The sequence below is a fragment of the Piliocolobus tephrosceles genome, chromosome 7 (assembly GCF_002776525.5).
Source record: "Piliocolobus tephrosceles isolate RC106 chromosome 7, ASM277652v3, whole genome shotgun sequence".
Lineage (NCBI taxonomy): Eukaryota > Metazoa > Chordata > Mammalia > Primates > Cercopithecidae > Piliocolobus > Piliocolobus tephrosceles.
The window spans coordinates 107,772,740-107,899,648 of record NC_045440.1 but is presented as its reverse complement, the minus strand read 5'-3'; the positions used below and the strand labels follow the sequence as shown (position 1 = coordinate 107,899,648).

At 41.2% G+C, this 126,909-nt stretch overlaps 1 protein-coding gene across 1 annotated transcript; it reads left to right on the top strand.

Moving 5' to 3' along the window:
- Positions 1-16,800: 16,800 nt before the first annotated feature.
- On the top strand, positions 16,801-103,837 carry DPYS (dihydropyrimidinase). The gene is made up of 10 exons (XM_023223351.1): positions 16,801-17,064; positions 32,174-32,332; positions 36,052-36,231; positions 39,131-39,320; positions 54,201-54,357; positions 55,799-55,940; positions 59,674-59,816; positions 90,406-90,613; positions 102,149-102,279; positions 103,625-103,837. Exons 1-9 carry the CDS (start codon positions 16,801-16,803, stop codon positions 102,263-102,265), a joined length of 1,560 nt encoding a protein of 519 aa, XP_023079119.1. The 3' UTR covers positions 102,266-102,279; positions 103,625-103,837.
- The last annotated feature ends 23,072 nt before the right edge of the window (positions 103,838-126,909 follow it).

Here is a 126,909-nt window from a genome sequence, read left to right as displayed (position 1 = left end):
AAATCTCTGAAGCATACATTTAAATAAGCTATTGTACATGAAAAGTTCTAAAATAATAGTGGTTTCTGAAGAGAAATGGAAACAGATCATTTTCCATTTCTTATGTTTGCTTATTCCTGGGATCATGAAAGCGAATTGCAACGCAGAACAAAGGTCAATAAGAAAGCAGGGGAGAAGAAAGGATAACAGCCCCTTGTGATAAGTTAATAGAATTCCAAGACCAAGCAGACACAGATGAAAGGATCCTGCAGAGTTCAGGCGGCCCAAGGAAGTTACTTTAGTGACAGGGAACTAAAGCGAGGTCTTTACAGAACTCCTAGATCCGGATGTTTCTCAGATCACGTAGTTACCTTGTTGTAGCAAACACTGCTAATTGCATACCCAGTATCCATGAAAAGAAAAGCTTCATTTTAAGGGTTGTGGAAAAGGAAGAGAAAAAGCCTGATTTCACTGAGCAATTGCATCAATCTTGGCCTGGCTATCTCTGGACTTCTAGTTCCATGAAAAAAATAAACCTGTATGTATTTAAGCAACTGGTAGGCTTCTCAATTACCCATGGAGTAACCTTCTTAACCAATCTACTGGTTCTTAAATTAGGAATAGTAACGGTGGAGTAGAGGATTAAATGAGATGATGTGAATGCAGCAGAACAGTGATGAAGCACATGTCAACGGAGCTCAATCAATGAGTTCAATGAATGTAGGTGCTCTGTCAATGTAGCTCCAGTTGATGGGTTATCTCAGTAAGCTCCTCATGCTTGTGTTCTCCTAACAGTAATTCTATTTATATGTTGGACTTTCCTGCAAGATGTCATTTGAACAAAGAGTTTTGGCCGGGCGCGGTGGCTCAAGCCTGTAATCCCAGCACTTTGGGAGGCCGAGACGGGCGGATCACGAGGTCAGGAGATCGAGACCATCCTGGCTAACACGGTGAAACCCCGTCTCTAATAGAAAATACAAAAAACCAGCCGGGCGACGAGGCGGGCGCCTGTAGTCCCAGCTACTCGGGAGGCTGAGACAGGAGAATGGCGTGAACCCGGGAGGCGGAGCTTGCAGTGAGCTGAGATCCGGCCACTGCACTCCAGCCTGGGTGGCAGAGCAAGACTCCGTCTCAAAAAAAAAAAAAAAAAAAAAGGATTAATACAATTTGAAAACTAATGTTAGAACATCACAGGACCAAGTCACCTTCTGCCTACCTAGGACACACCTGGTTTACTGAGAATGAAATGAGAATTTGCTTAGAGTGTTTCCCAGTAAGGATACTGAGGTGTCAATTAGGGCAGGTTTTTCCATATGTTGGTAGGAAGCTCAAACCCCAAAAAGCTTAATATCCCCCAAAAAGTGACTTGGAAGCTTTACTAAGGAGAAGTAATAGAGTACAGTGAGATGGAAAAGTATGGGCTTTGGAATCAGGCACATCACAATTTGAATTCTGTGTCCACTACTAAAGAGTTTTGTAACTGAATAAATCACTTGATTGTCTTGTCTCATACGGGATCACACCTACCCTTAAGGGTTACTAGTGAAAAGATCAAATTTTTAAAACAGCAAGAAACAAATTATACAGAAGCCTTTCCTGGAGCTTTACATATAGAGATTGAAAACAAATTTTAATTGTCATATCATAGATTCACTTTCCAAAATAAAAGTCTTTTAAAAGAGCTCCCCTATACCATGTATTAAGCATTTTGTGTATTACTAGAGCTTTCTGAAAGAGCAGGTTTCTTATAATAGCCACTGTCCTGTTTTCTTGGTTACAGGGCAACTTGTAGTTATATCTCAATGAAAACTAAATTCACTAAACAAAGGTAGAGTGATGTCTTGGCACACTCCGTTTTATTATTTACAGAAGCCAAAATGAAGAACTTCCACGGAGCCCCAGAACAGAAAAGACGTGGCTACTTCCTGTGGACTTAGTAACATATGTTGAGCTCGTAATAATAACACATTATGATAAAAAGCAACATATTAACAATATTTAATGGAATATTCTCAATTGCATTACAATGGGAGCAGCTTTTTAAGATATTTCTATATTACTACTGAGCTGTGATTTCAAGTGACCCTGGAAATTCCTTGTAGATTTAGTTTTCCGAAGTCTGAGTTACCTTAAATATAAATTTTGTACAACAGTCCCCACCTTGTCCGAGGTTTCACTTTCTGTGGTTTCAGCTACCCACAGTCAAGCTTGGTCTGAAAATATTAAATGGAAAATTCCAGAAGTCAGTAATTCATAAGGTTGAAATTGCGTGCTGTTCTGAGTAGCATGATGACATCTCATGCCATCCAGCTTCATTCCATGTGGGATGTGAATCCTCCCTTTGTCCAGCTTCTCCACACTGTGGACATTGCATGCCCCTGGTCACTTAATAGTAGTCTTGGTTATCAGATCAATTGTCGTGGTATCACAGTGCTTGAGTTCAATTCACTTTTATTTTACTATTCCTATTGACTCCAAAGCACGAGAGTAATGGTGTTGGCAATTTCGCTATGCCAAAGAGAAGCTGGTAAATGTGTTCTTTAAGTTAAACATTGGAAGTTCTCCACTTAATAAGGAAAGAAAAAAAATTGTAGGCTGAGGTTGCTAAGGTCTATGATAAGAACAAATCTATGTGTGAAATTGTGAAGAAGGAAAAAAGTTTATGCATAGTATGTATAGGGTTTGATACTAGCCTCAGTTTAGGCATCCGCTGGGGGTGTTGACAGATATCCCCCCTTATCCATGGGGGGATTTTCATTTTGTGAGTTTTAGCTGCATCCTGTTCCTATTTCCTTTGGTGGTACTTTGCACATTGACATTTTTTACTGAGATTTTACCATACAACCTAATTTCCATTTCTCTATCTCATGTTGCCATTAGAGTAATTAGTCAAAGGCTGGGCTTGGTGGCTCACACTTGTAATCCCAACAAATTGAGAGGCTGAGGCCGAGGAGGGAGGATTGCTTGAGGCCAGGAGTTTGAGACCAACATGAGCAACACAGTGAGATATGTATAAAATAAAATAAATTAGCTAGGCAGGCATAATAGCAAGTGCCTTTAATCCCAGCTACTTGGGAGGCTAAGGTGGGAGGATCGATTGAGCCCAGGAAGTCGAGGCGGCAGTAAGCTACAATAGCATCCTTGCACTCCAGCCTGGGTGACAGAGCAAAGCCTTGTCTCTAAAAAAATTGTTTTAATTAAAAAAAGTTGTTAGTCAAGTGTGCAAAGCAACTGTTTGTAACCAATTCCTTGCTTTTGAATAAACATAATCATTTATTGGTAATTCCTGAATACCAACCCTCATACTAGAAGCCTTATGTATTTTGTTTCTAATACCCAGAACAAATATGTGATGGGTGTTCTTATGCACACAAATAGCAGCAGAAGAAGCATCAATAAGTACCTCCATCATTGGGATTGGAAGGAGTATAGCTCTTGGAAGTTGAACTAATTCTTCACTGTATTTCACTTACAGAATAATTGAGGGATTTAATTTTCTATTTTAAATGTTATAGTCTCACTGTAAGGATTTATGTTTTATTTTGGAATCATATTTGCTTTACAAAAAATATAAAAGTATTAGAAAACAACCACTTTGCAATTACTAGGATGGCTGTAATAAAAAAGACAGGGAATAACAAGTGTTGGTGAGGATATGGAGAAACTGGAACCCTCATCCATTGCTGGTAGGAATGTAAAACCGTGCAGCTGCTCTGTACAACAGTCTGGCAGTGTCTCAAAAGCTAAATGTAGACTTACCATATGACCCAGAAATTCCACTCCCAGGTATATACCCAAGAGAAATAAAAACGTATCCACACAAAAACTTGTGCACAAATGTTCACGACAGCCTTATTCATGAGCACTGAAAAGTGGAAACAAGGCAAATGGCCATCACCTTATAAATGAACAAACAAAATGTGATATATTCATGCAATGGAATATTATTTGTCAACAAAAAGGAATCCTGTGCTGAAGTGCTGATACATGATTAACTTCAAAAACACTCTACATGACAAAAGCCAGTTACAAAAAAACACAAATTGTATAATCCCATTTATATGAAATGTTCAGAAGAGGCAAATCTGTGGAGACAAACAGTAGATCAGTAGTTGCTCAGGGCTAGAGAAAGGCGAAAGGAATTTGGAAGGAGGTGGATGTCAGAGGAAAACTGTGCTACACAGTTAAAACAGGCAAGGAAGACTTTTCTAAGACTATTACCATAAGGGGAGAGATCAAACTCAAGTCTGCTGAAACAAAAGGTGAGCAGATTTGGAAGTGCTAAGGTGAGCTAGTGGAAAAGTCCTGGAGGACGTAGAAGGGGAGGTTGGTCAGTGTAATTAGGCCAATTGTGCTTGCTAATTTGTACTTAGGGAAGTTAGGCTCCTATCCTTCCACAGAGACTGGGAGACAGGGGCACAAGCTAACTTGATTACATTTGAAGGAATGGCTCCAGGTCCTTGAGAAAGAGATACTTGGGTTATTAAACTGGCATGAAGCTGGAAGAGGATCTATCTTCATTTCAAAGGGGCAAAGAATTTTCAATTACAAGTTTTCTAAAGTAAATGCTCTAAGAAAAGGGAGATCAGGGACCTGTAATCGGGAAGGAACTTGTCTATAGGCTAGACAACCTGCGGGGAATAATAATACTGTCTTGGCCAACGGATACAAGGTTTATTTTTGATATGATGAAAATGTTCTAAAATTAGATCAAATGAATGTTGTAAAACTCTGTAAATGTACTAAAAACCATTAAATTGTACACCCTAAATGGGTCAGCTTTATGGTATGTAAATTATAGCTCAATAAAGCTGTGTTTAAAAGATCAGAGAACAAAAAAACAAATAATATCCCTTTTTTTCTGTTTGCTTTTAGAATTAGATCTAGCTATTCCACTATAAATAACCTTGCTTATTCTGCAGGAAACAAGTAGTTGCTTTATGAAACTAAAGTTACAAAAATACCGGCCAGGCATGGTGGCTCACGCCTATAATCTCAGCACTTTGGGAGGCCAAGCTGAGCGGATCACCTGAGGTCAGGAGTTCGAGACCAGCCCGGCCAACATGGCAAAACCCTGTCTCTAGTAAAAATACAAAAATTAGCTGGGTGTGGTGGCATGCGCCTGTAGTCCCAGCTACCTGGGAGGCTGAGGCAAGAGAATTGCTTAAATCCGGGAGGTGGAGGTTGCAGTAAGCCAAGATCACACCACTGTACTCCAGCTTGCAGACAGAGCAAGACTCTGTCTCAAAAATAAATAAATAAATAAATAAATAAATAAATGAGTTGCAGAAAATACCATTCATCTTCCTTTAGTCAAAAACACAGGGCTGGCCTGGTGCTGTGGCTCATGCCTGTAATCCCAGCACTTTGTGAGGTAGAGGCGGGAGGATCACGAGGTCAGGAGATCAAGAGCAACCTGGCTAACATGGTGAAACCCCGTCTCTACTAAAAATACAAAAAAAATTAGCCGCGCGTGGTGGCGGGCGCCTGTAGTCCCAGCTACTCCGGAGGCTGAGCCAGGAGAATGACATGAACCCGGGAGGCGGAGCTTGCAGTGAGCCGAGATTGCGCCACTGCACTCCAGCCTGGGCGACAGAGCGAGACTTCATCTCAAAAAAAAAAAAAAAAGAAAAGAAAATAGGGCTGAGCGCGCTGGCTCACGCCTATAATCCTAGCACATTGGGAGGCCGAGGCAGGTAGATCACCTGAGCTCGGGAGTTCCAGACCAGCCTGACCAACATGGAGAAACCCCGTCTCTACTAAAAATACAAAATAGCCGGGCAAGGTGGCTCATGCCTGTAATCCCAGCTACTCAGGAGGCTGAGGCAGGAGAATCACTTGAACCCACAAGGCAGAGTTCGCGGTGAGCCGAGATTGTGCCATTGCACTCCAGCCTGGGCAACAAGAGCTAAACTGCATCTCAAAAAAAAAAAAAAAACAAAAAACAAAAAACAAACAAACAAAAAAAAAAAACCATAACGTAGTGAGTGTAGTGGTTGTAGGTACCATTGACATTAAAATCTGATCAAAGTAACTTACTTTGGCAGTTAACCTCTCTGAGCCATAGCTTGTACATCTATAAGATTGAGGTAATATTTCCTACCTCATGGAGTTTCTATAGTGATAAAATCATTTATGCAAAAGGCTTTATAGTCCAGTGCCAAGCATGTTCAAATTCAATAACTGACTATTCCATGAACATTGATGGGGGGATACCACATGCCAGGTATTGTTCTGATGAGTACTACTCTTGACCTCAAGCACCACAGGCCTGCTTGACAGCACCTCTCCCTGGCTCTCTGCACCACATGCCTCCCTAAGAGGCAAGGAATTCACAGTTATGGGGACATGAGTGCTGCTCTTTCTCCCTCTACTTCTAGACCACACTCTTCGTACCCAGAATCCCAGATTTTCCCATCCACATGTCCTAAGTCCACATGTGGGACCTCCCTGATGTCTTCCTGGGATCTATCTTCCTGGGGCTGGATGGAGATGCTAGCATGAATATCCCAGGCATCAGGGGAGTGAGGAGCTGTGGACAGACTATGGCCAGCTGGGCTGTGGTGTCCACATGCACGAGCACAAGGCCTCTCACAGTGCAGGACAGGGCCTGAGATAGGAAGAAAAGGGACAAGTGTTTGCCATGCATATTCTTGCCCTGAGCACTGCAAATATTAGGGGCAAGACAGGTTCTGGCACTGGTGATAAGACAATATCCAAAACAAATATGAATATTATTTAAAACACTGAATTATTTCTGCCAACTGGAAGAAAAAAGTTAAACTGCATTAACTTTTTTCTTTTCTCTTAAAGCCCAAGCCCATTTAGCTCTAAGCACAAAGCTATGGCCCTGAAAGTTTCTTTCCCCTTGAAGACTGCTTGACTTGAACTACAATAAATGAAGAATTATTGCCTTTAGTAATTATGCATTGTCACTTCATTTCTAATTTATATTTTTTCTTGTTCCCATGAAAGACTTCATTGCAAAGAAAATCCAAGTGTTTATAAGAATAAAAATGCCTTATTTTTAAAAAGTCATTTATGCAAATTCCCTATGTACCATAATCTTTTCTCAGAGGGAAATGTAGATAGGAATAAGTAGATGTTAAGGAAAGGGGGGGAAATGTGGGATGGAGGAATGAAAGAAGAATTTTAAAGATATTTCATAGTTAGAGACTGATGGAATGACATTCATTATTCTTTCTCTTTCTCTATCTCTAAATAAAGGTGGTTACTTATTAGTTATTAGTAAACTAATAACTAATAAAGGTGGTTACTTATTTCCTTATTCTATGTGTCACTAACATTTTGATATTTCCCCAAATGTTCAAGTCTGCATACATCAGGTATAATCAATGTATTCAGGTATAATTGATGTGAGAGTTAAATGCCTGAATAAGAATATGTAAATCAAGTGTATGTGAACTATGTAATATTGGAAATGTAAGATGGAAGCTTATTATTTAAGGAACTCCCATTAGTAAACCTTTTATATGCTCGATCTGTATTTTCTTTTACTCATGATGTGAAAATTTTGCTTGATGTGAAGAATACATTGTATAAATCTAAAAACTTATACTTTTATAAAACTGGACTTACAACTTAGTGTGCACAAAAGGATGCAGTAGTCATATTCAAAGGGACGAAATAAGCTACTTTCCTTTCTAATTTTGAAGAAAGGATAACAACTATATGTCCACATAGATGCAAAATCATCAGGAGTGACACTTTGTTGATGACAAGTTGCTGAATAAGCCAAAGAAATAGTCTTTTCATGAAGCCATCTAGTGGTTTATTCTAGCCTTACCCTTACATATTTTGCAACACGATTTGTTGAATAACTTGTTTTTTCTATCACTCAGTTGAACTTTCTTGAAATGAAAAGTGAATGATACTAAAGCTGAGTTTGGAGTTCCAAAGGAGTTTAAAAAAAGACTCCTGGGCCAAGCGCAGTGGCTTATACCTGTAATCCCAGCACTTTGGGAGGCTGAGGTCAGAGAATCACTTGAACCCAGGATTTTAAGACCAGCCTGGGCAACACAGGGAAACCTTGTCTCTACAAATAATTTAAAAATTGGCTGAACGTGGTGGCACACACCTGTAGTCCCCACTACTCGGGAGGCTAAGGTGGGAGGATCTCTTGAACCTGAGAGGTTGAGGCTGCAGTGAGCCTGCACTCCAGCCTGGGAGACACAGTGAGACTCTGTCTCAAAATAAAAAAAAAGGAATAAAAGAAAAATCTGATCTGTGTCCTTATTAATACAGACCAAATGCTAAAATCCCATCATAGAGCCCCATATTGGAATGTTGATAAGGCAAAAATGAAAAGTTAGTGAATTACTCTTTTTGCACTGCTGTTTTATCATACAAAAATATATGATACAGTTTTGTTTCCCAGAAGTTCACGGATTAGTGCCCCTTAAGTACATGGTTGTGTAACAGGTGGGCAGTCAGGTGTTATTCTTCACCCACAACAACATATTTACCGTGTTTCCCATGTATGGTTCTAAATGGATATCTCTTACAGCAAAAATAATTTCCTCTCAAGAAGTATTTGTATAATGTCAATCACGTTTTTCATGAAAAAGGAAGGTAACTCCATTACCTTCCATTTATATTCGAGAAACACAAGTAGTGAAATGAAATCACATGGACAGTGATGCAGAGGTAGTAAGGTTCTAACTTCAAGGAGAGTGGGAAGAAGTGCAGATAAAAAGGGGCACACCATGACTGCCTCTCTCTGTATCTCAAAGTCTTGCTTACACCAATTCCTCCAACATCTGGGTCATCAGAGCCTTACCAGTGTCTTGTCTACATAACTTAAATGCAGTGTTGTGAGGGTTCTGGAACAGTGCCTGCTCTCCCTGCTCCAGCCCTAGCTGTGGTTCTGGCCTAGGGCCTCCCAGGGCTCCTGAAAAAGTTACAGCAAATCCCAGTGAGGTGCACCTTGCACTTTAGACCTTGACATCACTGAGAATTTTTGTTTTATTTGTAGGGCACAGAAATAGTGCTGCCAACTCGCAGACAACGTTTAAAACCAAAGTAGGTGATCTCCTCCTCTGCAGATATCCTGCAGCTTGCTTTATATCCAAGCCTAAGGTTAAATTTTCTTTTTAAACAAAATAAAATACAAATAATAGATTTGGAGTTGCCAGGGACCAGGATTTGTGGGGGAGAGGACTGACCAAGCAGGGCACAAGGAAACTATTTTGGGGTCATGGAAATGTTCTCTACCTTAATTATGGTGGTGGTTACATAACTTTTTTTTTGTCAAGATTCATAGAACTCTATGCTTCTTAAAGATGACTTTTACTCCATGTATTTTAGTCTATTTTTATTAAAAAGTAGAATATATAATATTCAAACTCTGTTTGATCTATGTAGCAAAATTCCAAGTGTTTCGTTAATGTTAAATAATCTTGCTTCTTAATTCTCAAGATCAGAAGAAGCATTTCATAAGCTTGTGTATCTCATATTTAAAAGTCATAACTACTAATGAAAAGGAAGTTGCTGAAATATGGGAGTAACATAGTTGGTTTTGCTAATAATATATAGCAAGCACTGTGCTGTGGGCTTTAAATGAATCTCTCTTTCAAAGTTTACAACCACCCTGTGGATGGGAAGCACCATTAGGTGGAAAACAAGAGCTTAAGAGTAGTTAAGAAACTTATCAAAGAATCACAGATAATAGATAATGAAATCAGAGTTCACTTCCAGATCAGTTTGGCTACCAAGTACAAGCCTATTTATTAATTTTATTTTGCTTTATTATATTTTTTCTAATCAAGGGAATACTTTCATTATTCCCCTAAAGTTTATTATATGATTGGAATATATTTTGCTAAAATACTCAAAACAACTTGGAAATTATGACACAATATGAGTGAGTTAAAGGAGTAGGAGGGTTTCTGTGGGTTCAAGTGAGTGCTGTTGGCAGGATGGGTGGACACACTTTTGAGCAGAACCTGGTGTTTCTTTGTCATTTCTTAAGAAGGCAAAATCCTTTTGTTCAAGGGGAACAATGTTAGGTACCATGATAGGCTAAATTATAGCCCCCAAAGATATCCAGATCCTAATCCCTAGAACCTGTGAATGTTGCCTTACATGGCAAAAGGGACTCCCAAGATGTAATTAAGATAAGGATTTTTTAAATGGAGAGATTATCCTGGATTATCCAGGTGGGCCCTAAATGCAATTACATGCATCCTTAGAAGAAGGAGATTGAGGGAGATTTGACACAGAAGAGGAGAAGACAATGTGATTACAGAAGCATCCGTAATGTGATTATGGAAGAATGAAGCGATGTGGCCATTGCCAATAAATGCCAGCAGCCACCAACAGCTGGAAGAGTCAAGGAAACAGATTCTTCCATTCAGAGCCTCCAGAAGGAATCGGCCCTGCTAACACCTTGACTTTAGCCCACTGAAGCTAATTTTGAACTTCTGGCATCCATCAATGTAAGCAAATAAGTCTGTGTTCTTTCCAGCCACCAAGTTTGTGATAAGTTGTTACATCAGCCATAAAACTAATATACTTAGTCCTCCCACTTATCCCTGATTTCACTTTCCAAGGTTTCGTTGCCCACAGTTAACCTGGGTCTGAAAATGGGAATCCTCCCTTTGTCTAGCATACCCACGCTGTAGAGGTTCCCCACCCACTAGTCACTCAGTAGCCATTTCAGTTATCAGATTGGCTGTTCCAGTATTGCAGTGCTCGTGTTCAAGTCACCATTATTTTACTTCATATTGGCCCCAAAGCACAAGAGTAGTGATGCTGGCAATTCTAATACGCTAAAGAGAAACAGAAAAGTGTTTTCTTTAAGTGAAATGGTAAAAGTTCTCCACTTAATAAGGAAAGAAAAAAAATCATATACTGCGGTTGCTGAGATCTATGGTGAGAACAAAACTTCTATGCATGAAATTGTGAACAAGGAAAAAAGAGATTAGTGCTAGTTTTGCTGTTGCTCTTCAGACTACAAGAGTTACCGCCATGGTGTGTGGTGGATGAGTGCTTAGTTAAGATGGAAAAGGCATTACGTTTGTTGAAGATATGAAAAGAAACGTGTTCCAGTTGATGGCAATCAAGTTTGGTACTATCTGCAGTTTCAGTACTATCCGCAGTGTGTCCCCTGAGGATTAGGGAGGACTTACTGTACACTGCAAGAGCCAGCTTCTCCAGGATATGCTTGAAACTGCCTGTTTAGCATCAGAATATCTTTAACAAAAAACAAGCAAACAACCAAAAAACAACACCACCACCATGTAATACCAGACAATATTGGAAATAGGAACTTTTAAGTAAGTAATTCCTTGAACTTCTTAGAGTTACACAATAGCATATCCGAAAGTTCTTCCCCCAGGCAGTTCAGTGTTGGTGTGTTGAATCTGCTCCCACCAAATTTGTTAATTTACTACAAAAGGACTGCTTTATAACTACAATTATAAAGTTATAAACTATAGTTATAAAGTTATAAACTATAGGTTTTTTGAACACTGATGACACTGATCGCCTGAGCAAACACATAGACTGACTCTACAATATTGAGATGACTGAATGAACCAGCCTGGAAGCAGCAGACAGAAGTGAGCAAGGTCTGAAGGTAATGTCCACGATGTCAGATTTCATTCTGGGATCATCATTGATTCACATATGTAATCCGAGGCCCGGGTGCAGCCAGGATTTGGACATGGCTTTGGAGCGTGGAGTTGCATAATGGGTAAATTACAGGTTCCAGAAGGAAAGCCTTGCCTCCAACATTGACTGCCATGTGATCTTGGGCAAATCATTTGACCTTAAAAGGCTCATCTGTTAAAGGGAAAAACAGTACTTAGCTCAAAGAATTCTGAGGATTAAGTAAAATAACGCACACGAAAAAACTTGGCCAAGTACTAACTTGATGTTAGTGCTGGACAAATCTCAGCTACTGTCACTGATACTGTTATGTGGATTACCTCTTTTCTCCTTCTGTCCAGGAGTAGTGCTTCAGGGACAGTATCCACTGGAGTTGTGTACTGGGCCAGCTCTCTCTATGGCCCCCCAGAGTCAGGGGAAACCATCCCTGCCTATCGTGCATGTTAATTCTGAGCAGTGATTAAAATGTCATACCTGTTCTTCAGTATGAGGACTTTAAAACCAGTCCCACCAAGCATCACCGCCCCATCCCCAGGACTGTAGGTTTTACACTCTGTATGTAGCTCCTTTCCAAGGGGATCCACTTAGCTCCAGTGGAAGGACCAGAAATAAAATAGTTCTGAATCTAGAAGGCAAGTTTTACTTGGTTCCCAATTCACTCATCTGAATCTGGGAAGAGTGTAATTCTAGGACTATACCAGGCACTCTCCATTCAGAGAATTGTAAAATTATAAAAGTGGGAAGGGTGGGTCTTACAAGCTTTTGCCAACCTAGCTGTGGAGGAGGCAGAGACCCTGAGCTGTTAAGTGACTTGCCCAAGCTCTCTGCAGAAGCATCAGATTACTATTAGATTAGATTACTATTTCCTCATTCAATTTTCTTCCACCCTTTCCATGCCATCTACCTTTCCCAACGCCCACTTTCATCACTGATTCAAGTATGCATACATTACCCTGCCAGGGAATTCTATCCCTCAGTGGTCCAGGGAACTGGAGTTTCCACAGATGCTGGTGCATGTGCACTGCTTTGAGATGCCCAACTCTCCTTGCTCAGTCTCACTCATCCACCCTCACCATTCCTTCCCTGTGCCCCAGAGGACTCTTCCATTCGGTGGAAACAACAGCCTAAAAACCTCTCCTAGCCCACAGGAGCCTCTAGTAGGAGTGGAGAGGGTCAGGAGCAAAGGGAAAGCAAACTTGGCACCTCCAGGATAGCCGAAGACTGAAATACAACTGACCCTGGTGGACTCGTTTCTCGAAATCTCAACCATTCAGTGAAGGAAGTCACCTGCTTGCTTCTCCAGGCTTTCTCTCCCTGTAGACCATCAAGAACGGATGGGAGCCTCTTCTTGCCAAATCACCCTCACCTACACTTCCAGATAGATGTGTTTTCATGGCTTAAGCATTGACAGTCTTTGTAACCATTATGTAAAATGCTTCTTTAAAAACAATTCCTCTGAGGAGTAATGTATTCTCAGACATCCTTGATATGTTCATCAATGCAACTGACTCTCTCCCCAGCAACAAGAATGAAGAACAGCAGGAGCTCTGCATCCCACTTTTCTCCCAATGCCAACATTGTGTCCCCTGATTCTTGTTTACTGCCCATGGAGGGCCTGGAGTGTCTGGGTAAGGAGGAGGTATGGTAGGACAAAGAAAACGAAGGTGAGTGTGTGCTGAGAACAAGTTTCCCCCACTTAGCAGGTTTGTCCAGGCTCAGCCACCTGCCCAGCAAGCTAGTGTGCGGGAATGATGGCCAGAAAGGGGCAAAGTCCCTTCTGTTCTGTGAGCTAACATTTCTCCCTAAAACTACCCCCCTCTCTTTTATTGCCGTCAGTGAATCTCAGTGAGCCATTTCCTCCCGCTTCGGTGACATTCTACAATCCCCCTTTCTTGATAAAAGTTTGAGTTAATTAAGTGTGGGAAGTTTGTTTTGTGTTGTGTTACAGGGCATTTCATGATGTAAACTGTCTAAGATAAAAGAAACCTTTGAAATCATTAATCTGGACAGTTTCAGAAAGGATGGCACAACTGCACTGACATCCAATCCTATTTTCCTAAGGTGGGGCTTACTAGTACAGCTTGTAGAAATTTCATTATGTTTATAATTACCCCTTTCACCCTTACACAAAGGTCCCTTGACAATAGTTGCATAACCTCCTTGGGTTTCTTGTTCCTGGCTTGACAGCCAAATCTATGGAACTTTAAATTATTGATGCTTTCTAATTTTTAATTATTTTGAGGTTTGTGTAAGCTGAAGCTTTAGGAGATTTGGCAATAATAATACTTCACATTCCGCTATTGAAAATGCCACCTTTGAGGTCACATGTGACCACCTTGTCTCGAAACATGAAGAAGGTATCTTCCCAGTGTCTGTCAGTGGAACCTGCAAGTGACAAAAGACTCAAATCAGCTTAAGCAAAAAGTGGAAAGTCTAGGCAGGGGGCTTTAGGCATGGTGGGATTCAGGAACTCAGTGTCATGAGAAGCCAGCCTCTCTCCATCTCTCCTTCCTGTTCTTGATGTTGGCTCTATTCACAGAAGGGCTATTTCTCTGTGTTGTCTAGAAGGCTCCCAGAAGCCCTTTGTTTACACTCCCTAGGATTCAAGTCCAGGAGGAAAGAATAAGCCTCTTGTCTGCTCAACCTAAAAATAGGAAGTCTTGGGATCTGCACTCACTTCTTGGGAATGAGAAGTCAGCTTGGAGCATGTGCCCATCCCTGTATCATCTGTGGCTTGAGGATTCCCTGCCTTGATTGGAAGAGTCTAGGTGACAGCTCAGTCGCAGAGCTAGAGGTCCCATTGTTATGGGTGGGTCTTTGCTCTTAGAGCTCCCAAGATGGTGGTGGGCCCCTTCCAAGATGGCGGCAAGCCTATTGTTCTCTGACCTGGGATTCTTGGCCTCATGGAGTCCAAAGAATGGAACCTTCAGCCATGCAGTGAGTATTATAGCTCTATTAGAAAACGTGGGACATGGAAGAGAACCATGGAACCCAAGGACTAGTGTTCCACTCTATTAGGACAAACCCGGGCACTTAGCCATGCAGGAACAATGGCGAGCCTCTAGCCTGAACGAAGAGGCAATGGGCACCTCGCTGGATCAGGATCGCAGCGGACACCCTGCTGGATCCGGAGGGGTGGAAGTCAGCGGTGGGTCTGCGATGGCAGCAAACAGCAGTGGTGGAGGGTGAGCAAAAGCTCAGCTGGAGCGGTAACAAACACAGACCAGAAGCCTGTGCAGTCAGTTGCAAGATTTAATAGCGTGAAAACAGAGCTCCCATACAATAGGAGGGGACCCGAAGGAAGTTGCCCCTCCCTGCTGGAATGCCTGAGGTTATATCTTGATAATTGTCCCGCCCCCTGTGCTCTCAGGCGATATATGATTTGACTATTTCTTTACCTCCTGCTTTTAGCCTAATTTGTATCTTAGTGAGCCCTCTTTACTACCTGACTGATCGGGTATGAGCTAAGATATAACCCCCATGTTTAAAGGTAGGTGCGGTCACCTTCCCCAACTAGGCTTAGGAATTTTTAGTCAGCCTAGGAAATCCAGCTAGTCCTGTCTCTCACCATCAGTTTCTCCAAAACAAGTGTTCTGAGACTTCAGGCAGAGGATTTCCCACCAAAGAAATGCCAGTGACTGTTAACAGAATAAGGATGAGAATACATATCTGGTCAGCAGATGCCCACCCCACCTCCCCACAACCCTTCATAACCCTTCTGCAAGATTCCATCCTGTTGCCCTTCTTAAAATTCTGCATTCCTGTCTTCCATCACACAAACTGTGGTCTCCCTTCTCTCTGACCACTCTGTCTCTTCTTCCTCCTTCTCCCCTATAAGCAAAGGGATGGTCCAGGATTCAGTGTAAGCCTATCCCTCGTAGCTTAACCACAAGGAGTGCATTCCTTCATCCTCTCTGTGCCTTTACACACTCTGTTCGCTCTACCTGGAGTACCATGTCCTCTTTCCACCACTCATCTCTGCGTGTTCACATTCTCTGTATCCTAGTTCAAATACCTCTTCACAAATCTTCCGTATCTGATTTCTTTAAGCCAGAAATAAACTCACTCACTCCTCTAAATTCTTATCTTTATCCCTTCTCAAATATATAATGTTCTGCTTTATATATTGAAATATGTATGTGTGTCACTGTTAGCTGTTAGCTACTTGAGGGTGGAAATGTGGTTTATCTTTCTCACTTAGCCCTCTAACCAATCCCCCTAGTCAGGTAAGCTTTGTAGTCCTTACAAAACCAATATTTAAGTGAATTTGCATGGTGCTTCCCACTTTATTAAGGTGTATTCACAGCCATCATCATATTTGCTTCTCAAAGCAAATCTGGAAGGCAAGAACAAGTATTACTCAGTTTTATATATGAGAAAACTGAGGAACCAAGAGAATAAAATATTTAACTGAAGATCTCTAAACTGGTTTTGTGGAAAAGCTGGGAGTAGAAATCTAAATCTTTAGAGTTACAGTACCAGTTATTTTCCAAGAAACACCTGCTGATATGTGTTGCATCATTAAAACGTGGAGAATAGATGACACCAAGTCGTTTTATTTCAAATAGATTAAATATTTTACTCTGATCCCTGTGTCTGCCAATTACTGGAATTATATGATAATTTGCTCCTGGCTTAAGAACGTTTAAAAGGAAACCCAGATCGAGTGGCTCTGTTCTGGCTTGGGTGTGTTTGGGTATTTTTGTTGCTACTTCTGGTGATGGTTCTTGCTTTCCTTCTCCCTCTGGATCTGTCTTTTGGTACAAACACACCCCCAACCAAGGGAAAGAATGAGGTGGATTTCTTTCCCTCAAGCGCCTAATCTTATGATGAAAAACGCATGTCCCTTTCTCTTAAAACTCCAAGATCTTTCCCTTCCAATGACTCCGAAGCCTGGGTGGATACCACGACTCCGGGCGCAGAACACTTGGGATGTGAGTGTGCCAGGACCGTGCGGACCTTTTCAATTCCGGCCTTTGGGCTCCAGCCCAGCCTTCCCGGGGGAGGAGCCGCATGTGCGGCCAGGTCATAAATCCGCCAGGCCGCCGTGCTCCGCATTTGCGACCCGAGCCAGAGCTCGGGGACTGTCGGTGGAGACCTTGCAGGAGGACACCCCCAGCCCGGCCAGCCCAGCCCAGCCCAGCCCCTGCGCGCATCCCGGGCCGGGTAGGACCTGGCGCGCCCCTTGCCATGGCGGCGCCCTCGCGGCTCCTGATCCGCGGGGGTCGCGTGGTCAACGACGACTTCTCGGAGGTGGCCGACGTGCTGGTGGAGGACGGCGTGGTGCGGGCGCTTGGGCACGATCTGCTGCCTCCCGGGGGCGCTCCCGTGGGGCTGCGGGTCCTCGACGCCGCCGGCAAGCTCGTCTTGCCCGGAGGCATCGACACACACACGCACATGGAGTTTCCCTTCATGGGCTCGCGGTCCATCGACGACTTCCACCAGGGCACCAAGGTACCTGCCCCGCCGCGCCACCGCCCCGCGGTACCCACGGAGCCTCGGGCAGCCTCCCCAGCGGTCCTGGGGTCCCCAACAGGGCAACCTCGCACAGCGCGGTGCTGAGGGGCTGGGTGGGCGGGAAGGAGCGCAGCCCCGGCGGGTGTCAGAGGGGACTCAGATTCTCTTGGCTGGGGTCCCTTCCAGGCGCCCCTTCTGGGCAGCAGCCCAGCAGCCTTGACTCAACCAGACGCCCTCGACTCCTCCCTTTGCTTAATTTGACGAGTTTAAGACCATCCCCTTAACCTCGTTTCTCTATACCGCTTACTCCCCAAATCCCCCCGCCACCCCATTTTGATTGGTGTTCTGTGGCAGTCAGAAATCTTCCATACCTTCTTTAGAATCTTTTTTTAAAGTAGGCAGTCCCAGTCATTTCTCCCAACCGTTTCGACCCATCCTTTATCCCGAGCCAAAACCAAATGAAAAATCCATTCACCTGGTAGTTCCAGCCTTGACTCAAAGTGAGCAGTGTAGCGGGTGATATGACTGAGTGGGCTAGATGCCCACTGTGTTCACGTTCCCGTCCACTACCCTCTGCCCCTACTCCCACCCCCAGTAGAAAAAAATATAGCTCCGACCAGGGTTTAGAAGAAAAAGTATTCCAGAAACGATCTCGCAGCACTCACACACACCAACGCAGCCTCACAGGCTCTCTTCTCCATCCCACTTGCCCTGGGGACACAGCACTCTTGCTTCTGGAGTACCCAGTTTTACTGATGTTGCAGGAGGGCAGTCAGATCACCACTCCCCAGGTGGAGGTAGGCTTGGGTTTCTCTAGATACAAAGGCCTAGAAGTTTGGGTCAATGAAGGAAACTTAAACCAAACTTGTCCAACCTGCAGGCGGCATGCAGCCCAGGATGACTTTGAATGTGGCCCAACACAAATTCATAAACTTTCTTAAAACATTATGAGATTTTTTTTTTTTTTTGCAATTTTTTTTTCTTAGTTCATCAGCTGTCGTTAGTGTTAGTATATTTTATGTGTGGCCCAAGACAAGGGAAGCCAAAGATTGGACACCCCTGCAACATTTCCCCAAACCTCCTCAACACAAGATCAAGAGACTAACAGAGCAGCTTTACAGGAACATAGAGTGAAAATTCTACTCTCAGCACTTGGGCTAAAGTAAAGCCCACACCCTCCTTGAGTCCTGTGTTTTGAGCTGCCTTGAGAGAAATGGCTCCTTCCAAAGTGAAGGTGTATTGATATCCTAAAGGCCTTGGCTTTTCACTTGGACCACACCTTGATGTGCGAAACCAGTTGGGCTATTAAGTCCAGTGTATAGTAGGCTTCCTTCCTTCCTCCCTCCCTCCCTCCATTGCTCCCTCCCTTCCTTCTCCCCCCCACCCCCTCCACCACCCTCTGTCTTTCTCTTCCCACGTGACTGTGGACAGGCTGACGGTCTTTCAAAGCAGTTTCGGTGATAGCTACTTCATTCATATACTGATTTCTGACAGTTTTGCTCTCCTTACACTTCTCCCTCTCCAAGTTCCCCAATCCTCTATGATTGACGGGAATGTTTAACAGAAAAAAAGGAAGGCAGGTAGATTTGACCCAGAGAGAAGGATCTGGGAAAGCTGCTCAGATTGCCATGTGGAAAGCTTCTCCCTGATTACTAATTACCAACCTTTATCATTATGTCAATAAAGTCTTTTGTAGGACAGATCATTGTCTGCTTTAAAAATTAGCAAACTTTGTTTTGTTTATTCATTTTTCCCTTTTGCTAAAAAGTAATATGCACTGAATTTGAATGAACTTATTTTTACATTTTAATGAATTTTTTAGCTATCAAAACAATATGTGATTATAAGAAACAATTGGAAAAATAATAGGAAAGTAAAAAAAAAGAGAAACATTAATAATTCTCCCTCTCAGTGACAGCCAATGTTTTGGTGCATTGCCTTTACGTGTTTTAATATGCTCTGTTTTACATAATTGAGATCATATTGTTCATGTGTCTGTGTGTGTACACCTGTATTTAAAATGTCAGAACTTGCAGTCATAGCACAAGCCCTTTCTGTTGTCATAGACTTATCATTAACAAAGTCCTTTGCTGATGGCAGGGCATCCCATTGAATACTCCCGTCTCCAAGGTGGGGAGCTGCTATTTCTGACCACTAGTATCATTCTCCTTCTTACAGCTGAGCAGTAACTTTCATTCTCTTTCTGCCGTCCAGATGAAGCAGCAAAGAAGAGGAACTGGAATGCTGTGGGGGAGGGGGGCATTTCCTCTCTTTCTCAAGATTATCTTTGCATGCTCCAAGATCCTGGGAAGTGGGGTCTTCCTGGTCTTCTATCTGTTCCTTAGCCATTCTGGGATTCTCTAGTTTAGAGAGATTTATAATTCTTAACTGAGAATGTAGGTCCTTATGCGGTATAGTATGTTGTCAACATCTCAAAGGATTTATCCACCAGCTGATCCTCCAAGCATTTCTGTACTTAAAAGTTGTGAAAACATTAACCAAAAACATGTTCTTCATGAGTTTAGGATCTTAAGCAGAAAACGATATGGTCAGAGATATTAAGGTCAAAGGTTTAGCAAATACCAAAGTCCTGTTGAATATTAAACAGTACTCACAAAGGGGCTGTGTTGCAATAGTCTACTTCAGAGTCAGTTGGTTGGATCCCAAGAGGTAACCACTGCCACCCCCAGAAACAGCTGAGGCTTCATAAAGTGAACCAGATGGGGAAGTATAGATAAACATGAACATTACAGTATTGGCCTGAATTCTGGAAGAAGGGCATTATAGAGTTATTCTGTCTTCTTTCCTGGCCTTCACAATAATCCCCAAAGCAACGTTGGTGGGTGTTTGTTTTGGGGAGCTAGAGACAAAGATAGGCCTTTTGTAAATACTGGTTGTATGATATGTTAAACTTGAAAAACATCTTCTTATTTATACCTATAAGTACCATCTATTTTATCAAGCACATACCAGGCAATGTCATAAGTTATGCATTATCTTCCAAAAATCCCAGATGTCATTGTCTGCTTTTTTACAGTTGAGGAAACTGAAGCTTAAGTTACCTGCCTAAGGTTGTACACCTAGGGCTATAACTGATCGAGTGACTCTTCAAATTCAGTACTGCCTGACCCATCGCTAAAGCTGTTACCTATTAATGTCTGTTCTTTTGAAAAAACATCTAATGTTCAGATTTGTCAGGGTGGCAAGTGATAGATGACAAAGCCGCATAAGTTACATGTTAATGCGAGGCATCTTTTCTCGAAAATAGAGCAGAGTCATCTTTAGAAAAGACAGTAGCTCTTCACTTTCCTAAAGCTAGAGGCAGTTAAGGTTATCAAAACAAATACACACTGCAGGTATTCGGTTTATAAGGCATTTGTATAATACATGCATTTATAGCCACATCATCTGTAAGGCTGCAGAAATGGACCTTAAGTACAGAAAAAACATAAAGTAAAAATGATATATTATGCTTTCAGGAGATGGGCCCCTAAAGGTTAGACCAATAGCTGTTTGCATTCTACATCCAGCAGGCTGATCATTTATAATACCTGACAAATAGAAAAGGATATTATTTGTGGTACTCTATCGATCACTAGATTGTGATGGGACTCAATTTTAAAAACGAATATACATTAACTAAAGGTTATTTATTTCGTAAATCTAATTCATGTCAGAGATTGGTTTAAAGCCTATAATTGATTAGCTTAATTACAGGTAAAAGCTTTCTGAAGTAACTAATGGAAATAATGTTCTGCTTTAAAGAAATCATATTTCATTTTGTTGGTCTATACCAGATGTACAGTGGTCTTCAGATAATTCAATATCTATGAGGAAGGACAATGGAATTTTTTATTCAATAGGTAGTATGAATTCAATAAATCTGAAAGAATTGTGACTTTGCTTTTACTACATTCTGTGATAAGAGAATGAAGTATAAGAGTTTGCCAAGTTTTCAAATATACATAAATTTATATTCAGAGGTGTATGCAGGTTGGAGTGGGTGGAGTTGCATTAAAAACCCAGTAGTGTCAGTAGCTGGCAGGAGGAACATCTTTTTAAATAGTGGGAAACCGTGCAACACACTTATCTTTTTTTCTTTTCTTTTTTCTTTATTGTAAAGGACAAAAAGTTCTCAAAATTATTGAGAAAGGAAATTACATTTTGCTTTGAAACTTTTTGGTAAAATGCCATTGTGGTGATTACTTACAAGGCAGTGTAAGGCATGTGATTAAGCACACCACGCATTTACAGTTGTATTTATAGAGCTTCTGCAACTTGTGGAAGAGCTGTGCTTCAAAAACCTTGGTTGCAAATCAAATCCCCTTTTCTATAGCTTGCCAGAGCTCCAGGCTGGGCTTCAGGAGCTGTATGGGCTGATTTTGTGACCTTGGGCAAGTAACTTCCTCTCTCAGGATTGTCAGCATTTTCTTATCTGTGAAATGAGGCATTGGTTAGATGAGCAATTCAAAAAGAGTTTTTTAAGTTATAAAAACAATATATACTTATCATCCAGACCTTAAGAAAATGCTGGCACATTTTTGTCACTCAATATGCATTAATTAAATGAATTAACTGCTTTTTTAAAAAAGAAAAATGCAGACGAGTATAAAGAAAACTAATATTTAAATCACCTATAATTTTAACATTTGGCTCCCTATCCTTCTAGATATTTCTTTTTTAAATACCACTGGCGAACGTGATTTTGTGGCCACATTATCCTCTCTGAGGCTGAGTCTCAGATCTCTCTCTCCAGCCTCCATATTCCTTAAGCATCAGGCCTCAGTATCTGCCTGTCTCTAGATATCACAACCTGGATATCCCAGAAGAACCTCAAACTCAGCATGTTCCAAACCAAACGTGACCTCTCCTCCAAGTTTTAAACTCATTTTTCTTCCTATTTCCCAAACGTTGATGGTTCAGTTCTCGTCTTCTCCATGATGAACATTTTGGTGATCTCCAGTTTTTTTCCACTATATAGCAATGCTGTGACAGGCATCCTTATATGTAAATTATTGTTCATATTCTTGATGATTGCCTCAGAAATCATCCCTTAGAGTAAAATGCCTGGGCCAATGAGTATTAGACACATCTTAAAGGAGTTTAGCACATTCATTCAAACTGCTCTTCAGTTTATGTGCCCATTGTCATTCCCATTTCACTGCATTCTGGTCGATATTGGATAATGACATTATTTTATTTTATTTTAATTTATTTTATTTTATTTTATTGAGGCGGGGTCTCATTCTCTCACCCGGGCTGGAATGCAGTGGTGCAATCTCAGCTCACAGCAGCCTCAATCTCCCAGGCTCAAGCAATCCTCCCACTTCAACCTCCCGAGTAGCTGGGACTGTAGGTGCATGCCACTATGCCCAGCTAATGTATTTCTTTTTTTTTTTTTTTTTTTTTTTGTAGAGACAGGGTCTCACTATGTCGCCCAGGCTGATCTCAAACTCCTGAGCTCAAGTGATCTACTCACCTCAGCTTCCCGAAGTGCTGGAATTAACAGGTGTGAGCCACTGTGCCCAGCCTGGATAATGACTTTTTAAAAAATCTATGTTAATTTCAGAGGAAAGACATAGCACTCCTTACTGTCTTTAAAAGATCATCTCTTTAATAACTGGTGAGGCTGAGCTTTGAACATTCATGTTGTGTTAGTAGTTTAGATGCTCCAGCTTCGAGGGTTTGTAATTCCGTGGTTTCCTTGAATGGCTATTTAATGATTACAAACTTAACCTTCAGACTAATCAGAAGAAGCAAAAAAAATCTCAAAGATTAATTGAAACCACTTGATGCTAACTAAAGTTTTGGTTCTGTTAAGGGTGTTGTGTGTTAGGAATCCTTTCACTGAACTTTGATTCCACAACTTGCCTTCTTTCAGCTTTGATATTCCATAGGCATGCTATTCACCTCCACCCCTTGTTTTCTCTCTCACATGTCTGGTCTGGGTGTTTTCAATGTCTGTATTAGTCTGTTCTCACACTGCTATAAAGAACTATTTGAGACGGGGTAATTTATAAAGAAAAGAGGTTCAATTGACTCACAGTTTCACAGGATGTACAGGAGGCATGACTCGGGAGGCCTCTGGAAGCTCATGAGAACTCACTCATGAGATCAACAAGAGGGAAATATGCCCCCATGATTCAATCACCTCCCACATGGTCCCTCCCCCAACATTGGGGATTATAATTCAACATGAGATTTGGTTGGGGACACAGCCAGACCATACCAATGTCTGAGAGAGGTAGTCTAGAAATCACGGTTTCCATGATGCTTCTGTCAGGCAGGAAAATCTTTTCCTTGACCCTCTTATGTTTAGCAATTGGGGGCCTGCAAATTAAACTGACAAAAGAGAGATTCACAAAAGAAAAGACTAATTAAAAAAATTCACATACATATGTAGGAATTCACAGAAAAATGCAACTCAAGGAGGGGGCTAGATTTTGGGGGTTATACACTGTCTTACCAGAATAAGGGAAGGTGGAGAAGGCAGAGCAGGCACTTGCAAAAAAACAAACAACTTCTTTTTTTTTTTTTTTTGGAGACAGAGTCTTGCTCTGTCGCCCAGGCTAAACAACTTCTTAATAGGGGACGGTCATGGGGAGAAAAGACACATAGGAAAACAAATGACTTTTAGAAAAGATAAATAGGCCCTTAGAAGGAGATATGGGCCATATGATAGTTTTGTGCCAATGTCTATTTAGGTGTGGTGTCAGCTTCCAAGTCTCTAGTGATAAGTCAATCGTCCCTGGTATGAAATCCCTGGAGAGGGAATTTATGATAATTGAGGTCTTTGGGGAGGCTTTGCTTTATAGCAGATTGGGGACTTAAGGAAAACAAACAAAAAACAACACCTATTATCAAATATCTGGAGCTCAAAATAATCTTTATGCTACAGTGGCATATTCTGGAGCCTCAACTGCCATCTACTATGAAATAATCCCAAACTAAGGATTTTTCAAGTTGGCTGTTAGGTTCCATTAATTTAGTCAACAGGTATTTCTTGGAAACCCACTAAGTGCCAGGCATTGTGGCTGGTGCAGAGGTTATAGAGATGAAAACCATGGTATTTGTTCTCAGTGGTAAACAGACTAGAGGCATATGGGTCTCTAATCTGTCTGGACTTTGATAAGAAATTTTATGTAGTAAGTTTGAGCTTTATAGACTGTGCTTTGATGATTGTGACAATTTTTTAGTAAACATGTGAGGTCAGTGACATCCGGCATTTTCCCCTTTGCTGAGTCATCAGTCACAGTGGCCTGCATCACCTGGTTGTGTTTCTGAGCTGCTTACTTGGCTGACAAGTGAGCCTGGGCAACTGCCCAGCATCTACGCCTCAACACTGCTTTGTGCTTTCTTCTCACACGTCAAGTAACAAGTTGAGAAAGGACACTTCAATTTTTCTGTTATGTTTCCTTGCACCTAACAGGGAAACTGCACTATATAGTGATAGTCATGGATGAGTTCCTGAGCCTGAGGATCTGTTTTTCACACATAAAAGCAAAGACCTTAAAATTCACCTGAAAGTAAAACAAAATGTAATCTTTTCTAGAAGTCAAGAAGTTTTTTGAGGCAGAGATACAGAAATAAATTAAAATTGTGTTTGTTAAAAGTCCTAGTTAACACTGATTTGGTAGCGAACTTTGGAAAAACTGAGCATTCAGCCTTCAGATGTGGTCTGCATTGACATTCCATATTAACATTTTCATAGAAGGATCTAGGAAACTCCGAGGCCAGGACTAGCAATATTTTTGGGAAATGACATTTCACACTAACACGCAACGTACACAGGTTTCCCAGTTTGCTATTGGAAAAGTGAACCATCATAATTATTCCATCTCTTAACTTTTGGGGAAATTCACTGGTCCTTCTCTTCCTTTCCCCTTCAAACATTTAGAGAATATTCATGTGCCAGGTACTGCAATGGGCACAGAACATACAGAGATGAAACAACATTGATTAAATCAGAATCTCTGGGGAATGGAGTAAATGCTTTCTGTATTATTCCAGCATGATCCAGGGTTAAGAATTGCTTGGACTCAGCACAGGAATGGGTAGAGGAGGGAAGAACATGAATGATGTCTCTCTCTGAAGTGGGAAAGAACTCAGGTCTCCTAAGAGAGGCAGGGACAGTCAGTGGAGCGGAGTGAATGAGTTGAGAGGGAACAACTCAGTAGAGAGCTTTGGAGAAAGCTAAAGTTCAGGTCATGCAGGACCTTATGGGTTGAGCAACAATTGTTTTTTCTCCATCTTCAGAGCAAAGAGAACTCAGTAAAAGATTGGAAGTGGCAGATATGGCTGGGCAGACATATGGTAGGTATACCTCCTACCTTGGAGTTGTGTTCACATTGTTGCTCTGAGGATTTTCTGGGGACTGAACTCTGGTTGCTCACAGTGGTAACCTACTCATTAACACACCCTCTTTATGGCCCTCTTCCTTTCTGTTTTTCCTCCCTTCTCATTTCTTCACTGTGCTAGCCCAGTGGGAAGATGATGGTGGCACCGGGCAGTAGAGGTGAAGATGCAGGAGTGGAGAGGCTCCTGGAGTTCATAGGAGACAGCCTCCAAGGTCTTGTTGATGGATTGGATTTGGGGATACAGGGAAGAAAAGTGGGTGTCAAGCGTAACTCTTAAGTTTCTGGTGGGATGGATGATAGTGTGATTAATATTCCAAACGTAGGGAGGCAAGAAGCCAAGCGTGGACAGGAATGTACAAGACATCTTTACAAAGCTGAGTGTGCTTCTGGATTTCGGACAGACGTTGGGATCATGTAACTTGTTTTCATAGGTTTCAATGATTGTGAGAGAGTTAGAAATTCAGCCACGAACTTTTCTCCCTAAGGCTCAAACATACTGTTGGGTTTCTTTTTGTTTTACTTGGGTAGTGCGGGTTCTGTGTTGGATTTTAGTGAAACGAAGTCACTTGTTTTAGGATAAGCTTAGAAATAAAAATTTGGTGGCACCAAAAAAGGGGAGAAAATGCATTTGGATACAGTAGTGTACCCTGAATCACAGTTTCAATGTCTGCAGTTACCTGAGGTCAACTATAGTCCAAAAATCTTAAGCGGAAAATTCCAGAAATAAACAATCATGAGTTTTAAATTGTACAACATCCTGAGTAGTGTGATGAAATCTCAAGACATCCTGCTCCATCCTGCCTGGGACTGGGATGTGAGTCTTCCCTTTGTCCAGTGCATTCATGCTGTAGATGCTCTCGGCCCATCAGTCACTTAGTAGTTGGCTCGGTTATCACGTCAACTGTGGCACTATTGCAGTGCTTGTGGCCACCCACAAGTCACCCTTATTTTACTTCATAATGGCCCCAAAGTGCAAGAGCAATGCTGGCTATTTGTTCTTTTTTTTATTAGTTATTGCTGTTAATCTCTTACTGTGCCCAATGATAAATTAAACTTTATCATAGGTATGTACATATAGGAAAAAATATAGTATATGTAGGGTTCAATACTATCCTCAGTTTCAGGCATCTACTGGGGGTCTTGGAATGTATCCCTCTTGGATAAGAGATAACTACTGTACTTTCAGTAATAATTTACGATGGAATATTCTTAAACAAAATCTTGTGTAACATTATGACCCACTGTTAGAGTCTATCTCAATTTCTGTTCCACTGCATTTCTTCTGGAAGCAGCATGGGCTCCCCTGTCCCCCAAAAGAGTTTTTAAAATAAATTGGAAGGTTTACAAGGAAGAACAGCAAAAGTAATTAGGAGCTGAAATAATTGATTTGTGAGCCAAGATTAGAAAAGCTAAATCCATTTTGTTTGGCTAACTGACAAATAAAAATGGAAAGAAGTCAATCAGGAATAAAAGCAAAGGAAATAACTAGGCTTCATGTAGCTATTTGAGAGAAATTCGGCCCCAGCCATCCTTTCCGATTCAATACAGCTTCTCCAAACTCATTCCCAGTCTCGGGTTGAGAAGACGGAGATAAAAATGGGGATAAGAAACAGAACAAGAAGAAGCAAAAGATAAGTGGCTGTTCCTCTCCTCTCTCTTTCCTGCTGCTAGTTAATTAGGAAGGTGGAGCATTTGTGATCAACCCTCATTTAAGAGCTTTCAAATTGTAGCCCCAAGAATTTTCATTTGCTTTAGTTTTAGAAGAGTGGCCCTTTGACTATCATGTCTTCAATCTGGTAAGAAGATCATCAACAGCTCTGTCTATTTAATTTATACACCATATATGGTCGTGTGTCACTTAATAGCAGGAATACATTCTGAGAAATGTGTCAGTAGGCAAATGTGTCGTTGTGAGACCATCATAGAGTGTACTTACACAAACCTAGATGGTAGAGCCTACTACACACCTAGGCTATATGCTATGACCTCTGGCTTATAGGCTACAAACCTGTTCAGTAGTTAGTCTACTGAATACCATAGGCAATCACAATAATAAATGTGTATTTAAACATTGCTAAACATAAAAAAGGTACAGTAGAAATATGGTACTGTGATCTTATGAGGCCACTGTCATATTTGTGGTCCTGTCATTGATCAAAACACCATTATGGTACATGACTGTACATATATATGCCTTGTGTCATATATTTATATGTAAGATATTTGTTTTTCATATAAAAATTAAGATTTTAATAGAAAGTTTAGAAAATATTGAAAATAAATTTTAAGTAGGGGAAAATTTAAATGGCCTGGAATTATACCACCCAGAACCAGCCACTGTAAACGTTTTGTCTTGGCTCAGTGTGGTTTTGTGTTCGTGCTGAGTATTGGTATGTTCCGAAGCATGTTATTGTGGCTCGTGTTGTCATGTCTGGCTTCTGTCTCCCTGACCATTCCAGCCAATCTCGGGACCCCTATGGCATCCTCTACTAATGGCATCCTCTACTAGGTCACTCCTACATTTTCTCCTTGTCTTGTATGCTCTTTGGAAACAGGTCTGTATGTCTTCCTGTCTGCAAATGCCACCAGGTGGACACGTCCCCAGGCACCTCACTCTCAGGATGTTCCCCACTTCATTCACATCCCTCCTAAGTGCAGATCATGCTCCTCCTCTGTCCACTTGCCTGCCATCTTCTCACTCATCCTAGTCAAATCGCCTCACCTGACTCCCTTCACAACTAAAAACAGTCATTGCCCTGTCTTTCTCCTCTGGGACCACCACTTTATATGGTCCCCAGTCACCTTAATTCTGCCCTTTAACACTTTCTGCTGAGCTGCTACCTCTTCCCCCCAGATCTTCTTCCTCAGAGCTCCTCCTCATACAGTTCACGTTTCCTGGAGGCTCAGGCTCTAGGGCCTGATGACTCAGGTTCCAACCCTGCCATTGTTCCTTGCTAGCTATGAGACTTTGGCCAGGTTATTGATGGTTCTGTATTCAGTTTATTTTTTCTTTATTTTACTTTAAGTTCTGGGATACATGTGTATAATGTGCAGGTTTGTTACATAAGTATACATGTGCCATGGTGGTCTGCTGCACCCATCAACCCATCATCTAGGTTTTCTGTATTCAGTTTTCACCACTCTAAAATGGAGTTAACCATAGTACCTACTGTAGAGCTCTTGAGATGGTTAAAATATGCAAAACATCGGAATGGTTCCTAGAGCATCATGGTGCACAAAAACAGCATCACAGCACTTGCTGTGAGTCAGATATTATTACACTTAATTGGAAACTTCCACGTGTATGTCCTAATCCTGATTGAAATCCAAGCCATCTCTGATCTCTGAGTTGATATTTCTCTCCTCTGAATTTCCATTCATCTTTTCTCTGTACCCCTTCTAGAGAGCTTAGCGAATTTTACTTCCCTTTAGCAATTTGTATACTACTGTTTATTATAAAAGTAGACTTGCTACCTATTATTACAATATTTCTGCTTCTCCTATAAACACCCAGAGGGCAGAATCATTGCCTAATTATTTGTGTAATCTACCACTTCCTTCGCTACATATAATGGCTTGGATGTGTAGACCTTTTCTGGTTTTATGGAGATAGAATCCACCTACAATACAATTCGGCCATTTAAAGCATATAGGACAAAAGCATATGGCTTTTAGTGTATTCACAGAGTTGTGCAAGCATCACCACAATCAATTGTAGAATACCTTTTGGTTTGTTTGTTTGTTTTGAGATGGAGTTTTGCTCTTGTCACCCAGGCTGGAGTGCAGTGGCACTTTCTCGGCTCACTGCAACCTCTGCCTCCCGGGTTCAAGCAATTTTCCTGCCTCAGCCTCCCTAGTAGCTGGGATTATAGGCACCCACCACCATGCCCAGCTAATTTTTGTATTTTTTAGTAGAGATGGGGTTTCACCATGTTGGCCAGGCTTGTCTCGAACTCCTGACCTCAGGTGATCCACCTGCCTCAGCCTCCCAAAGTGCTGGGATTACAGGCATGAGCCACCATGCCCAGCCAGAACACTTTTGATACTCCCAAAAGAAACACCATACCCTTTAGCTATCACCTTGGACTCTCCTCATTCCACCCAGACCCAGACAACCACTGTTCCACTTGCTCTATGGATTTGCCTCTTCTGGACATTTCATATAAATAGAATCACACAATATATAATCTTTGTGACTGGCTTCTTTCACTTAGCATCGTATTTTCAAACTTCACCCATGTCATAGTGTATGTCAGCACTTCATTTCCTTTTACGGTAAAATACTATCCCATTGTATGAATATATTAGATTTTATTTATCCATTCATGAGTCGATGGATATTGTATTGTTTTGCTTGTATAATTTCTACTTTTTGGCTATCATGGATCATGCTGCTGTGAATATTTGTGTGCAAGTTTTTACGAGAACATGTTTTCATTTCTCTTGGCTATAGGCCTAGGAGTGGAATTGCTTGGTCCTGTGGTAACTCTATCTTTAACTGTGAGAGGAGCTCCAAACTGTTTTCCAAAGTGGCTGTACCATTTTACATTCCCACCAGCTGTGTATCTAGTTTCTCCACATCTTGTGTATGGTAGATTTTAATAGGGAAAGAATAGAAAGAATAGTTCTTTAAGCTTGATTTTCTAGTTCAGTAGATGCTAAAAGAGGACTTTCTTCTAATGCTTTAATTAACAGCAGATTCTATTAGAAAAATGTCCTTCATCCTCAAGGGATGTCTTGTCATACTGGGAAGACACTTTAAGAAGGAAGAAGGTAAGAAGATTAATCTGTATTCAAATAAAAATACAAAGCCCGAGGATTCTTTTTTTCCTAGTATTTTCATTACATCAATAGGGTTTTCTTAAGAAATGCAAATATGTATTATTTTGCCACAGATAAGGCAGTGTTATTTAAAGGTGGAGACAATGTACCGGATCCTGTACGAAAAGTGAAATTTTTGAGAGCAAAAAGAATTGGAGTGGGGTCAAGTAAGTTAAGGAAAAATAAAAGTCTATTGAAGTAAGCAAGAAAAGTGGGGGTAGAATAGAGTTGGCATATCAGGTAGGACATGGGGGCATCCGGCATATCTGGAGGCCGCTGGGGGAGGGTGGCGGGGGCCAGAAAGAGAGGCAGAGGCACTGCCCCTTCCTGTGTTGTAACATGACCACATTTCTGGTGATGAGATAACACGATATAGGGAAGATGGAAAAATTCCTAATCCTGAAATAGTAGTGCTCAACTCATAAAGCACTTACCATGAGTCAAACTCTGTACTAAGCACTTTATTTTTATTTATTTGTTTATTTTTGAGACAGGGTCTCTCTCTGCTGCCCAGGCTTGCATGCAGTGGTGCAATCACAGCTCACTGCGTCCTCGAACTCCCCGGCTCAAGGGATCCTTTCATCTCAGTCTACCAAGTAGCTAGGACTGCAGGCATGTGTCACTATGCCTGGCTAATTTTTCATTTTTGTAGAGACAGGGTTTTCACCGTGTTGCCCAGGCTAGTCTTGAACTCCTGGGCTCAAGCTCTCCTCCCACCTCAGCCTCCTAGAGCGCTGGGATTACAGGCATGAGCCAAGGCGCCTGGACCTAAGCATTCCATATGCATTACCTCAGTTTAATCCTCCTATCAAGCCTATGGTTTAGGTACAATTGTCCTCACTTTGCAGATGGCGAATTAAAGGCACACGGAGGTTAAGAAATTGTTCAGATGACCACAGCGAATAAGTGTTGATGCTGAGCTTTGTGCCCTGGTGCCCGTGAGCCTCCCAGGTCCATGGTCTAAGCCACTGTGCTAGCATCCCTCCTGTCTATGTTTTCTTCACCTACGGTGTCTGAATACAGCAATTAAAAACAATGAACCATCTTGTGATTTTAGTTTAATTGAAATCAATTTAAATAATTAGTCAAAGGCATGTGATTTAGTAACAGTTTTAAACTTAGCAGTGATGTAATGTAATATAGTATGCTAAGGGGTATAGTGCAAGTTGAGGCAGAATGCGGGGATTTATAGACCATGTTATGAAGATTCCAGTTTGTGCAGAGGCAGGGAGAAGCACTCAGTTTTCATCTTTGGAGTCCAGTGGTCACATTTGTGCTTTGGAAATATCTCTCTCATTGCAATGAGGGGTTTGTTTTGGAGGGAGTGGGAGATGAAGATCAATCAGGACTCTTACAATAGTCAAGGTGAGGAATGAGAAGGATCTGAACTAAGACCAGGGTGGTAGCAGTGGACAGAGGGACAGGTGCAAATCTAAGAAAGATAAAGGGGTCACCATTTGGTTTCTGGGAATGGAGGCAAAACTGGAACCATGTAAGTCTCCCAGGATTCTGAGAGGACCACAGGACAGTTAGAGATACAGTTCATCAGGATGGATTCTAATAAAATGGAATTTTATAATAATGAATATTGCTTCTCAAGAACAAAAATGTGTGCATTTTTTCCACTTTTCCATTTTGATTTTTCTTTACAATCCTCACTCTGTTTTCTTTGAGTCAAAGCCATTTTCGTCTTATCAGATATGACATTCTTTTTGCAGAAGCAATTCCAGCAGGTTTAATAGTTTAAACTTAATTTATGAAAAGTCTATTCATGCCCTTCTGGGTCATTTAAACAGGCAGCATCTTTTTGCAATTTCCTGGACCCATCGAGTTTGCCCAAGTGCTTACAAATGCACATTGTTCAAGATGATAAATGACTTAACTAGGAAATTGATAGCTAATTTGTTGAAAACCTCTTATGATTCCAGGCTGCTCTCGCAGGAGGCACCACCATGATTATTGATTTCGCCGTTCCTCAGAAAGGTGGCTCCCTCATTGAGGCCTTCGAGACTTGGCGAAGCTGGGCTGATCCCAAAGTTTGCTGTGACTACAGCCTTCACGTGGCAGTGACGTGGTGGAGTGACCAGGTAAAGCACCTGAATTTCAATGTGTTCCCATTGTCCTCTTGTCCTCACTCCGCACAAGAGCAAGAAACTGGTGACATTGATTGCTTCCTAGATAACTGGAGGACAGAATTGGCAGGAAGACTTTTCATTGCATATTCTTTTGTATCTTTTGAATTTTTAATTATGCGAAGTATTATCAATTTTAAAAACTAAATTAAAAAATCGTATAAAGACAATAGGATAAATCTTACACTCATTCAAAACAGCTTCTCTTAATATTTAATTGATGCATCATCAATGCTTTAAGTGTAATGTTTAATATACTGATTTCTGTTTTTCTTAAATTCAATATCCCCAGAATCTTTTAAACAGTATTTTCCCACAGGTTAGAACTTCAATAAAAAATGTTTAATTTCTCAAAAAAAAATCAAGGAAATTCTAAATTTAGAATTCTCTAGAACTAGAAGACTGCCTTCCCACTCATGAGCCTTCTTTAGAGAGGAAGGGACAGACCTGGACTGTTTCCAGAGTCTTCTCCTAGCGGTATCTCGACCGAATGATCTTCCTGCTCTGCTAATGTTACTACCTGGTCAAACCATTTCATAATAGAGCTTAAAGCAACCTTCCATGCCCACTACTTACCCAGGCCATGGCAGAAATAACATGATTTAGATAGAAAAGACAGTTTGAGAGATGTTAAAATATGTTGATTTCCTCCCACATAAATTTGTGTGTGAATTTTGGAAGAAATTTTTACTTGGAATTTAAATTGCAACATGTTTTTCCACATTGCACTTAATTCAGCAATCTTTTTACCAGAAAGAGTTCACCATTAGGACATAGTCTCACGTCCCCCACAAACTCGGGCTTTAGACCATAAGTTAATCAAAAACAAATATCAATCTTTAACAGGTAGTTCAGCAAACATAATAGCAAGGTTTATAGTCCACAGCTAAAGTTAGTTTTTCTTATGCCTTTTTAGTGATGCATCTGAACTCTTATGCTTTTAGGATCATTCCTCCTTTCCTTCCCTTCCCTCCTGTCCCCTCCCTTCTCTTCTTTTACCTCCCTCCCTCCCTGCCTCCCTTCCTCTCTTCCTTCTGTCTTCTTCTCTTTCCTCCCTCCCTTCCTTCCCTCTCTTCATTTTCCTATTCTCCTATTTTAAAGATGGAGCAAAGGTGATGGTGTTTGTCCTTACCAGTGCTTCTCACACTTTAGTATGCAAAGAGTCACCTGGTAAACCTTGCTAAAATGCAGATTGCAGATTCTGTTCAGGGGGGTTATTCATTTGCTAGGGCTGCTGTAACCCTAGCAAACAGAATGTACGAAAAACAGAATGGCTTAAACAACAGACATCGACGGTGTCCCACTTGTGGAGGCCAGAAGCCTGAGATTTAGGTGTCAGCAGGGTTGGTTCCTCCTGAGGGCTCTGAGGGAGAACCTGTTCCGTTCCTCTCTCCTAACTTCTGGTAGTTTGCTGACAACCTTTGGCATTCCTTGTCTTGTTGAAGCATCACCCCAGTCTCTGCCTTCATCTTCATATGATGTTCTCCCCGTGGGAGGTCTGCATCCCAGTTTCCACTTGATATAAGGGCACCAGTTACACTGGATAAAGCCCACATGCTCGTGTCCTCATCTTAGTTACATCTGCAAGGACTCTATTTCCAAACAAGGGGTTAGGACTTCAACATATGAATTTTGGGGTCACGCAAGTCAACCCATAGCAGTAGGTTAGGGGCAGATGGGACCTGAGATTCTGCCTTTCTAGCAAGCAACCAGGTGACACTGATGCTGCCGGTTCAGGTGCCACACTTTTGGAGGAGCAAGGCTGAAGCTAACATCCTTGCAAGTTGTATAATGAGACTCTTGCATGGATGTGGATGGCAGGGATGATTAATGAGGGCTCTTCTACTCAGAGAGCAAAAGATATTTCATGTAAGCAATGCAGATCATATTCCCCTTTGGAAGCCCATCATGTGAATATGCTAACAATGTTTCAAGCATTTTTTTTCTGACTATAAAACTAATGTACTCATTGTAAAAAAATTAGAAACTGTTGGGGGAAAAAATGAGGTGCACTGTCCCATGTTCTGTCCCTTGCTGTTGTCACTTAACCTAACTTGGAGCACATTCCATCGCTTGTCCACTCTCAATATTTTGGTGCTTTTTTCTATCTTAATTAAGTAGTAATTAATTTATTCAATAAATAGTTATTGAGTGGACGCTATGCACCAGGCACTGTTCCAGGACACGTCAGTGGACAAGCCTCACAAGGCCCCTTCTCTCATGGGGCTGAAATCCTAGTGGGGTAGACAGGTGATCAGCAAGTAAGGACTGCTTTGCTGGGGGATAAGCACCATCAAGAAAAGGGAGGGACATTTCCAAGGGAATAAACAGTAATAGCAATGAGTAAATTCACGTGTGATATCATTCTTAAACTTTGCTGACTCAATAGAATTACACTGCTTTATTTTGCACTTTTTAGTTAGTAGGAAGTTTATTTCTTGCATGTGTTATTAGTCATTTTATTACTCCATGAACGGTTGGCGACATTTTTCAACATGTTTTTCTTATCAAGTTGAAAGAACTTTTATTAGCTAAGAGCAATAATTCTATGCTTGTTACATTTTTCATTGTGTGTGTATGTGTGGGTGGGTGGGTGTGGGTGTGTTTTAACATATAGAAGTTCAAACAGTCTTATTTGGTCAAATCTATGAGTTTTTCCTTTCAAATTTTTGATCCTTATTGAGACTTGAATCTGACCTACAAAAGCAATTATTGAGGCCGGGGGCGGTGGCTCACGCCTGTAATTCCAGCACTTTGGGAGGCCAAGGTGGGCGGATCACTTGAGGTCAGGAATTCAAGACCAGCCTGGCCAACATAGCAAAACCCTATCCCTATTAAAAATACAAAAATTAGCTGGGCATGGTGGTGCATGCCTGTAATCTCAGCTACTCAGGAGACTGAGGCAGGAGAATCACTTGAACCTGGGAGGAGAGGTTGCAGTGAAACAGGATTATGCCACTGCACTCCAGCCTAGGCAACAGAGCAAGACTCTGTCTCAAAAACAAAAGAAAAGAAAAAAAGAAAAAAAGGAACAATTATTGAGATAGCTTTGATATTAACTTGCCCCTGACCCCTGGCACCCCTGAAGGCCTCTGAGCTTCCAACAGGTCCAGAGTCGAGTCTCCAGCTCTCACCTCCTAGGAGCTGCCAATGGGTCCCATGCCCGCCAGGGCTGGCACTACAGCTAAACCCTGAGCTTGTGCTTTCTCGGGCATGCCTGGGTCCATCTGCATCTTCTACTTCCTCCTTCTAAGAACTCCACCCATGGCTTTCAGATTTGAACCTGAATCTTTACCTCACATTAATGTTCATTCCTGCTGGATCCATGATTGCTTCTGTTGCGGCCAACATGGCTTCAAGGTCATTTTCTAGAATAATTTCCTAGAATTGGGAGATAGATGCAGAACATTTTATATCCAAGTACAGAAATAAAGTATTTTGGCAAAAGCTATTCACTTTTTCATGATTTAAAAGTATGAGAGCAGCAGTAGTTTATCAGATGAAATGGGGTATAACCTTGGAGAAAGATCAAGGCCTTGATTGCATTTTTGTGGAACTAAACTGTTGTGCTTATTTTACTTAGTTCTCTTCCAAATGCAACGTTTTAGAGAATGTTGAAATTATCATTTAAATTAGAGTAACATATTGTTGTTATGGTTGCTGCTTCCTTTTAGGTTAAAGAAGAAATGAAAATCCTTGTGCAAGATAAAGGTGTTAACTCTTTCAAGATGTTTATGGCCTATAAAGATCTGTACATGGTGAGAGACCTGGAGCTGTACGCAGCCTTCTCTCAATGCAAGGAAATTGGAGCAATTGCCCAGGTCCATGCAGAAAATGGAGACTTAATTGCAGAGGTACGCATTTGCATTCCAAAGCTTCTACAGAAATGACAGCAGCCATAACTTAAGGTGAAGATGATTGGGACTACATAGGTAAACTCACTTAATGCATTGGAAGATGAGAAATCCAGAAATGGATTTTCTGTGGCTCAGAAACGGATTTTCTGTGACTCAGAAACTCCCGACTCCATTTACTCGAGTGCCTGCTCTCAGCTTTATGCAGGTGGTATGTGCACTAGAATGAGGATTTCCCCTTGCAAACCAGCTCTTAGATCTCAAACATGTGCTGTTATGAAAACACAGATACTTTTCTTTGTGTCCTCCAGCACAGTTTTGGCTTTGTTGTTTTTCAGAAGCTCAGGCTGCTGGTTCAGAATACCAAAGCGTGGACAACATCAGTGTCATCTGATGACTTAAGCAGTGTATTAGGTAGCTGTTTAAAGCCCTGCTGTTTTCAGAAACTGGATATTAAAATGTACTCTGGAAGAATCTAGATGATATTTATTTATCATGTTAGTCCCATTGTTAATGCCTGAAGGGTACACCGTCTGCAAGATTTAAAGAGCTGTCTCTTGCCCTTTATATTAGCTGACTTTTTTTTTAAACTCCCTAGGCTCAGCTCCCATTAAAGTGAGTGAGATTGAGGCTCAGTGGCCACAAGGCAGAGAGGAATAATGAGAAGAGAGCGTGAGCTGTAAAAACAAAACAAAACAAAAAACAGACCAGGGTTTAAATTGGACTCTTCTGCTTTATAGTTTCATGACATCAGGAAGTCTTTTTACCACTCTGAGTCTGGACTTCATGCCCTTTTTGTAAGGAAGAAATAACATTTTGAAGAAGAAAGATAACAGGTCCAATACCATTTAGTGGGTTGGGTTGGGGCGCAAGTGCAGAGGATTATTCCATAAGAAAAGTAAAACTGATTACATAGTATGACAGGGAGTCACTTCAACAAGGATCCATAGTATTTTTATTTTGTTTGTCAGAATCAATATTAAATCTTAAACAATCTTTGCTTTTCAAAGATTGTGATTAGAAATAACTTCATATCTTTTTCACCTTTAATTTTTTAATTTTTTTTTATTTTTGTGGGGTACCTAGTAGATGTATATATTTATGAGGTACATGAGATATTTTGATACAAGCTTGCAATGCATAAGAATCACATCATGGAAAATTGGGGATCCATCCCCTCAAGCATTTACCCTTTGTGTTACAAACAATCCAATTATACTCTTTTAGTTATTTTAAAAGGTACAATTATTTTTTATTTTTTATTATTATTATTTTTTGAGACGGAGTCTCGCTCTGTTGCCTAGGCTGGAGTGCAGTGACGTGATCTCTGCTCACTGTCAGCTCCGCCTCCCAGGTTCACGCCATTCTCCTGCCTCATCCTCCTGAGTAGCTGGGACTACAGGTGCCCACCACCACTCCCAGCTACTTTTTTGTATTTTTAGTAGAGACGGGTTTTCACCGTGTTAGCCAAGATGGTCTCAATCTCCTGACCTTGTGATCTGCCCGCCTCCACCTCCAAAAGTGCTGGGATTACAGGTGTGAGCCATGCGCCTGGCCAAAAGGTGCAGTTATTGATTATAGTGCCCCTGTTGTGTTATCCAGTACTAGATCTTATTCATTCTTTCTAACTCTTTTTTTTAAACACACGAACCATCCCCACCTTCCCCCTCTCCCCACAGCCATCCCTCCCCACTAACCTTCCCAGCCTCTGGTAACCATACTTCTATTCTGTATCTCCATGAGTTTAATTGTTTTAATTTTTAGATCCCACAAATAAGTGAGAACATGTGATGTTTGTTTTTCTGTGTCTGGCTTATTTCACATACATAATGACCTCCAGTTCCATCCATGTTGTTGCAAATGACTGGATCTCCTTCTTTTTATGGCAGAATAGTACTCCCTTGTGTATATGTACCACATTTTCTTTATCTATTCATCTGTTGATCCCAAATCAGGTTCCAAATTCCAAATTAGGTTGCTTCCACATCTTGGCTGTAGTGAACAGTGCAGCAACAAACATGGCAACGCAGGTATATCTCTTCGATATACTGATCTCCTTTCTTTTGCATGTATGTCCAGCAGTGGGATTGCTGGATCATATGGTAGGCTCTATTTTTAGTTTTTTGAAGAACTTCCAAACTATTCTCCATAGCAGTTGTACTAATTTACATTCCCACCAGCAGTATACATAGGTTTCCTTTTCTCCAGTCCTTACCAGCACTTGTTATTGCTTGTCTTTTTAATATAAGCCATTTTAACTGGGGTGAGATGATATTTCATTGTAGTTTTGATTTGCATTTCTCTGATGATCAGTGATGTTGAGCACCTTTTCTATGCCTGTTTGCCGTTTGTATGTCTTCTTTGGAGAAATCTCTATTCAAATCTTTTGCCCATTTTAAAATCAGATTATTAATTTTTTTTCCTGTAGAGTTGTTTTAGTTTTGTATATATTCTGGTTATTAATCCCTTGTCAGATGGGTAGTTTGCAAATATTTTTTCCCATTTCATGGGTTGTTTCTTCACTTTGTTGATTGTTTCCTCTGCTATGCGGAAGCTTTTTAGCTTGATGTGATCCCATTTGTCCATTTTTGCTTTGGTTGCCTGTGCTTGCTTTTTCCCCTTTTCAATAAAAAAAAAGTGATGGTAAAATATGCATATGGAAAATTAACTTATATGATTAGAATATCAAATTTATTTTTACCAAATATACATGTTGTATATATACACCCACACAAACATGTTCACGCACACACACACACATGCACACACACACGTGCACACACACCCCTATACCTAACAGATCAAAAGCCTGGCATTTCATTTAATTTATGATAAAATAATGATATCTGTCATTAGTAAACCTTCCTTGCACATATGCACATTCCTGCTATCTTTTTAGGGAGCAAAGAAGATGTTGGCTCTGGGAATAACAGGCCCTGAGGGTCACGAGTTGTGCCGCCCAGAGGCAGTGGAGGCAGAGGCCACGCTGAGAGCCATCACCATAGCCAGCGCTGTGAACTGTCCTCTCTACATTGTGCATGTGATGAGCAAGTCTGCAGCTAAGGTGATAGCAGATGCAAGGAGAGACGGTAATTCCTGAATGTAACCTCACTTAGAACTCAGCGTTAGCTGAAGAGGAAAGTCCATGTCTGTGGCCTCTGCTTCAGTTTAGGAGAAAGTGCATGTGGATTTCCACAACTTTTCTTCCTCCCTTTTTATTAGCCTCCTGGTTTCGTTTATCCTTATGTGTGTCTGTTTTCCCCCACTTTTGTTCATCTTCATCCTTGCGTCTCTACATTCAGATTTCATTTGTTATTTCTTCTCCATCCTTAGGACCCCAGGACATTTCCTTTAGCCACATGCCCCCACACTCAATGCCACTAGCAGCCACTTTTAAATATGATAGTTAAATGCAAAGCTCTCAGGTTTTTGTTTGTTTTTGTGATGGCGTCTCACTTTGTCGCTCAGGCTGGAGTTCAGTGGCATGATCTTGGCTCACTGCAACCTCCGCCTTCTGGGTTCAAGCGATTCTCCTGCCTGAGCCTCCTGAGTAGCTAGAATTACAGGTGAGCACCACCACACCCAGCTAAATTTTATATTTTTAGTACAGGCAGGGTTTCACCATGTTGGCCAGGCTAGTCTCAAACTCCTGACCTCTAATCATCTGCCTGCCTTGGCCTCCCGAAGTGCTGGGATTACAGGTGTGAGCCGCCATGCCCAGCCCTCTTTCATTAATTTTGAAGAAGCTTCCCTATCTCTTAGGCAGCTCCACTACCCCTCCCTCTACCTAAATCAGGGCAGTGCAAGGCACCTAGTACATGCTCAATAAATTTCTTTTGAATTGAATTGATTCATCTGACAGCCACTTGGGTGTTGGAGCAATTGAAGCAATTATCTAAATGGTATTTTTATGATGGTTATTTTAAGATTTTAAAACCTAAGTTATGTTTACCCCAGATTGCCTAATTGCCTCAGTTCTCTGGTTCAGTCTAGCATGTAAATATTAATCTTAAAGGAAAGAGAAAATCTCCTATTTTTGATAAGCATTGGGCAAATAAATGATTTCATTCTTTTGCCAATACTGGTAGAGAAAGGATGAAAAACAAATAAGGTGCATTTTACTCAATGACTTTAGGCCCATGGTGGCTTCTGTCCTCTCAATTTTAGGAATACAGATAATCAGAGACAGTCTTATAATTCAACCTTGCTGTTTTTTTCTTTTTTTTTTTAAATTAAAACAGGCTGTATTTTTATAAGATTCATTATAAAAATAATGGGTCTCACTCTGTTGCCCAGGCTGGAGTGCAGTGGTACAATCACGGCTCACTGCAGTCTCTAACTTCCAAGTGATCCTCCCATCTCAGTCTCCCAAGTAGCTGGGACCACAGGCCCAGCTAATTTTTAAATTGTTTGTAGAGACAGGGTTTGGCCATGTTGCCCAGGTTAGTCTCGAACTCCTGGGCTCAAGCAATCCTCTCACCTTGGCCTCCCAAAATGTTGGGATTACAAGCATGACCTATCGCATGGTTTTGGCATGTATGTAATTGATACCAAAATAAATTTTGTCAAAATTTCTTCTTGTTGCATTAAGATTCAGTAATTTGTGCAAGCTGTGTGCACTTTTAAAATATAATCCATCAATATTTTGTGTTAAGAGTAGGCTTATTTCACATAGGAGTTAATAATGTCTTATTAACCAACTGTTTCTGATTGCTACTCTCGCATGTCAAAGAATTTCACCCCTTAAAAAAGAAAATATAAGTACTGCAATTTTAAAGTTATAGGTTTTTCCCACCAGATGGTGCTGTTGCCAACTCTATGAGATGAGTTGGTCTGTAATTATTTGTTTTGTTAAGTCGTTTACCGGGTCTGTAATGTCAGAATATTATTTAAGGAACAGTGAAATCAGCAGAAATTTTCACTTCTAACCCATCTTCAAGCTCCAATTTTGACAGTTCTGTCAGGAAGCAGTTTCTTGATCTTGGGTATTTGTTTTTCATTGAGATAGAATTCCATTAGGAGCAAAGTAAGAGTCTAGAGAGGGTTTTAGAATACAGATCATAGGCAGAAAACTAGTAAATACAGATATTTTAATTTTATTGTAAATTATTTTAAAATTAAATATTATTTCTTGAATCTGTAAAACATTTGCATGGTCCAAGCATCAAAATTATATCTAAAAATGTTCAATGAAGTTTTACTTGCCTTCTCTAGCTCCTTCTTCCCGTACAGTATAAGTAACGATTTTTATTAATTTATTTCTGGCCTATCTTTACCATGTTTCTCTTTACCAAATAAGAATATAGTTCTTTTTTCCTACATAAAAGGTAGCATACTGTACACCTTGTCTACACATTGCTTTGTTTTCCACTTGAAAATATGTTCTGAAGGTCAGCCCACATTAGACACAGAAATTTTCCTCATTCTTTTTTGTAAGTACAGAGTATGCTACTGTATTTATTCAATGAGTCCCCTACTGATGGACATCTGGGTTGTTTCTGATCTTTAGCCGTTTCAAGAGAAACCACAGTGATGGCCTTTTGCATATGCTATTTCAATTTGTGAAAGACACATTCGTTCTGGAGGTCAGAAGCCTGAAATGGGTCTCACCAGGCTACAGTCAAGGTGTCTGCAGGGCTGCATCCCTTTCTAAGGTCCTAGGAAGGAAGCCCTTGCTTTGCGAGCCCTTGTGAGGCCTGTCGCATTACTTGGCTTGTGGCCCCTTCCTCCATCTTCAGCACCAGCCACAATGGTTGAGACCTTCCCATATCACGTTATTTTGACCTTTTTGCCTCTCTCTTTCACTTTAAGGGAGCCTTATATTAAGCCAACATGATTAATTCAGGATAATTTCCCCCATTTCAAGGGCCTTAATTTAATCATATCTATTAATCCCTTTGCCATGTAAAGTAACATATTCACAGGATATGGGGATTAAGATGTGGACATCTGTTGGGCTCCATCTTTCTGCCCACCACAAAATGGGTATCTTGAGGGTAGATTCCTAGAAGTGGGATTGCTGGTTCACATTGCATATGTAATTTTTGGGACATTGCTCATATTTTTCCCAAGGAATTATAGACACGAAATATTTAAAATACCACCCTAAACATTGTAGTTGAGTCAGACTTACTGTGACAGTGTAATACTTGTGAAAATACCCTCATGCGCAATTGTCAAAGAGGCGACATTGCTTCAGAATAAAATAGTTTGAAAGATTCCCTACCCCATGCATGTGACCAAGGCATGGGATCAAGCAGGGGCCCAAAGAGGAAGGGGTGGACATAAACTGTGCCCAGCTGTTCACATGGTGACTGCATCAGCAAACCAAAGGACAGATCCCTGCGGGTACAGTGGGACAAGAGCTGTTGGACCACACTGACCTCTTACAGAAGATGCATCTACTCTATCTGCACTCATTTATTATCTCACATCATTTCTAAATGTAAAAGAGCAAGATAGATGTAAATAAGAAATCGTTTGGGTTTACACATTTTTACTACGAACATCTCCCATCTGTAAATACCATTGCCAGCCCATTCTTTTTTATTTTTTATTTATTTTTATTAATTTTTTTTGAGACGGAGTCTCACTTTGTCATCCAGGCTGGAGTGCAGAGGCATGATCTTGGCTCACTGCAACCTCCACCTCCCGGGTTCAAGCGTTTCTCCTGCCTCAGCCTCTCGAGTAGATGGGATTACAGGCTCCCACTACTATGCCCAGCTAATGTTTTTGTATTTTTAGTAGAGACAGGGTTTCACCATGTTGGCCAGACTGGTCGAGGTGGCTCATGCCTGTAACTTCAGCACTTTGGGAGGCCGAGGCGGGTGGATCACCTGATGTCAAGAGCCCATTCTATCTTCAAGGGCCTTGACTGTCACAGTGTGGTCCCTAGAATGCAGCCTCCACATTGCCTGGGAGCTCCTTGGACATGCAGAGCCTTGGGGCCCATCCAGATTCCCTGAATCAGAATGTGCACTTATAACTAGAACCCCAGGTGATTCACATGGATATGAAAGCCTGAGAATCACGGCTCCAGGAGGCACAAAGGAGATCCAATTATTGATTGCTTCATTGTGGTAGCCTAGAAACATAATGCTATTAAATTTGATTTTATTGTTCAGTAGCCAGCTCTATACCCAGAAGAGCGGGATAGTAATGATAACAACTAACAGCTTGCTGAATGCTTAATATGTGCCTGGCACATAGCAGTATTTTAATCTCTTTTATCTCATTTCAGGTTTTACTATATTCTTATCTTATCAATGTGTTTTAATACACATTGTCTATTAAAAAATTGTCATAATAATGCCTCACGCTCAATTTTACCACTCTTTTGTGATTGATGAAATTGAGGCTTGGGAGAGATTGGTGAATTGAGCCAAAGATCACTTTATTAGTAAGTGCTAAACTTGGAATTCAAGTCCAAGTCTATGTGTCCCCAAAGAACAAAATTTTCCGTCACTCTCCACTCTGTTAAAGGAGAAATTGATCTGAAGTTGGGAAGACCTGGATATCAAGTTTGTATTTAATGGGTTTGGGGTTTCTTTATTTATTTTTAGAGACAGGGTCTCTCTGTCACCCAGGCTGGAGTGCAGTAGCACAATGTTAGCTAACTGCCGCCTCAAGTTCCTGTGCTCAGATGATCCTCCCAACTTCAACATCCCAAGTAGCTGCAACTACTCATGTATGCCACCACACCCAGCCAATTTTTAAAATTTTTTGTAGAAGTGAGGTCTCCCTCTGTTGTTTAAGTTGGTCTTGAACTCCTGGCCTCAGGCAATCTTCCTGCCTCAGCTTCCCACAGCACTGGGATTACAGGAGTGAGCCACCACGCCTCGCTGGTTTTGGTGTTTTAAAATTTGTAATTGTAATTGATTTTTGGTTTTTGGCATTACATTTAAATTTCTCATTTAAGACATTACCATCATTTTGCTATTTTTATCATTAAAAGATTAATTTTGGGGGCGGAAATGATGAAGTATTAAATGGAAAGTAAATATCTTCTATCTCTCCCAGCTCATTCTTTAGAGCCAGTGATTTTAAACTTATCTATCTTTAGTTTTTGGTGGTTACCTCTAAAATCCTAAACTATAAGTTTGTAGTGATTTGTAATTTTTGACAGTATCACTTGACTCTCAACTATATAAGAAATGAATAATTTAGTTCCTGTAAACTTCTCACCTCCTGAGTTTTGTCAGTAATAAATGTCAATTCAAATAATATATTTAATTTTACATGTTTTATTTTACGTGTTTTAGCTATTCCTTTTTTTTTTTTTTTAGAGGCAGGATCTCACAGGAGCTGGAGTGCAGTGGCAAGAACACAGGTCACTGTAGCCTCGATTTCCTGGGCTCAGGCAATCTTCCTGCCTCAGCCTTCAGGGTGACTGGGACTATAGGCATGCACCACTGTCCATGGCTAATTTTTAAATTTCTTGTAGAGTCGGTGTTTTACCATGTTGCCCAGGCTGGTCTGAGGCTAACCTCCCACCATGGCCTCCCACAGAGCTGGGATTACAGGTGTGAGCCACCGCACCCAGCCTGACATCTCTTCTCTACAGGCTGAAGAAGAAACTTAGAGGCCCTAAGTGCTCTCTCTCTGCCTCCTCCAGATGTCTACCAGCTGTATTATTATCTTTACACAGACTCTGTAACTCTGATTAGGTCTTCCATGCTTTCTCTATAGGTTAAGTCTAAAATGTAGAACCGTCGCAGGGTAAAATTATGGAAATATTCTTCTCTGTAGAAACTATTAGCGAGAAGAGAACTTCAGAGAAATTTATAGCACTAACTTGGAGTGCAAGTTAGTGTTATTCAAATTAATTCTCAGAGAAGCAATTTCCAAGTGTCAAGGTCAAGTGAGTTTTCTTCATTCCAATAGGACTCAAAAGCATGCCTTATTTTAGTTTGCCACATATTTAGACCATTATTGTCTTGTAAAATTTCTCGTTTCTCCTGACATTTTTCCAATTAGCTCTTTTTAAAATAGGTTGAGAAAAGAAATATGTGCCTTCTTTACCATATCATGAAGAGTTCTAGCTTCTTCATCACACTTTCTATTGAATAGAATCAGCTCTACTTGCGGAGATTCTTTGTGGGAGGAGAATCTGCTGACTTTCGCTTTCATTTTTCATAGCTGCTTGCTAAGCCTGCAGTAGAGATGTCATTCTGGGATAATGAGGTTGGATATACTGATTCCTGGTTTCCATATCTCCCCTTTTCTTGAATTACTTTGAAGATTTTCAGGTAATTTTTAAGGAAAAGTGTGTAAAAGGTGAATTTTCTGATTCCTTGTCTTCAGGCTTGTTGGGTGATTCGAATGGGTGTGGAATTCTTGGTTCCGAAATATTTCCTTCTGAATTACAAAGGCACAGTTTCCTTCTCTACTGGCATCCAGTGTTATTGAGGAACAGGCAAATCCCTATACAATTTCTTATCTTCTTATCACAAACTTTTCATTATTTGTAAGATTTTTATACTTTCTCTTCATTTTAGATGTCCAGAAATTTCATTAAGACTATTACTGGAAAGGGGTTCCAATCCAGACCCCTAGAGAGGGTTCTTGGATCTTGCTCAAGAAATAATTTAGTGTGAGTCCATAAAGTACAGTGAAAGCAAGTTTATTACAGAAATAAAGAAACAAAAGCATGGCTACTCCATAGACAGAGCAGCCCCAGGGGCTGCTGATTGGGTATTTTTAATGTTAATTCTTGAATATCTGCTAAATAGGGGGTGGATTATTCATGAGTTTTTCAGGAAAGGGGCAGGCAATTCCTGCAGCTGAGAGTTCCTCCTTTTTTAGACCATATTGTGTAACTTCCAGATGTTGGCATGGCACTTGTAAACTGTCATGGCATTGGTGGGAGTGTCTTTTAGCTAATACATTATAGCTAATACATTATAATTAGTGTATAATGAGCAGCGAGGATGACCAGAGGTCACTCTCATTGTCACTTTGGTTTTGGTGGGTTTTGGCCAGCTTCTTTACCGCATCCTGTTCTGCAGCCCAGGAGGTTTCAGCCTCATTTTACTCAGCACCTCTTCAAGATGGAGTTGCTCTGGTTGGAACACCTCTGACAAGGCTATATTTAGTAGTAGGCCTTTAAAAAATTTACCTTCATGTTCAGAGGCCTTTATCAATCTGACAACTGAGCTTTGATTCTGAAAATTTCTTCTGTATTTTCCTCCATATTCATTTCCTCTGTTTTCTTTACCTGGGATTCCATCATAATCCTCTATGTCCTTTAACTAGTTTCACCTTTTAAAAAAATATTTGAATTTTTGCTCTACAATTTAGGAAATACTTTTGTTTTCCTGCCCTTCTAATAAACTTGTGTCTTGGTAATCACACCTTTATTTCCAAGAAAATGTTCTTGTTTTTTAAGTGCTCTTTTTTCCCATGGTTGCTTATTCTTTTTAATGTTTTTCCTTCAATAGATGCATATCTTCCTTTTTGAAAAAAATTTTGTACTTTATTTGTTTATTTATTTATTTTTATATAAAGACATAATCTTACTATGTTACCCAGGCTGGTCTTGAACTCGTGGGCTCAAGTGATCCTTCCGCCTCGGCTTCCCAAAGTGTTGGGATTACAGGCATGAACCATTGGGCCCAGGCTATCTTCTTAATCTAAGAATACTAATGAAGATTTTTTTTTATTCTCTTCTGTTTCCTGGGTTACTCTGTTTCTTTCTAGTTCAGTTTTTCAGGGTTTTTTTGTTGTTTTTGTTGTTTGTTTTTAGATGGAGTCTCGCTCTGTTGCCCAGGCTGGCACGATCTCGGCTCACTGCAACCTCCTCCTCCCAGGTTCAAGTGAGTCTCCTGCCTCAGCCTCCCGAGTAGCTAGGATTACAGGTGCCCACTACCATGCCCAGCTAATTTTTGTATTTTTAGTAGAGACAGGGTTTCGCCATGTTGGCCAGGCTGGTCTTTAACTCCTGACCTCAGGTGATCCGCCCACCTCTGCCTCCCGAAGTGCTGGAATTACAGGCATGAGCCACTGTGCCTGGTCAATTTTTCAGTTTTTAAAACTCCTGGTCTTCCTTTTTGTGTGTGCGTGTGCTGTTTGTGTTTTCTTCAAAAGTCTGGTCATCCTTGGCTATCCATATGTCGACAGGACAGTTCAGTTGGTCAGTGTGGGAACGGGCATGGAATTCCTCTTCCACCAAGCATGTCTGTTTCCTGAACTTGCTGTGTGAATGCAAATGGGACGTAGTCACTGGACAGCTTCAGTTTAAGGTGTGGGGACCTCAATCTAGCATCAACACCACCTAAGAAGCTTCATTTCCCAGCAGAGGTGAGGGTGAGTGTTGAGAGACCCAGACCTCCTCCTCCCCTCCCCTTCACTGCCCCTTCTGCTTCAGAAGGAAAGCTCTTCTTGACTCCTTCTACTCCTTCAGGTCAAGCTGTCACTCCCCCTAACTTTTCTTTATGAATTATTGCTATCCCATCTGCTTCCCACATTCCTAAAATCTACCAAAACCCTGGTCAACCATGATTCTTCTTTCAACCCCAGTGCAGCTCGGGATTCTTTCCCTTTTGTCTGTCTTCACCAGGATTTTTATGTGAACTGGGAAAGAAGAGGTGGGGAATGTTCAGTGCATCCAAAGCCTGAGGTTTCTTTTTGCTCATGCGTTGATATTTTCTGTTAGCATTCTGCAATAAAAAGTGAAAAGCAAGTTACAGAAAGAAGAAAACTTTCAAGTCCAAGCCGTCGAAAGTGGTGTCACCTTTAACAGTTTGCAAAGAATGCCCATTTCATGGTTAAGTCTTTTTTGGTCCAACTTGAGTAACTATTAGGCTGGTGCAAAAGTAATTGCAGTTTTTGCCATTACTTTCAATGGGAAAAACCACAGTTACTTTTGCACCAGCCTAATAGAACTAGGTTAGTTCTCATCCACCCTTCTTGTGAGAAGAAGCTTTTGCAAAGTTGAGGCAAGGGAATCAGGTGTTCCTCCCTAAAGCATTATCCTTTTCTTCCAGAAGCAGAGTTTGTCTCCCTTGCTCCATAGCCCAAGTGTGAAGTTGGACAAACAAGGTGTCATTGTGTTTCATGTGGACAGTCCAGTCTGCCAGCCTCTGACTTCTATCACCCACTACAGTGTAGTTTTTGTCCGAAGAATGTGTGTGTCAATGTGTGGCACTGGCTTCAGAGACCCTTTTTAAATTTTGGTCTGAGTAGCTATACATGTTATTTTTCTGTCACAGTGTTGGCATATGGGATCATTAATGGCTTTTTAGGAAATACTTTGTTCACTTCACCTTCGTACTTCCCAGTAGAACCTGTAGGCTCATGAATTCACTACCTTTCTGTGATTTGTTTAGAATGGTGGCAATTTCTCACAGCAATTTAACTTGATGCCCCGCTTGCTATGTATCTGGCATTATTTGTTTCCCATTTGTGACTGAAATTGTCAATGCACTGATTTGCTGTTGTTTTGGTTTACAGTTAAACTTGTTTTAGCTTGTCTTAATAAAGTTTACCTCTATTTTATATCCATGTTCCTGTCTTTAGGGTAAAAATATGATGCTAATTTGAACTGAACAAATATTTTCTTTATGTTTTTCATAAACAACAAAGTTCTTGGATGCCAAGCGCATGCTAGGTACTGTGCTCTAGGCAGTAGCTTTGCTAAGATGATTAAGACAATTTCAGATCTCAAGCAGCTCACAGTAAACTGGGCTAGATTATGGTTGTTTAATGTGTTTGTATATTTGATTGTTGTTTATTTGATTTGATCTCGTTTGGTTTTAGTTTTGCTTATAATAGAAAATTTTACTTAATAGGTGTATCTTTGTAAAATAAAAAGTTCTCTTGCAGAGAGGTGTAAACCAAAAATATAATTCTAAGACCCCTTAACCATCTGAATGGACCTCTCCTCTCAGTCAGGGTGTTCCAAAGTTAACCTGAAAAACTGGTTCAGGCCATGCCGGGAAGGGAGGGTTGGACATGCCTCATTATGTCCTCCTCCCTTTTTGAATTCAGGAAAAGCTGACCAGCATTTAACATCAACACAGACCTTAAGTCTAATAAAAACCATTTACAATCTGTTCTCTCTGAAGCCTGCTACCTGGAGGCTTCATCTGTATGATAAAACTTTGGTCTCCACAGCCCCTTATCATAGTCCAAACATTTCTTTCTATTGATAATAACTTTTTCAACCAATTGACAATCAGAAAATTTTTACACCTACCTATAACCAGGAAGCCCCCACTTTGAGCTATCCTGCCTTTCTGAACCAGAACAATGTATGCTTACATGTATTTGATTGATATCTCATGTCTCCTTAAAATGTATAAAACTAGACTGTGTCCCAGCCACCTTGGGCACATGTTCTCAGGATCTCCTGAGGGCTGTGTCATAGGCCATTGGTTACTCATATTTGCCTTAGAATAAATCTCTTCAAGTATTTTACAGAGTTTTACTCTTTTTGTCAACAGAGGCTTTGGTATTCCTATTTTCCATTTTATGTAAACTCTTTATGTAAGCTCCCATATATTCCTCTTGTGTTTTAAAAGATGGGATGAAAAATCCACACAGTGGCCCCTCTCTTCCCAAGTTGTCACGCTGAGTGCTGCTTGGCAGTGTTGAACAAGAATACACCAAGTTTCATTTACTCGCATGCAATGAACTGATGCTTAGGCACTAGTGCTATAGGCAGAATCAATGTGCCACTGGATCAAGGTGATTTTGAGTCTCAAGTTTCCTTTCTTCTCTTTTTTTTTTTTTTTTGGAAAAAGAGTCTCACTCTGTTGTCCAGGCTGGAGTTCAGTGGCATGACCTTGGCTCACTGCAACCTCTACCTTTTTGGGTTCAAGTGATTCTCATGCCTCAGCCTCCCAAGTAGCTGGGACTATAGGTGTGCACCACCATACCTGGATAATTTTTTGTATTTTTAGTAGAGAGAGGGTTTCACCATGTTGGCCAGGCTGCCTTTCTTCTTTCTTGCATATGAACATCAGAATACTCCATTGTCCTTTAAATTTAGAACAAGATGATTTACATTACATCAAATTGCATAGCAGTTAAAAGCTGGCCATTAAAAAAATAGAATTGTGTGGCTATCAGGAAACTAACATTTGTGGAGTGTATGAGTTTTCTACGGCTGCTGTAACAAAGTATTACAGACTGGGCTGCTTAAACAACAGGAATTTATTTTCTCATAGTTCTGGAGTTTTGAAGTCCAAAACCAAGGTGACAACAGGGTTGAGCAGGGTTGGCTCCTTCTGAGAGCTGTGGAGGAAGGATGTGTTCCAGGCTTTTCTCCTTGGCTTGTAGATGGCCATATTCTTCCTGTGTCTTCACGTTACCTTCCCCTACATGTGTCCAAATTTCCTCTTCAGATAAGAACCACAGTCTTGCCTGTAGTCCCAGCACTTTGGGAGGCCGAGATGGGCGGATCACGAGGTCAGGAGATTGAGACCATCCTGGCTAACACGGTGAAACCCCGTCTCTACTAAAAAATACAAAAAACTAGCCAGGCGAGGTGGCGGGCACCTGTAGTCCTAGCTACTTGGGAGGCTGAGGCAGGAGAATGGCGTAAACCTGGGAGGCAGAGCTTGCAGTGAGCTGAGATCTGGCCACTGCACTCCAGCACGGGTGACAGAGTGAGACTCCGTCTCAAAAAAAAAAAGAAAAAAGAAAAAAAAAACAAAAAGAACCACAGTCTTATTGAATTAGGGCCCACCCCAATGACCTCACTTTAAATTTACTACCTCCATAAAGATCCTTTTTCCAAATAAAGTTACATTCTGAGGTACCAGGGGTTAGGACTTCAACATGTGGATTTGCGCAGAGGACACAATTCAGCCCATAACATGGAATGTCTCCAGGGTCCCCGGAAGATTCTGGGTACTTTCATAAACATTAATTTATTTGACCTTCACAAAATTGCCACACTAGAGGGACATTGTGATCCCATTTCACAGATGAGAAAAACAGACTAAGAGCAACGACTTACCTCGTACAATGTCACTAGCTAAAAAGTAGCAAAAGCAGGATTTGAACCTAAATCTGTATGATCCATTCTACCAAGCTGCTTCTACATATTTTCCTTCTCAATTCTTTTCTTCCTTTGTAAATGTAATGTTTGGAATCAAAATAAAGTCCAGGAAAGTTTGGCTCTATCCTTTTGGCTAGGAAGACTGATTTCTATAAATATGTTTGGCTTCCTATTTAGTGGCCAGGGCTTTTGCTCCTGGATGCCTATGCTTTTTCTCTGCATCTTTCAACCTTCTCTAGCAGATCTCAGGACTCAATATGAAGCGTTGCTTGCAGATCCAGACAAGGTGTTAACGTCTGCTCTAACACCGTCATCTAATAAATGGGTCATCTGGTCAGTGGAGAGTTTGGATTGGTTTGACCTGCTCATTACTGGGAAATCTTGAATATTTCTCAAATGGTGAAACTCCTTTATGTGGGAGGTTGCATCATAAAGGGCAGAGGCTTTTCTTTGTTTGGGTTTGAGCCAAAAAATGGAGAACTAAGGAGAGAACATCTATGGGTAGACAAGATACAACCTAATGTGAAGCTTGCTAAGACAGTGGGAGGAGATTAATGAGGAAGGTGTTTCTATCTCCTAAGAGTTATTGAAACCCTCCAGTTGTGAATGTAATCAGGATAGTACCAGCCTCAAGACAGATAGAGCACTCTTCACTGCCAACCAACTAAGTGTAGTAAATGAAACCAGTAAGTGAAATTGGAAAAATGCTCAGCCACATCCATAAATAGCCTGTGGTTGACTTAAATATTTAGAAATACATGCTCTTTCCCAAGAAATAAAAAATGGCACTTTTCCTAGTAACATAGTGCATATGATATGATATTATAATACTATGACTCTAATTCTGGCTGTACCACTTAGTGCCAGTGTGTGCTGGGCACATTAATCTCATTGAGCATCAATTTCTTCATCTGTCCAACCAGCATGAAGGCAACTATGAAGGTCAAATGAGATTGTATTTGGGAGCCTTGCAAACTATAGAACGGTATGCATGCGTTAGCTATTTTTATTGTTATTTTATTTTTAGCCCAAATCTAACAGAACCCCTAATTATGCTGAATTATCCAGTTTGATTATCCAATTTATGGATTATCCAGGCCTCCTGTTTTCCTTCCCCCTTTTAGTCCTTTGAAAATGCCATAGGAATAATGAAATAGAAAATAGAGAGAATATGCAGTTAGGAATTTTCACTTTTTAAATTTTATTTTGGATATTAACAGATACTAAATGGGGAAAAAGTAGAAAATAGCCCAGGTAACGAAGAGCTTGCTGTATATACTAAAGTGGCCTGTCACATTTTAAAGGAGCTAAGCCCTTCCAAGGAAATTACCTGTCATCTGGTTTCAAAACAGTCCTGGCAGACTCCTGGTAGATGCTGACACTTTTAATTTTTCCTGAGTGCTGTTAAAATCGTAGGACTTTTGGAACCATATTCCCATATCACCTTGATGGGCCAAGTGATTGAATAGAACATGTGATAAGGATCTTTCCTCGATGATAAAGCACCATGGAAAATCCTCAGTCAGCAACTTGTAAAGTGATTGCAGATCAAGTCTCTGAGTTTTCCTTGTCCAAGCATCTGTAAGACGTTCCCTTGGAATAGGAAGGTCTCTTCATATTTGCAAATAAAATATTGTGTCCATCTTCCCAGTTCTCCTGTAGATAGTACATTACCTCTTCATTCACTGAAAACGATTGCTGCTTATTCTATATTTAGAAAGAATTGCTAATGGTGTTTCTCCTTTTCTGGGGATAGGGCAGTAAAAATCCAAATGGGGACGGGATTCATCTAGTAGGGTACATCACAGAAGCAAAGTAACTTAGCCATGGCTAAGTCCCTGGGGGATAACTTTTATTGATAATTGGTTACTTAAGAATTGAAGTTCTTAGGCTTTAGTAAGCCTTGCTTTCATGGTTTTCCAAATTCCTAACCTAGCTAGTGGAAGATGGCTAGTTTGGAGAAGGATCTATGAAATAATAGGGTGCTGTGTTCCAATTGGATATGACTCAGGCAACTGGTGGCTATCTACTGTCAGTACTCTCTGAGGAAATCTGTTAATTTAAGTCATATATCAGGATTTTAACTAACTCAGCATCTGATGAACCAGAGTGAACTAATTTGGTATGCCAGCATCTCTCTACTGTGCACTCTCCTTAATGATTGCCTGAATATGATCAGGTTGATGCCAGCAGACCTATTATTCTGACAAATGCTAATCAGAGATAGGATTCTGGTTGATTTTAAATTCAAATTCACTATGCACTAATAACTTTTCTAATATTGCATGCTTTCTTTGATGACCTCATTTGCATGATTTTTAAAATATGCATTTCTGGCTAAGACTTTATTATCTGAGTGTTCTTTCACTTAATACAAGTTTTTTGAGGAGTTCTTTTTTTCAAGGGCATGAAAAGATTATCAATTGATTTGCAGCAGAAATACGCTGTGGTTGAATTCCATATGACCTAACTAATAATTATCTGTCATCAGGGTAATAAAGCATGAAAGGACCACTGGAGTCAATATGCCTGGGTTCAAATTCTACCTTCTCCACACCACATGGAGTGTATGTAAGTGGAGTGTATGTATGGAGTGGAGAAGTTATTACTCCATAGCTTTATTCTCATCCTTTAATGGAGATAACAACAGCATTTATCTGGTAGGGTTTTGGAGAAGGTTTCATTAGAATGGCTCTTGTACCGGCCAGCTTTTGCTAAGTTATATGGCTGTAAAAATGGATCTAAAATATGAATAGCTTACACTTACAGAGGTTTGTTTCTCATTCATATTTATGTTCATCATGGATTTTTAAATTCTGTCCACAAAAGTAAATTATAGTTTGGGATTCTGCTAAACTGTAGATATTACCCTCTGCTAGGGCAGAAAAGATTAGTATTTATGTGTTTGTCATATGGCCCTCTTAAGAATAAATTAAAGTGATGAATGCTTCTTTTAATCTTTCAGGGAAGGTGGTCTATGGCGAACCCATAGCGGCCAGTCTTGGCACAGATGGCACACACTACTGGAATAAAGAATGGCACCATGCCGCCCACCATGTCATGGGTCCACCTTTGCGACCAGACCCCTCAACACCCGACTTCCTTATGAATCTACTGGCTAAGTAATCATTTTGCAGACGACTGGGAAGTGTATTGCCAAAAGAAGGTTTGGGTGGAGGGGAGCTCATCCTCCCGTCTGGACCCTCCCTTAACCTCCCAGTATTCTCTTCTACTTGACCTGACAGGCCCTGGGTACCCTCACCTGCAGAGCAAAAAACATCGACTTAGTTATGCCATGATATGTTGCTAAAGCCCTTCCTAGACTCACAGAAATCAGATCATTTTCACTGAAGCTTTACTCTTTTCTGACTTTTTTCATCTCTTGTTGCCCAAACCCAGGGCTCTTCGTTACGCTTTACTTTTTATCAGAATATTGTTGAATGTTTTTCTATGCTGATATAATCTGCGAACTAAGTTGTTGTGTAGGTAACCCTGTTACTTTCTGGGAAGATATGATCATTTTTCTTGAAAATTCTACCATTCTTGGGCCACATGCAGTGGCTCATGCCTGTAATCCCAGCACTTTGGGAGGCTGAGGTGGGTGGATCACATGAGGCCAGGAGTTTGAGATCAGCCTGGTGAACATGGCAAATCCCGGTCTCTACTAAAAATACAAAAATTGGCCAGGCATGGTGGCTCATGACTGTAATCCCAGTTACTTGGAAGGCTGAGGCATGAGAATCACTTGAACCTAGAAGGCAGAGGTTGCAGTGAGCAGAGATAGTGCCACTGCACTCCAACCTGGGTGACACAGCAAGACTGTCTCAAAAAAAAGGAAAAAAGAAAAAGAAAGAAAAGAAAAAAGAAAATTCTACCATTCATGGACATCCCAACACTCCTCATTCACAGATACTCAGTCTCAAGCTAAGAGTTTTTCATGACAGACCTTACAAGAGTTCACTTACCCGTTCTTTACAGCTTCCTTCCTCCTTCATGATTCAACATCCGCAAGATTACTCACGAGTCAAAGCAGGATTCCTGTCCCTGGTAATATCAGCATCCTCAGCCAATCTCACCCTCTGTTCATTCCAGTGGGCCGTGTGGTTCGGGACTGCCCCGGAGGACCTGCCCTCCATTCATGAGGATCACCATGGTGATGTCTTTGTGGAGTATTCTGCTCTTAAGGAGTTTTCTCTTACATATTTGCTGGTGATTCTGAAGTTATCTTCATCAAGTACATATAACTATTCATTTCTAGATGAGAAATAGAGTCTCAGACAAGCTCATATCACAGAGCTAGTAAGTGACAGAGCTGAGCTTAGAAGCCAGGTTTCCTAACCCGTCTTGCACCATGCTTCCTATCAGTGCGTCCTCTGAAGGTGCTTCCTAGAATAGAGACAGGAGATGGATGAAATATGTTCTTGAAAAAACTGCTCATTCTCCATTGCATTTTTCTGACTTCAACTGAGAAGGGAGCCAGGAGATTAGGAAAGGTTATGGCAGTTTCCTCCTAACGTGTTCTGTATACTCACCCCATCACTCTCGTGTTTTTTTCTTTTACAGTGATGATCTAACCACAACAGGGACTGATAACTGCACTTTCAACACCTGCCAGAAAGCTCTTGGGAAGGATGATTTTACCAAGATCCCCAATGGGGTGAATGGTGTTGAAGATCGGATGTCAGTAATATGGGAAAAAGGCGTGGTGGGTTCAAAAGTTCCAGCCTTGCTTTGCCTAGTTCTTCAGCCAGGATCCTGCCCATTTGAGGACCAGAGTGGCACAAATTTTCATAGACAAACTTTTTGATTGTTTTTACTAGGGAGGATACGAGGAATGCAGTACTATCACCTCCGCCACCATTCCATCCCTCAGTATAGCATCAGCAAAGAAATAATCTTCTCTGCATAGTTTATTTTAGTTTAGAGGATGCATCGCACCATTTTGCAGAGACATTAGGGGATGAATTAAGATTGCATACAAAGAGGGTTATTCTTGAATTCTCTGAAAAGGCATAGCCCTTCTGCTTGATTTCTCATGCTCTTGAATTCCAATGCCTCATGTGTCATTGGCACAAATACTTGAAATGATAAAAAATACAAGAAGGGGCTGAGTGCGGTGGCTCACGCCTGTAATCCCAACACTTTGGGAGGCCAAGGCTGGTGGATCACTTGAGGTCAGGAGTTCAAGACCAACCTGGCTAACACGGTGAAACCCTGTCTCTACTAAAAATACAAAAGTTAGCCGGGCGTGGTGGCACGTGCCTGTAATCCCAGCTACTCAGGAGGCTGAGACAGGAGAATCACTTGAATTCGTGAGGCAGAGGTTGCGCTGAGTCAAGATGGCACCATTGTGCTTCAACCTGGGGCAACAGAGCGAGACTCCATCATACACACACACACACACAAATACACGAAAGGTATTCATTATGCTTATACTTCCTTGTCATGAAATCTTTGTTGATGTCAGTTTTTTTTTTTTTTTTTTTTTTGACGGAGTCTCACTCTGTTGCCAGGCTGGAGTGCAGTGGTGTGTTCTAAGCTCACTGTAACCTCCGACTCCCAGGTTCAAGTGATTCTCCTGCCTCAGCCTCCCAAGTAGCTGGGATTACAGACGTGTGCCACCATGACCGGCAAATTTTTGTATTTTTAATAGAGAGGGGGTTTCACCGTGTTGGCCAGGCTGGTTTCAAATTCCTGACCTCAAGTGATCCACCTGCCTCGGCCTCCCAAAGTGTTGGGATTGACAGGCGTGAGCCACCATGCCCAGCCTGATGTCACTTCTTAAAGAACCCTTGGATATCATATTTTTTTAATTGCTGTATGAAGTCACAAAAGTAATAATTTAAAGTCTGGAAACAAAATGTAAATGCTCATGACTAGAAAATTTCTCCCTAAGGATGGAGAAGAATCACATGACTAAATGTCTGTGTGTTAACTTGTCCAGCCAGTTGACATGTGGAGCTGGGAAGACCAGCAGAGGGCACTTGCTTGGTTAGACTTCTGGTCCCTAGTGTCATGCCCTTCTCACCCATCTCCTAGGATGCCTCCCTCAAATGACACATTAGTTACATCTCACACTTCAGAATCCTCTTCAATTGCCTTTACCCTACACATACCACCTACTTGTAACTCTAATGAATTATTCACCAAGTCTTGTCAATTTTATTTCCAAAGTGCCTCCTTATTTCTTTCTTCATTGCTGCCATTCTAGTTGGAGGCTCATATTTTGTTTGGACCTTTGCAGTAATCTCACAGCTGGTCCCCATCTCTAGGGTCTCACTTGCTACAATGTATTCTTTACTCCAGTACAAGAACTCTTGTTCTGTACTGAGAACAGCTGACAATGCTTTTATTATTACTTTTACAGTGTTATAGAGGGAGGATAGGTTTCGAATGGGAGTTCTCAATCAAAAATAAAGTTCTGTTTGTGCTATTGTTCTCTTAAAAACCCTTTACTTGTCTCCAGTACTTATTGGATGATAGTTGAATCATTAACTTACAATTAGATCTTCAAAACGTCTCTATAGCCCCATCTTCTGCTGATGATTTTCCTCACCCCCTCTTCCTCCACCCCCAACTCTAACCATCCCTGATGACTTCTCTTCACTCAGATTTTCTTGATAACAGTTCAACCTTCCACTTGAACTTCTGTTATTACAATGAATATCTTTATCATAGCAGATTTTCATCATCCATATAGTTCCCTGGTATATAAATGGCTTTACAGTGACTGAATAGTTCTTCACAACATATAGAAAACCATGTCATTTTATGAAACATTAATATGGTTTACTTATGGAAATATTACTTTCAGGGCATGGTTCTTAGTGATTTTTTTTTTTTTTTTTTGAGGGTTTCACCGTGTTAGCCAGGATGGTCTCGATCTCCTGACTTTGTGATCCGCCCATCTCAGCCTCCCAAAGTGCTGGGATTACAGGCTTGAGCCACCGCGCCCGGCCCTTAGTGATTTTTAAGGCAAGCACTCTTTGGTAATTAAATAAACCTTAAGTACCCTCTTACCATGTAAATAGGGATAAACCCCTAACACTTTTAAATTTTATTTTAGAGGAGCCACATCCCTCTGAATTCTGTCCATATTAAAATCTCTTGCAATAGACTATCCATAATTGTTGGTTCATGCAAAACTTCAATTGCATAAAATTGAACCTCTTGAGTTGATTTTTTTATCTTTTCAAAAGGATTGCATCTGGGTGTGGTGGCTTATGCCTGTAATCCTAACACTTTGGGGAGGCTAAGGCAGGTGGATTGCCTTGGCCTCCTGAAGTGTTAAGATTACAGTTCCAGATCAGCCTGGGCAACATGGTGAAACTCCATCTCTACAAAAAATTAACCAGGCATGGTGAGGCATACCATACCATGTAGTCCCAGCTATTAGGTTGGTGCAAAAGTAATTGTAGTTTTTGCCATTAAAAGTGATGGCAAAACTGCGATTACTTTTGCACCAACCTAATGCTTGGGAGGCAGAAAGGGGAGGATCACCTAAGCCAAGGGAGGTTAAAGCTGCAGTGAGCCATGATCACGCCACTGCATTCCAGCCTGCGCAACAGAGTGAGACCATGTCTCAAAACAAAAAGTAAAAAAAAAGGATTGTCACCTGATTCAGAAGTGTTGGCCCCTATCCTCACTCTATAATATTCTTTAAAAAATAATAAAAGCATTGCCAACTGATTTAAAAATGTTGTCAGCCAGGTGCGGTGGCTCATGCCTGTAATCCCAACACTTTGGGAGGCCAAGGAGGGTGGATCACCTGTGGTCAGGAGTTGGAGACCAGCCTGGCCAACATGCTGGAACCCATCTCTACTAAATACAAAAAATTAGCCAGGTGTGGTGGCACATGCCTGTAATCCCAGCTACTTGGGAGGCTGAGGCAGGAGAATCACTTGAACCTGGGAGATGGAGGTTGCAGTTAGCCAAGATTGCACCATTGCACTCCAGCCTGGGCAATGACAGTGAAATTCCATCTCAAAAAAAAAAAAAAAAAAATTGTCACCTATTCTCACTCTACAATATTCTATCTAATGTCTGCATGATTATCTCATAAATCTTAGGTCTGTAATAAATAAGCCAGATCATAAATGTGGTATTGTCAAACTTTAAATGAGAATCCAAAATACCATTACCAAAATCTAGCTGTCACCTATACCAATTTTTGTGATTCTAGGATGAATGGGAAGAATTAGTATGGATGCTAATTAGTGGGGTTTTTGAAAAGTCATCTTCAGGCTTCCATATGTTACCCCATCATCTCCATCATTAGCATTATGACTGTTTAATACTTATCAGCATCCTCAGATGCTCCACAATATAAGAAATTAGGTGCAGTTCTGTTTGTTTAAGAGATGCATGTCTTGTCATTTTATTGATAGGATACTTTTTAGTATTTGATCATTAGAATGATTCTTTGAATTGCTTTACAGCACAGTGGTAAAATGGATGAAAACAGATTTGTGGCAGTTACCAGCACAAATGCAGCCAAAATCTTTAACCTCTATCCAAGAAAAGGAAGAATAGCTGTAGGATCAGATGCTGACATTGTTATTTGGGACCCAAAAGCCACAAGGTAAGTCTAAGTTCTTGTATTCCTTTTCTTCATCGTGGAGAAAATGTACTAACTTGCAAAGAAATAATGCTTTGGCATTAATCAGCCATTTCTCCTTAGATGACTTCTTTAGCTGTGCTCAGGTATTTTGAGGCTGTACACAAGATAAAGGTTTTGATGTGCAAATATTCCTTTGTTTTTCTTGGCATAGAGGATGCAGAAATTGTGTTGCATTCTCTGACAATGGATCTGTATATAAAACCAATATGAATTTACCACTTCAGTGCCTGGCAAATGCCCGAGTTCACATAGAAGAAAGGTACAGAGTGACGAAGGAAATAAAAGGCTTAGTTTGAAAAGGGTTGAATTGAAAACTCAAAATAATTACAGCCTTTTTAAAGCTTTCAGATAGAAAAATTCCAGCACAAAGGATGTCACTTTCAGTTAGCCAAATTTTCCAGTTGAGTTCATCTTCAGCCTGTCATTCCTAGTAGATTCCAGCTTTTTGTTTCCAATTTCCATAATTCTATGTTAATATTGCAGGTCTGGCAAATTCCACCAACTCAGGAAAACAGTCAGGGGCTGGAGCTCTGTTATTGTCTCCTTATAGGACGTTAGCATAGGCAACACCTGCAGCCTGATTTGTGTTTTTCATAAACATTGCAGTTGTAGTGGAGAAAATCCCATTAAATGCTTTAATAGTCTGTATGTATGTGCGCTTGCATGGACTTCTGCCTCCTTGTACAGGCATTTATTCAAAGTCTATTAGGGTTTTTATTGTAGTAAGAAAAAATGTCTACAGTTTCTTGGGCTAATATTGTCACAAAGGCCCAGCTTCAATTGAAGTGCTCCTGGGTTACCTTTGGGAACACGATGATCATTTGAAGCACTAAGGTACCATCACTCTAAGCCTAAAAAGAAGCCACAGATATTCCTACAGAAAATCCTTGTTTTTTTTCCACTTGACACTCTCTGGGCACCCACTCTTCCCACTCAGGGACCAGTTCACATGGCTGGCAGGCCGTAGTTACAGCAAGCAAGCAGCCTTCAGTTAAACACTTCAGCACATCACCTCATCGCTGGTTAAGATCCATGCAGTGCCCTAAACGGTGGTATACACATCGTATTTACATAAATATCTTAAGATAACAACAAGACACGGTTCAAGGTCTTTCTTATGTTAATAAGGAACTATTGCCCATTTAAGGACTAAATATCTGGTTGCATACAAAATAATTACATGCAAAATGAAGACAAGCAAAACCAAATGCAGGCAGCTTCTCTACAAGGCTAGAAAAATTGTGCTTGGAAAGGCAATGGAAAAAAAATTGCTTGGATTTTGATTGCTCTGTGGCTGAAATGAGCATGCTGTGTTTAGAGAACTCCTGATATTTAAAATATCACTCTACAGAGGGCTGCTGTACACCCAGCAGGGGCCTGCCCAGGGCCATCTTGGCTGTAATTCAAACCATTTAGGCTGCTTCAAGGGCTGGGATCAGGCAGACCTTTTGAAATAACTTGTGGCTTAAGGAGATCGTGAGCTTTAATCTGAAAACCTAGAAATTTTCAAAAGGGAGAAAACTATCTGTGAAAGAAATATTTGTGAAAAATGATGTTTTTGAAGCATAACATCAGGGAACATCATACTAATGTTAATCATCAGTAATAATATGTACGTCACAGCTCTCAGTGGGTTTTTTAAATGTTTTGGTGTCTTAAATGTGATTTTACCAGGAGAGACAACTACTGATTACCTTATGACAATGAGAAAACTGGAGCTGTGCAACAGCGTAAGTGACAGGTTTGCTATGAGAACCCTGACCTAGTGACTTTGACTTCATAAACTTGGATGATTTTTCACGAGATTCAGTACCATGCTGTCTGCTGATAGCAAAGCAGAGCACTTTATAATGTTCTTGATTTTTCATACTCCATTTTGTCTTCCAATCAGGTGGGCCAATAACTAAAAGCATTTTTGGATTTGATTTCATTCTCTGTCATTCTTTATCAAAGGTGAGGGAAAAAATGAAAACACTTTATTGTGTGGTGAGACTCTCCAGTCTAATTCTTAATAACATGGAGAATCTCGGGAGGCCATTCGATGTGCTTCTTCTTTTGAATCCTCCACCTGAGTATCTCCAACAGGGCCCAGCCTGGCGAGCCCTTGTCTGCCGTTTTAATTTCTAGGGATGACACCAGCTCAGGGGTAGAGCACTGTCTTCCCTAGACAATTGGACAAAGAGAGATGACCTGAACCCAAGGTTGTGAATAATTCACTTTATTTACCACATATTGCTGCTTGGAGGATATTTATAGGCTGTGATTATGTCTCTTTGAGTCATGTTTTTAGACTATATAAATTTAGACCGCTTTCTCACAAGTTTTGCTACTGATTTCTGTAACATTGTCTTACCCTTCTTTTCCTATTCAGTTGTTTCAGAATAGCACATAATGATCCAGATGTGTAGATTTTTTTTAAAGATCTATATATATTACCTGCTTAATTTCCCTCATTTCTAGTCTAAAAATAACTAACTTAAGGTCAAACTAAAAAGCTTCTATGTTTTTACATTTCTTTCCATCGCTTTCTCTTGTAAGTTCTTTCACATATTTTGTATGATTTCCATCCTTCACTTTATGAAGGACATTATTTATCACATTAATGATCAAATATATTTATCACAATAATGATAACAGAAAATTAAATATTAACGTTTTTGTAGATGTGTCTTTTGGGAGGAAGATACATATTCTGCATTATCTTACTAGCATGAAGCTTCTTTATCTGTGTGTGCTGATTGTGTACACCTCGGTGCCAGACATAAGGAAAACCAGCATAGCCCCAGAGCCTAATGTGTAGGTTCTGATCCCAGACCCATCAAAGGCCATTTAAAGTCTCTGAAAATCCACTCTCTCATGTGTAAAATGGGATCACTGAGAATTGTTATGCCTACCTCATAAAGTTTCGGTTAGAATCACATGAGATACATGTGAAAATGCTTTGTCAACTAAGAACGTGTTACACAAAGACAAGATATGTATTATTACGGTTATTTTCTATTTCTCTAGTTTGACTAGTTTCATTCTTTGCAGGACATTTTCATTTTTAGGTGTTCTCAGCTACTTCGCCTGTGGTGATCGGAAGGCAGATGAACCATGGGGTTCTATTTCTCTGACTCCAGATCCTTTTAAAAAGCTGGTGACCTTTTTGTTTTTCTTTTCTTGTTTTATTGTTTTTTTGAAAAGCGGAAAAATCTCAGGGTATATTGAATTGATTGAGCCTCCTTTGGATTTCTTTGACATATTTGACTTATTCTATATCTTGCTTCTTTAATCCTTTAACATTTTCCTCTAAACCATCATCAGAATAGTTTTGCACTATCATTATTCATTTTTTTCAATTGCAGAATGTGGGGAAAAGGAGAGAAGGGGGCTGTTGAAGAGGAGGCTTCATAGAATAATGAATCTGGAAGAATTCAAGGAGAAAACACGTTTGTTGTCATTCACGTTAAGGGAGAGAGATTGTTGCAGAAACTGTATGCTGAGCCCTTATCTGGGTCGATCATAGCACCAGCTTTCTCTATTCTTGGCCTGGTTGTTATGAGAAAGTTGCTCATCTGGGCTGACTGTTCCCGACCAAAATTTATGCTGATGACCTCAACTAGGACCTTTCTGAAGTGCAATAATATTTTTAGACTTTTCTAACTGTCCATGAATCATCCATAGCTTTCCACTGTCCTTAGACACTACCCCTACCGTCGTCACCGTCTGCCTCTTCTCACCTTGCAGCCTGAGTTCTACTGAATCCCGCAAACCCACTTACAATCCTGTACCACAATCTGTCTTCTTTTTCTTTCTCATTAATATTCTTGAGGTCTAGTTCCATTTTTTAAAATAAATGTTTTATTTTAGAATATTTTAGATTTACAGAAAAGTTGCAAAGATAGTACAAGACAGTTCCTCTGTACCCCATAGCTGGTTGCCACTATTATTATCTTACATTAGTATGGTACACTTGTCACAATTAATGAACCAATACTGATATGTTATTATTAACTAGAATCCATACTTTATCATATTTCCTTAGTTTTTGCCTTTTTCCCCTTCCGGGATCCAATATTGCATTTAGTGGTCATGTGTCCTTAGGCTCCCCTGACTTGTGACAATTTCTCTTACTTTGTTTTTGATGACCTTGACAGTTTTGAGGAATATCGATCAGGTATTTTGTAGAATGGCCTCTGTTGTGATTTTCCTGATGTTTTTCTCATTATAAGCCTCTGGTTGTGGGTTTGGGGGAGGAAGATCACAGAAGTAAAGAACCATTGTCATCACATTGTATCAAAAGACATACTGTGAGCACGACTTACCACTACTGGTGTTTACCTGGATGAACTGGCTGAGGTGGTATTTTCCAGGTTTCTCCACCATACAGCTGTTTTCCCTACCCCTTTCCATGTTGTATTTTCTGGAAGGGAGTCACCATGTACAGTCCATACTTAAGGAGTGAGGAGTTATGCTCTCAATTTTTGTTTTTAATTGATCCTATATGACGTAGGCCTAGCTCGGTTCAGCATAGAGAAGAAGCACAATAAATGTTGAACAGGTGAATGAGAAGGATGCAGTCTTCCACACTGCCTGGAACATTGGCGGGACTAAGAAATAGCATAAAGGAAAGTTAGAAAGATTTTATTCAGCACCGGCTATGGTGAGAGGAAAAGTAAGAATAGCATCTTCCCATTTCATGCTTTTTACTTACTGCATGTGATCAATACATGACTGTGTTGGAAGAATGAATGGATAAAGATGAATTTAAGTAGACAAGATTTACCAAGGAGAGGAGGAAGAACTGTTTCACTGGTCTTATTTTCTTTAAGTGCCCCTTCATTTTTTAGATTGGGAGCAATGAGCTTGTTAAGCAGAGCTCTTAGAAGAAATGAAGTCAAAAGAGTTACCTTTGTGTGCTCCTTCATTCACAAATTCACTCTGCACAGGAGCACCTCGGCAAGCTGCAGGCTGAGGGTCAAGCTTATACAACAGCCACGCCCTGCCTTTAAGAAGCTGACAGTCTAGGAGAGGAGAGGAGATGTAAAGTCAAATATTCTCAGCCTAAGAAGGGATGGGTTAAGAATATCACATGAGAGGCAGAAACAAGATGCCTTAGAAATTCAAAGAAGAAAGATCCTTGTGGAGTTAAAGCAGTCATCGACACGAAATCGTACAAGAGAGGTGAGTAGATAACGTGGCTCTGTGACTCACGACTAAACATGGAGGTCAGATAAACCAAGGCATTGATAGGGGGTTCTAGGAGGAAGCAGTTAAGGCTGGGGATTGCACCACAGAGAGAACAGGTTCAGGCTATAGAAGGAAATGAGAAGGTGAAGAGGTTGTGGCTGTCTCCACTTTCAGCTGTGTTTATCACAGACAGAGGCAATTTTAAATAGAGTTCACCTTGTAGAGAAGTGTTATTTAATCAAATGAATAAATGAATATATCTATAGGGTTTTTTTTTTTTCTTCTTGTAATAAAGGCCCCCCTTTTAAATTTTACCTGCCTGATTTTAACATTAAATGCAGGCTGGTAATGTGCAGGCTTTTTGTCTCACCACACCATTAGATATTGGCCCAAATTTTCCTACAAAATTTCCTTAAACGGTTTTAGCAAAAATAATTGCCCAGCCGACTCGTTAGTATCTAACAGGAAAGCAACATGCATTGTACCCTAGATGCTGAAGGGGGCGCCCACAGCCCACACTGAGCTCGGCTGCCTCCAACCAGGCCATTCGAGCTGCTGGTTATGCAAGAACAAGCCAGCCCCTGGAGAACGGATGCATTTGCTAATGATTTTTGGCTTCATGGTACACAGATGTTTTCGTTTTTAAAATTCTTGTTACTTATTAATGGCATGTAGACGTAAGTGTGCTTGCCACACAATCTGTAGCCTTAAAAATGGACTACGTTAAAGTTACCAGGGGAGACCAGTGGGAAGAAAAGCAGGGCAGCCATGCTTATTTTTTCCTTTTAAATCTGTAAAAAGCGAGATGATTCCAAGGTGAGGAATTTGACATATGGTGATGGATGGCGAGAGAGAATTGGGAGTGGGCGTAGTAGGGAAGGTTTGGACATCCTGATGAAAGATTACCTAAGACGTCACTAGCCTGTAAAAAGTTCCTGCAAAAATCAACTGCAATAGCTCTTCTGTGTCATTGCACAATAAAGAACAAACTGCATTTAGTGTAAAGGGAGCATTCACCTTTTTCGGAAATAAAAGAGCCTGCTGTATTCAGCTTGACGGCTCATTGAGCTGGTGTGTATTGCTTATGATGGAAGTATGTGTCCTACTGCTTCACTACTTGGGTCAAATCTTCAAATTTAAGGACGTTTTCAGTTTCTGAATGTTTGACCCATTTCTGTAGAAGATCTTGGTACTTGGAGTCAGGGGAAGAAATCAGGAACATGCTTTTCATGTGATGTTAAAACAGAATCTTGTGGTGTCATGTAGTCAAGACAGAGATCAGCCAAATTGGCCAACTTGTTAAAAATCTTATTAGAGAGAGTGGCATGTCAGTTACTTGCAAGCCCATAGCTGCAGCAGTAACTCATGTTCTGGCAATTTAAAACTATCCTCGGAGCTTCAGTTCTTTGGTATTCATTAAATAGCACTTAGTTACTATGGTAACTGTCCCTTTTCAGTATTTATGAGCTACAGGGTATCTCACAGAATCTCAAGCACACAAACACACAGCTAACACGTTGTGTGTACTGGAACATTTAATGAAGACTTCTAGCTGGACCGTATTCTGCAGAGCAGACATGTTTTCATTTATTATTTTTTAACTCAATTATGGCAGGTTTTGACCTTGAATACACCATTCTTGAAGGCATTGTGCCATCTTTCCTGCTTAATTTCCTTCCCTTTCTCATTGAAGATGGAGATAAATGAATTTAACTTTATATTCAGTGAAGAGTAATGGCTTGCAGCTTATGATGGTGCCCTTCTGGATTCTAGAGGGGGCCTTTTGTGTGAAATAAAGCGGGGGAAGAATGACTGTCATCCTTGGGTGGTAGGGATTGTAGGGCGTGGGGAGGGAGAAGAAAGGAGGAATCAGGTACCCTTTGGCAAAGAGTGATGGTTATGACTTATTAGGATAGCTACATCACCAGTGACTGTCTCACAGAAGCTATGAGGCATTTTCCCTTGAAGTTGCATATTGTGTATCCTCTGACTCATTTGTGCATTATAATCCTCCTCCTCTTCCTCAAAGAAAGCGTGCGCACACACACACTCACATGCACATCAGCACAGCAGCCTGGGTTCCTGCTCATAACAGTTGATCGGCCTGAAGATGCTGCTTTTCACGCCTGTTTCTGAGAGTGTCTGTCACTAATGCGCCTGCCACTCACCACACCCACAAGCATCCCAGTGCGCATTGTGTGGGTCTTGTCCTGGGTGCATAAGTGGAAATGAATATGATTTATGCCATGATTTGTCACTGTGATGTCTTATAACACAACGTCAGGGCTGCAACATGGTGTCAGGGCTGCTGCCTAAGGTGGTTCAGATTGTGCTTTTGCACAGTTACAGGAGCACTCTTCACATCATCGTTACCACGGATATATGTGGATAGATAGATAGCTAGATATAGATACAGGTAGTAACTATGCCAGTTTTCTAGCATATGATAGCAAAGCACCTTGAGGAACAAATGTCTTTTGCTAATCCACACAAAATCAAACCTGCCATCTGGGCTATGGGGGGAGTGGTACCGTAGAGTGAAGAGAAAGGCTTTGGTGTTAAATTCCTAGTCTGCCACTTATGAGCTGGGTATGACCTTGGGTATGTCATTTAATTTTTCTGAATTTCAATTTTGTTATTTGTAAAATGGGCATGATGATGCTATTTATTTCCTAGCTTTGTTGTGAGCTTTAAGGTAGTGTCATAAGATGCTTGGTACATAGTCAGTGTTCAGTAGCACTTGGCATGTAGTAGGTGGTCGGTTAGTGGTAATAGATAATAGTAGTAGGTGGTCAGTTTGTGGAATGAGTGGGAGCTCTTATTAGCTATAGCTGTGAGTCAGAAATCTTTGTATAATGACTTAATTCAGACAGGACCAAAAGATATTACAATTATATTTCATATAAAAACTCCGTCTCCCAGGTTTCTTGCACACCTTTAATTTTCACCACTAAATTTCAGAATGACTAAAATTAAGAAGCTTAGATGGATTGTTTTGGTTAAGATAGCCTGAGCCTCCAGAACTGACACCTTTTAAAAATTATTAGCAGTAAAACTGTTCAAACAAACCTCCTAAGATTCATTTTGTGGCCTTCAGAAGACATTTGCTTTAAAAAAAAAAAAAAAAAGTTTGGGCTATGCATGAAAAAAGCTAGCTTTGCTGGTTACGTATGCATACAATTTTAACCACTCTTTGTTCCGAGTCGTTTATTTAAACATATTTTTATGCAACTGAACCTTTCAAGTGAACTAGAAATGATTTCTGGGGACTTTACTACTAATAGCTGCATTTCCCCCCAAATTATAAAAGAAAAGCAGCTTAGAAATGAATCACAGTAACCCATTCTATCATTGATCATTTGGCTTGGCCAGAGTAAGCAGTTTATTTTCAGCATTAGCATTGGGCAAAAAATAAGCACCAAGCGAGGCTGTGTGAAAGACATAGGTTTTCCTAACTAAGCACCTGCTGTATTTTTCTTCCTACCTGACATAGATTCTATGTTTTTATATCTTTGACATTTGCTTGTATTATTTACAACTGTATTCCTAGGTTTCAGCACAGTTCCAGGTATATATAGAAGCTCAATAGCCATTTGTTGAGTGAAGAAACCAGATACTAATGGACAAATGTGTGATTTAACATTTTTGTCTGAACTTTATCTGCCCATGGAACTGGTTCAAGAACCATGTTTTACATTTTTCCCCCTTTGAATTAAAAAGAAGAGAATTCTCAGCACTTCTGTCTTCTTTCCCAAAGCAGTGCTTGACAAAGATGCATTCCAGAGATAGTGGCTAGTTGTGTCACCAGACCTGTCCGTGCATATGGTTTACACCAGGTCAGATCCTTCTGTGGGTCAAACAACTCTGTGTTTTGGACTCAGACTCATCTCTAATTCTGGCCAGTTATTTTAAAATTATGGCCATTAGTTATGGAGGAAACAGAGGACAGAGTAAAAATGGTTCAAAAGCAATTTAATATCAGTATCTGAAAAGAATCCCAGGGTCCTTATATTCTTATTGTACAGCAAAGAGCCTTGTCTTCCTACAAAGGCCTTAGAAGAAATCATCTATAAAAATGGTCCCCTCCCTCTAGAAGACTACAGTGGAAGTCTATTTGGAGGCAGTGAGTAATTCAAGGAAGGGCCTGCATTTTAATGGCCTGACCGAAACACCAAAATCTTAGGCTGATTTACTATTTTTTTTTTTTTTAAAGAGCAGACCTTCTCAAAGCATGGTTTCTGGACTAGCAACATCAACATCATCTGGGAATTTTTTAGAAATGCCAACTCTCAGACCCTACCTCAGAGCTGCTGCCTCAAAAACTCCAGGAGTTGGGTCCAGCAATCTAGGTTTTCACAAGCCCTCCAGGGACTTCTGATACACACTCAAGTTTGAGAAACACTGGTTTAGAGTCATAGAATTAGATAAGACTTTGGAACTCAGAAAGTCCAATTAGCACTCCCAAATGGAGTTCTCTATAGTATCTCTATAATGCAGATGTTGTAGGTTTGCTTGATTACTGCTGGTTTCAGGGAACTTACTACCTAACCAAATGGTCCATTTCTTTCTGGGATGCCTGTAATTATGAGGACATTCTTCTTTTGGTTGCATTAAAAATTATCTCCTCTTAGCCCTTCACATGTTTGGCCTTTGGAATTATCCAGAATGTACCTACATTCTCATATGATAGTCCTTTCATTTGTTCATTCAAATGTTTGAAGAAGTTATTGGCTCCCAGTAAGCCTTCCCATCATGAGATATGCATTCCCAGGTTCTTCACCAGATCCTTAGGCCCATGAGTAGCAAAATCCCAATGACCTGACCACTCCTGTACCCTCCCTTCTCTTGGCACACACCTGTCCATGTCCTGCAAACATGTGAGTCCCAGAACTAGACATGTTCCTACCTGTAATACCATCAGAGCAGGAGTATCTGAGGCTGATTAGTTTGATAACTAAATGCAGAACTTTGCATTTTTTAAAGTAACATTTTCCTTGAATGCACCTTGTACATCCAAAACAGTAATTGTGAGCAACTGCATGAGGTTTTAATATCTTACCACATTTATTCAGTGAGTCACTTAAAAACATTGGGTCTTCTCTGATGTTTATGTTAAAATGACTAGGATTATAGTAAATGGTTGCTTTCTGTGTTACACTTTTAAGTCTCTTTGAGTAGATAGTAATTTACAATGTCCATAATTTTTTTTAAAAGTGCAATTTTAATATAAACAAAAGGTACAAAGAGTACTATAGCCAACACTTGTGTATTAACCTTCCCAGGCCTGCCTCCTTCCTCGTCTCAACAACTACCTAATTTGGTGTTTATCATTTCCATGCATTTCTTTCTATTTGCTATATATAGATGCATTTCTAAGGCATGACTATATATTTACATAATATATAATATACATATTATATATAATTTTGTGTATTCTTAGCTTCATATGAATTGTACTGTATGTATTGTTCAACTTTATTAATATTATAATTGTTAGACTTTCCATGTTGAGATGTTGTAGGTTTGTTTTATTCATTTTCACTGCTTTATGCTATTCTGCTTTATGAATATACCATAATTGATGATATATTCTTTTGCTGGTGGACACTCAGGTTGTTTGCAATTTTTCACTATTTCAGACACTGTATGTCTTGTATATATGTGTGAGAGTTTCTCTGGGGTGTTCATCTGTCCCCTGATTTGTTTTACATGAAATACTGTCACATTTTCTCCAATAGAAACATATAAATGTATGGGTCTTTGCAACTAAATGCAGAAATTCCCATTTCTCTCTATTATGCTTTTATCTTGTTCCACATTCATTTATTCAGTCATTACAAACTGTATCTTGGGCCTTGCCACGTGCCAGAGACATAGTAGGTGGTGGAGACAAAGCGATTAGGCATAATCCCATTCATTACCAGGGTGGAAAGGGCATGGCCAGCAGAGAAGTGGTGGCTTTTGCTTTTTGCTCCAGTTGTCTTTTGAATTGTGATTCTGATGGTCCAGGTACTAGCTCTCACTGCCAGAGTAAGCCCACCAATCAGAGAAATCTCTGGCCAGATCCACCACACCAGAGTCACAGAAACAAAGCTGGTAGGCCCTGCAACCCTGGAAGGGGTGGGCCTGGAGCTGGAATGTCAGTGGGGGAGGAAGTGGAGACATCAAGACTCCGGACTCCTTCCAGTCCCCTGAGACAACACAGCCGAATATTCACCTATTTGGTGACTTGAGTTTGCACCTATTTCATCATTCTAACTGCACACACAGTGCTTGAAATATATAATATTGGCACCCACCCAAGACACATGCACATCAAGTTTTCACAAACATTCGCATTGGCCCTTGATTTCCTGAGCTCATCACATAGAAGCTAAGATCTGTGAATCTGAGGTCAGTGCTTGCTTTCTGTGCTCCAGGGCAACAGATTGTGCGTTCTGTCCTTGGTTACAAGTGTGCACTTGGCAGGAGCATGGCCTGCGTCCCTGCAAATCTGCCAACACTCCTGGACATCGGTTCCAAGCCTGTCCTTCTGGCAGTGGGGCTTCTTTGAACACCAGCAGGCGGTTGACTTCTAAGTTTAAAAGATTTCATGTACCTGCAGAACACTTCCTTGGTGCCCTCCCAAAAAAAGTGACCTGTGCCAACCAGAGAGCACATGGGAAGGAGAGTCAGAGTACATCAGGTTTATTTCACAGCTGCAGCTGGAGTCACATTAAACTTATTGCCTAATTTCCTTTGTCTAACTTGATTTCTCTTTGGCTGGGAAGCAAATAGATCGATATTGTTTTTTTTTATGCTGAGGTTATGTTGCCTGAAGGAAATTTTCCATTGGTTCACTATGCCTGCCTTTAGTCCGGTAACTGGGGCCGCGATCTGTCTGAGCAAGAAGGGCTTCCCAGATGTGCTCTCAAGGCCTGCTGTCTGCATGGAGGAGGTGCCTCCTGGAGGGGGTCACAGGGGCTGCCCCTCACAGGGTAGATCTGAGCATTTGTGCTGGGCTCTCAGCACGTTTCTCTGGCTGTCTTCTAATAAATAGCTTTGTTTTATCTTTTCCTTTCCTGCGAAGTCCTTTTCTCCCTACGTTTTCTCTATCATTTTGTATATTTGCAATGATCTTTCCCTCTCCAAAATTTCTTAAAGGTGGTTTCTTCATGTTTTTGTTATGTTTTCTTCCTGTGAATCCCCCCACTATCATCCTGCGCTATGATTGTGCCCTTTTCTTCTCACTCGGGAAGGGAAATGTTCATACTTTCCTCTCAGTTCTGTCCTCCTACCAGGCGTTTATTTAAGAGAGCTAAGTTTCTGGAGGCAGAATAATGAGAAGGCAATTTACCCACAAGAAAAACAAACGGAGCCTTTATCTGTGTAGAAGGATTGCTGAATTCCTCACATGGTGGAGGTGAGGGGGATGAGGACAATGTTAATCAGTTATCTGAAAACACATATTGATTGCATGTTCATTGTATGTAAGAAATGTGTGATAAATTATGAGTACTGTGGGAGACATAAATATAAGGTGTAATACCTCTCATCAGAGAGGCTGCATTTTGGTGAGACAAAGTTATAAACATAGTGAAGGATAACTAAGTTTTGGAAGAGAAAAATATCAGATCAACACATCAGTACCAGAGATGGAGGAGGTCTCATGTGCTGGTCTCCTTGACAAAGGAGAAGACTTCACAGATGACTGGTTTGAGCTTGGGAAGGGGCTTTGCACTAACCATATCCTTGAAGGTGGCTCTGGATAGGTGGATGGGGAGAGTAAAGTCATCCAGATGGTGGAGTCAGGGACAAAGAGGAAAATGGGAAAGATACAGTTGTGGGGTAATAAAAACTGGAGAATGAGCAGAGGAGTCAGGATGGGAAGGAGTTGAAGATGAGATTTGTCCTGGTCAGACTACCAAGGGCTTTGAATGTTAGGTGAAGTATAGCAGATTTTATGTGAGAGAGCATGAGCTATTGAATGTCTTTGAGTGAAGGTTTGAGTTGATCCAAATCTGTGCTTCCCAATTTGCCTGGCACCAGTAGAAAATGGTGTTATTTGTAGAGCACATGGCTGTAAAGAGAAGGGACTTTGGAGATGGGGAGGAGAATGTAGCATAACCAACTCACCCTGATTTGCCTGGGACTTTCCCAGTTTGAGCACTGAAACTCCCATGTCCTTGGAAACGCTCTCGGTCTAAGCCTTGGCTGTGACTGTCACTCTAGGAAGTGGCTTTTGATTGAAGGTGTTGGTCTAGAAGCTCTACCCATACCTGATCACCCTAGGGTCTGAGGGTTTTAGTCTTGTGTCTAGACCCGTCGGCTGGGGAAATCTGACTAAATCATATTTTAGGGTGATGAGTGCGTAGGATGGATTGGAGTCAGGGAGAATGGTCAGGAGGCTATTGTAGGAGTCTGGCCTGAGGGAATAAGTCAAGATGAGAGCAAAGAAAATCAAGGCCTGGAAAATGGGGATAAAAAGGAATTAATTTAGGTTCGTGAAAAATTGGAAATGGGAAGAGAGGAGTCAGAAGTGACTTCAAAGTAACTGCAGCCTTGGTCATGTATGAACCAAGCATTTATCGAGTGCCAGCTGGATGCAATACATTGTACTCAAAGTTGAGTGAAAAAAATATTACCCTAAGGGAACTTAGGATCTAATTAGACAGATAAGAAACACCCTAAATAACCCAAATCACTATAATATAAGGTAAAAGATTAGGCCCAACAGTTAAGGGACATGGCATTTAGAGCCAAACTAGGCAACTATGTTTAAATCTGAACTGTGCCAGCACAGGCTGCAGGACCTTGGGCAAGTTACTGCCCTCTTCAAGGCTCTTTCCTCCCCAGCAAAATGTAGATATGATAATAATTGTAGCAACTTTTGGGGCATTTTGAAAAGAGTTAATACCTTTAATATGGTGCCTGGCATATAGTAGAACTTTAAAAAGCATTAATATCATGATCATGTATAAAGTGATAAAGCACTAGAGAGTTACCAAGAGAGTTATCACTAGGGAGATACCAAAGTAAATGACTTTTATAATGTGGGATTCTAGGAAAAAAAGCTTAGAAAAATTCAACAATTATCCCAAATTTCAGTTTGTTTGGTCAATCACAGTTTCATCCCTGTTTATACATTTCCTCTCCTGCATATTTAGTTTGTATTTTTAAAATATTTTTTTATTTTAATTAGTTAATTTATTTATTTCTCTGTCACCCAGGCTGGAGTACAGTGGCGTGATTTTGGCTCACTGCAACCTCTGCCTCCCTAGTTCAAGCAATTCTCCTGCCTCAGCCTCCTGAGTAGCTGGAATTACAGGTGTGCACCACCATGCCCAGCTAATTTTCATATTTTTAGTAGAGACGGGGTTTCACTATGTTGGCCAGGCTGGTCTTGAACTCCTGACCTCAAGTGATCCACCCACCTCAGCCTCCTGAAGTGCTGGGATTATAGGCGTGAGCCACTGTGCCCGGCCCTGCACATTTAGTTTGTGATTGGCATGTTGGTGAGGCACAGTGGTAACCACAATTTTAGTAGAATGCCCCTTAGACATTTAATTACACAGTGCCATTAAACATGTTTGACTGGGCGCAGTGGCCCATGCCTGTAATCCCAGCACTTCAGGATCATGAGGTCAGGAGTTTGAAATTAGCCTGGCCAACATGGAGAAACCCCGTCTCTACTAAAAATACAAAAATTAGCTGAGAGTGGTGGTGGGCACCTGTAATCCCAGCTACCTGGGAGGCTGAGGCAGGAGAATCATTTCAACCTGGGAGGCAAAGGTTGCAGTGAGCCAAGATCATGCCATTGCACTCCAGCCTGGGCAACAAGAGTGAAACTCCATCTCATAAAAACAAAAAAACATGTTTGGAGGATCCAAATATATTTAGAATCCTTTGATTGTCTGTCTGATAGCATGGACTAGTGGCCTCTATATAATTTTTTTAAATGTTAGGTCCTTAATTTAGATTTCATAGTAATGGGTAACTTAAAGCTTTAAAATTTTTTGCTATTTGAAAACTTAAAACCAAATTCCTTATTTTTCTGTTGAATGGATTACTAAAAGAAAATTACTGTTTCAAAGGGTACAATCTTTTGATACAGCACAATCTCTTGCTTTTCCTTTTATTTTTGCAAGTACTTGCTAGTTTTACTTGCTAGTTTTGCAAGTAAAAATTGTTATCTTTCAGCTATGAATGACATACATTTGAGCACTAAGGAAATTGAACACTTTTTCATGTTTACTAGTCATTGAGGTTTTTTTCTTATGAAGAAATATCTATTCATGTCCTTTGTTCATGTTTCTTTTGGTAACATAATATTTGTGTCTTTATTTAAATGGTCTGTCACATTTCTTGCAAAATCCCTAAGGCTCTTTTGAGAAATAAATGCTATAGTTACATGAAAGTGTTTTGTATAAACTGTAAAGTACTACAAGCGTGTTACTATTATTGAAACATTGACTTTGTTCACTAAGGTATGTCAGAATCGTGTTTATAACAAAGAGATACTTCCAAATGCAGAAATAGCATGACTAGGCGTGAGCTCCATAGGGGCAGAGATTTTTATCTTTGTTCACTGCTGTATCCCCAGCACCTAGAACCATGGCTGGCATGGAGTAGGTGATTAATAAATGCATGTAAAATGAATGAGTTATGATAAACCCATTGAATGGTAGGGATTTTCTACATTCTTCCATCAAGAGTACTTTTTTTTTTTTCTGTCTTAAGCCAGAAGTGAATAGGGTTGTGTATAGTTCGTGGGCTAGAGCTATGGAATAGTGGTCTTAGGATTCTGGACATAGGAAACCCATTTCTTAGAACCTAACTTTCTGTATGGTAACATTTTAAGCCTAATTAGTATACTATTCTCCCTCATTTAAGAGAGAAACCAGAGACAAGAAGAGTTTAATGACCCAAGAATGATTTTCAACAATGATAAAAGACCAAGTGGTAGTTTTGTTTTTAATACAGCAGTGTTTCCAATTCCTAAAATATGGCAAACCTTTTCTTCGCTTCTCATGCCTCATTTATTGTTTTTCTGTTACCTGTGAGAATAAATTGTATGCACGGCCTAAAAGAAAACATGACAACATGCCTTCAATGGATTCATTTTTTGGTTGCCTATTTTTGGGGAAAGGTATTGTATAGAAGTTTATGCTAATGGGTATAATCTCTTATGTAGATCTAAATTCCACTACCCACAGGTATGTGGCACCATCTTTTTTTTCTAATGTTTTCCTGCTCTGTTTTTATCCCTGATTATCCTACGTCCTGTTAACGTTTTCCTTTTAAAGTGCTTTAGTATTTCTGGAAGAAGAGGGGTTAAAATTTTATATAAATGTGCATTTGGCTCTAGACTTGTGTTCTGGATGGATCGCTTATAGTGAGAGACACTATACAGTGGTTAAGCACATAGTATTTGAGCCATATACACTCATATTATGCTCTGAGGTGAGTTACTTGGCTTCTCTGAGCCTCTATTGCTTCATTTATAAGTATGAGAAAACTCTGCTTCCATAGGGTTAAAATAATGAGGATTGAATAAAATAATATATGAAAAACTTCTCACATAGTGTTTAATAGCATGCAGTAAATGGAAGCTCCAATTGAATACTTTTCCTTATTAGCATCATATTCATAATAGATGGCCTTGGCCATGGCTTCCAACCACTGAAGTGCTATTAGTAAATGTAAGAAAAGAAAGTGAAAATGTCAAGGGTGAATGCTGTTGGAAGCAAAATAATCAGGAAACTATTCCGGGAGTAACCCAGCCAGGATATATTAGTCAGGGTTCAATCAGAAAAGTAGATCCACTTGGATGTCTGTGTGTGTGAGATTATACATATGCATACGTGTGCATATATACGTGTATAGATATACACATACACATGCATATGTATGACTTGACCTTCCACACTCATAGGGGCTGGACTCTTTGCAAGGCTGCTGCCTTCATGTCTGATGCTGGAGCCTGCAGACCAGTGGTCAGGAAGGGAAGATGGAGGTGAAGTGGGAAGAGCAAGGACCAGGTCGAACCCCGACCATGAGCTGGAGCCCCACAGGGAAAGATGGAGACCTAAGCCTGTTCTTGTTGCCTTTGCCCTGGGTATGTGGTGTGGGTGGCTGCCTTTGGTCATGGGGCCAAAGTCACACACCTGGCCCAGGAGTCGGAGCAGGTGCAGGAGGATCCAGGGGGAAAGTGGAGCATTGCAAACCTGACCACATTCTCACACCACAAGATGAGTCAGCAGGTATCATGTGTGCAAAATGGCTGCTGTGTCACTTTCACCCTCCACCAGAGCTCTAGGTGTACATGCCATTAGCAATGCAGGTAACCATTTTAAGAAGAAAACAACAGGGGTTCAGAGAGGTTAAATCATTTGCCCCAGTTCACACATCTGGAAAGGACAGAGCTGGGATTCAGAGCAGGCCTGCTTGACTGCAGTATCTAGACTGTTAACCACTGCAGAGCTTATAGCCTCTTAGAAGGGCAGGCAAGGAAGGGGCACTTACAGCACAGGGGTTCGTATTTGGTCTCTGGAGCCCAACTGCCCGGGTTGGTAATCTGTCCCTCCACTTATTGACGGTGTAGCCCAGGGGGAGTTACTTCACCTTGGTTTGCTTCAATTTCCTTGTTTGTCAAAGGGGAATGATCATAATGCCCATATCAAAGGCTGAGAGTTGATACATGTGAATTCTTTGCAACAGCGCCCAGAGTTTTCAGCACCCACGAACTTGGCCGAGCAAGTCAGCGAATCCTGGAGCATCTGGCTGTGGCGGGCAGCTCATCGTGCCCTCCTGGGCGCTGCTCCCCTCCACCCCCTCCAGCACGGATGCCCTCAGGCGTGCTCCCTGGTGAAGCTGAGTCAGTTTCAAGGTCTGCAGTTCTGCAGCTTTTCAGCATCACCACCTTGGATTAGCCTTGTGCCTGTTCCAGGCCGACAGAGGTGATGTTACAGTGACTACATAAGTGCCAGCTGACTGTGCTTCCAGGAAGCAGACACCTTTTAGATTGGCCAAAGCTGGAACCATACAACTTAGTTGCTAATTGGGACCCTGAGGCTGAGCTTCTAGCTCTGACAGCCTCCAAGATGCTCTATTTCAGGAGTGTCAGTGAAACGCTAGCATGCACCACCGCTGGAAGAGATGATTAGCTGTCACCAAGTTCTCAGATGGAAAGTAGATAATTACTGTTAAAATTCCAGTGTCAGGTAATTGTTTGAATGAGTGAAGAGTATAGTGCTTTCGTCCTTTGAGCAGGGGATGAACACTGATGGCTGGAGTATTGGGGCAGGAGAATGGAGTGGGGTCAGTGTCAGCCCACTAAGTTTGATTTCTGGCCCTGCTGAGTCAGGACAACTTACTCAAGCTCTCTGAGTCTCTGTTTTCTCATCTGTTAAACGGAAATACAAATGTGGATTGTTGAGAGATTCAGTGAGGCAATGTACCTGAAAGTACTTGGAATACACAGATGCTTCATGGATAGTGGCCACACCTGACGCTGTGGGGACAGTCATTGGTGTCCCTCTGCCACTGTAACTTTTAGTGGTTACTTTTTTTTTCCCCCATCCCTTTTGTTCTCACTCCCTTTAGGTCTTTGACTGTCATTTTTTTTTCTTATTTGTGGCTCTGTCACACCAAATTTTAGGTCTTCCAATTACTCTTCAGGAACCTTGTGTTGTTATTGTTGCTTTTTGTTTGTTTGTTTTTGCCACTGGAGACATTCAGAGCAGGGGAAAAGCAAACTTTTTGTAAAGAGTCACATAGTACTTTTTTTTTTTTTTTGGCTTTGTGGGCCATATGGACTGTGTTGCTAGTACTCAACTCTGCTGTTGTAGTGCAAAAGCAGCAACAAATATTATGTAATGAATATGTAAATGAATGTGACTGTGTTTCAATAAAACTTTATTTACAATGCAGGCTGTGAGCCAGATTTGGCCTGTGGGCCATGGTTTGCCAACCTCTGGTTTAGAGATTTGAAGATTTCAGACTCCTCTCATTGAATATCCAAGGTCATCTCTTCAGATGGGCATCCTGATTTCCAGTTCACACCAAGGAGCCTTTGATACCTGGAAGGCTTTTTGCCTTATTTTTCCACAGCACAGTCTTCAGACAGTGAAGCAGGAAGTTACTTTGTTATTCACAACTCTTATTTTGTTTACTCATTTAAGTTTAGAAGATTCTAAACAAATTCCACTTAAACACTTAGATCTTAAGTGACTTCATCAATTCAAAACCAACGGGTGGTTTTGAGCAGTGAGCATTAGGTAAAACTTCCTAGCCTTGGCAGAAATATATAAGCTTGGTACTAGTACAGTGAGCGTTGCATGATTACTGACTGCCTCAGGTCACTTCCAAAAGAGCTTACAGACCCTGCACTGAGGTTCAAATAAGCTGGGAACCCTTTTTACTACACAAATCTGAGTTCAAGATCTAGTTTTCCCATGTGCCAACTGTGTCTTAGGCAACCTTATTCAGCCTTAGTGTTCTCATCCACAAAATAGGGATAATAATAATAATATTGATATCGTATGTTTATCGTGAGGATTAAAGATAATGCTTTTAATGCCTAACTCAGAGCAAAGAGGCCATAAATACTTGTTATGCCTATTATAAGAACATGTTTGTGATGGCTTTGGAGTTTCTGAGTGTCCCTTCAGCTGTGACGTGGGAATAGAATCAAGGGCATTTATGTTTGTTTGCTTTGTTACCTTCTCAGGAAAGCTGGAGGCCAGGTCTTGATTCTTAGGATTGCAGAACTTGAAGTTCTCCTGACCTTTAAAGAGTGGTGCAGCCCATTTTTGTGGATTTCACACAAGCATTCTGGGTTTCATCGTTGTCTGGCTTGACCATAGACTTTCCTTCTCTTTTTTACTAACATACCTCACTCCCTGGTTGTCAGGAAGTTATTTTCCAGTGTCAAACTACATTTCATCTGTCAGCATTTATGCTTACTAACTCTTTTCATTTCCCTCAGTAGGGATGGAGGGAAAATAGGTCATCTTCTTCCTTTCAAAAAAAGAGTAAAGTTTATAAGTCCCCCAGATATTTCTGTTATCCAGCTACTCTTTTCCATCCCTTAAATTGACAGGCCTCCTTCCTGTCATCCCTTCACAGTCTAGTCATTCTGTTGGGGGAGGTTAGGACGGGGACTTGCTCCCAGAGCTCCCAAGATGGTGGTGGGCCACTCGCAAAATGGCGGTGGGCCGCTTGCAAAATGGCGGTAGGCCGCTTCCAAGATGGTGGCAAGCCTCGTGTTCTCTGACCTGAGGTTCTTGGCCTCACAGATTCCAAGGAATGGAATCTTGGGCCATGCAGTGAGTGTTGTAGCTCTATTAGAAGCCGTGGGTCACGGAAGAGAACCGTGGAACCCAGTGACTAGTGTTCAGCTCTATTAGGACCAACCCAGGCGCTTAGCCATGCAGGAACAATGGCAAGCCTTTAGTCCCATCGGGAGCGGCAATGGGCACCTCACTGGATCAGGAACACAGCAGACACCTTGTCAGATCTGGAGGGATGGAGGTCAGCAGCATGTCTGTGACTGTGGCAAACAGCAGTGGTGGGCGGGGAGCGAAAGCTCAGCTCCAGTGGTGACAAACACGGACCAGAAGAGAGCGCAGTTGCAAGGTGAATACAGTGAAAACAGAGCTCCCATACAAAGGGTTGGGACCCAAAGAGGGTAGCCATTGCTGGCTTGAATGCCTGGGTTTATATCGGGATCATTGTCCCTCCCACTGTGCTCTCAGGCGATGGATGATTGGCTATTTCTTTACCTCCTGTTTTTGCCTAATTTGCATTTTAGTGAGCTCTCTTTACTACCTGATTGGTCAGGTGTGAGCTAAGTTGCAAGCCCCTTGTTTAAAGGTGGATGCAGTCACCTTCCCAGCTAGGCGCCTGTAGGGATTCTTAGTCGGCCTAGGAAATCCAGCTAGTCCTGTTTCTCAATTCCTTTTTCTACCTAAAATATGGAGCTAAAGCAGAACATACCAATAAGTCCCTGGCCTATTTTGTACTTTCAGGAAGGATGTTAGGTGAGTTTTACCCAGTGTATTTCCATATAGGAAACTGACATCTTTTCCTGCTCAAGTTGTCCCCGTAGTCTGTCAAGCAATGTCAACTTGCCAAAGGCAAGACAGCTTCCTGGGAAGGATGACAATAAAATTATAAGACCAAGTCCACACGTGACCCCAGAAAGTTATTTCTAACTCTCACCAGTATGTCAGGCCAATAGCCTGGCTTTCCAAAAGCTAATAATCATACCTTACCTATAAGTACTTATCTGTTTAATATTCGTAAGACATACATCCTAGTATCATGCTAGGTTGACTGATTCACATTCAGTTCCTGTTCCTTAAAGACACTAAATTATTTTTAGTTTCCCACTTTCTGAAAGCTACCATATAGAACATGGAATATTTATGCTAAGTAGAAATCCAGAAATTTGCTAATAGCTTATTTGCAGATAAACAAATACATATATAAAATGCCTCTGTTTGCTCAGTACTATGTGAGGCATAGGAGGTGAAGGACATGGTATCTACATACAAGGTCAGCTTGCTCATGTCTAAATCCAATTTATCTCACCATGATCTACATCACCATCCATGACCTATATTACATACCTCCAAGGACAAAATACGAGAATGAACTTTATTCCTTTAAGTCAATATTTGGGGAGTATTTTTATAAACCTGCATTAAGTATTTTGTCATCTACTGAGCACCGGTAGAGTTCCAAGTTATTGTCCAATTTAGATTTAATAATGTGGCTGAGACAATTCCCATTTTCTCTTCTACAGGAGGCGGGTATAGAAGTCTAAATAGAGGCTGGAAGATTGATGGGTGCAGTGAGTGGCAACTTTGCTTAATAATGACAATGTACTTGAAGCAGCACCATTTAGCATTTCCAGAGATGTGGCTGCTTTGCTCCCCATTTATATAACTTGTCACATCTAAGAAATTGACAGAAGAGGTAGTTTGAAATAGACAGAACACACGTTTTAAAAAAAATCTTCTATGGTGATTACATCAAGAATGACTGGTCAATTTTGGCTTAAGGAGTTCTTAATAGCATCCTAAATCCTTTACTGCTAAACAGAAAACAGACCAAGAAACATCATGGAGTATGAAACAAGCTGCTTCCTATTTATTTTCTGGTGGATTAAGAATGTTTTCATCAACTACATGCTTTCCAGGTAGCTTCCCATAAAGCTTTCAAGGGGCAGTATTGTCTAGTGGTTAAGAGCACAACCTCTGAAGCCAAAGGCCCAGGCTTGTATCATACATCATATTCATATCTCAGCTACATGAACTTACTAGCTGTGTAACATGGGGTGAATGTTATTAATCTTTCTGTGCCTCATCATCCTTATCTAGCCCATGGGAATAATAATAATAATAATAATAATAATAATAATACCTACCTACCTCATAGAAAGATGTCATGATAATTATTGTTTCACATTGAATATATAAGGCATCACACAATACAATGTCGAGAGATGAGGTATGTTTTTAAAGATGCCACTAATAATCCTGACATGATTCTATTAACTTTTTTTGTTTCTCACGGCAACCTGGTAAGAATCTATCTGTTGCAAGGCCAAAATGCCTGAGTGGGACAGAATAGAACAGAATACCTAAAACAAGTCATTTCTCTGGGGTTGGGGAGACCCACATTACTCTAATAAATTCTCTTCTCTCCACAATGTTCCCCTGAATGCACACGGGTGGTGTTGCTGTCTTCTGCAGGCTCTGCTTCAGTGATTTTCTCATCTGTAAGAGCACGCGGCTCTTTGACGGAAAGCTATTCGCAAAGGGACAGAATGTTTTTCTGCAGCTGTGATGTGAGTGGCATCAAAGTTATTGGCTAAGTTGGAAAATAGCTTAATGTTTTCAGGGCTTCTGCTTCCGTATCTGCTTCTGCCTTGGAGATGTGTATAATTGGGACTCAGTAAGACAGCCTTGACACCCCTCTGCAGCGAGACGTGCCTCTTTCATACAGGCTTAAAGTGAGCTTAACAAAGAGTAGCTTTTGCCTAGGGGCAGAGTGACCCTGGAGAGCACCCTTTCCGTGAATCTGCTAATGAAGAGTCAGCGGCCAGGAACTCAGCCTTACTCCCTAGATGGTCAGCCTTTCATCATTCTGTATCCTTCCTGTTGCTGCCAGAGCAGGCCAAAATCCTAGCTGTCCAATCAATCATTAGAGCGAATGTATTTCTCACAATTGCCACTCTCTTGAGCTGCTTTGCATTTGGTAAATTTGAAAACTGTTTAGTAATGAATCTTGCAGCTCTTTGCTTTTGCCTACAAATGGAGTGAGAACATCGCCCCACATCTGCATCTGTTCTGCAGAAAGTTTAGTTGAAAATATCTTCTTGGTTCTTTTTGAGTCACAGGCCTTTTGAACTCTGCCTCAGAAACATCCATGGGTTCTTCATTAAGGGAATTATTCTCCAGAGAACAAGCTGTCTATCAGCCAGGGACTTTGGTTGCAAACCCTGGTAACTAACCTGTGCTCACTTCAGTGAAAACATACTCTGTGGGAAGGCCATGGGGAGCTCACAGGTGGAAGGGACAGCCCCTGCTCTGGCTTGGAATGGTTGGAGCCCAGGGCGGCCCCAGGCAGCTTGCAGAAGGAATTGGTCTGAGCGCAGGGGTGTACCCTCCAACCGCTTTTACTTATTTTTGTCACCCTGCAAAATATTCTAAATTACTGGGAAAGAGAATGCAATTGCCCACCTCTTGGTTAGGGAAAAGCAGACAACCATGCCTAAGGATCTTGTCAGATTATCTCCAAAGCAGGAAAGTAGTTTCTTAAAGAAAAATTGGGGTGCTGACACCAGAAGATGGGAGAATGGACGTCAAGGGGCCAAACCACAGTTCTTGTTCTTCTGCATGTCTCAGGATGGGATAGTGTGTGGGGCCCACTTAAAAACTTAGATACACTGCAGAAGATACATGATGCCTGCTCCAAATATCTCACAGTGTCACTGCACCCCAATGACAATAGTGTATTAGTCCATTGGCTGAATCTATTAGTCAGAGCCTGGATGTGGGTTTTCTTGCTTTTTTTTTTTTTTTTTTTTTTTGAGATGGAATCTCATTCTGTTGCCCGGGCTGGAGTTCAGTGGTGCCATCTTGGCTCACTGCAACCTCCATCTCCCGGGTTCAACTGATTCTCCTGCTTCAGCCTCCTGAGCAGCTGGGATTACAGCCACGTACCACCCTGCCCCGCTAACTTTTGTATTTTTAGTAGAGACAGGGTTTCACCATGTTGGCCAGGCTGGTCTCAAACTCCTGACTCAAGTGATCTGCCCGCCTCGGCCTCCCAAAGTGCTGGGATTACAGGCGTGAGCCACCATGCCCGGCCTGTTTTCTTGCTTTCTTCCAAGATTGTCTCCCAGCCTTCAAAGCACTGCCTGCTCATCGGATGACATGAGGCCCACCAGCTCTGCAGGGGAGGTCATGTGAGTCTGACTTTGACCTTCACACCTGGACCTCAGCTGCTTCAGGAGAAGCCACTTTGGGCAAATTACAAGAACCTGGGGGATGTTTCATTACAGTGAAAGAAAGGCACAGGGTGAGTTTTGAAAGGATGGGTCTGTTCCCATGTGCTATATGACAATGGCCCTAGAAGGGTGTTAAGATACTGTGCTAAACACTCACCTCTGTCCAGGGCCTCTCTTACAGACAATGCCTGGAGGTCAGTTGGGCTCAGCCTTTACATTCAAGAAAGGCCTCAGATTTGTGCTTTTCAAATGATCACAAAAGCAGATTTTTCTAAAAGTCCCATAGGTACATTGCAAGAATTGAAAGACAAAGCTGTGTCAGGCAGGGTTCTTAGCTGCAATCAAGAGAAGTCCACTCTAAATAGTTAAACAAAAAGGGAATGTATCAAAGGATACTGGGTGGCTCATAGACTCTCCAGGAGGGCTGGAGGAGCAAGCTGAGAGGCGGAACAGCCAGGACTGATGCCCCAGGCATCCCACAGGGCATCATAGAACTCTGATCCTGCTCCTAGGCACAGATACTGTAGGTCACCTCACTGTGGTGGAGCTCAGATCCTACTGCTAGAATCTCTGTCACAGCTGGCCCTAAACCCAGGATTGACCCATCTCTGTCCTCCACATGGATTCCTGTGGTAGCTGCGTCCTGTGTCACCAACTTGCCAGGCAAAGTCTGGTGCTAGGGCATCATTTTGAAGGAGCCCAGGTCACATGCCTGGGCCCCAGCTGCAAAGAAGGCTGGGAAGACATGTTTTTGGCTTCTGCCATGGGGAGAATTCCCAGAGGAAGTGTGTTCAAAGGAATGACAGATGTCCTTACAAAGATGTGTGACTCTGAACTTGCATTTGTTCCAATAATGGACCACATCTCCCAAACTGCACAACAAATGCATAGATTTTAAATACCGTTTGGTAGTAATCTGATAAATCACGTGATGATATTGTTTTGTATTTTTATGTTTAAAACTGTCTAGAATTTAAATATTGAAATTGTACCACAAGTTTTAAAACTTTCTTATGGCAGGGTTACAAACATAACAGTATTCTCAAAAGTTGAAAGTGGTTTCTGCCTCTCACAAGTTCATTCAATATTAAACTACGTGAACCTTGGGCGAGTTCTGAAACAGCTCTATTTCAGCATTATCATCTTGGAAATGTAGTAATAATACTGAGCTGTGGGCTTACTACAGTTGGTAATATTAGAATCGCCAAGTATTTGTAGGTATTAGTGAACAAGTATTTCATATAAGCTAAGATGCCACTAAGAATGATAGTTATAACAATTTTACTTATTTATTCATTACTAATTAACCTGGACAGCATGCTAGAAAACCCAACAGAAATGGACTGGATGTTTACCTCTCATTTACTTCAGTGTTCTGTTCCCAAAACACAGTCATGTCCCAGAGGACAGTGGAGGCAGGAATTTAAACTGACCTGACTAAGCAGGAAGACAATCATGCAATCTTTTTATTTGATCATCACATAAACATTTATAAAGCACGTAGTATGTGCTGAAGCTAAACCAACCTAGTCTCTTTCTTAAAGTGTGCACCAAGTAGGAAAAAAGAGCCTTGTCAAGAGATCATTGTGATACTTTCAGATAATGCTAAACGTCAGAGGAAAATGTTCAGTTTCACCCTGTGTCATCAGGGTCAGCTTCTAGGGACCAGGATTCTTGGGTGGAGTTTTAGGGAAGGGAGAAGGGCAGAAGTGAGGAGGGCATTTAGGGAAAAGATAACCTCATGTGCAAAGATTCAGAAGTGGGAAAGCTCCTAAGATTGGAGAATTACAGCTTAAGCTGGAAAGAAAAAGTTGGGTGCCAAATGACACCCTGTCAGACACCTTCCAATGTGAAAGTGGAAGCACATTCCTTTTGCTGCTGGTGATAATGCCTCAAATTTACATTTTGTGTTAATTTGACTTCATTTACATAATGACTTATTATAAAGAATCTCTTAGATGTTGTCTAATTGTCCTCTTTCTCTTGCTAACCCCAAGGCTGAGAAAGTCAAGGTAATGACCTTCAAGGCAAAGAAATTCGATTTGATATTTTGCTGTGTCAACCTCATTTTAAGATCACAACTTACGTCCAGGAAACAGTATAACAAGAACGCTTAAGATACTTGGAATCCACCATCTTCCTTTTCTTAGCCCACAGAAAAAGCTACTTTGTATATTCCCTCCTGTATTTGCCCACATGCATATATATTTTTCTGGTAGACATAATGTACATATTCTCTGTCGCCAGTTTTTCCATTAATATTACATAATTGTCAGGGTTTTTGCTTCTGAGAGTATTTTAAATTCTAGTCTTTCATAAATGCCTAATATTCTATAGAACTGACTTTGGAAAATAGTTATGCTTCAGTTTTTAAATAGTTTAGGCAACATTGTAATGACAATCTTTGTGTATAAAGATTATTTCTTCTGTTAGATGTTTTCCCTAAGAACCTCAGTAACTCTTAAGAATTTCTTTTTTCCTCCCATTCATGTACTTTAAATAACCATTTCAGCACAAATTTTTAATTCATTTTACTTTCTTCATATAGCAGCCTTACTAATGCATCAGTCCAAAAATCTTCTTTATATAGTATGCTGTAATACAATCCCAAGAGTCCCTCCCATCAATATAACTGTGATGCTTAGGAATGCAGCTACCCAGGCTATGGAAATATTTGACAGATTGTAATGGTCATAAAAAGTCTTTTCACCCTGAAAGTCTGAAACCTCTCTATATTGTTTCCTAGCTTTATTTTCTTGGAGTTTGTATCTTTCATCACCATAATTCATCATAACTCATAACTCATTCTATACTTAGTATTCCTTTAAATATTTTCTTCAGTTTCCTGTTTTAGTGATGTTATTTACCACTGGATTAATACCCCTCCATCCTTCTTAATGTTTGAAATTATTGTTGTATTTGTACCTGCCTCCTACTTCTTGGTGATTATTTGACATTTCTTTATATCAGTAAGTTGGTTCCTAAGGTCACTGAAAGCTCTTTTGTTTGCTGCAGCATACACTTAAAATATGACCCAGCAATTTCACTCCTGGGTATTTACATTAGAGAAATATTCATGCAAAACAGGTACCTGAATGTTTATAACAGCTCTATTCATATTCATCAAAAAAACTATTTAGAAACAACTCAGATGACCTTCAGTAGGTGAATGTATAGCACACTGTGGTATGTCCATACAGTGGAATACTATGCAGCAACAAACAAGGAGCTATTCATACACACAACAAATTGGATGAATCTCAAAGGATTGATGTGGACTTAAAGAAGTCAGTCTTGAAAGATTACATACTCTATGGTTCTACTTATATGACAGTCTTGAAAAGAGAAAACTATAGTAATGAAGACTAGATCAGTGGTTGCCAGGTGTTAGGGATTGGGGGAGGGTGTGACTACAAAGGGGTAGTGTGAGTCTGGGGTAGTGGTAGCACTGTTCTGTGTCTTAATTGTTGTGATGGCAACACAAATCTATGTATGTGTAAACATTCATAGAAATGTACACCAAAAGGTCATTTTTATTGTAAATTTTAAAGATATAAAACGATCCAAGTTTCCAGGCCAGGTGCAGTGACTCATGCTTATAATCCCAGCACTTTGGAAAGCCAAGTTGGGTGGATTGCTTGAGCCTTGGAGTTCGAGACCATCCTGGGTAACATGGCTTAACCCTGTCTCTACCAAAAACAATATAAAAATTAGCCAGGTGTGGTGGCACATGCCTGTAGTGCCAGCTACTTGGGAGGCTGAGGTAGGAGGATCGCTTGAACTGAGGAGGTAGAGATTAAGTGAGCTATGATGGTCAAACCACTGTACTTCCAGCCTGGGCAACGAGAGCAAGACCCTATCTCAAAAAATTAAAATTAAAATAAAAAAAAATCCCAGTTTCATCAAACTAGTCATATGTCCTTTGGCAAATGATATAACCTTTCTAAATCTCAATTTATTTTTCCTATAAAATGTGGAAAATACTCTCTACCTTGGAGAGGTGTTCTAAAGATGAAATAAGTTGTTATAAACCATCTCCATGACATACTGGATGCTCCTCTTTCTCTTTTCCATGGCAGCTGTTTCTCACTGGGAGCAGATTCTTTTTTATTATTATCATCACCGTGCTTTTTTACAGCTATTTGGCTCTTAGGTAGCAGCCTGGAGCCACTGACGGTTTCAAGCAGGAAAGTGACATGATCTGATCTTCATTTTTAAAAGATAATTTGAGCAGCTTTGTGGAGAGTGGTAAGGAATGCAGGGGGGTAAGAGTTGAAACAAAGAAGCCAGTAAGAGGTGTTGGGGTTGTCCAGGTGAGAGATGATGGTGTAGACTCCAGTGGGAGCCATGGAGAGGGGGAGAGGAGGAGAGGGGTCTTATTTTGGGAGGAGGTAGAACAAAGTAGCTTGCTGCTGGCTTGAGGGGTGAGGAAAGATAAATGGTGATGTCATTTACTGAGATGAGAACTCAAGGGAAGAGCAGACTTGAGCAGGTGGGTTGTGGTCAGCATTAAAAGTCAAGAATTCTGTCTGGGCATGTTGGGATTGGAAACTAAGTAAGCAGTTGGACCAAGGACCAGGCAGTGTTATCTTGTTCATTTCTAGGACTGCAGCACACAGCAGCTGGGGCTTCCTCCTCAGCCCTTCCAGATAAGGCTGGGGGAACTTTGAGCTGCTCCTCCTTAGACGCACTCAGCCTTGAGGATTTTAGCAAAATTTATCTCTTTAATCCATTCCTGAGAGGGATTGTGGAACCTTCTACCAGAATTCAGAATATGCTATTATTCTAAGTGAAGTAACTCAGGAATGGAAAACCAAACATCATATGTTCTCATTCGTAAGTGGGAGCAAAGCTATGAGGATGCGAAGGCATAAGAATGGCACCATGGACTTTGGGGACTCAGGGGGAAAGGATGGGAAGGGGTGAGGGATAAAAGACTACACACTGGGTTCAGTGTACACTGCTCGGGTGATGGGTGCACCAAAATCTCACAAATCATCACTAAAGAACTTACTCATGTAACCAAATACCACCTGTTCCCCAAAAACTATGGAAATAAAAAATGTTAAAGAAAAAAAGGACTCAGATTATGCTCATATAATTCACTGCTGCCAGATTATTTTCTTTTCCATTTAATGAGATTTAAGGAAAGGAGGCATGTAGCATTTTCAAATACCTAGCCTGGAAGTCATCAATCATTTTGTGTAAGATTGAAAAATATTATTAAACTACAGAGAATGATGACACATGTATGACATAGAATATGCTAAGAGATTATATTCCAACATATTTGGTTATTTCTGTTATCTTCAAATTTCTAGTTTTGCTACAGACAATGAAAGAAATTACATATATACTTTTCCTTGATAACTACCAAATCCAATTTGATAACTATCAAATAGCTATTTCCTTTGGGAAGGCAGGAGCAGGCATGGGATTTGGGAAGGGGTTTTGAAGAAGCCTCCATTGTATCTACAAAAAGTTAAAATTCCACAGAGCTGGGTGTAGGGTCAGTGTGTTCATCAGTCATCTGTGTTTAAAAATATTTTATAATTTAAAAACAAAAAAATGTTAACATATAAATAAAAATAATTTTAAAATCTGAACATAAAAGACAATGCCCTCCTTCCACCCACTCTACCCTCATTAATCACCTTAAAGAGTGATCTCTTGGGTTTTTCTCTCAGAAAAATGGAATTACTTTGTAATGAAATGTTAATGTTATGTTCTATTCTTAAAGTCACTTGTTACAGTGATGAAGCTATGACTTAATAGAGTTGCTAAATTTTCTTCTAAGTCATTCTTCTATTAGTATTGTATATTTATCAAGTGAGCTGGTGATGATGGGGAACTTGTTTGTTGTTTTCACAAATATAGGACTATCTCAGCAAAAACTCATCATCAGGCTGTTAACTTCAATATTTTCGAGGGCATGGTTTGCCACGGGGTGCCCCTTGTGACTATTTCAAGAGGCAAAGTGGTGTATGAAGCCGGAGTGTTCAGTGTCACGGCAGGAGATGGGAAGTTTATTCCTCGAAAACCATTTGCTGAATATATTTACAAACGAATAAAGCAGCGAGACCAGGTGAGTGTGCCACAGTAGGATACTGCTACAGGTCAGACTGTCTCCTGCTCCTGGATATCTGGTTGGTAGTGGTGGTGTTGACACTACACTTGGTTTAAGGTGTTCCTGGGGTGTCAGGATTGATATGAGAGATTAGAGATGCCATGTTTTAGAGAAAGGATCATTATTGGATGGATGCATTTCCCCTTGCAGACTGATAGGTCAGTTTGGGATTTCCAGATTGTGGGAGAATCTGGTGGGGGCTTTTGGCAATTGTGTTAGTCAGGGTCCTCCAAGAGGCAGACACCCAGATGGATAAAGGTGTATGAGTTTTATTGGGGGAAACACCTGTGAAAGAAACTAGGAGGTGGCTGGAAAAGATTGGGAGAGCCCTCAGATTTCAAGTTAAGTCTGAAACCAGTGAAGAAAAGAAAGAGAGAAAATGGGTAGGATCATCCTGGAACACCCTACAGTCTAGGGGAGGCTGAGAAAGGCCTTCAGGGAGTCCTAGAGCCATGTCTCAGATCTCCCAGCTACAGGTCAGGCCCAGTCATTGGTTGAGAGCCACTGTGGGAGGTGTGACCTCTGTGCGTAAGTGTAATGGAGTTCAGAGCTCAGCCCCAGCCCCTTGAAAAAATGTGCTCCCAGTTGAAGATCGATCTGCAAGGCTCGTTTTTATGACCACCAGTGCAATGGTGGAGTTTTGGGCTGGAGAAGACCGAAATACAAATTCTGTCTTGCCCTTGCCACCATTTCCTAGCTGTGTGGACTTGAGCAAGTTTCTTGATCCTCCTTGGGCTCAATTCCCTCATCTGGAAAATTACAACAATGTTTCCTTCCTAACAAATTGTGACACTCAAATGGGTTTTTTAAATGAAAGGCATGGCCCAAAGCAGTAGCTCACCACACCTGTAATCCCAGCCCTCTGGGAGGCAAAGGTGGGAGAATCACTTGAGGCCAGGAGTTTGAGAACAGCCTGGGCAACAGAGTGAGACCCCATCTCTACAAAAAGTTTAAAAATAAAAAATAATTAGCCAGCCACACCAGTGCACTCCAGCCTGGGCAACAGGTTGGTAGGAGGTCAATAAATGTCATTTTTGTCTCTTTGCTTTCCCGTTTTGATGAACAAATCTATATCAAAGACCCCTGTTATTATAAAAGAGATATTTGGGCTTTCACACAAGTTGTGTTTAGTTCACACAGAGTTTGAAATAATTTTAGATTTTTACTATGCCAAATACACTAAAATATTTGAGAATTTTAGATTTTAAAAATCTAGATTTCTGGATTTGGGGGCCAGGGGAAGCAAACCTGTGTCCTCAATTCCACATGGGTCCAATGGGCCAGAGCTAGATGGCAGGCCCCTAGCTAGGAGGTATTTCTTGGTTTCACCCAGAAGGCTTCACACATTACTTGCCTGGCCATGTAGATGGTAGTGTTTGCCACCCTTGGACTAGTTCTAAGGCTTCTCCCTCTTCTTTCTATTTTTCAAATGGACCTCTCCTTTTCCAGAGCTCTCTGGCTGTTTTTTTGATTCAGTTCATTTGGATCTTGTAGACTCTTTGGTTTCTCCTCTAATGTCTTATGAAAAATTTTTACTTGTGGATTCTCAGAGTCCATTATGCAAGATTTATCCATTTTTAAACACTTCCTAAGGCTTTTATTAGGTAAACAAATGTTCTCACGTGCTTTAAATTATCAGAAATGCTATAGCTCTTTTTATGCTGTATTTATATGCTCAGTCAAAATAGATGGTTTAAGGTTACAGTTAATATTTCGGGGGAGTTAGTTTATAAATGTTACCACTAATGGGTGACAAGTAGGTGGTAACTGTAAGAATCCTAGGATCCTAGGTGTTTCTGAAGATGTATGTGATAAATAACAGCAGCACTAACATTTAGTGAGTGCTTACTGAATGCAAGACACACTGCTAAGGTCTCTGTCACCACAATAACCCTGGGAGGGAGGGAGGTATTTTTTTCACTTAAAATTAAAGAACTGGCCAGGCATGGTGGTTCACACCTGTAATCCTAGCAGTTTTGGAGGCCGACGCAAATGGATTGCCTGAGCTCAGTAGTTCAAAACCAGTCTGGGCAACAGAACAAAACCCCATCTCTACTAAAAATACAAAAAATTAGCCAGGCGTTGTGGCACACTTCTGTAGTCCCAGCTACTTCGGAGGCTGAGGCATGAGAATAGCTTGAACCTGGGAGGTGGAGGTTGCAGTGAGCCAAGATCACACCACTGCACTCCAGCCTGGGTGACAGAGTGAGACTCTGTCTTAAAAAAAAAAAAAGTTAGAGAACTGAAGCTTCAAGAAATTAAGAAATTTGTCCAAGTCACACAGACAAGTATATGGCAGGGCCAGGACATAAACCTTGCTTATCTGATTCCAAAAGCTTTATCCTTAAGTAATAATAGATACTGTAAATTATAAACATTGAGTTGAATGAAGTAATGAAGGGTAAGTTACTCAGCATTTGTTTCGGAAAAAAGTCTCTCAAGGAAAAAATTAAGTTGGAGGCACTGATGGCAGCTGGTGCATTCATGAGACTATAGCAGTAATCTAGGAGATGAACAGAGAGGGTAGATTTAGGATATCATAAAGTAGTAAAATTAATAGAACTGGGTGATAGATTATGTGACACCTGAAGTGGATCCAAGGCAGGGCCAATCTTGGCATCAGTTCCAGTTGCTTCCAGCAGGGGCGCTAGACTAACAGGGAACCCTGACGGACCATATTTAAGTGCTTGGCTTTGCCTTAGTTTTCTTGCAGAGAAAATGTTTTAAGGCAGCAGAGGTCCTCAAATCATTGGTTTCATCAGTTCTCCTTTGCAAATTGTTTTGTGATTTTTTTGGAAGAATTAATGCCAACTGCAATTTTTATGAGTTCACTATCAATTCTGTGAATTATTTTAGTTTCTTAGTACTTTTTTCTAATATCAAATTTTTATGCATTTTAGTGCATCATTGTTTTAAAAATATCAATACATGATAGTTATCATGTGTTGTTTTGAGCACTATCTGCCAAGCTCTGTACTAAGTGGCTTATATTCATTATTTTACTTAATCCATACAGCAAGCCAAGTGGTAGGTATTATTGTTCCCATTTTACAGAATAGAAAGCTGAGTCTCAGTAAGATTAAGCAACTTCCTAGGTTAAGCATTAAGTAAACCTAAGAGCCAGGATTTGTGATAAGGTCTTTTTGATTCCTACTGTACCACTGGACCTCTGTAGATACAAAAAAAAAATAAAAGGAAGAAAATAGTCACGAAACCCAAATCACAGAGAAATGCCTTATTAAAAAAATGTTGGTGTGGAAAAGATATTAAATAAAATGGATACAATTAAATGAGGTTTGGGAACTGTCTGGAGATGGTTCCCTATGGCATTAGGCAAAAACAACTCACAGGATAAAAATATAACACAAAGGTTAAGAAAAAGAATCATAAAAACCCTAGATTTTTAAACTCACGTGAGGTTATCAAAGTCTGTGCTTTGGTTTTCATTTCAAATACTCAGATTTCTTTGTGAGTGAGGATAAGAGATTGAGGGCAAGCAGGAATAGCCAATGCTATTTCTTTGCTTATCTGTTATCCCTACCAAGAAAATTAATCACTTCCTATTCTGGACTCCCAAAGCACACAGTACAGAGTCACATCAGCATTTGCCAGTCCCTGAACTCAGCTGGTCTCCTGGCTAGAGTGTTAGTTCCTTCAGAGCAGCATCTTATTCTTTTTTGCCAGTACTTGGTACATAGCAGGCATCTGGTAAATGAATAAACTGCAAACAGAAGGAGCAAAGGCTATAGTTTCAGAAGTGCATAGAAGGAAATTTAACTAAATTTACCCAGCAGATTGTCCCTGCCTTATTTCAAATAGTGGGATTATCTGTGACAGCTTGATTCTTATCTATGATTTTATTATATAATAATAAAATTTGTCAGCATCATACCATGCAGCTATTACTGTTACTGGATCTTTTGGGAAATTTCAAAGGAAAGAAAAGACATTTTTATCTGATTTGACAGCTTTGGGGAATTGCTAATTTATTTATTTTAAAATGTAGACAGCTGATCCTAAAGGAAAATATTGAATCAGAAGATGAGGCATCAAATTTTATTTGATAAATATAACATAATAGAATATATTTCAACTTCATATAAAAGTTGTTTAAGGAAAGGAAAGTAAAAGAAAAGAGGGAGGGGAAAATGTAACAGCAACTTGGATGTTCAAGAGAATTCTGACTGAGCAAAATTATATATTATTAATTGTTTACAAAAAATATATAGCTCTTTAAGTTAAAATGCGTTTGTTTCTTGAATTTTGTGTGTTTAGAGTGTTATAAGTTCCAACAAAATGTGAAAGTATAGACATTTGTTAAGTCATCTCTTTTTTTTCAGTGGTAGGGAACCCCAAACTTTCTGGAAAATCAGGGTCACATTTCATTTTATAGAGAAACAGGAATAGCTTGGAGTAATGTATGGTTTCAGAATACTGCTGCCAAAGCTTTTAAACTGGGTTGTATCTTTGCAATGATAAGCATAATTTGCCTCGTAGATAAGATAAAATCAAGTGGATGGCTGCTTTGGTCCTTGAGATGGGTATTCTCCATTTCTGAAATAACCATTTGTCAATGTCTTTCTCAAGGTGGTAGCTCAGAGAAAATAATTTAAGACATATCACTTTCCATATAATCCTAATTTCTTCAGATTAATTACTACCAATACAAGGTAACACAAGAGACATATGTATGCATCTCTGCCCATCTCTTCATTCAGTGGTGTCAGTTTGGTAGCTTGAAATCAGCCAGGGAAGGAGTATTTGCACCACAGAAATAGGCAGGTGCTTTAAGTTAGGACTTGAAGGGTGATGAGGAAAAGGGAAGGTAGAGATAGTTGTTAATATTTACCAGCACATCACTATAGACAGGACCTTTTCTACTCTTTTTCATGCTTTATCTAATCAGTCAACATTCGTTTAGTAAATATTTATTGACCACCAATTCTGTTCCAAGCACACTTTAATTCTTACAACAACCCTTGGAGGTAAGTAGTGATATTTCTATTTTATAGATTAAGAAATAGAGGCTCAGTGAACTCACCTAGTTACTAAGTGACAGTGTTGGGACTCAAACCCAGGTTTGTCTACCTCCAAAGCCAATCCCTTTAACCTGTATCACTGCAGTATCCTAACCATAAAGTTTAATCTCTACTCAAACAAATAGCCACCCATTCCCCCATCCTCAGGATATCACTCCCTCAGACTCCCCTCTGCACAGAGGGTTCACTTCCTCTTGGACTGGCAAATTTACCAGAGGAACCAGCCCTGAAATGAGACAGCCCAACTTTGTAGCTCACAGCATTTTTATTTATTTATTTATTTATTTATTGCTTCAAATCTTTCCCTCTCCCACTCCAGCCAGGATATTTTAAGGATTAAATTGAGATATTTGGTAAGTTGTAAACATCATCAAAACGTCAATTTTCATTGTTATAGATCACCGGTCACACCTATGGCTTCCTCATGTACTAGTGATTCACAGAGCCCTGGGTAGCTCAGTTCAGTGTGTACCGAGCACTCTGTAAATTCACCAGGCCAGGCGTGGATTTCATTCTCAGGAAGTCACTGTTTATTTGGTCTGTTTGCTGTTGACCCAGCATCTGCTGTTTGGTATTTGGAAGTTCTGTTGTCTTTATTGATATTTTAGTGTCTTAGCCTCCATGAACAGCATTCAATCATTAATACCTTTGGGATTATTCTCTGTTGATCTTGCTATTTTCAGAAAATCTAGCATCCAGCTGGGCCTGGTGGCTCATGCCTGTAATCCCAGCACTTTGGGATGCTGAGGTGGGTGGATCACCTGAGGTCGAGAGCTCAAGACTAGCCTGGCCAACATAGTGAATCCCCCTCTTTAACTAAAAATGCAGAAATTAGCCGGGAGTGGTGGTGCATATCTGTAATCCCAGCTTCTTGGGAGGCTGAGGCAGGAGAATCATTTGAACCCAGAAGGTGGAGGTTGTAGTGAGCTGAGATTGCACCACTGTACTCTAGCCTGAGTAACAGAGTAAGGCTCTTTCTCAAAAAAAAAAAAGAAAAAAGAAAAAAAAGAAAAGAAAATCTAGCATCCCAGCACATTCCATCCTTAGCAGTCAATATGATTAACTTTCCCTTTTCTTTTTTTTTAGACAGAGTCTTCACTCAGTGCCCAGATTAGAGTGCAGTGGCATGATCTCGGCTCACTGCAGTCTTCACTTCCTGGGTTCAAGAAATTTTCCTGCCTCAGCCTCCAGAGTAGCTGGGACTACAGGCGTAGGCCACCACACCTGGATAATTTTTGTATTTTTAGTAGAGACGGGGTTTCACCATGTTGGCCAGGCTGCTCTTGAACTCCTGACCTGAAGTGATCAGCCCGTCTCAGCCTTCCCAAGTGCTGGGATTAGAGGTGTGAGCCACCACGCCCAGCCCAATATGATTAAATTTACTATCAACTTATGTCTTCGTTTTTCCTTGTTCACCTAACCAAAAAGCATTTCTGTGGTCATGAAAGTGTAATGATAATTGGAATTAATGTTTATTTATAGAACCACAAATTATATAATTATCATTTCCATCTCTCTATTAATTTGTCACAATGACAAGTATCATCAGATACTGAGAACTCAAGTTCAATTCTCATTTACCAAAGTAAACCACCAATGTCCTGCTAGGCGAGGTGCCACTTATGTCTTCTGTATTACTTATATTTTGTGCATGCTGCTATAACAGAATATCTGTGGCTGGTTAATTTATAATGAAGAGACATTTATTAGCTCACATTTCAGGAGGCTATGAAGTCCAAGAATGAGGAGCTGGCATCTAGAGAGGGCCTTCTTACTGTGTCATCCCACCAAGGAAGGCATCACATGGCAGAAGGGCAAAGAGAGGAGAAGGGGGAGAGCCAAAGGGGCCAAACTTGTCATTTGATAAGGAATCCACTCCCAAGATAACAGCATTAATCCATTCATAAAGGCAGAGTCCTCATGGCCTAACCGTCTATTAAAAGTCTCACCTCTTAATACTGTTACAATGGCAATTAAATTTTAAGATGAGTTTGAGAGGGGACAAACATTCAAACCACAGCAACAGCCACCCATGGTTTTACCCTCAAGTCATTTTATTTGATTGTGATACCATCAAGATGGAAAGAATTCTGTCAAGGTGTGATCATCTAATCTTGACCAGCATGTACTAGGGGGGAAAAAATACCATAATCAGATTAGCCTTCCAATGGTGTGTTCTCAGGACTTGAGTCTCTTGAAATATTCCTTGAGAAAGCTGTCAAATAATTTTAGATGATGTTACCCTCAGGTGATACAATTGCCCAACATCATCAAAAATTTCAAGAGGTCCTATAGTCAGGAAATCTCTTTTCATTTAACAAATGTTTGTGGAGCACCAGCCACTATTCCAGATGCTGAGGATATAGGCATTAATAAGACAGCCAGTCTGATCACAAAGAGCTTATATTCTACTTGTTTCAACTGTGGTTCATGGTGCTTACGTTCTAGTTGTGTTTGAGACAATTTTACACCTCTTTGTGCTGTAGCCAATGAGCACAAAGGAGATAAAGGAGTCTGGAGATAAAGGAGTCTAGAGATCAAGAGACATCAAAGCTGGAGATAAAATTTGGGAATCATAACATATAGATTTAAAACCGTGAGTCTAAGGTCACCAAGGAGACTCTATTAGAGAAGAAAGTGGGCTTACAACAGAGCTCTGGGCCCACCAACCTTCAGAGGTGGAGGAGAAGAGCAAGCATCAGTGGAGCCTGAGAAGGCTGACCAGTGAGGCAGGAAGACCATCAGGAGAACATGGAGTCCCAGAAGGCGAGAAGAGAAACCTGCTGTCTTTGTTCAATCCGGGATACTCTGTTTCTTCATCCTGGTTTTTCTATGTGTTTTATGCTGCATAAATGTCCTCTAAGAATTAGGTATGCTTTTGGCCAGGAGAATAGGGATAGAGTCTTTATTATCACCATACTCATCTAGGATGCCAGAGAAAGAGGCTCACTTTATTTTGACCCTGACTGCTAGTGTCAAGTACATGCATTAAGCAATGGTTCTGCCATATGCTGGGGTCTGTGTCAGGCTAGGCAGTTCATACTTCAGACAGAGGTTTGCCATTGTCATTAGAGAGAAGGAATAAGACAAGGATTGCTAAGAGTTGGAGGTTAAGTCTACTTAGAAAACAAATGTGCAGCTGAACTTTTGCATAACAGCAGTGACGGTGTCAGATTCTGCAGAAGGAGTGCCATCACTTTTCCATTTTGTCACAGTGAACATCTAGTGATGTCCTAAAACATGCCCAGAGAACAATGCCAGGAGCGACAGACAGCACAAAGATGAAGAAGGCATGAGTCTAGCCATCATAGAGCTTGTGTAACCCACTTCTAAGGATAAGCAAATATTAAAGGGTTAAAAGGGCTGAGAGGCTTGAGACCAGAACTTAAGTTGTCTTTGATTTCCGTCAACTTATCTATCAAAGGGAAAGACTGTGGAGTGTGAGGCAGCACAAGACTCCTGACAGGAGGCTGCTTGTTTCTGAGGTGGCCATGCACGCAGACATGGCTCCCATCCATGGCTATTCTGAGAGGAAAGCAGACCTGGCCCACCCAGAGCCTCAGAGGCAGGCAAGAGAGAGATGGTATGCAGGTTAGACCCGGCCAGTCGGGTCAGAGACATGTGATGGTCAGCGTGACAAGGGTGACAAGCCAGACGTGACTGGCTCCATGACTGAACAGCCAGAAAGCAGTTTGTAGACAGCAGGCCACAGAAAAATTACAGCCCAGGCCAGGCTCAGTGGCTCACGCCTGTAATCCCAGCACTTTGGGAGACTGAGGCAGGTGGATGACTTGAGGGCAGGAGTTCAAGACCAGCCTGGCCAAAGTGGCGAAACCCTGTCTCTACTAAAAATACAAAAATTAGCTGCCCATGGTGGTGTGCACCTGTAATTCCAGCTACCTGGGAGACTGAGATATGAGAATCGTGTGCACGTAGGAGGTGGAGTTTGCAGTGAGCCGAGATTGTGCCACTGTGCTCCGGCTTGGGTGACGGAGTGAAACTCTATCTCAAAAAAAGAAAAAAAAAAAAAGAAAGAAAGAAAAGAAAAGTACACCTGTAGTCCCAGCTACTCGGGAGGCTGAGGCAGGAGAATGGCGTGAACCCAGGAGGCGGAGCTTGCAGTGAGCTGAGATCCGGCCACTGCACTCCAGCCTGGGCACAGAGCGAGACTCCGTCTCAAAAAAAAAAGTACAGCCTGGAGAACAGATAAATGATGCAGCACAACAAAGAGCACGACAGAAACTGAGTCAGCCCAGGCCAGGCCAAACCACAAAAAGAAGAAAGCAGGCTTAGATGGGAAGCCCCCTTCATACCTTCCTCCCCCAAAATCCCTTCTACCCATATCTATTGAGTGCTTGTTATGGAGAAAGAGAGTAGCATACCAGCCCTCTGTCTGCTGGGGGAGACTGACAAGTGAACAAATTATTCCAGAAACCTGGGGTAAGCAAGATAGTGCATAGGGCACAGAGGGCCAAAGTTTCCTGGACTGATGATTAGCTGAGCTGAGTAATAAAAGAGAAGTCAGATAATTACACAAAAGTGAGAGCAGCAGCCTAGCCCATGCAAAAGCATGGCCCTGACCGGGAGCTACCAGGAAGGATTCTGATGTGCTTGGAGTGGCTGGTGCATGCTCCCAGAGCCTGCAAGCTGGGTTCTGGGGAAGTATCCTCTAGGTGATGGAGCAGCCTGTAGAGCAAACCCAGCCCTGAGTGAAGAGGGCAGGCCCTGTGTGTGACGGCCCCACCTGAGTCACCGGCATGGGCAGTCAGTTCCCAAGAAGGAGTCCAGGACAGACAAAAAATGAACAGCTGAAAATCCCAAGTAGTGTAGGTTCAAGGAAGTAGTGTAGGAAGAGGGAGACGGAGTGGGATCTGAGGAGGGCTACACAGCACACAGTAGGCAGCACAAAAGTCTGCTCACTTAGGTCACATGCTCCAGAGGTGCTCACTGCAGAAGAGCCTGAAGATTGAACTGAAATATGCCACAGGCTTTGCTGAGTATGAATACCAAGAGGAGCATAGAGAAGGCAAGCCCTCTAGGTGATAGGCAGGAATGAGCTGAAAGAAGGACATAAATCTTGGTTTGCTCGGACGGGCCTGGATTATACTTATGTTAATTATGTTTAGTGCCCTTTTCATGTTCAGAAGTGTCCTACTTTGGATGATAAATTGTACAGCAGCCCCAGGTTTAAGTGATATTCATGCAGTCTGGCTTGGAAAGTAAAGCCAGGAGAGGAAAAAAAAAAAAAAAAAAACAGGGATCAAGGAACTGAAAGGGAGGATGCGACCAGAGAGTGGGATATTAGGTGAGTTTAAGGTTTCAGATGTGGTGCTCCGAGGTGGTAGAAATGGGAGGGTGGCGCTTCATTTCCTGGTATCTGTGTTCCTCAAGATGACAACAGGGATCGAGGACTGAGTAGATAGTGAACCAAAACGGAAGTCCAGCAAAGCATTTAGACAGATACAGAAAGTGGGCAGAGGCTTGGCCTGGTGAGGGAAGGGCAGGGGTCCCCCCATTTCCTGAGCACTCAGTTGCCCACCTGGTGCTGTGCTTCAAGTTCTGTGGCTGCAGGGGCTGCGGGCCTTGTTCTGTGTTGGATCCTTGGTGTTTGGCATACTCTCTGGGGCTGTGTGAGCTCAGTGAATATCTGCGGAATGAATGAAGAAAACTCTGGAAATTCTCAGCTATCTGAGAGATAGGTTTATTTCCCCCATTTCATGGATGAGGAAGTAGGCCTGGGGGCATTAATTAACTTGTCAGTTTCCTACACGTAGTAAATGGCAAATGGAGAATTCTAACTGAGATCTGTCTCACTTCAAAGGTCACACTGTTGATCACTATAATGTATTAGTTTTGGTGGTCAAGATGAGACCCACAGTAATTTGTTATCTGTGTGTGTGTGTGTGTGTGTGTGTGTAATTTCAAAACTCTGCTCAAGCACTGACAGCTCTAGCTGAATCCAGCAGAGGGTTCTGCTGCATAGTCGGTCACCAACGAGGTGAGATTCTGTGGACAATTCATAGTGCACAGAGACAGTCAGGAAAGAGGAAAGCACACACAATTGCTAAACCTGAAGCGACTGCTCTGAGTATTAGGAGAGGTACAAAGAAGCACTGCAAACTCAGGCAAGTAGGATTGGAACTAGAAGAAAAGGTCGGATGTTGGAAAGGACAGTAGGAGACACTTGTGGGACTCAGAAGGGCATGAGGATATGGCAGAGGCCCTAGTGAGTGTCCCTGGGCCTCTGTCTGTTGCAGATTAGTACCCACAAAAAGTGGGACAATCCAGATTCTCAAGGTTGCCAGGAATTTCTGTGAAAGGCCAAGGGGATTGGGAGGCATGTGATAAATTTACAAGATCCTTTTTTTGCTCTCACAATTCATAAAGGGAGCTACACTTAACTTTGAACTCAAGAAAATAAACTACAAAAGAGAAATGAAATGTTCTCTTTCAGACTTGCACACCTACCCCCGTGGAGCGTGCACCCTACAAGGGAGAAGTCGCCACACTGAAATCCAGAGTGACAAAAGAAGATGCCACAGTGGGGACCAGGAAACAGGCCCAACCCTGAAGCGTGTGCTGTCGGTAAGGGACTGTGGACAAGAAAAGTCTTCCTGCATGAAAGCATATGAAATTAGCATCTCTCCTCATAAGGGTTGAAGAGACCAAGGTCAGAGGCTTCACAGTGATCTAAGACTCAAGGACAACTGAGCCCAGGGACAACTGATCAAAGCAGAGCATTTAGATAAGGCTTCCAGATTGTAGAAGGCCTTGGGCTTGCTAGAGAGTCATTCTTTGAGATGTTAGGAAACATTCAATACAGCCTTGGGGAATCAGCTATGAGCAAGATGCAGTAAGGAGGCTGATAACATACAGAGGGAACTACTTAAGACAGGGAGTACAATTTCATGGTCAAAATTTATAAATGGATTAGGACCTTATCTGGAGAAACGAATCTTCATATTGTAAATACAACAGTGTTCTACAATTTAGAATAAATGAAAAATGAATAAAATGTTGCTGTAGGGGGTATAATCCTCCAGGAAAATTCTCCAATAGTATCTGATTATTTCACAATTAGTTTTGGAAATAATATTACAGATACAGTCATTTTTGCAAAAGTATTTGAGCACTTTATCAGTTTTCTCTGTCTTTTGACAGGCTGATCTTTATTTTCTGAAGTGTCTAGTATCATCATCCTTGTCAATTTTCTTTCTTCAGTTGTCTTCTGGTCCTGCTCTCTCAGATCCCCATTTAACAGTGGCTTTGCTGTAATTTTAGCATCTCCCTAATATCACTTCCACTGACTTCATGAAATCTACATGTTTTGCCAGTTTTGCAATTTTGCTAGACTCTTAATTTTTTTTTTTTTTTATGTGTGATATGTTTTCAGACATTTCAACATGTGGCCATCCGCACAAGACTTAACCCCGGAGGTTGACCTAATGGACCCGGTTAGACATTTGTGTTAATGAGAGGCAGAGTTTGACAATGGTCTGGCTTTCTACATACTGAAGCACTGCACCTTTACACATTTTGACAACCTCTTATTCCCTGCATAAATCCTGTTCCTGCAGGGATTTGGATAATGAGGGCTTGAATGGCAAAGCCCTCTGTGCTACATGCCATGTTCTTTCATTATTGAACGTTGTGTGTTTAACAAGACTATCTAGCCCAAAGTCTCAACCTTTTTGTCATTTTCAGACTACCAGAATTGTTATTCTAATCCAGGATGATTTTGTTAAAAATTCAGGGAAAGATTAGCAAGAGAAAGAAATGCGATTGAATGCTATAACATGCTATTAATGACATTTATAGGAGCAGGATTAGTGTTTACTTTGATTATAGCATTTTTGGGGGGTTTGGTTTGAATTCTGCATCTCTTTGTGAGGGAGAATGTTACAGTGAGTTCCTTTCATTCTCTTCAAAGGTAAAATCAGAAGAAAGGACGCTGCCATTCCTTTCACAGCCAAATGTTGTCAACCCATGGAGAAGCAGGCCTTATTCAACTCCCTGGGATCCTTTAGAAAAAAATCACCGCTCTAGACTTCTTTGATTTTCTTTCAGAAGCAATTGCTGTCTTTATCACTGTGTCTTTGTTGCTGCATAAGATGGAAGGTATAAATTTATATTGTTGTGATGGAAAGGCTGTGTGGAAATTCATTGATGATACTTTAAAATGTTATCTTCGCTTGTACTAAATTTCTTTCTTAGAAATTTTAAAAATCATTTTCTTGTTTAAATAGTTTCTTTTTTTAAAAAAGATTACATTAGTTTTAAAAAAGCTCTGTGATTTTACTTTTTATTGTAATTAATAAACATTGAGATCTTCATTTGATATCTTATCTGATTTATTTGTGTCTCCTTCTATCTAGTGGGATTGAGATTCTAGGAGGTTGGTTTTCATTTGAGAGCATGAGTTCCTGGCCATGTCTCTTCAGCAACTTTTGGAAATCTAGTCTCAGAAAATCCCACCTAATCAAATTAGATGCTCAAGTTTAAAATAAGTCCAAGGCAAATTATCCAATCACAATGATGAATGTGGGATTTGAGGGAATTAAATGGAATCAGCATGGCTGAAAGATGCTACGTTAATACCTTCCTTCCCCTACACTTCCTAGTCTATGGTATGATCCTTCTGTGTGTGCAGAGAAGCTAAGATTAGATTTCTTCTCCTGGGTAACTAGGTCAAGCAGGATTTTTAAAACAGGGAATAAAATCGGGGCGATTATGCTCTCCTTGCAGGTGCATCTGCCCCCAACATACTCACTTAGGAGTATATTTGTACATTTAACAAAGGGTAGTAGAAATTCAGTTTACCCAATTGTGATTTGTTTTGAGCACACAGAGAAAGGACGGTGAGCTGCACCTGAAGAAAATCCTTCTGTTTCAATCAAACTACAGCTCTTTTTTCTCAGGTTGAGAGATACTTTAAAATATTTATTTCTCTCCTCTACTTTGGTTGACAATGGGAAGTCTACAATAAGACTACTGAATCCTCTCAAAAGGAATATATAAATTGCTTTCTTACCCCGAAGTCAATTCCCACTCATCCTTTGGTATTCAGCTGAAATAGCACCCCACTAAGAGTCTTACCCAGATCTGACATGCTCCTCCATAGGAGGCCAAGCATACACCCATCACCATGCCTTATCTTGTTGCCTTATAACACCTGTTCTACTTGTCTGTCTCCTCTAGGAAACTGAAAGCTTCTTCAGGACAGGGCCTGTCTGGTTCACTATTATTTCAGCAGCATCTAGCAGACTACCATGCAATTGGTGGGTATTCAATGGATATTTATTAATATTCAGATAAGGGAGGAAGTGAAGGAGTTCCTGTTCAGTTCTCAAATTCATAAAGTTAGTGAGAGCTCTCAACAAAATAGGGACAAACTTTGTAGAACATTTTAGTGTAAGGCTGCTTTAAATGGAGAGCGCAGGTCATTATCTATTTGATAGATCTGTGTGGGAGAACGAAATAGCTATAGGATTCTGCATCAATAAAGACATTTGAAATGAATGTGGAAATCCCTTTGTTGCTTTTATTAGGTTTTGTTGCAATATTTTTATGGAAAGATAGGTCTAAATAATAATATAAAGCAACAGAAAAACATAATTCAAGCTATTAATATTTAATACCATAGTTTTCAAGGCTGCCTCACTATGCAATGAAAGATTTGTCACTAAACAATTGCATTTTTAAGGTCTGCAGAAAGAATAGGTGGAATGAGTAACATTCATTTTCCATATTCCCCTTCCATTGCCTCCCTCCTCCCCTAGGTACTGTGATGGATTGGGAAGGAACCATGTGTTCATGGTGGGCCCTAAACTTGGCTCCTCTATTGACTAACGATGAGGCCTTGATAAATTTTTAAAACTGAAATACGAGATTATTGAAACATACAAAAAGCATCAAAATTAACACAACCACATCTCTGAACCTATCACCCAGTGTGGAAAATTAAACTTCACCAATACGATTGAAGTCCCCTGTGTTTCTCTCCCTGTGGTTTGTCCCTTCCTTCCCCAAGGTAACCAGTGTCCTGATCTGCTGTTTTATTCCAGTGTCCATCATTTATACCTTTTTCTTTTTTTTGAGACAGAGTCGCCCTGTCACCCAGGCTTGAGTGCAGTGACTCGATCTCAGCTCACTGCAACTTCCACCTCCTAGGTTCAAGTGATTCTCATGCCTCAGCCTCCTGAGTAACTGGGACTACAGGCTCCCTGCAACGCACCCAGCTAATTTTTGTATTTTTAGTAGAGATGAGATTTCACCATGTTGCCCAGGCTGGTCTCAAACTCCTGACCTCAAGTGATTCACCTGCCTTGGCCTCCCAAAGTGCTGGGATTACAGGCATGAGCCACTGCACCCAGCCTATACCTTTGTTATGCATGTACATATTTCTAAGCATTGTTTTGTATGTCAGGGGTCCCCAACCCTTGGGCCATGAGCTGGTGCACAGCAGGAGGTGAGCAGCGGACAAGCATTGCTGCCTGAGTTCCACCTCCGTCAGATCAGCGGCAGCATTAGATTCTCACAGGGTGAACCCTATTGTGAACTTGCTTGCAAGGATCTAGGTTATGTGCTCCTTATGAGAATCTAATGCCCGATGATCTGAAGTGGGACAGTTTTATCCAGAAACCATCCCTCCCAACCCCCAGTCTGTGGAAAAATTGTCTTCCATGAAAGCAGTCCCTGTTGCCGAAAAGGTTGGGGACTGCTGTTGCATGTGGTTAAATCTTACAAAAGCACAACACAGTATGTATTGTCTTGATTCCTGCTTTTTTGTGGTCAACATGTTTGGAAGTTGTTTTCATAGGTCTAGTTCTGGTTATTTACTGTATTGCTGTGTAGGATTGCATGGTAATAACCACACCGCAATCTATTTAGGCATTCTCTTGTTTAAAAGACATTTAGATTGTTTCCTATCATAAACATGTTTGTGATAGATTGTTGGCTATCACAAACAACACTGTCATAGGCAATTCTGTGCAGATTTCCTCATGGACATGTGTGACAGCTCCTCCAGGGCACATGCCTTTAGTATAGGGGAGTGGGACTGGTGAATCCTAAGGTGGGCACTTTCTCGCCTCACTTAAATACTGGCAAATTGTCCTCCAAAGTGGTGAGTTATGCCCTCATTAAGAGAGTGTACAAGTTTCTGTTGCTCCACATTCTCATCAATATCAGATATTGTCCAATTTACTAATTTTGCCATTCAGATCCATGTAAAAGGGATCTTCTTGAAGTTTGAATTTGCATTTCCTGAGCGCTAATGAGGCTGAGCTCCTTTTCATTGTGTAAATTAATTGATCTTTCTAAACCTCCATTTTTTCATTTGTAAGAGGAGAATGATAAGGGTATCTGCCCAGTACACATGGACGCCGTGAAGATTACAAAGCCCAGACTGTATGGTCAACAAGTGCTAGCTATGATGACTGTGTTAACAGCCATGCAGTGAGTTAATAAATGATATGCTACCCAGAGACTGCCAAAGTCGACTGTTCTTCTCTTTCTGTGGGGAAGTTCACCATGCCTTGTAGTTCCAACTCCTTTGGCAGCTGCAGAAGCATGGAAGCCAAGAATGGGAAGGATGAGTGAGCCCAGGCACAGGGTGAGGGCGTCAGGCGGGCCTGGAGAAGGTCAGTGGGCCTGGGTTCCAGGCGCTAGCATTGTGAGCTGTCTGAGTAGGAGTGCAGACTGAAATAGGGGAATGGGTAGAGCCTCACTCTCAAGTGACCCGTGCAGGTGCAGGAGGTCCCAATGTCAGCATCGAGGCCAACTACAGCAGGCCATTTTCTCTCCATTCTCTCTGTACATGATGCAGCATCCTACAGGGGAATGATTAAGAACTTGTCAGAGGCTTTAAAGTCACAAGAGCCAGTTAAGCAAGATAGGTAAACTTCCTGAACCTCAGTTTCTCTATTGAAAAAGTAAGAGTAATTAATCATACCTCTTTTTCACGGGATGGTTGAAAGGACACATTGGGATGGCACATGCAAAGCCCCAGCTCTCCCTCAGTGGTGGACAGATTCAGCCTTGTCTCCTTCTGTTGCCCTACCACGACTGCCACTCTTTTCATTCCCATGTATCCAATACAGAGCCCCCTGAAGGCAAATATTTAATTAGGTTTATTTTTGTCAAATGCACTTTCTCCCTTTACTTCATTTTGGAGAATATCTGTGGACAAGTTAAAATTAAAAAAAAAGAAACACAGAACGTCCATCATTTATTAAACACCAACTGTTTATAAAACACAGAAGCAAACTCCTTAGTTTGGCTGCCACTGGTCCTCAAATGCCTTGCACAGGGAGTAGCACAGAGAAGTGCTCAGTAAATCCTTGATGAGGGAATGAATTAACCTTGGGAACAGAAGATGACACAGGAGGAGGAGAGGAATAATTCATGAAAGAAAAGTAACACTGCTACAAATCATTATTTGTGTCCAGGGGTCAGGACTCCACTTGTCTTAAGAGCCGTCCTAGTGTTAATGGTGATTGTAAAAATATAAATGGCACTGGGGAGTGGCCTTCTGAGACTGTGGGCTTAGGCAAGCTTGCATAACCAGCTGCGGGAGTGAAAAAGCATTCAGGGTGTTTTCAAGCAGTGGTTTATATTTTTGTTTGTTTGTCAGTTTTTGTGGGTTTTTTGCCTTTTGACAGGATGCAGTCTTCACAAGCACATAGGACCTTAGCTTTTTCTTTAATAAAACTTATAAATGTGCTCAATAGAGTCTTAATGATAATATTTATTAGGTTCTTATTAGATGCCCAGACTTGTGCTAAGGTCTGTAAACATGCCATCATTTAATTGTCTCTGCAGCCCTATAAGGGCAATATTATTACTATTATTTTATTACATATTTATATATATAATATGTTGTATTATCTATATTATGTCTTATTATATATTATATAATAATTATTAATTATATTGTATAATAATTAATATTACTAATTAATAATTATTAATATATTAATAACTATTATATATCATTATATATAATATATATAATATACAATATTATTTATAATATATTATAATATAATATATAATTATTATATAATATTATTTATAATATATATCATACTATAATATATATTATTATAATATATTACTATATATAATACAAATAATATAGTATACATTATTTATTATATTATTTTATTATATTTATTAGGTATTATATTATTATATATTATATATTATGTTTATATTGTTTATTATATATTATATTACTATTTCATTAATATTATTAGTAATCAATATTATTTTATTAATATTAACAAATTCTTATTATCTTATATTATTATTATTTAACAGATGAGAAAATGAAGGCTGAGAGAGGTTGAGTAACTGCCCAGAGGCACTCAGCAGGTCAGTGGGTGACCCAGGAGAGGAATTCTGGTCCATTTGACTTCACATCACCCCTCTAATGTATCTGTTAGTCAAGACTTTAGAAATAACCCACTCCTGAATGATGTACATCATTAGAGCTCAGAAGAAAAAAGAACCTGAACATCATTAGAGCTCAGGAGAAAATATCAGGAACTCGCAGTTATTAAGGGCTCACCTAATGAGCCCCAAATCCTCTACAAACATTAGTTCACGTGATCCTTCCACCAACAACATGAGGCAAGCACTGAGATTATTCTCACTTTATACTTGGTGAAACGGAAGCACAGAGAGGTCCATTAACTGTAACTTTTCAGGCTACACAGGATGACACGGAAAGGAGTTTCCAAGGTGTATTAAGTCTTTTCAGTAAACAGTTTCCAAGCCAATATCACTAAAGTGTATCATCTCATCTCTACAGTCTTGCTAAAAACTTTCTCCAATTACTAATACATAAAAAGCCAAAGCATAAGAAATGATTTTCTGAAATCAGTGGCCGTTATCATGGACTCAGACTTGATTCCTTATGAGAAATCTAGCATTCAGTACGGATGTTTCTCTTGGAGCAGCCTGAAGGTTGGTTGTTTTGTTTTCTTTTAAACATCTTATTTAAGAGAATTGAATCTAAATTTGATGTTTTTCCCTTTTGAACCCAAAGTCAAGAGCACAGGTAGGAAACGGAGGCTGGCGAGCGGTGGGTGGGAGAGACCCATGGTGCCAAGGGCCTCTGAGTGGGCTGCTTCTCCTGGTGGGGGTCGCTCGGCTGCCGAGAAAGTGCTACGGACCAGTGGGGGCCTGGCCACGCCGGCCCTCCAGTCATCCGGAAACTGAACTTGAAGCAGAGTCAATGAGGACACGCTGTTCCTGGGCTGTCCCATGCCCATCAGCGCCTTTGCCAGGGGCACTTCCCATGATGCAGAGTGGGCTTGACTCCAGAAACCCGGCGTTGTCCCCGGCTCTGCACCATTTGCCTGTGGGGCTAGTGCAAGTTACAGCTCCGCTCTCAGCTTCCCCGTCTTCACCTCCGTGGGAGGAGGTGCGACTGGCGGTGTAGGGAAGGGTGCAGAGCACAAAATCTAGAATCAAACTGACTGGATTAAAAAATTCCCTCTGTCACTTACCACTTGTGTAACTTAGGCAAATTACTTAAATTTGCTCAGCCTCACGAGTCTCATCTGTAAAATGGGGCAACAATAATACCTACCCCCTGGGTTTGAGGGAGAATTAACTAAGACATAAGCAATTAACATTGCCCTGAGCACGAAGTGAGCCCTCAATCAATGACAGCTACTATTATTTCTTTGAGCTTGACTGCCTTATTGCTCTACATCAAAGCAGGAGGAAACCATCTGATGTCATCTTAGAAACTTCCAGTCTCCTCTGAGTTACACCTGATGGCCACTGCTGCTCAATACTACAATTACAACACTAAAACTGAAAGACAAAACAAACTCTTCAGCCAATAGCGATAGACTATTGCCCTCCTGTTTACTTTTGTGGGTTCCCTGATTGATATGCTTTGACTGTGTCCCCACCAAATCTCATCTTGGATTGTAGTTCCCATGATCCCCATGTGTGGTGGGAGGTAATGGAATCATGGGGGCGGTTACCCTTGTGCTGTTCTCATGACAATGAGTGAGTTCTCACGAAATCCAATGGTCTTATAAGGGGCTTTCCTCCGTTTTGCTCGGCACTTCTCCTTGCTGTCACCATGTGAAAAAGTTATGTGTTTGTTTCTGCCTCCACTACAATTGCTAAGTCTTCTGAGGCCTGTCCAGCCCTGCAGAGCTATGAATCAATTAAACCTCTTTCCTTTATAAAATACCCAGTCTCGGCTATGTCTTTATTGGCAGCATGAGGAAGGACTAATACACTGGCTTAAAGAGTGATTTCTGCCTGGGCACAGTGGCTCACGCCTGTAATCCCAGCACTTTGAGAGGCTGAGGTAGGTGAATTACTCGAGGCCAGGAGTTTGAGACCAGCCTGGCCAACATGGCAAAACCCCACCTCTACTAAAAATACAAATATTAGCTAGATGTGGTGTTGAGAGCCTGTAATCCCAGCTACTCAAGAGGCTGAGGTGGGAGGATCACTTGAACCTGGTCAGGGGGCAGAAGTTGCAGAGAGCCACAATCACACCACTGCACTCCAGCCTGGGCAACAAAGCGAGACTCCATCGCAAAAAAAAAAAAAAAAAAAAAAAAAAAAAAGAGTGACTTCTTATTTTAACCATTGAGGTGCACCGAAGCACAATCTTGTTCCTCAGGTAATTTACGAAACCGCTTAAGAAATAGACCTTGCTGTTTTCTTTTCCAGTTTTCTCATGAGCCACTTAAACGATAAGACTTTCAGTCTCCCCAAATGTATTATTTGAGTTAATTACTGCTGAATGAGATGTCAACAATTGTTGGAATAAAACACTTCTGCAACACTCTTCTAAAGTTATAAATGTTTTGGAACTTTGTTTTCCCAAAAACCAAACTTAAACTGAAAGTGTTTATTCCTCAAAACTAGTATTATAATAGACAGAGAGAGAGAGTTGTTTGCTGGATGAAGTCTTCATTATATCCAAACATAGTTCAGACTTAAACTTTATTCAGATGAGAAATAAGGGCAAGATAGAAATTTAGGGACAGAAAGAGCTTTTAGTTTCATATCACAGATGAGGAAAGGGAGGCTCAGAGGATATGTGACACTGAGCTGCCTTCCTCGCTCCCCTATTCACTGCGAGCTCTTGCCCTTAGACAACTAGTATTTATTGAGTATATATTATGTGCCAGGTATTGACACCAGTGATAAAATTGTGAATTAAAAAAAAAAAATTGTTTCTGCTCTCCTGGGAAAAACAGACATTGATCACAAGCCAGCCTAAATATATAACTGTAGTGCTACAAAGAAGGGGAATACAGTGAAACAAGAACCTGAAAGAAAAGATTTGGTGATTTGGGGAGTGGTCAGGGAGGGCTTCCCTGAGGAAGTGATGTAAGAGCTGAGACCTGATGAATGGGTAGGAGATAGCCAGGCAAAAGAGGGAAGGAAACGCTTGCTGCAGAGAGCCATGTGTGCAGCTGGAGCTGGGGAGGGTGAGGACCTGGAAGGGTGAGTAAAAAATGAAGGCTAAAGTATGGGGTGGGCGCAGTGGGAGAAAATGAAAGAGAAAGATGAGACAGAGAGAGATTAAGATTGAGAAAGAGAGAGACCGAGAAAGCCTGAGAAAAACAAAGATGATCCTAGAGGAACCAGGACAGTTTTTCTTTATCCTAAGAGCAATAGGAAGCCTTTGAAGGGTCTTAGGCAGAGTTCTGATCTGATCAGAACAGCATTCCGTAAGGATCACTGGAGCTATAGTACAAAGGATGAATTGGAGAGGACCAGAATGGAAACCTACAGGCCAGAAAGGAGGCCGTTGCAGGTGTCTAAGCCAGAGAGGGTGATAATTTGCACAAGGGTGGTGGTAGTGGTGGTGGTAGAGATGAAAAGTGGGACATTTGAGGAACATTTCTTTGGTTACATTGACCAAAAAAAACCAAAAAAACAAAAAACAAAACAAAACAAAACAAAAAACCAACCGTAAAGGACTGGGTCAACAAGAAAAGGGAACCAAAGATGATGACTCCTCTTTTTCTGGCTTTTGAACCTGGATGGATATTACTGCCATTCTCAAATAAAACAAGACCAGCTTCAGGAGATAGATCAGAGGCTGGGTTTTGGACACATTATATTTGAGATGCCTGTGAGATATCCAAGCAGAGAGAGCAAAGAAGGTGTTGAACACACAGAGGAGAAAGCTGAGTCCAAGATTAAATTTGTGAGTCTTCTCCAAATAGAGAGAATACGCTTCCATTTCCTTACCTGTAAGCTGGAATCATCGTAGCATCCACCTCAAGATTAAATAAGATAGTGTAAAGAATTCACCCAGCACAGCAGCAGCACACAGTAGGTGCTCATAGAAGTCAGCTCTCATTATTTCTACCAGGGAGCTTATTTCCTGAAGTCACAGCTAATAAGTCACCTGAAAATAGCAGCCCTATGGATAATCATAAAATTCAACACCGCAAGTGGGGAAGACTTTTAATTTATTAAGTAACGAGATATGAAAGTGAATTCTTCTTGACTGGAAACTGCAGTTTCTGAGCAGGAGCACCTAATTCTGCAGATGTGATTCATGTAAAAGTTTCCAGTTTACCAGGCCCTTAATAGAATCCCCTGAATTTTGCCACTGAATGTGCTCCTGTTTTCTAATCTAGAAATACAACACCGAGCAACGAAGTGAAGATGATGTGGGATGGCACTTGCCAATCTTTTCTGAAATGAGGCAGGTAAAAATAACTAAATACAATTTAAAATGTGAAACAGTGTCAAGTTCTGGCGCCGTGTCTCTTCCCTGAGATGTACCTGCACCTTTGAGTACTGTGCACATCATTCATTCAATTCCCCAGCAAATGTTTGCTGACTCTTTCGTTCTTCCTGGTTATGTGTGAGGCTCCCAGAATGTAAATCACCCCTTTGTGCATGAGCAGGGTTTGACAGTCATAAAGTAACTTTTTTCCATTTAGCTTTCTCCTATGGTCCCTTCAAATCTATTCTGTGCATTCATTCTTTCCCCTCTCCCCTGCCCTCTCTCTTTCTCTCAGGTTAAATCTTGGCCAGATCCCATAGCTCTGATGATCATGCTTAGGTGGCAAGAGAATGTTCTGGCATTTAAAAATCAATTTCAGTCTAATGACTGCAAAACGACAGTCCAATCTAGGATAATAATTGAAACTCTTGAACCCGTGTGTACCCAGCTATGTCAGTTCAATCCTCTCACCAACCACACCCATTTGCTTCGCTCAACTCCTCTACCTTCTCCCCACTCAGCTGGTTGACCAGAAGCAAATGGTCAGAGATTTCTAACTTTCCAGTCAATCACACAGCCCCACCCTATGTGATCTGGAACAAGCCACTGAAACCCTGTGGCTCCATGTCATTACCTCTAAAATGCTGGTATTTCATCTACCTCACTGAATTCTCATGAGGCTTAAATGAAAGTATTTTGAACAGCATCTGACACTTGATAAGCACTCAGTTAACAATGACTGTTCCTAGTGCCTTCCTCTCTTCTGCCTACAAGTATGCTTTGTAATAAATCAATGGCGCTACCTTTTGTTCCCTGTTTCTATGCCAATTCCAAGCCCCAAAGCAATTCTCGACTGTGTCACAGTCTTTCCTCAGCTTCTATGGGACATGGTACATATTCTGAGTTCCATTGGCCACAGATATTCTGCAAGAGACTGGAGTTCTAATATCCCATAGCACTGTTCCCATCAGAGTCCTTGCCTTGACAGAGCCTCTTAAAGGGTTGGGTTTGAGCAAACAAAGTCAACACTTACACACTCGTGTAATTGCCCCTACCACGTGCCAGTCTCCCCAGCTGGGCTATGAATTCAACCAGGCAGAGACCATGTCTTACTCGTTGCATCCCAGTGCCTGAGGTGATGCCAGACAAAGCATAGGCACAGCAGTGGAAGTCAGTTGGGTGGTTCCTCCATCAGTGTAACAGAACTGCCACGTGACCCAGCACTTCCAGTCCTAGGGACATTCCCGAAAGAACTGAAAACAGGCATTCAAACAAAAATCCATACACGAATGTTGATAACATTATCCATAATAGCCAAAATGTGGAGACAACAAAAACTGTCCATCAATTGTCAGCTAGATAAACAAAATGTGGTATATCCATGCAGTGAAATATTATTCAGCTATTAAATAAGGAGTGAAGTACTGATGTGTGCTACAACATGGAAGAGCCTTGAAAACATTACGCTAAGTAAAAGAAGCAGCAGACACAAAAGGTCACATACATGAGTTCATTTATATGAAACATCCAAAAGAGGCAAATACGTGGAGAAAGAAAGCAGATTAGTGGTTTCCAGGGGCCGAAGGAAGGGAGACATGGGGAGTGACTGCTCAACGGGCACAGGATTTCTTCTGGGGTTGACAGAGATAGTCTGAAATTACAGGGTAGCAATGGTTGTATAATACAGTGAATGTACTAAAAGCCACTGAAATGTACATTCTAAAACTACCGTGGTTACAATAGTAAATTTCATATGTATTTTACCACAATTTTAAAAAAACTGGAAAAAGGAAGTAGGCTTCACATAACCATTTTAAAATAAATTGGTGAATATAAATGAGGGATTTGGGAGTTTAGGTGGTTAAAAAGTTTAAAGGAAAGTTGGAGAGAAGCGAGTTGAAAGGCAAATGTCTCCCAATGGCAGTAAAATGTTTCAGGAGCCCACCTGCGATACCCGCAGTCTTCTTCCCAGAGGTAAAGAACCAACTCCTTCCAGATGATCAGGGAGGGTCTGTGAAAAAGTCACATTGGAAATCAGCAGTCGTCTACTGTGAGAACCAGAACTGTATTAGGAAACAGCTTTGTCGTCCTAAGTTCTATAACTGAGCATTTCCCGGATCAAAGCAACTCCTTAATTCAAGGAGTCTCCTCTCTATGCCTGGCAAGGCACCCTGCGTGCTCCGTCCTTACTGCCTCTGAGGTCATCTACTTCCATCCTCTGCCTGTAGCAGGACAAGTGGCAGACAAAACTCCTCAGACACTGAGTTACACAAGGAAGGGCTTTATTCGGCCGGGGGCATCAGCAAGACTTCAGTCTCAAGAGCCGAGCTCCCCGAGTGAGCAATTCCTGTCCCTTTTAAGGGCTCACAACTCTAAGGGGGTGTATGTGAGAGGGTCGTGACTGATTGAGCAAGCAAGGGGTACCTGACTGGGGGCTGCATGCACCGGTAATTAGATCGGAACAAAACAAGACAGGGATTTTCACAGTGCATTTCTATACAATGTCTGTAATCTACAGATAACAGAACCAATTAGGTCAGGGGTGGATCTTTAACTACCAGGCCCATGGTGCGGGCCGGGCTGTCTGCCTGTGGATTTCACTTCTGCCTTTTAGTGTTTACTTCTTTCTTTGGAGTTAGAAGTTGGGCATAAGACAATATGAGGGGTGGTCTCCTCCCTTATGCCCACTCTCCAAGAATCAAACTCTGTGGGAAGCGAGCTCCAAAAGGCGACGTTGCTCACGGTCATGAGATGTGACCACAGTGTTAGATCTGCCTGTCCTAAGAACAGCGTCCAAGGGACTCTCTACGCCCGTCTCTGCTCCCTTTCTAAGCTGGGTGGCCTTGGGAAGTCAATGAAACTCTCTGAGCTTCCATTTCTTCAACTGGAGGTGGTAGCATTCACGGAGTCTTCCTCACAAAGTTGTTGTGAGGCACAGATCGCTTTGAAAACTATCAAATGCCAGAGAGAGGTAAGAGAGCCCCATTTTTACAGCGTTTGGGAGTCCAACAAGCAGCGTTTAGCGGCTGGGAGGCCAGGGTCAAGGGACCTCTGCACCCCGGACCGCAGGTTCCTCCCTGGAAACCAGGAGCGTCGTCGGAAGTGTGTGGGCGAGGAGAGAATGAGACTGCAAGCAACGCAACCCTCGCAGAGCTGGACGGGGCGTCAGCTGGTAAAGACAGCGACTGCGGAGGCTCCAGTGAGCGCCGCTTCCGTGAGTCAGCGCAGGCCCTGGAAAGGGGCTGAAGGAGCGCAAGCTTCCCTTACCCCGAGCGCACTGCGGTCCTGTTCCTTACCCAGAGAGGCTCCGGCAGGGCCTGTCTCTGTCTCAGCTGTCCCGGGGCGGCCCCGCGAGACCCCCGGAGGCGGCTCCCGGCCTCTCCCCTTCCCTGGGCGCTGCAGACAGGGGCCCTGGGAGTTGTTTACTCTCTCCCCGCCACCGCCTCCCCAACCTCTGTTTTCTTTTCCTTTATTTTTTTAATTATTATTATTATACTTTAAGTTCTAGGGTACATGTGCATAACGTGCAGGTTTGTTACATATGTATACATGTGCCATGTTGGTGTGCTGCACCCATCAACTCGTCAGCACCCATCAATTCATCATTTATATCATGTATAACTCCCCAATGCAATCCCTCCCCCCTCCCCCCTCCCCATGATAGGCCCCATTGTGTGATGTTCCCCTTCCCGAGTCCAAGTGAGCTCATTGTTCAGTTCCCACCTATGAGTGAGAACATGCGGTGTTTGGTTTTCTCTTCTTGTGATAGTTTGCTAAGAATGATGGTTTCCAGCTGCATCCATGTCCCTACGTGGTTTACAATCCTCTGAGTCGCTTTACACTTTGGGGCCACTCTCACTGTAAATAATTCTCTTGTCTTGGGATTTCTTGTTGCAAGAAGCTTGCTTTCTCCTTCCCAAAAGAACAAGCACGCCCGCACCAATCAGTATGTACCGCCCTGCACAGGTCTGCGGAGAGGGGGAGAGGTTTCCAGAACATTAAGGAAATGTGGACACAGCCCTCGGGGCGCTTATAATAAAAATGTGCCAGGGAGAGGCTTCTCGGAGTGCAGGGAGGAATGCTAGGCAGTCAGGGCTGGGATTTCAAGGGAGCTCCTGAGAGAGGGAGAGCCTCCCAGGATTTTCTCGTTGTTTCGTTTGTAGGCAAAAAGGAAAAAATGGAGCATCCTGCAGCTTAGCTGGAGGGCCTTAGACAATGCAGTTATGCCACTGGGTCTAATGGGAAATAGGAAAATGCAGGCATGAGTTGGTGTTTCTGTTTATTGAAATTCTTTGGAGGATGCTGGCTTCATACCAAGAAGGAAGAAGTCTTAGAACAGGAGTGGGGCATGGTGTGGGCACAGACTCAGTGCCACAAAAGGCAGAGCCTCAAGTGCCACGTGACACGTGACAGGGACAAGGAGCCCACTTAGAACGAGAAGACGGGTTTCATCACTTCTCAGCGTGTGACCTGGACAAAGTCACTTAACCTCTCGGAACCTCACTTCCTGATCCGTGAACTGGAGGTGAAAATACCTGCCTTGGTTACTTTACCGCACTGTTAAAGGACCATAAGAGGGGAAGTTTGTGAACAATAAAGCAATCCGAGTGCAGTGTGATCACAATATGAACGTCTCGCTCAGTGTCGGTTGCTCTGGAAGGAAAGTTGGTTTGTAGTGAAAGAAGATGCAGCATGAGAGAGATTGTAAAGGCAACGGGAAGTTTCAAAATAGATTGGTGAGATCACAGTAATAACAGAAGGCCACTGTTGAGGAGAGGGTGCTAAGCAATGAAGAAAATAACGAGGACCTGAACAGGAAGCTTATCGTTGGCGACTGAGCAGGAGGAGGTGTTGGCCGGTCCCACGGGAGGAAGCTGGAGGTTATGTTCACTGATGTGCAGAGGAAGGGGTTAGGGTAACAGCTTTGATTTGAGCATTTTCCATGAGTCACTATCCCATCCCTGTTGAAGGTCACATGCAAAAGCCAGAGCCAGGAGCAGAATGCCAAAGTCAAGGCTGGGACTAAGCATGAGAATGGATGGGGAAGGCACACAGAGTTGGAAAGACCAGGATGGTGAAATGAAGTGGACATTCCAGGCAAGTTCTGAGAAAGCCCAGCAGGAAGCATGGGAGGAGGTCAGCGGAGCACAGAGGAGGCTGATCACAGGTGCTGGACCTGCCATGGGGATGACGTGGAGGCCAAGAAGATCAGTTCTGAAGGAGCTGGAATCCTGGGCACAGTGGTCAGGGTGCCCCTCAGCCAGGAAGGCGACCTGGCAGGCCCCCTGCAAAAGGACCAGAGCTGCAGGGCAAAAGGAAGCCCCATTCCCAGGAGTGAGCCAGTGGCTGTGTTTGGGTCTTACTCTTCCAGAGAGCAACCAGAGACAGAGAGCTACTGTGCCTCCTTAGTCTCTAGCCCTACACCTGTGCCTGGCACGCAGAAGGCACTCGGTCAGTGTTCTTTGGAGTAACCCAACACTTGAATGACAAATGAATACGGTCAGATTGAAAATACTCAAGAAGCCCTGAATTGTATTCCCCTTTTTGGTGGCTTTGGAAGCTGTTGGCTTTCTTTCTGGTGGCAGATAGCTAATGGGAAGGCTGTCTCATTGTCCCTCCTGAAGACTCTTGGCCATCTAGCACGTTCCTGGTCCCCCTCCCATCTCTCTATATGGTGTCCGCCCGCAGGATGGTCGTGTCTCACTTGGAGGCTCGTTCCCTTGGCAACTCACTTCTACATTATGCTGTTCTCAATTGGCCTCTAGTTCCCAGGCACTGCTGTACTTTATTCAGCTTTCTAACCATGGCAATTCCCAGCCATATTTACATCTACTCTTGAGACAGAATCTCTTAAATTAAGGGAACATTGTCTTCTCAGAAATTAACTTTGAAAATGCATTTAAACGCATTTTAAACTAGAAATATAAAATTTCTTCACAACTTCCTCGCCAAGAAAAAATTCTTGTCAGCCATTTTCATTGACTCTTTTCAAAACTGTTTTCTTCTCACATATTGAAAGCCAGCCCTGAAAAGAGTCTCTGGGAGAAGCATTTGGTTCCAAAAATAATGTCTGGCTCTCAACCTTTCACCCATCTCAGTAGACTCTGTCACCTCCTGGTCACTGCCATCACCTGGCTGCTGGTAGGCTCACCGTCAAGACTGAAGAAGACCTGAACTTCATCGCAAGCAAATATAAACAAGAGTCACAGTGAACACTTAATTTTGTTTTACCATGGCATTTTTATTAGACTGGTCTATTTGTGTTTTCCAAGGCCCTAACATGGTTTGCATACCTTTAATGAGGATGGATCATGCTGAGCCATTCTCTATTCATATAGTGTGTGTGTGTGTGTGTGTATGTGTATATATATATATTTTTTTACCATAGTCTCTTCTTCAACTGTAAACTTGTAAATTTGTAATACTTTTTGTTTTGTTTTTGTTTTTTGAGACAGGGTCTTGCTCTGTCTCCCAGCCTGTGGTGCGGTGGCACAATATTGGCTCACTGCAGCCTCAACCTGCTGGGGTCAAGTGATCCTCCCATCTGAGCCTCCCAAGTAGCTAGGAATACAGGCGTGTGCCACCACACCTGGCAAATTTTGTTACGTCTTGTTGTAGTTTTTGTAAAGATGAGGTTTCATTATGTCACCCAGGTTGGTCTTGAACTCCTGAACTCATGCAATCCTCTCGTCTTGGCCTCGGTAAGTATTGGGATTATAGGCGTGAGCCACCACTCCCAGGCTAAAACATGTAAGACTTTTAAGAAATACTCAGATGGGGCCCACTAATACTGGTTGAGGATCACCTCACCTTTTCTTTTCAAGGTGAATTTTCACCTCTTCTAGCAAAACTGTCTGCCACACATATACTACTCACAGCTGGTATGGATAGGCATTTCCTTGGTGCAGCAGCTGAACCTGTTCCTTACTTAAGGTCCTTAACCACCATTCTCTGCCTTCCCATAAAACCATGTATTGATTCCCACATTTGGTATCTCTCTCTATATGGCCTCTGATGGCTCAGTTCAATGTATTGCTGAGGTCTTCTGTCTAGGTCCTGAACATCATCTCAAGCAAATGTAGGTCCTTTCCTGAATGCTCAGTGAGCCTCTAAGTAGCAAACCATTTATTGTGACTAAGATATAATCCCAAATTCCTTAGAACAACTTCCCTCTGTATCAAAAACCCAATGTTGATTTCTCCTACTCTTTTTTGTCTGCATTGAGAGCTGAGGTACACTCAAAAATATAGAAAGTTCATTCTAACTGTGCAGCTGTGCTATGACCGACTTGTAAATGTTATGTTCTAAAGAGTTGATTCTGTATAATGCACGTAGCATGATTCTTGAAGGGGAAATTATTTGCTGGTTGTTCACTGTACCAGGTTGAATTGTGTCCTCCCCAAGAGATATGTTCAAGCCTGATATGGTTTGGCTGTGTCCCCACCCAAATCTCATCTCAGATTGTAGCTCCCATTATCCCCATGTGTTGTGGGAGGGACCTGGTGGGAGATAATTGAATCATGGGGGCAGCTTCCCCCATACTGTTCTCATGGTAGTAAGTCTCACGAGATTTGATGGTTATATAAGGGAAAACCCCTTTCACTTGGCTCTCATTCTCTCTTGTCTGCTGCCATGTAAGATGTGCCTTTCACCTTCCTCTGTGATTATGAGGCCTCCCCAGCCATGTGGAACAGTGAGTCTATTAAACCTCTTTTTCTTTATAAATTACCCAGTCTCGGGTATGTCTATAGCAGTGTGAAAAAGGAATAATACAAAGCTCTAACTCCCAGTACCTATAAATATAATCTTATTTGGAAATAGAGTTTTTGTGGATGTAATAAAATTAAAATGAGGTCTTACTGGATGATGGTGGACTGTAATTCAATAACTCTGTTCTTATAGGAAGAGAGAACGTTGGACACAGAAAGAAGACAGTCATGAGAAGACAGAAGCAGAAATTGGTTTATGATGCCATAAACCAGGGAATGCTGGGGAGTGCGAGCAACCACAGAAGACAAAAAACAAGGGAAGATTCTTCACTAGAGATTTTGGAGGGGGCGTGATACTGCTGACACATTGAATTAGGCTTGAATACATTCACCAGCTGAAAAACAAGATAAAGGGGAGAGGTTTGAATTCTCCAGAATCTTCCTGCCTTCAAGGTTCAGCCCTGCCAATGATAAATAGGAATTTGTTTTGTGGACAATAACACTTTCTCTACTTTTAAGAGAGAGAAACTTTCTCTACTTTTGTGAGAAAAAAATGTACTAGAGAGTTCTTCCTTTCCAGGCATTTGGTAACATTGTTGTCCATAATGCATTAGAGACTTATATTTGAGATAGTGTCTAAACATTTATAGCTCCTCCTGGGGTATGAATGTTTGATTTCCTAATGAGGGACCACTTGAGAGCACCTCCCCTCATGCCCAGCTTGTGACTTAAAGATGCCCATTAACCTTCAAGGGCAGTGGCAATTTGGGGATTGGCTGTGATAAGAAATGGGGATTGTAAATTTCCACATACATTCTCTTCCAGGGAAAAGCTCGGAACCAAGTGCTTTTAAATTAGTTTTTGTTTCGTTTCTGGAGAAGGGACTGCAAAGCTGAGGGGTGATGGAGAAGCTGGAGTAGAGATGAAAGCAAATATAGTGATTTGTTGAGGACGTGATGGTGACAGCCAACATTGTGGGGTGGAGAGGAGGGTTAAGGGATGCTGCAGCAACAGAACTGGTTGAATGTTAGACAGCAAGAGAGTTACAAATAAAGCTAACTTCTAAACTGAGAAAATCAGGAAAATATTCGGGTCACTCACTGTGGTGGGGAATTGGTATTTAAGATCAGGAAGGGCAAGGAAGGGGAGACAGGAATGAAGATCTATCAGACTCACTGGCTAATAGAGCTTGATAGAGCTCTCAAGCTCATTGCCTCTAATTGCCCATTTTAAAGATGAGGAAACTGAGTCCCAGAAAGGTGAAGCTAACTCATCCAAAGTTCCATAGTTAGCAAAGGGCAGAGCCAAAATCAGAATCCAGGACTCCTATCATCATCCCATACCCTTTCCAAATTAGAAATCAAGAACTGGAAAAAGTGGGAGGGTTTATCTAGATTTTGTAGAATTTCATTCTATAGCTGGTAACACACAACTTCCTCATAGGAGAGGGTATGGGGCAGAGGTCACAAACTGAAAAGCTTATGATTTGACCTCCACTCTATTTTTTAAATTAATATTCTAATTTATTTCTAACATTTCAAGATTAGGCGATTAGGCAAGTTTCTCTACCAATCTGGATTTTTGCCTGCTCTGGGAAAAGCCAGTCGATCTGTCAGAGATTTAGTAAGAGACGCCCTCCTTTCAAGAAAGGGCGAAGTCTAATTTACCCTCATTCACCTGGTTGGCTTCCTATTATCTACTTGACCCCTCTAGCCCCTGGTTTGCAATCCCTGGGAGGGCAGAAGGAAAGCAGAGGCCCTGAGCCCAAGACTGACAGTTGGGATTGTAAATGGCAGGGGGTGAAGGGAAGTGACCAAAGGAGCCCAGAACAAGAAGAACCTGAGCCCTGAGGTCACAGAAGCAAAAGATCTTGTCCAAGAATTCAGGGACAGGGTTTTCATCTGTTTTTAGATAAAGTAACAGGATGTGGGAACCAAAACAGTGGTCAATTCTCCAATACCACACAATGGTGATGACTTATGCAAAACATCCTCTTTCCTATTTTTAACTAGATCACAGAAGCTGCGTCAGAGGACTTTGCTGCTGACTAATCCTGTTGAGGCATCTTTCTCTGAATTGCATAAATGTCATCTACATAGGCTAGAGAACATTTGAGAAAAAGAAAAACTGTAAAGACTACTGCATACGGGGCATTCTTATAAATAGTGTTCTGAGTGGGATCGGGGTGTTCTGGGCCACAGCTTTCTGGAAGTTGTCTAGGATTTCATGGTTGAAGAATGCAGATAGAGAAATCATTCATTTGTGTAAGCTGAATTAATGATTCCGTGACTTTTTGCACTCTAAAGAACAGTGAGGACTGTTTAGAATTATGCTGATTTTTCAGGAAAACAATTTTCTGGTTGTATAGATATCCCTGCACTAGCAATAGGCTTTTTATTGGAGAAAGGAATCAGGAACGACAACAGAGGTTTCTCAATGCTCTATAGGTAACTTGTGGACAAGTTAGCCTCTTTGTGCTTCAGTTTTCTCATCTACAAAACACCAATAGCAGCAGATCCTCTCTCATGGGGTTTGGGTGAGGATTAAATGAAATAATTCACTAAAAACAGTGTCTGGTGCCTACTAAGGGCTTACTAACTAATAACTATTATGATATTTTCTATGAATAACTGAATTGAGTCGAGAGAGAAGTGCTTTGGCTAAGCTACTTCATAGCAGTAACAGAATTAGAGACCAATTTTTAATTAAGTATCCTTTCTTTCATCACATGTATTTTTAAACAACTTACTATTTATTTTCTAGTACATATTAACATTTCCTCTTGCACGACATAGCACACTTACTGTTTCAGTACAAACATACTTCCACAATGGTTTCCTTTGGAAAAACAATTTTGATTGATTTTTTTTACTCCCTGATTAATATATCACATTTAGAGTGAGAGTACTGCTCACTTAGAAAAAAGCAAGACTTTCAATTAGCAGGTCTTTCAATGGCAATCTGACTTTAAGCCATATGAAATTACACATGACATTTAGAATTGAGTAACCATTCTGATTGCTTCTTCGTGTCTGTGGAGAAAATAACATTTATTTTGACCAAATGTTATTTTTTCCCTTTTTCATCAAATAAATCATACTTAGGAGTGGAGTGCTTCTGTTGTTTTTATGATTCATCGATCAACTGTGAAAGAACAAACACATCAAATGCTGAAACTTGAGTTACAGCCCATTGGTGATTCTCTCCAGGACACTGCTGTCTCCCAAAGAATCATAGGCTTAAAGAGATGGCAGAGATTTCAGAGATTCTTTAGCTAAACTCCCTGATCTTTGTAGATGAGAAAATTGAGCTTAGAGAGGTGATGTGACTTACAAAGTCATCCAGCTAGTTGGTGGCGAAGAGGGATCTCAAACCTTGTTTTTTCTGACTTTGAGTCCCCATTGCATCATGTCCTGCACCAACTCATGTATTTCTAAAAAGCCTTTCTGTATTATCAGGTATCAGCCACAGGCCATGTCCAGCTTGCCACTTGTTTATGCAAATAAAGTTTTATTGGAACACAGCCATGCTCATTTGTCTACTTACTGTCTATGGTTGCTTTCTTGCTACAATGGCAGAATTGAGTAGTTGCATCAGAGTCGCTCTGATGTCTGGTCCTTCACAGAAAAAGTTTGCCGACCCTTGTTGTATATCAAGTTTGACTGAAATTCTCCTTTTTTTTTTGTTTCCACTCTTTTTGTATCAGACCCTATTGTCAAAAGTTGAAGAAAGTGGGGTTGGGCAGGGAATTATGGGAAAGAAGAAAGAGGAAGAAAAGAGCTAACATTGCTAACATTTATTTATCTGAGACAGGGAGTATTCTAGAGGCTTTATATATGTCATCTCATTTAGTTCTCAAAAAGATGCTGGGAGACTCATATTTTTCAGCCCCATTCTGTACATAAGAAAACAGACTCAGAGAGATAAGAGTTAAGTTGCTAAGTTTATGTCACTAACACTTAGCAGAATGAGGATTTGAATCCAGCCTTCTCCATTCTAAGATTCTATAATTCTTTCAATTACATCATGTGGTTGTTGTAGTCAAGGTGACCTTTCATTTTCTTAAAAAAGTGTTAAACTATCCTCCAAATTGAAATTGTTTAATTAAAAAATAGTATTTGGTACCAAATCATATTTAAAAAGCAAGTAACTATAAGTTAAAATTGTATAATTCATGGTGGTGTCATGGGTTTTGTTTTTGTTTGGGTGCTTGTTTATACAAGTAAGTGAGTTGGACTGCAGATGATGAGAACAATACATTTCTTGACAAGAAATTTGCATTTGGCATTATTGGAGAAACTGAATGGCTCGGTAACAGGTAGAATCAAAGAAACTGAATGGCTCAGCAACAGGTAGAATCAAAGTCCTGTATGCATGTTCACACAGATAATTACATAGATACCATGTAATGTGTTTTTATTTAATCAGCAATCCCTGCTCTCCAAGGCTTGCCACAATTCTCTAAACCAGTGGTTAATGAACAGACCTAATCATCTGCATCACCCATGAAGTTCCTTAGAGTACACACTTCCAGGACCCTCCCTCCACCTACCTAAGTCAGTATATCTGAGTTTAGGTTTGGGTGTCTGTAATTTTATTTTATTTGTTTAACCTCTAGAGATGGTTCTGATGATCAGCCAGCTTTGGGAACCATAACCCTAGAGAATGAGTGAGCAGGCAAGGCCTGCGTCTTTGTCTCAGTCTTTCCTGGTCCTCCTCTATGCCCTCTAAACCTGTCCACCACCTGAGCCCCATGCTTTGGTCAGTGTGCATGCTGTTCTCTGTCTTTGTCGAATGAGACCGAGTGCAGTGGTAGGGGCACTTCCCTCACCACAATGTACTTCCTCAGCATCCAGTAAAGTGGTACAAACACCTTCTGCCTTAATTGCAGTGACTGTGGCTTGTTCGGCTTTCATTTCTGTCATTGCCTTTTTTGTTTTCTATTTGCATTTGACAGAGTGCTCCAATGACAAATTCAATTCTGATTTCTTTTGCTCCCTGAGTACAAAAGTAAAGTTCATGGACACTCAGAATTGAGATAATAAAAGGTCATAAATTGTCCCCACTACCTAATTACTTACCTCCTTTTCTTTCCTGCTTTTAACAATGTCACTGTAATCATGATGGATTGAAACCAAAACGGGTTTTGAACTGGGAAAACTTGGAAAAGCCTCAGCCACCTGTTAATTTGAATTTTTCCTCCCCACTGTGTGCGGGTTATATTAGCCTAATATAATATAGGCTTTTAAATATAGACATATAACTACGTTCAACCCACACTCATTTTTTCAGCCAGTTCCTCTCTTCCATACTATAATCTCAACAATTGACTTCAGTAGTCTTTACTACTTTTTGGGAATCACTATTATTGAGTTTGGATGAGAACGCTAGTTCTTACTTTCTTAGGGTGAGATATGTGTACTTCTTTCTCTTAAGTGAATTAAGACAAAAATATGTAACATGTGAGGACTTCAACATATCCCATATTACAATTATGATTGATTAGGTCCCAAAAGACAAAGTGGTAGATACAAAATCTCAGAAGAGGGAAGATAACATTTTTTATCCCAAGTAGAACAATAAAAGAGACCCGTTCTCATGAAGGTGTTTAGAATTACCATGTCTTACTATCAAAGAGAAACTCAATGGACAACAGAGTTATTAAGCACATCAGAAAGACACTTCATAGCCCCTAACAAAATATGGAACCAGACTGAGATTTGTGAGAAGAGAAATGGTGACTTAAGCGATAATGCAATATACTTTTATAGG

Coding starts and splice junctions, on each gene's coding strand:
- DPYS (XM_023223351.1), top strand. CDS start 16,801: ATGGCGGCGCCCTCGCGGCTCCTGATCCGCGGGGGTCGCGTGGTCAAC. Junction 17,065..32,173: donor ACTTCCACCAGGGCACCAAG/GTACCTGCCCCG, acceptor TTATGATTCCAG/GCTGCTCTCGCAGGAGGCAC. Junction 32,333..36,051: donor TGACGTGGTGGAGTGACCAG/GTAAAGCACCTG, acceptor GCTTCCTTTTAG/GTTAAAGAAGAAATGAAAAT.